Raw genomic sequence first — 144179 nt, 5'->3', positions numbered from 1 at the left:
TTCCAGAGAAGATAAGCATACATATTCATAGTAGGAAACTTTCTTTTAAGACTTCAAATGTTTTACTTTTGTTCTCTCTCTCTCTCTCTCTCTCTCTCTCTCTCTCTCTCTCTCTATATATATATATATATATATATATATATATATATATATATATGTTGTAGATAAAGAATCATGCATCCTTGCTAGTGCTAAGCATAAGCTCAGGGGTTCCCTCACCTTCCCTACAAAAGAAAAAGCTACCTTGGGGTGGATGTTGATCTCAACCAGTGGGGCTTGAACAGAATCTGTGAGCCAATCTCACCATCAGCGTCTCCAAGTAACATCACGGCCCTCGCATCCCCAGAGCATCCTGGCAGATATAGACGTGAGGCTGCAAAGCAAATCCAAATTGTGCTTCTGACCTTGCTTCAGAAAGGGTTAACCACAGAGCTCCTCCTGCCACTTGTGCAGGTGGGAACAACAGCTGCTTGGAAGCTGCTTAGCATTTCTGGGTTGAAGAGGCTTTTGGAGCTTCCATCTCCATAGCTGGGTTGATCTGAAAATACAAAAGAGGTTAGAACTTTTTGGATTACAACTCTCAAAAATCCCTAGCCAGCATGGCCATTAATTGATTCCTCAATAACTGTTTCCTAGGACTAGTTTCACCATTTTTGAAATATATGTTACCTGGAGGATTCTGGGAGTTATACTCCCAAAAGTAATTGTTCCAAGTTTTCATTGATAGCAGCATGGCCCTTCTGCACAGCACACCTGGAGATGTAAGCTGAGAATCTATACTGGTGCTGTGTAGCATAAAAAGCCAAGAACAGAGTTACATTCCTCTTCCATTATACAACTCACATGTTAAACAGCTATATGGAATAAAAAATCACATTGAAAATGAGTGCCCATACTTGTCATCTATAGATAGTACACAATATGCAGGGCAATGCACAACCATGTTTACAATGCACATTAGCAGACTACATTATGAGGTACAATGCATTACTCAATGCTCAACAGTTCTAGCCACTGTGGTATATGACTTAGATCAGTGGTTCTCAGTGGTTTTTGGCCTACAACTCCCAGAAATCACAGCCAGTATACCAGCTGTTTGGATTTTTGGAAGGTGAAGGCCATAAACATCTGGGGACCCCAGATTGAGAATCACTGCCTTAGTTACAACCAGTCTGGATTACTATGTGGGGCTGCTTCTAAAGAGAACTCTGAAACTTCATCTGGTCCAAAGAGCTGCAGTCAGGTTGCTCACTGTTGGAGCTGCTCCACTGGCTGCCAATTTGTTTCTAGGCACAATTCAAAGTGCTGATTATGATCTTAGATGGCTCAAGTCCAGGCTATCTGTCTGACCACTTTTCCTTGTATGGCCTGCCCAGGCCCTGAGATCTTCAAAATAGGTCCTTCTCTACATCCCACCTCCATCTCATGCTTAGTTGGTGGGAACGAGAGAGCGGGCCTTCTCGGTGGTTGCATCTCAACTCTGGAACTCCCAGAATGGCCCCCTCTCTCCTGTCCTTCCAGCAGCAAGTTAAAACCTTTTTATTCTGGCAGGCTTTTAAAGAAGAAGGTTTTTAAGATCAATTCAGGGGGTGCTATGATTTTTAGTTTTGAATATATTTTTATGAATTTTCACTAAATTTTTAAAAATACCAATGATATTTAATTCTGCTACAATGTTTGTATATCTGTAGATTTCAAATTGTATTGAAATGCTTTTAATGTAAGCTGCTTTGAGTCTCCTTTTGGAGAGAAAAGGTGGGGTATAAATAAACATAATATTAATAAGAATAATAACTGGAACTGCACCACCACTAGCTGGATACAGCTGTTGTGCATTGTCCATAAAAATGCCTTACAGGCATAGCATAATTTATTTCATGTATGTTACTAAGAGTCAACATGATGTACTGGTTTGGGTGTTGGTCTACAACTTTGAAGACCAGGGTTTGATTCCCTGCTCAGCCATGGAAACCGACAGGATAGAATCATAGGATAATGACCTTGATGGAGTCATAAACTCTCAGCCACAGAAAACTACTTGGTTTGTTGTTGTTTATTCGTTCAGTTGCTTCCGACTCTTTGTGACCTCGCAGGAACAGCCTCATCATTAGACAGAGTGGGGAAGTGGCCTGAAGCAGCAGATCCCAAAGGAAACAGTGGCAGAACTCTGCTGGAAGACAGCATTGCACCCCAGTCAGCAAAATATCTTGGGCTGTGCCTTGCCTTTAGGAAATACCGCCACCCCCATCCCCCTCACTTGCATGGTGATAATGTTCAACTAGTAAACTAGTTCCCAACCCAGAGCTTGCTTTGCTTTGAAGATGGTAACATATAAACTGTTGTACTCCACCTTCTGGAAGGAGGGTGGTTTGGATGATACGATACACTGTGCATGGTGTTTGGCACTGCCCAGAGAAAGAGCTTCTTTCAATCCGTAGAAAAATGTTCCTTATCAGTGTGCACCGGCTCCAAGTGGGAAGGGCTGTGGTGTCAGGTATCATCCATTTAGAACCCAAATAGTCCTGATAGACAATGATTGGAACTGATTAATCAACAAGATCCATTTTGTACATATCAATCTTTCATGAGGGTCAGTTGGGGGTAGCTGGGCAGGTCTCTTCTGTGCTTTCTCTCTCCCTCCCTCCTTCACTTTCCTTTACTTCTGCTTGCATGCCTCTTGGCTGTGCCATTCTCCAAGGGTTTTTGGAAGCTGTATACGGCATATGTCCTCCATTTCTGGTTTCATTGCTATTGGCAACACTGGCATCTCTAAGGGAGGTGAGGACGTTGCTATTGGGTGGGAACAGGGAGTTTGGAAACTGTTGAAAATACAGCCTCTCCTTGCCATTTTGGAAGTATTGTTCTACTCTTTCAAAGATGCCCTTCCAGTTTTGCAAATGCTTCTAAGTACTATGTGTGTAGACAAATGTCATATCATCTCTGTTCTCAACATCTCTTTCCACCCCTTGATCAAGAGGTAGCAAAACTCCTTTCTGCATCTAATGGTGAGATATCAAACATATCTTCTCAAGTGCAAATATCTCATTGGAATAGGATAGAGATATAAAGTGTGGTTCCTTCCATTCCAATATGATGGCAAAGAGCATCAGAAAAAAAACTTTCTTATTGAAGAGACATGAAACTCTGCTAATCATTTCCTGGAAAAAATACAGGGCAGAAGATGGGGTGAGGTTTTATGATGCCAAAGGAAAGATAAAGCTTGGAGAGGATTCCTTTTCCCAGCAATGTCATTTCCCCCAGGCAGGAAACAGCCAGGCTTTGAAGCTGCAATGCTATTCAATGCTAATCAAGGTGATCAATTGCAACACTCACACTTGCCTCAAACAGACAAGAGTTCTTTCTCCCACCCTGGACTTTCCACAGATATATAAACCCCACTTGGCTAGTTTCCAACAGACCTCACAACCTCTGAGGATGCCTGCCATAGATGTGAGCGAAGCTTCAGGAGAGAAAGCTTCTGGAACATGGCCATACAGCCCAGAAAACTCACAGCATTCCAGTAATTCTGGCAATGAAAGCCCTTGACAACACAATGTCATTTGACACACCAACCTAAGCTGTGGAAGGGATAATTCATCTTCTAGAGCCAAATTAGCTCCCTAGCCTTGCCCCAGGATCAGGAAACAGTGTAGATGAGCCTGTCCATCCCCTGTCAGTGGTTCTTCTTTCTTTTGTTTATTCCGAAACACTGTAGTGAAGTGATCTCAGAATTCAACATTTAAAAAGATCTGACTGTCTCTGTTCCACCTCTCCTCTGAGTCATTCTGTATTAGAAAGCACTCCAGACTGCCAGGTCCTGCTGATCCTGATTTCACATGGCTTGTATGGTGTGATGTAGCCTGGGCAGGAGTAAACACCAATCATCTTTCTGTATTACCATAAAACTAGATTAAACCCTTGTGCCAGCAAGACTGCTAACCAACAGGTTGGCGGTTCAGATCCGGGGAGAGTGGGTGAGCTCCCTCTGTCAGCTCCAGCTCCCCATGCGAGACATGAGAGAAGCCTCTCCCAGGATGGTAAAACATAAAACACCTAGGCGTCCCCTGGGCAACGTCCTTGCAGACGGTCAATTTTCTCACACTACAAACAACTTGCAGTTCCTCAAGTTGCTCATGACACATACACACAAAGACCAGGTACTCTGAATCCTTTGAAAAAGATCCATTTGCATGACACCTACCATGGTACCAACTACATCTTGAAAGAAAATTCTTTACTAAATTACAGTTCCAAAATTACCCAGCTGGCAGAGCACGTGACCATACTGGCAGGAGGATTCTGTGAGTTGAAGTTCAAACAGTTTATTTTTTATGGTCTGCTACCAACTATAAGAGACATCCCAACAAAGCTTCTGAGTGGGCAGCAGGAGAACGCCTCTCCTGCCAATGTGCCCATAATTCCCCAGAACTGAGAAGGTAGGCTTAGGAAAATGCATGCCTTGGTCCTTCGCCCGCTGTTCCTAGTCAGCCACCTGAAGTAGGTTAAAAGCAGCAGGTGGGGAGGCGACCGCAGTGAAGGGGACTATGTGGCAGTAGCTCCGGTTACACAGCGATTGCAAGTGCTTGAAAACAGCAAGGCAGCAAAAAGGGCTTTTAGTGAGAATGAATAATTCACATTTTGAGCAATGTCCTGGCGACAGGAAGAGTCCAAATAGGTCCCTGGAGCATGGTCCACCGAGGGAGCATTGAGGAGAGATGCCATGAAAAAGGGGCAAAGAGAGCAGAAGGGCAAGACCAAAAGGTAGGACGCTTCTTGGGTCGGATTGAAAGAGTGAGTAAGGCACAGAGTCCCTGAATATGCGTAGTTGTCAAGAAAGGGAAATTTCAGCAAGCTTGGCTTCTCCTTGTTTTTCAGAATGGTGTTGGGAGATGTTTGGCCAACCCTGGCTCTCTCTTCTGCATAATTTCCCAAGGCACAAGAACAAATCTGTTCCATAACAAATCTGGTAACCTGAGCTCCAATGGGAATTTGGTATCTGTGGTAGTACAGAAAATGGTGTAAATTAATGCCTTCATTTCTCTGCACACAAATAAGATCCTGGGATTTTTGGAAAAGCAGTTTCCCAACTCTGGGAAACATCACTTAGCTGTTCCAACCCCTCCCTGCCCCTCACATCATGGGCTTAAGTAGTTCAAAGTACTGTAGAAGATCTCCTTCAAAGGGCTATGGGTCTTTTCTGAGATTTTTCTTGCTCTTGCTCATGGCCATCAGCACAGCATGCTAACTGACAAAATGAAAAACACTATAGGTGCTAGGGGCCATCCTGAGAAGAGAGGAGAAGACATGCCATGCAGGTTAATATTAATGTGCATTGTGAACAAAGAACAGGATTAGAAGATGGCTTTTCCCCCCTGGTCTACCCATATGCCTTTTATGATCCTCTCGTTGTGGGGGACATTCCGTCCTTGATGATATGATTCAAAGGTGTCTCATCTTCACTTGCTAGTGGGATGTGTCCCTATATGTTCTTTAAGACATTATGGTTCTGAGTATTTCTAACACTCAACTCTGGGGATAGAGATATAGTTTCAAATCAGTTATTTAAAACATGATGGTCTTTGCTTTTTCTAACACTCTTAAGTCTGAGGATAGATGGTGTTCCAGGCGTGTGTGTGTGTGTGTGTGTAACTCATTCCATTACCATGGTGTGAAGAAGTCCCTACACTCTCTTGGACATTGGTCTCTGGCAATGCAAGGCCATATCAACCATTGGCCTGTGTCTGGTCTACTGACTGGGATGTGTTTACATCAGGGGTCCCCAAACTCTTTAAGCCGGGGGTTTGTTCACAGTCCCCCAGACTGTTGGGGGGCTGGACTACAGTTTTTAAAAAACATGATCAAATTCTTATGCACAGTGCACATATCTTATTATTATTAACATTATTTTAGTGGGAAGTGTGAGCTTGCCTTTGGCTGATGAGATAGTCAAGTTCATTAGGATTGTTGTTGTTGTGTGCCTTTGAATCGTTTCAGACTTAGGGTGACCGTAAGTCTAAAGTTTAGGGTGGGGGACAGGTAAATTACCTTGTAAGGCCTTAGTTTGGGGACCTCTGTTTTACAAATGAGTAATTAGGAACTAATTTCCACACCATGGCTTACTGGCTTTTTTCCTCATTCGGCCTACATATTTCCTCCTGATTTAGTCCAATGTTCTAGCTTTTGGTCCTCCGACTATCTTTTTAGAATGAAGTCTACTAAGGCGTGACAATCAAATATTTATAGGAAAATCATTAGGAATTATTAAGTCATATTACTTTAAAATATTGAAGGTAAGCGGCTGAGGTTAATTTGAAATACTGTTCTTTTAAACAAACAATAATATTGAAATGTCAAAACCTTGGAAACATTCCCTGTCATTGTAGTTACTGAAAAGAAAAATCAGAATTAATTTCAGCTTGACAACCCACTGCAAAACTTAAGAGCTGTGTTTCAAATGATGTTTTCTCCATACCTTAATTTTTGACTTCATGGTGAATCTGATGAATCTGAAGATGGTAGACATTATCTTTGAGAAGTCTCTGCTATTATCTGAAATTTCACAGAGTTCTTTTTTTACCTTTGATTCATTAGATAGTACAAAGCTCCTTGCAATTTAACAACTATGTGGGTGACAATGTCTGTAATATTTAGAATTGTTCCCTGTACTTGGATGGAAAGCAGAGCACAAAATGCAAGCACACACTCACATCCATCCCTCTGCAAACAGAGCTTTCATGGCCATATCTTATTGCCAGCTCCCTGTCTAATATCCTGTCCATTGTTCGCTGCTACCTGGCTACACCTCTACCCACATACATACACACACACACACTCACACAATGTTTTTGTGCTTTGTCGAGTCACATATTGCCCCTTCCATATTTGCTAGTGTCCCTGTCATCACACACTCCTTGTTGCTGTTCTCGCTACTGCATTGACACCTCCCAATTTAGTATAAGCTGCCAATATCATTAGCACTTTTTATTCCTCTGCATTGTTAATGTGAGAACATAACCTGAACAGGCTTCATTTTTGGCTTTTCTTTCAGAGGGACACTGAGGAATGTCTGATGGGCCATGCCAGTGATGGAATAATTTACTGAAGGCCAAGGAAGATGTCCTTCAGGGGGCTGCATTCCTTTTTGTTCTAGTATCTTTAAAATAAATTTCTAGATTTACATCAATGGCCACTTGCTGATTTCCATGCTGAAGTTCTCTTGCATGGGGGCAATGTGGTTTATTTGAAGAATGGGTTAAACCCTTGTTCTGGCTGAACTGCTGACCTGATGGTTGGGTTGCTGACCTAAAGGTTGCTAGCTTGAATCCGTGAGATGCAGTGAGCTCCCATCTGTCAGCTCTAGCTTGCAGAGACATGAGAGAAGTCGCCCAGCAACATATCCGGGCGTCCCCTGGGCAACGGCCAATCTCTCACACCAAAAGTGTAGACGGCCAATCTCTCACACCAGAAGTAACTTGCAGTATGTTTTCAAATCACTTCTGACACAATTTTAAAAAATTGAAGAATGATGGCATCTGGGATGGGAGTCTAAAAGGGAATTGTAGGGAATTCTAAAAGGAGAGGAATGGTGTAGCGGTTTGAGCATTAGACTATGACTCTGAAGAACAGTGTTTGAAACCCCACAAAGCCATGAAAATCCACTGGATGACCTTGACCATGTCACAAACCCTCAGCAAAGGTAGAGGAAAGCAAAGGCAAACCTCCTCTGAACATATCTTGCCAAGAAAACTATGTAGGTCAGAAACAACTTGAAAGTACCAATCACCAGCAACAAGAGTTAAGTGGCCAATAGTGAACTCTATAAGGCTTATTCCTGGTTCTTTGTAATGATACTGAAAGGAATGCCCATAGTCTTCTAAACACAGAAGCAAGGGTTTAAGAAAATAATTAAGTAGCCAGGCACCCTCTGTCCACCCACTTATAATTCAAGTAATGAACTTTAGTAGATCTGGATAGACAGCCTGAGTAAGGCAATGAATGAAAAGCTGGAGACCAGACTGTTCTCATTAGCAAAGTGCATGGCCAAAAAGAAACCAGACAGATAATTGGGAAGACATGATAGACCTGGGACAGAGCTTGAAAACATTGTTTTAAGCTCACAACTTCCCAGATTACCTTACTATGTACATTGCTTTTCGAGATGGTGGGCTTGAGGAATCTGGAAAGTGTATTCTAAAAAATAAGTGTTATTTGTTATTGGGGCTACCAGACCTGAAATTGTACTTCGAAACATGCATACTAGTTTGGATGAAAGATTGGCTAACCTTAAGAAATGAGAGATTGTTAAAATTAGAAGGTCATGATTTACGTTTTGGATGGCATGCCTATACATAGTATCAAAAAGAAAAAGTACACACAGATTTTAATCACAATTTTATAAGATGATCCATACTAAGGATTTGGAACAAGTGCAAAATTAAACTATGTCTGAAAACCCCATTATCGATTACAATGGAAGAAGCTTTTTACAAGTTAGATAAGAAGAAAGGAGAACACTGGGTTACATACTGAGAGTTAATAATATATGAAGACAATAAGTACAGATGTAAGTTGTGTTTTAAATTCCAACAGCTGATTTAGCTATGGAAGCTCTTCAGGCAGGCCATTTCTCAGTCCTGGGGCAGCCGATGAAAACGTCCTCTGGGTGATGGTTGCCAGTCAGTTTCTGGCTGGTTGGAGTAGCCGCCCCTCAGAGTCCGGGGCAGATTGTACAGCAGAAGGCTGTAGGTAACCTGGACCCAACCATGAAGGGGTTTAAAGGTCAAAATCAATCATCTATATATTTTCAAAAGAACAGCCATCACAAAACAAGAGGCCATCACAAATAGGTGAGATACCTTCTCACTATTCCCCATGTATCTTGGGGAACTGATATGAGGATTCTATTAAAAGAGCTCTGTCAGTACAGTCCCCATTCTTTATAGTCCTCTGAATAAATCCAATATTCCTTCTGTTGAGGGAAGAAGCAGAAGAATGTTCTCCTGAACTGCACGTTTGTTGTTTGCCATCAAGTTAGCTTCCACTTACAATGACCTCGTGAATGAGACACCTCCAAGACTCCCAATCATCAACAGCTCTGCTCATGTCTTGCAAACTCAGGACTGTGGCTTCCGTTACTGAATCAATCAATCTGCAATGTGGTCTTTTTCTTTACCTAACACCTTCCCTTTTACCAAGTATTTTTGTATTTTTCAGTGAGTCATGTCATCTCAGGATAGGTTCCAAAGTAAAGTAGCATCAGTTTAATCATTTTAGTTTCTAGTGAATGTTCAGGTTTGATTTGCCCTCATATTCATTTTTGGTAGTCTATACAACCTGTAGAACTTACATTTTGTACCACATTTCAAATGAATTCATATTCCTCCTACCAGCTTTCTTCATTGTCCAGCTTTCACAAATGTACCAAGATTAATGTGCAGGTTGAAGGCAAAGTTCTAATTCTGCTAAATGAAATCCTCAGTAGATGGGATGAAAATGATAAACATTGGATTTGAGAAATATGAAAAATTCAGCCTATAATATCTTTTCTAAGGAAGCTTGGAAAAGTCACATTTTACATGACAGCTCCCAGAATCCCCTAGCAAGTTATGTCCACTCATTTCCACCTTTATGCCATCCATACTGTTATTATGCACTTATTAATCAACTCCAGAAGAGAAATAAGTCACATTTTAACTTTGAGCATCATATGCCCATCGTTGTCCTCTTTCCAAAATGAAATGGATTGAAGCCATTCAGAATACAGGAAGAGAACCATGTTAAGAAATATCTGGTTAAGATAACCAATCAGTGCCAGTTTGCGTGTGTTTTTACTTCACTTTTGTGCTTCAATAAAAAATATTGTGCAGATTCACAGGGCTGAGTATCTTGTAGTACATCACACAGTAACAATGCCAATTAAATCTATTACGCTTCCAAGTTATAACCATAATATAATGCGGAAAAGTCAATGGGAATAAATACTTCTGCATGGTGCTATAAGACAACAATTGTCTATAGGTAAAAAATGTATAAGTAAGGAAAATGCTAGGCTAGACTGACCATCTAGATTTCTGCTTGTAGATTTCCCCCACTTAAATTCATGACTTTTTCAAAATGATACTTCCCATCTGCAGTCTAGAGTGGTACAGTCAGGTCATCACTCTGTCTGCTGCATGTGTAGCTTTAGACCCCCATCTCTCAAAGACAAGATAAACACACACACGGGTACATAATGTGGGGCCTGCACTACATATGGGTAAGCATCTGACAAAATGTATAGATTTTGTTTAGGCATCAGTTCATATGTTGCAACACACACATTTGTTCAGTGGCAATTATCTTCTAAACTGAATCTCTCTGTGGAATGTAGGTCTCTTATTAGGCTAGAAAATATTTTCTGTGAACAAGATTTTCGTTCGAGTAATGAGTCATTTTCTCTACTTTCAAGGGCCATAAAGCAACGTGCAAACAGAGTTTTAAAACAGAGAAGAGTTACTTAATCAGAAACGTGAAAGGAAGTGCTTTAATCCAGGTTGAAAACATGTCTGTTTTGCAAGTGTGCACATGCCCTTCTCATGTTCGTGTGTGCAATGCCTGGGGCAAGAACTAAGACATCTTCGCTTCTACTTCTCTGTAGGAAATTTCATCTTACACGAAGCAGCTCTAATTCTCCCAAGAGGAAAAAGAGTCATCAACATCTTGTACTCTTGATATACTTAGCTGAGAGAAAGGTGCTCATAAATTTGTCCCCTAAAAGCAGCCATCTTGACATATTGGGGAAAATATTATCTTCCCAAGTAGCTCTAGTAAAACAGAATGGGCCATTATGTTTGCAGCTCAGGTTATAAGCATAGAAAACATGAGTAGTAAGTGTTTGCATTTAGTCACCGATTGAATATAAATTGTAACGCTGCCTATGCTTCTTGAATATAGTTTTCATGTTTGCTTTAGTTTCTAAAATCTTATGTCAACAGTTGCTTTCCAAGGGAACGAACATTCCGTGTATATTCTTCACAACAGAGAATCCACTCAAATTGGGGACATATTCTTTTGAAAGAGTAAAAGTTCCCAGCAAATATTAAACATTCATGAATGAGATGACCGAAGGTTTCAGTCATATTCACAAGGCACCTTGTGGTATCTTGAAAATTAGAATAATAGAATGATAAAGTTGGAAGAAACACTAGGACCATTAAGTCCAATGGCATTCTGCTATGAAGGAATACACAATCAAAGCAGTCCTGACAGATGGCCATCCAGCCTCCGGTTAAAAACCTTCATCACCTTCCGAGGCAGCATATTCCACTATAAAACAGGACATTTTTCCTAATGTTTAGTCAGAATCACTTTTCCTGAAGTTTGAATCCACTGCTTTGTGTTTTACTCTCCAAAGCAGCAGAAAACTACATTGCTCCTTCATCAAAATGACATCCTTCCTAATAGTTAAACATGGCTATCATGTACCCTTTTAATCATCTCCAAGATAAACACACCCAGCTCCCTAAACCACTCCTCATAGGGCCTAGTTTCCAGACTTTTTACCATTTTGGCCACCCTTCTCTGAACATGCTCTAGTTCATCAATATCCTTCTTGAATTCTGGTGCCCAGAACAGGACACAGTATTTCAAATGAAGTCTGACCAAGGGAGAATAAGGTAGTACTATTACTTCCATCACTGATGATGGTGATAGTGATTTACTTCATTTTTATCGTACCTTCCTCTTGATATAGGAACTCAAGGCAACTAACAACATTATACTCCTGGTGCAATCTAGAATTGCATTGGGCTTTTTAGCTTCCAAATCACACTGCTGACTCATGTTCAGTCTGACTTCTAGATCCCTTTCACATGGACTGCTTTCAAGCCAGGTGTCACCAATCCTATACCTGTGCATTTCATTTTGTTCCGCCTAAATGTAGTACGTTACCTTTCTCCCTGTTGAAATTCATTTTGGCCCAACTTTCTATTCTATTAAGGTAATTTTGGATTCTGATCCTGTCCTCTGAGGAATTAGCTATCACTCTCAATTTCATGTCATCTGCAAGTCTGATAAGCATGCATTCTATTTTGCCATCCAAGTCATTGATAAAGATGTTGAACAGCACTGGGCCCGGGACCAAACTCTGGTCACTTCTCTCCAGGATGAGGAGGAGCCATTGGTGAGCACCTTTTCGGTTTGTCCAGTTAACCAATCCTTATTCCACCTAATAGTAGCATTGTCTAGCTCTGGCATGGGCAAATTTTGGCCCTCCAGGTGTTTTGGACTTCAACTCCCACAATTCCTAACAGCCAGTAGGCTGTTAGGAATTGTGGGAGTTGAGGTCCAAAACACCTGGAGGGCCAAAGTTTGCCCATACCTAGCTCCATTTTACTAGCCTCTTTGTGAGAATATAATGGTGACCTTGTCCAAGGCCCTACTGAAATCAAGATATGGTATATTCACAGCATTTCCTTTGTCTAACCAAGCTTGTAACTCTATAAAAAAAGAGATATGGTTATTTTTGCATGATTTATTTTTGAGAAAATAACAGATTATAGTACATGTTTAAATGCATTAGAGCCCACCTTACGCATGAAGTGTTGTTCTCATTTCATAGGTGTGTGTCTGTGAAGTGGAAAGGAGGAAGAGATAGAGATATATGCAGATATCGAGAAAAATATGTAAATAATGGAACCAAATAGTAATGAGATGGCATTCCATTGTCATTGGCACCACTGTATATATCTGAATTCTGAAGTGAACTCTAATCCACAGAACTGGATGCCATAATATATGTATTAGTTCTAAGGTACACAAAACTCATTCTTATTTTTCAAAAAGTCAACCAATACAGATACATCATTACAGTATGTTACGGATTGATGACAATAAATGGAAGCTCTTATGTGTGCCTGTGATCCAGAGTCACCCGCAGAACAATAACATGCCACTCATGTTTGCAGAACAAAAATACAGGAACTTTACTAAGATCTAAGATCTGCTGGGGAGGCCCTCCTCTCAATCCCACCTCCATCTCAAGCGTGGTTGGTGGGGATAAGAGAGAGGGCCTTCTCGATGGTGGCCCCCGGGCCCTGGAACTCCCTCCCAAAGAAGATTAGATTAGCTCCCACCCTGGATTCCTTCCGGAAGAATCTGAAAACTTGGATGTTCACAGGTGCCTTCTCATAACTGATAATTAATAATTGATTACCTAGGCCTTGGCCATTCCACTTTATTACCTTTAGTCGTTCCCATCCCTAGTCACCAAAGAATATGCATTTTCAGATTTCCATTCCCCTTAAAATGGCCCATGGCCTATGGTGCTTGACTATGGATTGGGATTACTGTCTATGTTTTAAGTTATTTTAACTTTTGTGAGAAGTGTTATTATATTGTGATTTTATTGTGTTTTTATTGATGTAATACTGTTTTGGACTTGTCCCAGTGTACGCCGCTCCGAGTCCTTCGGGAGATGGAGCAGGGAATAAATAAAGTTTTTATTATTTATTTATTTATTTATTTATTTATTTATTTCGTGTCAAAAGCATTGCATAACAAATACATTTTAAAATGATGGGAAAAAAAGGAAATCACAAGCAACTAAATAGTTTTAGACCAAAAGCGGGCAACAGCAACCTGTCACGACCCAGGCTACAGAGCACCAATAACCATACGCAGAGGCCAGATTCTATCTAATATCTTTATTAAGGAAATATATAAAGTTAATAAAAGCAAATGTAAAAGTTAGTCCAGAAGCAGACCTTTCAGGAAAGGTCAAAATTAGTCCAAAGAAACAATGTCCAATATGAAATATTAAGGTCCAAAGTTGTAATCCAATAACCGAAACACTCACTTTGCCAGGCAAAGTGAGGGGAGATGACAAGGTTCTTTAGTCCATGAACTTGAGCAAGGCTAGGAAATAACTTGATACTTGAAACAAGGCTTGAATCGTGGAACAAGGTAACGAGGAACAAGAACAAGGTCCGTGGAATAACTTGGTAAAATCCGTGAAACAAGGCAAGGTTTAGTCCTGGGAAACAAGGCAAGGTCCGTAGGTAAACAAAGGCTGGGAAACAGGAGCGAAGGCTGGAAACAAGGACAAGGCTTGAGCAGGAACGAGGCTTGAAGCGGAGCGCGCTGTTCAGACACAACTCGCTCCGGAGGCTGACGAATTGACTCCGCAAAGTTACTCCGCGGGTAAAACACCTATATAGAGTCTAACTTTCCCGCCGAGAGCAGTTCTCTGGGAACCAGAAACGAAAGCTAATCTCTGAGACCAGATGTTTGACTCCTTAAAGATTCTCATGGAAAGCAGGCTTAATTGGCTAAATTCTTAGCAATTATTCTAGCACTCCTGCGCGAGGCCGCTTCCAAACCTCTCTGTTGTTTACAAAACTCATGGCGAGAAAACACAGGAGATGTAGCCTCAGTGTTTGTTTGACATACTTCTGGAACATAACCTTCTTGCAGGTGCAAGGTTCCCAGATCTGGCTGGGAAGAATCTGTCTGGGAAGAATCCAGTTCTGACTGGGAAGGTAAAAAACCCAAGTTTTCTTCTTCATCAGGCATCACAATGTCATGAGCAGGACTACAAGGCCCATGGGTCATCACACTATCCCCCTCCTCAAGCCCCCTCCCAAACTGGGACTCTCTCCCCGAGGCGCGAGGTCGTGGCTTGGCGGGATAGGTCTGATGAAAGCGACGGGTTAGATCAGGAGCATGGACTGTGGAGGCGTCTTCCCAAGAGCGTTCCTCAGGGCCAAAACCCACCCAGTCAATGAGATATTGCAGGCGGCGGCGGTGAAAGCGAGAATCCAAAATGTCCTGAACCTCGAACTCGTCCTCCCCATCCACCAAAATAGGGACGGGGGCCGGCCGGTCTACATCTGGCCGCACACCATCCGCCGGAAGGAGCAGGGAGCGGTGAAACACTGGGTGAATGCGCATTGAACGCGGAAGTTGGAGTTTGAAAGTCACGGGGTTTAATTGCGCCACCACTGGATAGGGACCAATGAAACGGGCATCTAACTTCCGGCAAGGGCGATGGGAGGGCAAAAAGCGAGTGGACAGAAAAACCCGATCTCCTACCTTGATTTCGGGGCCCGGCTGGCGATGTTTGTCCGCGTGACGTTTATAGTCCTCCTTGGCTTGTTCCAGTTGCTGGAGCAAAAGTTGTTGCACCGCTGTGAGTTCCTGCAGCCAATCTTCTGCTGCGGGAACTTCTGAAGTTTCAATGACAGGGGGAAAGAAACGTGGATGGAAGCCGTAGTTTGCAAAGAACGGCGTTTCTTTTGTAGAAGCCTGGACTCCATTGTTGTAGGCAAACTCCGACAGTGGTAACAGAGAAGCCCAATTGTCCTGTTGGTAGTTTACATAACAGCGAAGGTACTGTTCCAAAGTGGCATTGGTGCGCTCCGTTTGCCCATCCGTTTGGGGATGATGAGCTGAAGATAAACGAGAGTCTATGCCCAATAGTTTTTGTAGTGCCTTCCAGAAACGAGAGGTGAATTGGGATCCACGGTCTGTGACCAAACTCTTGGGCAATCCATGTAGTCTGAAAACATGTTGGAGGAATAAATCTGCAGTCTCTTGGGCCGTGGGAAGGCCTTCACAGGGAATGAAATGGGCTAACTTGGTGAAAAGGTCCACCACCACTAGGATCGTGGTGAATCCACAGGAAGGTGGTAAGTCAGTGATAAAATCCGCAGAAATTATTTCCCATGGGCGAGATGGGGTAGGAAGGGGGTGTAGAAGGCCTGAGGGCTTCTCCCTTCTTATCTTGGAGCGCTGGCATACTGGGCAGGTGTTGACATATTTTTCCACATCTTTGCGGATCTTGGGCCACCAGAAATCTCTTAGGATCAAATGCATGGTTTTAAATAGTCCGAAATGCCCTGCTGGTTTGCAGTCATGACACAGACGAAGTGCTTTTTCCCTGCCCGGTCCGGGTGGGATATAAACATGATTTCTATAGCAAAGCAGTCCATCTTTAAGCGAAAAGGGAAAATGCAGACCTTGACGAAGTTGGTCCTGCGCCCAGGCATCTGCTTGCTGACTAGCCCTGATTTCTTGAGCACAGATGGGTCCTGGAGTAGAAGGAGTTGAATCAATGGGAGTGGATTTGGTGTTCCCCACTGTGAGCGTGGCAAAGTTCTCGGGTTGTAGTAGTTGGGATTCAAAGGTCTCCTTGCGTCCTGCAGCGTATTCCGGTTTACGTGACAGGGCGTCTGCTTGCTTGGTTTGGGCTGGGGTCACATAATGAATCTGGAAGTTGAAACGTTCAAAGAATAAAGCCCAACGTTGCTGCCTCTGATTTAGCTTGCGGGCAGTTCTTAGATGTTCTAGATTCCGATGATCAGTGTGGACTTCAATGGGAAATTTGGCCCCTTCTAGCCAATGTCTCCAAGTTTCAAAAGCTGCCTTTATGGCTAATAGTTCTTTTTCCCAAATGGTATAGTTCCTCTCTGGTGCGGTAAGTTGACGAGAATAATAGGCACAAGGATGAAGGTGATCTCCCACCGGTTGTAGGAGCACAGCCCCAATTGCCACATCAGAGGCGTCCGCTTGCACCACAAAAAGGGTTTCAGGATCTGGATGCTGAAGGATTGGCTGGGATGTGAATAATTTCTTTAGTTGCTGGAACCCTTTCTCTGCTTGATCAGTCCAGCGGAAGGGCTGTTTCCCACGGATGCAGCTGGTGATTGGGTCAGACCAGCGGGCAAAATCTGGAATGAACTTGCGGTAATAGTTCGCGAACCCCAAGAATCGCTGCACCTCTTTCTTGTTGGTTGGCGCCCGCCATTCCAATACTGCTGAAACTTTTGCCGGGTCCATGGAGAGCCCTAGAGGCGAGATGCGGTACCCCAGGAAATCTACCTCTTGTAGATCAAAAGCGCATTTTTCCAGCTTGGCATAAAGTCCATGATCCCGCAATCGTTGTAACACCATTTTAACGTGGTTCTCATGTTCTGATTGTGATCTAGAAAACACCAAAAATCGTCCAGGTAGATGATCAAGAACCGATCTAGATAGTCCTGAAAAATGTCATTGACAAAATGCTGGAACGTTGCGGGAGCTCCGCATAAACCATAATTCATAACTCGGGACTCGAATAATCCGAATTTAGTCTGAAAGGCGGTCTTCCACTCGTCCCCTTCTCTGATGCGAACTAGATTATAAGCCCCCCGTAGGTCCAGCTTGGTGTAGACCTTGGCTCCTCGAAGTCGGTCTAGTAGATCCGAGATTAAGGGCAGGGGATAGCTGTTCCGCTTAGTGATATTGTTCAATGCTCTGTAGTCCACCACCAAGCGTAATTCCCCTGACTTCTTCTTCACAAACATCACTGGGGAGGCAGCTGGGGATTGAGAGGGTCTGATGAATCCCTTGCGAAGGTTTGTCTCTATGAATTCCCTGAGAGCTTCTTGCTCTGGTTCAGTCAGGGAGTAGAGATGCCCTCGCGGGATCGGGGCCCCCTCCACCAAGTCAATGGCACAGTCATAAGGTCTATGTGGGGGTAATTTTTCGGCTTCTTTTTCATTGAATACATCCCAATACTCGGAGTACTTCTTTGGCAAGGTGATAATGGGCTCGGTGTCTGTGGCATGGCAGACCTTGGCTACGAGGCAATGGTTTTGGCAGTACCTTGAAGCAAACTGCAGTTCTCTGTTGGACCAGGAGATGCTTGGGTCGTGAAGTGTCAGCCATGGAATCCCCAAAATCACAGGGAAATGGGGAACCTCAGTAACAAAGAAGGAAATCTCTTCCATATGTTCCCTTATCCACATCCTGGTGGGTTCCGACCACTGGCTTACGGGGCCCGTCTTGAGAGGGCGGCCATCGATGGCTTGTACCACACGGGCATTCTTGAAGTCATGATATTGTAATCCCAGAGAGTCGGCATACTCTCTATCAATGAAATTGTTGGTAGCTCCTGAGTCTATCATGGCGTGGATCATGACGGGTCCCTTTTTTGCTGACCATAAGGTGACCACTAGAAGGAACAGGACCCCGGTTGGCGGCTCTTGAATGGGTTTCTTGACCGGGTTGGCGAGCCTCTCTACGCCCGGTCGTTGGCTTCCCCCGCCGGCTGTGTGCCAGCCGCCTCAGACGCCTTCGTCTCCGTGGAGGACGCCGCCGCAAGACGGGCGGCGGGCTTCCCTTTGGCTGGGCACTCTCTGGCGAAGTGGCCCCCATTCCCGCAATACCAACAGAGATTTAGGCGTTGGCGGCGGGCCTTCTCGGCGGCATCTAATCTGGGACGCACATTGCCCAACTGCATCGGCACCTCCTCGCTCCCTCTGGGGTATGGGGATGGTGGTGGGGGTCTCCACACTGGACGCGGCTGAACGCTGGCGGGAGCGGGGGGTTTTGCCCCAGCTCTACCGCTCTGGCCTCGTACCCACTGTTTCCTGTTGGCAATCATGACTTCAGCCCGTAGACATTGATCGATGAGTGCTTCAAGCGTTTGGGGAGGATCCACCTTGGAGATTTCCTCCAGCATTTCAATGTTGAGACCCTCCCGAAATTGTCCTCTGAGGGCAACATCGTTCCAGCCGGTGTTGAGGGCCAGCACTCGGAACTCGGCTATGTACTGAGACATGGGTCTGTCTCCTTGGAAGAGGCGGCGGAGTTTGTGCCCGGCTGCCTCCAAATTGTCCTCGATTCCCCAGGTCGCCTTAAGGTGGTCCAAGAAATGTTGCGCTGACCTTAGATGTGGAGAGGCTTGGTCGAACAGAGCCGTCGCCCAGTTAGCCGCTGGCCCGTCTAGGAGACTGTAAATCCACGCCACCTTGATGTCTTCCTGGGGAAACTCGGCATCACGGGCCTCTAGATAAGCTTGGCATTGGCGACGGAAAACATGAACCTTAGAAGCTTCTCCAGTAAACTTGGTTGGCAACGCCATGGCCGGAAGACGGATTCCGCGTTCCTTCAAACCCTTTATTTCCCCATCCTGTGCATTGAGCTTATCACGGATTCGGTCCACCTCATCCTTGTCGATGGTGTAGGTAATCGGCTGGCCGCCCGGCACGGTTCCGGTAGACATTCTGGCCTTGGTTAATTGGTGCTTATGGGTGGCGGAGTCAAACTGTCACGACCCAGGCTACAGAGCACCAATAACCATACGCAGAGGCCAGATTCTATCTAATATCTTTATTAAGGAAATATATAAAGTTAATAAAAGCAAATGTAAAAGTTAGTCCAGAAGCAGACCTTTCAGGAAAGGTCAAAATTAGTCCAAAGAAACAATGTCCAATATGAAATATTAAGGTCCAAAGTTGTAATCCAATAACCGAAACACTCACTTTGCCAGGCAAAGTGAGGGGAGATGACAAGGTTCTTTAGTCCATGAACTTGAGCAAGGCTAGGAAATAACTTGATACTTGAAACAAGGCTTGAATCGTGGAACAAGGTAACGAGGAACAAGAACAAGGTCCGTGGAATAACTTGGTAAAATCCGTGAAACAAGGCAAGGTTTAGTCCTGGGAAACAAGGCAAGGTCCGTAGGTAAACAAAGGCTGGGAAACAGGAGCGAAGGCTGGAAACAAGGACAAGGCTTGAGCAGGAACGAGGCTTGAAGCGGAGCGCGCTGTTCAGACACAACTCGCTCCGGAGGCTGACGAATTGACTCCGCAAAGTTACTCCGCGGGTAAAACACCTATATAGAGTCTAACTTTCCCGCCGAGAGCAGTTCTCTGGGAACCAGAAACGAAAGCTAATCTCTGAGACCAGATGTTTGACTCCTTAAAGATTCTCATGGAAAGCAGGCTTAATTGGCTAAATTCTTAGCAATTATTCTAGCACTCCTGCGCGAGGCCGCTTCCAAACCTCTCTGTTGTTTACAAAACTCATGGCGAGAAAACACAGGAGATGTAGCCTCAGTGTTTGTTTGACATACTTCTGGAACATAACCTTTTTGCAGGTGCAAGGTTCCCAGATCTGGCTGGGAAGAATCTGTCTGGGAAGAATCCAGTTCTGACTGGGAAGGTAAAAAACCCAAGTTTTCTTCTTCATCAGGCATCACAATGTCATGAGCAGGACTACAAGGCCCATGGGTCATCACACAACCGCATTGTCCATAGCTTTAAGCAAGAGATCAAAAAACAGTAGTATTTACAATGGTCCCTCTGATCACTTACAGAAGTCCACAGTAATAAACAGTCCTTTCTCGGTCTACAAATATGCTTCAGAGAAGAATACAGTCCTGGTTCTTCACCCTCTTTTCTCAGCAGCAAACAGGCCTCAAAATAGCAAGGCCTCTCTGAGTACACAGCTCTCTTCACTAGTAGTACTCAGTCAACACTGAAAAACTTGTTGAAACTGGTTCTGCAACAGCAGAACAGAAACAGTATGAAATCAATCCCCAGGTCTTTGTAGCTCAGCCAATTGGCTTCATGCACTTCATTTTCCAGTTAACACACACAGCACAGTGTCTTTGCAAACCATGACACAGTAGTCAGATGTGTAGATGCTAATAGATAATAGAGTAAATCCTTAGGTGGCTAAGTTTCAGGCAAAGGGCAATCAGAATTCTGTTGGTGGTTATAAAAAGGGGACTGCATTGGGGTGTAGGTCTTTGTGAACTTGTATAATATGCATGCAAGATCATATGCAAATTTATTCAAATTAGCATTGGCAAGCACGACTCTGTTCTGGACTGGATTGACTTGTAAATGAAACTGTGGTATAAGAGATAGCACTGGGTACATCTTTCCAATATCTGATTGCTGTAGAGAGGCATGAAATGTTACAATTTTCACTGTATTTATTCAACCAGTAATACATTGTCTCCCTGATCAATGTATCTCTGTTGAAAATTACAAAAAAACATAATAAACTTATGCTATATTTGAAACAGTAGAGTGTATATGCTTTTTCCTAGCCAAAGATACATGTGGGGAGTTATAATACACGAAGCATTATAAATATTGTCTGATGGCTGGAACTGAAAAAAGAACCTATTAACTTTGCTGTTGACATTAGAAAAGCGGGATGTTATAATTTCCTCCCATTAAGCTCAATACCTGCTCCAGAAGGAGCTGCAGTAATTAATGTGGTTGAGCAATGAAGCTCAGGATCTCTCCTATTGAAGGCCAGAGGTTTAGTCTACTGTTGTATATCTCAGCACATTTCTTGGCTGATTTGTTTGTACCATGCACAGGGCCACGGCACCTTGAAATTCTTTGCGGAATGGAGAATGATTATGACTAACAGGGCAAAGAAAATGCATGAACGTAAGGAGAGGCCTACTAAATAAAAGCGAAGGTTTATATACATCAGCATCCGCTTTCCATAGAAGCCAACCAAATGTATCATAGTGCTGTGAGAACAAGAGCATTTCAGATATTGGGACTAAGCAATGTCTCCTCAGTCTCTTTCCTCTGTCATCCCCAATAAGGCTGATCTTACTAGGCATTATTTTCCTGGTGTGTGCTCATATTTATTTCTTGGTAGAGGATGTCAATCTTATTTAATAAAGTATTTACGAGCATCACGCCTCACCTCCTTTTCATTTATCTGTGTTTGCCATTCTGGTGATATTGAAGCCACCCGAACTCCAAAGTTCTGGCTATAGATCTGATTGGCTCATCATTTTCTTCAAGTTGAAAGAGACGGACATAAAACAAAGTTCTCAAAGTTATTAAGGACGTGAATGCTTGAGTTTGGAGAAGCCATTTGTTTTGTTTGTTTCTCTCTTTGCTTTGTTTTGCAGTTCTGCAAATCTGAAGGCTGCCATTTGGCTGGGACAAACTGTATGAATCTTTGCCCATTCTGCAGGTGATTTGTGACCAGTACCCATGTCCCCACATGGCACTAACAACTGCTAGAGTTCTTCTGGAAAGCCTTTGATGCTTTTCCTCCAAAAGAGCAGCCAACAGCAGAGGAAAACAGGATCTATCTGTAGCATTTACATTCTTCTGCTGTCATAAACAGTGCCCTCAAAGGCTGGTTAAAGCAATAATGTTGGCTTTATTTTCCCTCAAGAAATAATTTCTAAAGCCTGGGATGAAAACAAATCCAATTATCCAATTTCAGAAGGTACTAGTGGGAGACATGCTTCTTCCACAGAGTGGGTATTTGGGGGCTCTCCTAACATGACCCTCCCGAACACTCAGTCAAAAGGTCCTCACCACACTAGAGCATGAATCCACTTTAAATCCGGTTTCTGCCTCCCTGCAGAATTCTGGGGTTTGTAGTTTGGTGAGGACCTGTCTGGCTGAGCTCTTTAAAGCCCCCCCCCCAATAAAGTGGAATTAAAGTGGATCCAAGCTCTAGTGTGATGAGGTCCCCAGAAAAACTTTGCTTCAAGAAGCATCCAGCTTAATGCCATAATATCCAATCATGCCACATCTTCTACTATAGATGTGGCACTCGATGACAATACATCTAGTTTGGATTTTAGCATGAACTGTAAAGGAGTGAGCTAAAGTGCTCAATCTGGTTTGGAGACACCGTCAGGGCCGGCCGGAGATATTTTTTTATGTAAAGCGGGGGTGCTGAAAAGCGCCCCCGCCACCGGCGCCCTGGCCCCGCCCAGCGTGCCCTGGCCCCGCCTCCCACGCTGCGTGGGAGGCGGGGCCAGGGCGAATAGTGAGGGGGCGGGGCCAGAGTTGGCCCCGCCCCCGTGCCCTGGCCCCGCCTCCCACGCAGCGTGGGAGGCGGGGCCAGGGCACGCTGGGCGGGGGGGCGGGGCCAGAGTTGGCCCCGCCTCCCACGCTACCCCCGCTCGCCCGTCTGGCCTTTTGTAGCAGGCCAGACTCAGTCTGACCTGCTACACAAGGCCAGACGGGCGAGCGGGGGTAACGTGGGAGGCGGGGCCAGCTCTGACGCCGCTCCCCCCCCCGCCCAGCGTGCCTTGGCCCTGCCTCCCACGCAGCGTGGGAGGCGGGGCCAGGGCACGCTGGGCGGGGGGGCGGCGTCAGAGCTGGCCCCGCCTCCCACGTTACCCCCGCTCGCCCGTCTGGCCTTGTGTAGCAGGCCAGACTTAGCGGAGGTTCCTCCAGGCCGCAATCGCGGCCTGGAGAAACCTCCGCTGAGTCTGGCCTGCTACAAAAGGCCAGACGGGCGAGCGGGAGTAGCGTGGGAGGCGGGACCAGCTCTGACGCCGCTCCCCCCCCCCCGCCCAGCGTGCCTTGGCCCCGCCTCCCACGCTGCGTGGGAGGCAGGGCCAAGGCACGCTGGGCGGGGGGGGGGGAGCGGCGTCAGAGCTGGCCCCGCCTCCCACGCTACTCCCGCTCGCCCGTCTGGCCTTTTCTAGCAGGCCAGACGGGCCAGGGCGCACTGGGCGGGAGGCGGGGCACCGTCAGGGCGGTGCCCCGCCTCCCGCCCAGCCTGACGGCGCCCCCCCGGGCCTGCGCCCGAGGCGGCGGCGTCAGCTGCCGCATGAGTGGGGCCGGCCCTGGACACCGTTCAGCACTGTAAATATCCCGCACAGACATAGAAGCCAGCAGGGACCAAGAACCTCTCACTTGTACATGTTCACTAGATTGATGGGAGATCTAAGATCAACAGAGTGAAATCCCAAGTGAGCTCAGGCTGTGATCTCTGGCCTGGGCCACTCTAAATGGGTCCTGGAAGTCTAGATGTCTAGTTCTAGCCTGGCCCCTCAATGGTTAATTCTTTTTATGTATTTATTAGCTGGCTTTAGCTTTCATCTTTCCTCCAAGAAGCTCCTGATTCTAACAACCCTGGAAGGGAGCCAGGCTGGTCTCCCTAAGGTCACCCAGTGAGTTCCCACCATCCATTGGGAATTTGATGGAGCCGCAGTGGCACAATGGGTTAAACCCTTGTGCCGGCTGAACTGCTGACCTAAAGGCTGGCAATTCAAATCCATAAGATGAGGTGAGCTCTTGTCTGTCAGTTCTAGCTTTCGATGCAGGGACATGAGAGAAGCCCCCTGCAGAATGGTAACACATCCTGGTGTCCCCTGGGCAACATCTCACACCAGAAGTGACTTGCCTAAATTAGCTTCTGACACAAAAAAAATTGGGAATTTGAAACTGATTTCCGAGGTTTCAGTCTAGCATTCTGATTACTACAAGCAAACTGATACCATCTATTTGGTAGGATTCCCGACCTCCTCTTGGCACAACATACAAGTGTCAGGCCTGCCCATTCTTTGTATGGGCAGCAACAGCGGGACCAAACCAAGGCCAGTCTCCCCAGAACAAGGGCAAATTGCCTTAGTCAGGGTGCTCTGTTCCATTGCACTGCCAGGAACATAACTGGCATGGAATCACTCATTGCTAGGGTGACCACAGTGGGTCCTATTTACCTTTTAGTGGGTGGGATTTGGGGGCGCTCATCTCTCAGGCTCCTAGAAGGCAATGACAAACCTCTTCTGAACAAACGGGTTACCAGAGGTCAGAGAAACTTGAAGATACAAGAAAGAAGCCATGAGAGAGAATGCTATTATTTACTCCCCCCTGCCCATTCCTCATGTACATCCAACTGTTGGAACAGGGGATTTCTCCTTTCACCACAATTCCCAAAACTTGAGGGTAGCTCTAGTAGACACAGCAGAACAACCAAGTCATGCCTGGGGATGGAACTGCCCATAGCAAGCTGGAATTTTGGGGCGCAAATCTCTCAGGCTCTGGGAAGGCAATGGCAAACCTCTTCTGAACAAATCCTGTCAAGAAAGCCCTCTAGGTTTGCAAGACAGTTGTTATAGGTAGGACATGAAGGCTCATGATAATAACAAACACACCCCATGTTGCCCACGGTCCTTCCTGGAAAATTGGAGGAATTTTTTTCATGTTGTAATTCAGCCCATGATTGTTCCAGCTTCTAATGTCAATGGGTCTGTGAGCCAGCCTGAGATTTTAAGGACTGAAACTGAGCAGTCTGTGTCTCCAGCAGCTAGTGAAGGCCACATACCAGAGAGGGGCCCAGATGCTGCTGAGAAGTCTTTCTCTAGAGAAGCATGGTCAGAGGCTGAAAGATGTTCAGAATGAAAGCATAACGAGCTGACAGACAGGAGACTTAGTTTTCATAAACTCTGGGTTTTGCAGCAGATTCTCCAAAAGTCAAAGCTCTTGTTAGAGAAGAAGCCATTATCAGGTAGTCAGGGAAAACAGCATCATTTCATGTGTATATATGAGAGGCCAGAGAGTTTTTCCAGCAGTCTGGTCAATGGGTTGTTGTGTGTCTTTCGGGCTGTGTGGCCATGTTCCAGAAGCATTCTTCTGGAACATGGCCACACAGCCCGAAAGACACACAACAACCCTGTGATCCTGGCCATGAAAGCCTTCGACAACACAGTCTGGTCAATGTTGGTCATTGAGGCAGCATCTCTTGCCAAGTCCCAGTCAAGCCTGCTAAGGGAATTCAAGTTTCATGTCTTTGCTCTTTCTTGTTTCCTCCTTCCAGGTTTAAAGGATTGTTCCTGTATTTTGTTTCTTTTTTGGATTGAATTTTATGCTGCCTAATGTTACCGATTCTTTTGTATTCCTGTGCTTTTGAAACTACTCTTGTACTTTCAATCTTGTGGACTATTTTGTCCATGTTTACTATTTTTGCTGAACTGCTTTGCTCATTTCACTTGGACTGGAGTGTGGTGGTTAAGGATAGGAGTGTTTCACTCTCAGCCGTGGCTGCGGTGTACTCCTGCCCTGGAGTACAACAATTCAGTCCTTCCAGACTTGGAGTTGAGGTCTTAGCAGAAAAACGAAGTCTTGATGGGACACCACCTTTCCCCCTCCCCGAACTTTCCATTTGCCCACCTTGTTTACACCCAACTTGTTGGGATGGGGGATCTCCATCTTTCCAGAAACGTGTGAAGGCAGCAGTAGAGGAAACAAGCCACGAAGTTAAGCGTGGCGAGGCTGGGCCGTGGGTGGGGTGCAGTTGGGTGGGAGTTCGTGTCAGGTTGGTTGAGAAGGAGGCGAAGAAGGGGAGCCGAGGAGAGTGGGGAAGAGGCGCCACGGCTGAGACTGGCAAAGCCGTGAGACTTAAGACAGACCCCGTGTCTCTCGTGGGATGATCTCTCTTGGGTGCCTCCTTCTCCCTCTCTCCGGGGAAGGGAAGAAGACGAGAGGACCAGCCGTGGCAAGAAAGCGCAGGTGAGCGGGGCCCTGGCAAGGGATCTGGCGTGGGTGTGGGCGTGGACGTGGGTTTCCCTCCTGTGCCCATCCGTGCCAGGGCTACTCTTGCTCCTGGGCTGTTCCCACAAAGCCCGTCTCCCTGGTGAAGGTTACGGGCCGTGTTCTTGAGCGCTGTGCGCCCGCTAATTCCGTGTCTCTCTCATACACACACACCGCGCTCCCCCTCTCCGCCCGTCACAGTTTGGCTCCGTATCGATCGGCGCTGCCTGGCCGCGCTTCCCCTGCAATTCCAGGTAGTAAATCAGTGCCAGGCGGCTCCTCCCTCCGGCCTCGCCATTGGCCGCCCGCCTCGGCTCCGGCCCCGCGGATTGGCGAGGCTTTCCTTAAAGAGGCGCTCCCTCCGCCGGAGACACAGAGAGAGAGAGAAAGGGAGAGAAGTGGGCTTCGAGCAAAGCGAGAGTCGGGCACCGGGCAGCCCACCCGGGATGCTGCGTGGGCAGGAGGCAGCCGGCATGACGCTCCCGGGGCACCCCAACTTCTTCCCGGTGAGTAGGAACAGCCGGAGCAAAGTTTCCCGAAGAAGTGGGAGACTTCGGGTGGAGGCGGAAAGTTGGGATCGCGCGAGGCATCAAAGTGGGTTGTGTGTGTGCCGGAGGGATGTTCCGAGGGAGATGGGAGTTCTCTGTTTGGGAGGCGTTGAGGAAGCGGGAGGTGCAGGTACCCTCGAATCGTGGCACTCTTCCTCGCCTAAGACTCTTCTGCCCAGCTCTCTGGAGCCCATCCCTGGCAGGGAGAGGGAAGCAGAGGCATCTTTCCAAGGGGATCTACTCCGGCCTGCTTGCTGCTCAGGTCACTGCAAGGGTCCCGGCTCCACACGCAACTCCAGGGGCCCCGCCACTGCTTCCTGCCCCGGTTCTGCTTCTCGCAGCTTTGGCACGGAAGGGAGAGCCAGTTGCCTGCAGCACTGATGCAGGTTCCGGGCTGGTGTTCCAGGAAGACAGCAGTGCAGCTCAGGATGGGAGCCTTTCTCGTTGAAACATGGGGAAAACATAGCACTGGAAACAGCAGCAATCCTGAAAGGCATGACTTACGGACAACACTCACAAGCACAGTTACTTTGCTCTCCCGGCAGCACTTGGCAAAATCTAAGTAGCTGTGAGTTTTCCAGGCTGTATGGCCATGTTCCATTAATGCTAATCAAGGTGATTAATTACAACATTCACACTGGCCTCCAACAAACGAGAGTCTTTTCCCCCACCCTGAACCTTCCACAGATATATACACCCCACTTGCCTAGTTTCCAATATAACTCACAACCTCTGAGGATGCCTGCCATAGATGTGGGCAAAACATCGTTTTCCGGGAAAATGCACAACAACCCATGTTCCAGAAGCATTCTCTCCTGACGTTTCGCCCACATCTATGGCAGGCATCCTCTGAGGTTGTGAGGTATATTGGAAACTAGGCAAGGGGGGTTTATATATCTGTGGAAGGTCCAGGGTGGGAGAAAGAACTCTTTGTCTTTTGGAGGCAAGTATGAATGTTGCAATTAATCACCTTGATTAGCATTGAAAAGCCTTGCCTGGCTGCTTCCTACCTGGGGAATCCTTTGTTGGGAGGTGTTAGCTGGCCCTGATTGTTTCATCTCTGGAATTCCCCTATTTTCAGACTAACACTGCTGACTAACTCAGCCAGAGAAGTCAGCCATAGCAGAGCACTTATTGAACCAACCTGGGTGTCATGTTATTTGAGAACACAGAAATGCTGGACCACTCTAACAACCACCATGTCAGACTACACAGAGAAGCCATTGGAGTCCACATGCATGTGGACAATTTCAACAGAAAGGAGGAAACCATGAAAATGAACAAAATCTGGCTACCAGTATTTTAAAAAACTCTAAAATCAGGATAGTAAATAAAGAACAACACTCTGAAGACAGAGGAATTCAATACATGAAACAATCAGGGCTAGCTAACACCTCCCAACAAAGGATTCCCCCCAGGCAGGAATCAGCCAGGCCTTGAAGTTGCAAGGCTTTTCAATGCTAATTAAGGTGATTAAATGCATCATTCACACCTGCCTCCAACAGTCAAGAGTTCTTTCTCCCACCCTGGACCTTCCACAGATATATAAATCTTCCTTGCCTAGTTTCCAATATACCTCACAACCTCTGAGATTGCCTGCCATAGTTGTGGGCAAAGCATCAGGAGAGAATGCTTCTGGAACATGGCCATACAGCCTGGAAAATTTACAGCAACTCAGTGATTCTGGCCATGAAAGCTTTTGACAACACTTGGCAAGATCATTTGGAGACTCGGAGTCTTGTGATGTTTCCAAGCTATTTTGATAGCACCACACTTCATTGGCTGCACTGCCGTGCTGTCACCCAGCAGGATGTGGGAATGCATTTGGGGAATGGCAATGTGAGCTCATGATGTCACTAGTCCACAGTAGTACAGGAAATGTTATGTCACCGTGAGAGTGCTGGAGGGATACATCTTATGTCGGAGACAGCGGTACGGCTGGCACTGTAACACCACTTAGGATACATAGCAGGAGGTGTGCATGAACAATATCGGCAGCTCTGATACAATTAAGTTTACGCATCTGCTGGGTGCCTTTATCTAGCTGTATTTGCCATACACTCCCAGACTGAATGGGAGAAGAATCATCCTCCAATTTACTGCCTTCACTTGGAGAAAACTATAATCAGAGCTGAGGAAAGTTATAATTTGGGAGTATAACTCACAAAATTTCCCAGCCTGGGTGGTGGGTTTTGTGATTTGTTGTTCAAAACATAACATTTTGAAACTGGGATTATTGCATGTGCATGCAAACTCTACTGTCTTTCCAGCATGTCTTCCCCAGAAGACCACCTACTTCTCCTCTAGTGATCTCTACACTTTGAAACAAGGTGTGCATGATTATCTTACACTTGTAGTATGCAAGTAAGGACAAATTGCAGGATGCACCCTTCAGATGCATGAAGAACCTGGAATGCACAGTATAAGTCAGGTGCCTTCTTCTTTGCCTGGTGTGAAATCAGGCCACTGGTTTTCATCTACCCGGTGCCTTGGTACCATAGCATTACTGGCACAATCCTAGAGTCACAAGAACTGGATTAAGCCAAGTTACGCAGTTTGTAAAGCCCAAAGATCCACTGATTACCCAACATGCAGCATGGGACACTCGTCAAAATGGGAACAGAGAATGGCCATCCTTGTATGCATTGCCTACTTTCCAAGAGCTGGCTGGTTGGAGGAATAGAAAACGCTGGTGCACTTAAAGTCATGGAGGCAACGTCCATCACTGTCAGTGGCCGGAACAAGATGGCGACCAAGTGCTGTTGTTTTCTTGCACTTGCCAAGAGTATCAGCAAAAGCAAATCCATAACACGGAGTCCTGGTCAGCACTTGCCAAGCTAAAATTAGTTCAGATCCTTACAACCTCTAAGGATGCCTGCCGTAGATGTGGGCGAAACGTCAGGAGTGAATACTTCTGGAACATGGCCATACAGCCCGGAAAACATGCAACAACCCAGTTCAGATCCTTGTTTAGCCGAGAGAAACATTGGACTTAAAGCTGGGTTATATTTCACCCCATTTTTAATTTCTCTTCTTGGTGCTGTCCAAGAAAGGAACAAATGATGACCCAGCACTGAGTAAACAACCCTGGCTTAAAGTCTGGACCCTCACTTGAATACATATTCCTCAGTCTGGGAACAGGAGGCCCACCCTAGGCTCTTCTGTTGCGTTCCGATTCACACTGACATTTGGCTGCATTTCCTCCACTCACTGCAGTGAATTCAGTGGGCCCATCATCCTGAGAGGGACCAAATTCCTGCTTCATCCAAGCCTAAGACTAGAAGATGGTATCTTGAAAATAGTTTCAGCCGCTTACCATCCAGTGACTTCATATTTCCCTTTTGACTCCTATGACTGTGGCGTTCTCCTTTGAAAGCTATCTAGGGGCCCTTCCACACAGCCATATATACAACCCAGAATATCAAGGCAGAAAACCCCATGATATCTGCTTTGAACTGGGTTATCTGAGTCCACACTCAGATAATGTGCCTTGATATTCTGGGATATAGGGCTGTGTGGAAGGGCCCTAGGTAGTCAAATGAAGGGATAAAAACAGTGCTCTTCTTTGTTTCTATCTCATTACACAATTCATACTGGTGAAAGACTTCCATATAGGAAAAGAGTTTATGGCAGGGGTCCTCAAACTTTTTAAGCAAAGGGCCGGTCTACAATCCTTCAGACTTGTTGAGGGGCCGAATTACCATTTGAAAAAAAAATACAAACCAATTTCTATGCACACTGCACATGTCTTATTTGTAGTGCAAAACAACAACAATAATGAGAGAACAATACAATATTTAAAAATGAAAACAATCTTAACCAACATAAACCTATCAGGATTTCAATGGAAAGTATGGGCCTGCTACTGGCCAATGAGATAGTCAAGTTAATTCAGATTGTTGTTTGTTGTTGTTGTGTGCCTTCAAGTCATTTCAGAATTTGGGTGAGCCTAAGTCTAAAATTAATTATTTATTTACTTACTACATTTATTTACTACATTTATATCCCACCCTTCTCACCCCGAAGGGGACTCAGAGCAGTTGTATGTACATACAATATATTATATTATTAGCATAGCACACTATTAGCATTATGCATTACTATACCACTACATTGAACTATACCATACAATATGTAACATATAACATATAATTAATATTATTATGTGGTATTATTATTAGTATTATATTGTATAACATTATAATATTTTTATCAATATTGTATGTATATACAATATATTATATTATTAAAACTGATATAAAATGTATTATAAAACCGAGGGTGGGGGCCAGGTAAATGACCTTGGAGGGCCGCATCCGGCCCCCGGGCCTTAGTTTGGGGACCCCTGGTTTATGGAATGTAATTATGGAATATCATTTTTGTTTTGATGTGTACATCTCCCAGGAAGCTATGTCCAGCTTTTGGTTGATGATACCTACATGCAGTGGCAAAGGGAAGATCCCAGATTATGGGTGATGTTTTGATGAAATTCTTGTTCCCTCAATTTCTACATGGAATAACTTTTTCTGTAAAGGCACTAGGTGTTTATAAGTCATCTTTATGTCACATATAAAGCAATGAGATCCTGCAATCTGTAGTGGGAAAGTTGAATCTACTCCATAGAAGAACAGAGGTTACAGATATTAGCCGTATGACTAACTGCTTAACTGCCTTTATACAGGTGTAAGCTTCAAGTGAGCCTCAAGTCTGTGTGTGTATTCAGGAAGGCAACTTAATTAATGGCAATTTCCCTAATGATCTATCTAGAAATGCTCACTGATGTATGGGTTTAATTAGCCCAAGCCAAACAAGGAGAGCCTGAAGGGTGGTGCACATTGTCTCTGTCGCCAGGCACTTGTAACAGTCCTGTGTTTATAGAAACTTGTTTAATGATAACTTAATCTGAACCTAAACTGGAGGATGGTGTCGGTACCCAAGCTATGTTTTGTCTTTGATGGATGGCTTTGGTGTGACTGAAAATATATATGGGAATGCATTCTGTTCTTGAACCTTCTGCCTAACGCTCAGACCTAAAGGAATCTATGTTCTGGCCAGTATCCTCTTTATAATATCAGAAATGAGACTTTACCTCCATAACAAGATGGAACATGATGGCTCCTGGCATGGTGCAACATAACAGTAAGCACAGCTTTTTGAAATCGAAGCTACTCTCCTAGATGGCAGGTACACACTGAAATATGATTCCAGTGAAGTTTTTAATCCAGTGGTGTTTATTATGTAGTCCTCTGGCTGTATAGCTACACCACACAGGCCAGACCATGAATCCCATTGCCCTCAGCTTTATCATAAAGCACAATGAATTATATAAATGTAATGCATTCTACCTTCAGAGAATAATCCTGAGCACATGGTGATTCAGGACAGGGTTTGGTCCTAACAGTGTCTGGCTGTCCCTAGGCCAGGAGATAAATAAATTTGGTTTAGGCAATATATTTCTGCTGCTTGCATGAGTGAGATAGACAACTTCCAGGGGTGCTATCCCTCCTGTTTCTTCTTGGGTCTAAGTAAAGAAATCTTGCTGTGGAAGAGACTGGAACTATACAGCATGTTCACTTAGCTGACCCCCATCCACACACCCCAAAAATAGCTGTGGAGTTTATTGCAGATCTGTTTATGAGAGTCTAGAATGCAAGCAAGGTCCTGCTAGAAACGGTCGAGGATGTCCCAGATGGCCAATAACAAAGCTAACCAGGTTTTCTCTCTGTAGGAATGTTCACAAGACAGATCACATATTCCATAATGCACTTTGATGACCCTTTTATTCACATGATCAAGATGGATAAAGCATGATGAAAGGATGGGTTTCTTTCTCCCCCCCCCCCCTCCTCCCAAGGGACTTTAAAGACAATATTGATTCTGCTCTACAGCAGTGATTATATGAACACTCCAAGCTGACAGTCTCTGGTACGATGGGGAAATGCTGATTAACATAAGGTGTAAGAGTTTCCACAAGCAAGTGCTGACAAAATTAAGAACTGTATCCTTTACCAGGGAAGACCATTCATTAGGGGACTGCCTCTGGTGGCAAAGGCAGGAGAGGAGATGTAGCAGCCACCCTCACTCCAGACATTTCTCCTGAACTCTTCCCCAGAAGTTCTCTTCTGGTGTGTATGTGTGTGCACATGTATGTGTGCAGCCTGCCTTGCACCAGGTAATTTGCCCTACACCCTTCTGCAGCCTTCAGGTGCAATGTAAGATGTTGAGTCCTATCAGCATTATTGAAATAAGCTTCAGCTTCGTGTCCGAAATGCTCCTTGTCCCAGGCCAGCCTCATACTTTCCCAAGATTTGACTTCCCTGATTGAATATATGAAGAAGGGTTTGGTTCATCTGTTTTAAACTTTGCCAGTTTTAATTGGGGTAAAGCACACTTCTGTTCAGAGAGCAATCCTTATCTGAGAGAATGGCTCAACAATATGTTGAGCAGATACTCAGGCTCAGGGCACCTTGTGTTTACCCCTTCTCTCCTTGTGGCATTCACCTGTAGAAGGGATACACATACATTCACTGGCTGTGGATAAATGATCAGAAGGACCTGCCATGAGGAACAGCCTGGGTGAGTCTCACAGGGCCCGCCTTACCATTAGGCAGAATTAACTGCCTCAAGGACAAACAGTAATAACATCCCAATCATTCCCACTAGGAGTGGTGTGTACATGATATAGATGTTGGTCCTCAACCCCTGAAGCTTTCCAGTTTGAAGGAAGGCCCTCTCTTCTTACTCATGTGTCCAAATGCCAGTCCTGTAGGCATCCACATGTGACAAGAAGAGTGCCACCATCTTGTATTTTGCCTCAGGCATCAAAAATGTTGTAGGATAGCTCTGAACTTGCATTTTAGTTTTATTGAAATCAAAGCAAATGTGGAATAGATTTTATGAAGATCCTTGCACAGTTCACTAGATATTTATTTCCTGGTATATACACTAATCGGTGTCACCTCCTACAACATAAAAGTATTTTTGGTTTAACCATCTGTTGTGATGGATGTCTGGGACATCCATAACCATTCAGTCTAAGGAATATGGAGCCTCCTTGATCAGGGTAGTATACCACTTCTTGTAAGCGCAATCTAGAAGGCAAAGTTTATTGGCTCATGCACTACTTATTAACGCCCTGTGATATGTGGTTGGTCCTTGATGGAATTGGACTGTTGAAGTGGTCAGACTATTGATCTGATCTAACAGGGAGAGGACGGATCTCTTTAAGAACGAAAGCCAAATTTCAGAGAAGTTTTCAGGCATTCCTGGAGACAGAGTAAAACAAGAGTAAATTTTAGCTTTAAATTCTTACTGTAGCTAAGCCTTAGGAGATAAGTTTCAACCTTTTAAATTAAGGGAACCTCTATGCAAAAGCTAGGATCTTTTCTGTAGAGATTCATTATCAAATAATGATGTCATGGAGAAAGAAGTGGGACAGATTAGGGACCAGAAGGGTCAGATTCTTCATTCATGTTGTAAAGAATTTTAGAAGGTATTATCCAGTCCTGTCCCACAAAGAACCTAATTACACTGTTAAAGTTTTGTTTTTCCACCTTTACTGCCATGGCAACATCATATGGAATCCTGGGATGTGTTGCTTAAGAAGATACATTTAGAGATCTCAACCCGAGAGCTTTTGGGACTCACTAAACTACAAATTCCAGAATTCCACAGGATATTTCCATGGCAGTTAAAGTGGAATAATAGTGCTATAACAATGTAGTATGGTAGAGCCCTAAGAATACCAGGGTTGGAAAGATTTCATCACTTGCTTAGCTTTTCTCAATTTCTGTCTGTTGTGCCTATGCATGACATGGTATATTAACTTGCTACTATTTTGTGGCTAATTGTAATTTAGCTTCCTAACCTCCACAGGAAGGATATAAATACTGGCTTCTTTAGAAATTACAGGGCCCCAAACTGAACATAAGCAAGAGTGTGGTTGTTGTATAATGCCCTTTTATAATTGCTCTCCTTCCCTCCTCCCACAACAGAGACACAGTCATCAGCTTTCTATTTGATGCAGCTTGGGCGGGGGATAATTCACCTTGAAAAAATGTGGGACCTTTGTTCTGTTCCTTTCAAAGTACTTGGAGTGAAAGGTAAAGGTCTAAGCCTTCGTGCTTTTGTTTGTCTTCTTCAGGCAATATGTGGAACCCAGAAGCCCCTTCTACACTGCCCTATATCCCAAGATGTGATCCCAGATTATCTGCTTTAAACTGGATTATATAACTGTACCCTCAATTTACTTCTGACACGATAAATAAAGAAACTAGACTACATGAGTCTCTGCTGCCAGATAATCTGGGATAAGAAGATAATCTGGGATCAGATCCTGGGATATAGGGGCAGTGTGGAAGAGACCAGAAACAAGCCTGATTTCGCATTCCAAAGTGAATTCACTTTAGGACACAAAATATAGACAATTTTGCATGAACCCGATTCCCACTCTTCCTTGCTTTTGGCACCAGCTCAAACATGCTATAGGCTTGCATTCCAGAGATTTCTTCCAAGATCCAACAAGCTCACTCAATTAAGAAATGCAAGCACTCTTTCACCAAGTTTGGAAAATTTACTTTTTAAACCTACAAAATTCTAGAATCCTGCAGCCAACATGGCTACTAGCATATTGGCTGAGGGTTTCTTAGAGTAGTAGTCCAGAAAAACATCACTGTCCCAAGCTCTGTTTCATGTGGGCAAAGAAATATATGTACAGGTATATGTATAAATCCATCTGTACTTCATCAGTAAGCAATTAGTAAACTTCACCAAACAAAACAATTCTGGGCCACCCTGCCCCCATCTAATAAGACGGGCTGCATCAAATACTTGGGAGAGGCTATTTATAAGATGGTGAAATAGCAAAATGGATTGATAGAACTGGAGGGGATTCAAGTCCATCTAGTCCAGGGGTCCTCAAACTTTTAAAGCAAAGGGCCGGTCTACAATCCTTCAGACTATGGAGGGGCAGAATTATCATTTGAAAAAAAAAATACGAACAAATTCCTATGCACACTGCACATGTCTTATTTGTAGTGCAAAACAACAACAACAACAATGAAAGAACAATACAATATTTTAAAATGAAAACAATCTTAACCAACATAAACCTATCAGGATTTCAATGGAAAGTGTGGGCCTGCTACTGGCCAATGAGATAGTCAAGTTAATTAGGGTTGTTGTTGTTGTTGTTGTTGTGTGCCTTCAAGTCATTTCAGAATTTGGGTGAGCCTAAGTCTAAAATTAATTAATTATTTTCTTACTACATTTATTTACTACATTTATATCCCACCCTTCTTACCCCGAAGGGGATTCAGAGCAGCTGTATGTACATACAATATATTATATTATTAGCATAGCACAATATTAGCATTATACATTACTATATTGAACTATACCACTATACTGTAATACTATATGTAATATATAACATATAATTAATATTAGTATATGGTATTATTATTAGTATTATATTGTATAACATTATAATATTTTATGTATATACAATATATTATATTATTAAAACTGATATAAAAATATATTATAAAACTGAGGGCGGGGGCCAGGTAAATGACCTTGGAGGGCCGCATCCGGGCCCCGGGCCTTAGTTTGGGGACCCCTGATCTAGTCCAACACCTTGCCAATCAGGACCCTGAAGCACCCCTGAAATATGACCCTCCAACACCTACTTAGACTTCCAATAAGGAGAACCCACCACTCACCAAAGTAGTCCATTCCAGTTCAAAAAGTCATGGGGTTCTTCTTAAATTTTGGGTTCAAAGAAAATCTGGAGAAATTCTGAAGTGCTAATATTTCTTGAACCAAGAGACGTCTGCTTTCATATCTACATAAGAAGGTCTAGAAGCTTGTCCTCTATCGGGATCTGGCCACTATGTTATCACTGTATGATCAGGATCTGAAATGGGCATAAGTTCAGAAACAGGTCCCGTGTTTGTGCATGGAAATTGAATTCTCCACTTGCTAAACAGATGGGTGAGAGGGGCAGTGTGACTGACATGGCCATATGCCTCTCTGTTTGTAGGTGCCAAGGCTGCAACTTCTGCTGCTCTGGAGTTTGGTTCTGACTCAGCCCGGTGAAGGATCCCAGCGTAGTGAGCCCATGTTCACAGCAGTCACGGACCGTGTCCTTCCCCCAGACTATGACAGCAACCCAACCCAGCTCAATTATGGAGTGGCTGTGACTGATGTGGACCAGGATGGAGACTTCGAAATTGTTGTGGCTGGGTGGGTATCAAAGATGATGTAAACGGGAGTGGGAGTGGGGATGATGCCATCACAATATGTGTCATGTGCAGGGTGGGGAAGGGGCTAGATTTGACAATGTCTTCCTTTAATTCAGAGCTGGAGAGCTCTAATTGGGTGGGAGGTTTACAGGTGATATCACTGAGCTGGCCATGACACAAAGACCTAACAAAATCAAGAGTCCCTGTCAAAAATAGGCCAGATGTGGGCCAGATTGGGGTTTTCTGCAGGCTAGAGGTAGTCAATTCTCTCAAGCATTACAGAATGCCAATGCAAAGGTGTTTGTGGGGATGTTTTTGCATGTTCTAGGGGAATCTAGCTTATTCTACAGGCAAGAAAAGGTAGACAGGATGTGTGTGTACATGTGCATGTATGCACATGCAAATGTGTTACAATCTGCTGGCTCAGAGTGCAACCCTTGAAGTTATTGCAGCGCAAAGACTCATCTAGGTGGATATGGATGTGCATTTTCAATAAAACTTCCCTTCAGCAGCAGCTTCCTCAAAGCTTACAACTTAACTGTCTCTCCAAGTCGTTTATCTGACAAACTGTTTCTGCCTGTAGCTGCCTGCGCCCATTCCTCTTTTCCTCCACTTTGGCCATGCTGGAGTCATGACCTAGTAAATAGGTGCTGGAGGGACCTGTCCCTTTATATTTGGCCACCACTTGTATAGCTTGTTCTGCCCATAAAACATCTCTGAACTGTATTGAGCTAGGAAAAGCATATATCCACTGGATAACTTTTTATGCCTACAATTTCCGGGAGAGCTAGATCATATCTTGTCGTCAGCTGAGTTCATTTGCTCCAGAAATCTCACCCCTTCATAGCCTTTCTCCCTTGTTGTTCACTTGATTTGCTCTGCCCTTAGTCCAGAGGAATAAACTTTCTTGTAAAGACTTGCGCTATTAGGCTCCCAGCCAGAGCATGGAAAAGGTACTTTCGGACTGCAGTTTTCAGAACTCCCCAGCTGTGATTCCAGGAGTCGCAATCCAAAAATCATTTTTTCTGAGAACAATCCATTTAGGGTGTTACAGAACTTTGTGTTTCTTTCCCATTAAGCCTTTTAGGCACTAGAGCCATCCAAAATCACATCACAGATCCTATGGCCATGCCATAGTGGACTCTATTAACAATGTCCGCAATTAGCATTTCAGCGATTATATCTGTCTGTCCCCTGTGCCATCCTATAATTTGCTCCAAATCACCTCAACCTAATCTGCCTACACAGCCATAGATTTTAGATCTCTTTGTGCTTCATGGATACAGTCCAAGAACTAAATAGCATAATTTCTTTTTCTAGAGACAAATTTAGCAGAAATTGTTTTGTGCTGTAGTCGCCTGATTATTGTCCAAGTAGCAATGTGCAGAACGGATCTATAACCTTGTGTTTAGAATAATCCTAGACTCTTATTCTTTTTTGTTAAGACTCAATGAGATCCACAACAAAATATTGCAGTACGGGTGCTGCTGTTCAGGATTCTGGATGTGCCAATTCTTCCATCTCAGTGTCTGGCTTATTTTCCCACACATATTCAACCAGCATCCCATGACTATTGAATACAATCAATTCTCACTGGGCTCTTTGTGAGTTCCAGTGCCCATTCTCTTAAGCCTTTCCCCTAAAGCATTTTTGGGATGGGTACTTCTGCAGAGCCTTCTGGAGCCCCTGGAGGCACAGTGGGTTAAACCACTGAGCTGCTGAACTTTCTGACCAAAAGGTTGGCAGTTTGAACCCAGGGAGCGGAGTGAGCTCCTGCTGTTAGCCCCAACTTTTGCCAACCTAGCAGTTTGAAAACATGCAAATATGAGTAGATTAATAGGTAACTCTCCAGTAGGATGTTAACAGCACTCTATGCAATCATGCTGGCCGCATGACCTTGTCTATGGATAACGTCGGCTCTTCAACTTAGAAATGGAGATGAGCACCAACCCCCAGAGTCAGACACGACTAAACTTAAAGTCAGGGGAAAACCTTTACCTTTTACTACTTCTGCAGCCCCTGAGTTCCCAACATTACATTTCCCTCTTGTACATGAATAACGCCGAAAAGGCCATACTATCAGAGTAAGAAAAACATCTCAAGTGGCAAATATTATAGGACAAGTTCCCGACAGTTACTGAGCCCTGGGATGTTCCCCTCTAGTTAGCAAGTGCATGTATACCTTATAACCTACTCTGTATTCCTTAATGTAATCTGTACCCCTCAGATACGTTGGCAATGTTGAATCCATTGGAAGGTTTTAAAAAAAAATTAACTGCTAAATAACTTCTGCACATAGAAGAGGGCACATGCCACCTTGCCCTTTGCCTCAATAAGCAAAATGTCTTGGCCTTGCCTTGGGTAGTGCTGTTTTAACTACATAAACATTGCCACTCACAGTCAAAACAGCAGAAACAGTATGATTGATCCCATTCACTTTCGCACCAAAGGCACTATGCGCATTAATGCTGAATTCTTGCAGGGCATATCCTGACTGTCAGTCATTCAGACATGCTAAGCCAGAACCTGGGATGGCGGGGAACACATTTATATGCTAAAACAACCAAAATCCCAAATAGCCATGCATCCTAGAATTGCTGCGAGTTGATGTCCAAAAGTAAGCCTGCTTACCAAGCTCCAGCATAAAGATGCCTCTTTGCTTTCCCAGGTTTCTTGCCAAGGTCAGTAGCTCTTTTTAACAGCGTTTTAACAGCCTGTGTGGAGGAGTTGGTGGCAGCACGCGTCTACCTAGCACTCCAGTTGTCCTTCACAGGAAGGTGTGCATCTGTCTAGTGTCACTAACAACTTTTCCTGCCTGTGTTGGTTGCTCCCCATTCAGCCAGCTAGGTTCTGGGTCAATGGAGCCGTGAATCCAGCCTATTTGGAGCAATAAGGCGTAGCAGTTCAGATAGACCCTTTAAAGTCTAGACTGAAATCTGAAAGTGATTCACTGACCTACTGAATTGGGAGGCCTCAATTGTCACTGCAGCCAGTACTCACAGGTTGGAATTTCTTTGTACCTCCAACTTTATGATGTGGCTGCCATTTTCCACTCTATTCTGGTTGTCTTTTGGATTGAGCATCTCCATGACAGGAAGATCTAAAACAAATCTGGAGAAAAATGTTGCCCTCCAAATATCTTCATCACTGACCATGTCAGCTAGACCTAATAAGAGTTGCAGGCCTGTTGTTCCTGGAATGGTACATACCTCTATGGTGAGGTCTGCATGGTTTGATGCAGAGCTTAGAAAAGTTACCTTCCCTGACCCCCAAAGTAAGTTTTCCAAGCCCTGCTTTGACCTGAGAAAAAAACAGCTTTGCTTGCTCTGTCTTAGCAATCTAGCCGGGTCTCTCTTTGCTGGCTCCCTCCTGGATGAAGGAGCAACTGTTTCCTCTCCATGCTCCCTCACCGTGCTGACAGGCCTCAATGTGCACCTTGACATTGTGTTAATTGGCTGCAGAGTGAATGAGTGCCCCATGATCTCATTATTGGCAATGTTCTCAACTTGGAAAGGGTGCACAGGAGTGAGCAAGGCATTCAGCTGTGTGCTGAATGCCTGCCCAATCTGCCAGACCTTCCAACAGTAAAGGGTGGGAGGGAGTGGAGTTAAAGCTTGGCCAGCTGCCTCAAGAGCCAACCATCCAGCCCATCTCCAATCAAGTAGAAGCAGCACATGTTTGCCATCAGCTGGGGCATATGTAGCACATGATGTGGGATGTCCCCATGCAGGAAGAGGAAGTCACCATCCTGGACTTCGTGTGTATAACGGTACCACTGATAGGGATGCCAAAATAACACAGATGCACAGAGGTAACAGTATGGGCCTAGTTAAGATCCCACACAGATATCATTCTACCAAAAGATCCCCATAATCTATAAGGCAAAAACACAATGGTTCTCCTAAAGCAGTGATTCTCAATCTGTGGGTCCCCAGATGTTTGGGCCTTCAACTCCCAGAAATCCTAACAGCTGTTAAACTGGCTGGGATTTCTGGGAGTTGCAGACCAAAACACCTGGGGACCCACAGGTTGAGAACCATTGCCCTAAAGTGAAGGTTAGTGCCAAATATTGCCCTGGTAATTGTGATATAGTCCTTTGCATATATATTTTTTGTACCAGCCTTCCTTATGCTGTTGTCCTCCAGGTGATGTTGGGCTCCAACTTCCAGCCAGTCCCTGCTGGCACAACCAGGATGAAGACATTTGTATTCCAAATGGCTGGAACATAAGCTGGGGAAACTGTTTTAACTATTAACAATCCCTGTGGAAAAGATCCCTTCTTGAAGGAGCTCCAAATCCCAGTGCATTAATGAAATTAGACAGAAAATTTGACAGTGCCCCTCATATAGCAGAGCTGTGGGGACATGTTACAACTATTGCTGTTAAACAGCACCAACATTCATTAAAGTAGGAATGGGCAATCTGTGGCTCTCTATTACTAAACTCCGGTGGCGCAGTGAGTTAAACCCTTGTGCCAGCATGACTGATGACTTGAAGGTTGGGTTGCTGACCTGAAGGTTGCCAGTTCGAATCCAACTCAGAGTGTGGATGAGCTCCCTCTGTCAGCTCCAGCTCTCCATGCAGGGACATGAGAAAAGCCTCCCACAAGGATGGTAAAAACATCCAAAACATCCGGGCGTCCCTTGGGCAACATCCTTGCAGACGGCCAATTCTCTCACACCAGAAGCGACTTGCAGTTTCTCAAGTCGCTCCTGGCATGAAAAAAAACTGGACTCCCATTGAAACTCACCATTAGTTTTGCTATGAGGTGTAATTTCAATAATCACTGATAGTGCCCGAAGGCCAGATTATAGGCCTAATGTCACAAGCATTTACTCTAATTCTGATGTCACTACATGTAATAGATTATGGAAGATTTGTAAATAGTATCATAAAAATCAAGAAGCTAGGTGAGGATGATGGGAGATGTAATATACACAGATGTAGTGGTTGCCAGGATTGGAAAGGCTGAACTATAATGTAGTTCTCTTCTAAGCAGCAGTAAAGACCCAGTCATTCCTAGCAGACCACCCCTCAATTTGAGAAGGCTGTTTAATGTTATCTCACAAAGGGATGTTTCTGTACCATCGCTCAGCAAACTTGCTCATTCACCTGTGTTTGTGTTTCACCTGCATCCATCCATCCTTTTTTGTCCCATCATTCCACTGACCTTTCTTAATGGACTTGAATCCCAGGCTCCGCATCTCCATCACTCTGTCCTAGACTGTCACCAATTTGTCAGTGTTCTTATTACAGGAGAAACATTAATAACACACCAGTTCTTTGGCTATAGCTTGAGCAGTGCAAAATAAAGCAATTGGGTCCTTCTTCTTAGATATACTGCTTCTGCTAAGGCAGCCTCAAAATAACATTTGTCTGCCTTTGCCACACTCCTAGCCCGCATTTAGCTTCAGATCCACTATAACCATAGCACCCTGCATTCCCATCAATCTTGCAATGGAGATTTCCTTCCTTAGTAGTCAGGCTTCAAGAGCCAGAATCCTCTTGGCTAGTGTAAGTAGGGCTTATGCTAGTCTAAGTCTTTTTACAGATGTTGTTCAAGGACCTCCTTGTGCAAAATGTTTTTCCTTGGCTCTGGAAGATGCTCAGGTGCTCCCTTTAATTGTTGCTAAATGGCTGAAGGGTATACCCAAGTGCCATGGCACCTAACTGCCACTGCACAACCAAGAAAAAGGAACACATTGTGTTCTCTGGACCTCTTGCATAAGTAAACTAGTCATTGAAAAATAGGATCTTAGTCATGACTTCCTCGAGACAAAGCCTGGAAAAGTTACACTAATCTTGGTAGATGTAGAATTCTAGGAGTCACTATTCATAAAAACTATCCTTCTGCTTACAACATTGCAATTTACATTATTTGTGCACTAGCAGGGAAGGAAACTAGGTTTGCTGCAACACATAATAATAATAATAATAATAATAATAATAATAATAATAATAATAACAACAACTTCTTTATTTACACATTTGCAACTTCCCAGAGGGATACGTATATCTCTGAACACCCTCTAAACCATCTAAAGCCAGGCTTTGGATCCTGGCGACATGAGAATGAGGAATGGATGGGTCAGAAATGGAAGAGAAGATGTAGACATTTTCACAGGAGATTGGCTGCAAACACTCACACCCCAGGAGAAGGGGATGTGGCAGTGGCGAGGCCAAGCAATTTTCTGCCTCCCTTTGGTGCCAGGTCATAACTACAAACAGAGGCAGAACATTTCATAACCGCAGGACTGATGCTTGTGTAACTTGTTTACCACCGGCCAGGGTACGGCTCTTGCTGAGCCAGCTCAGACAGAGTCCTAAACTGGGATGCAGTGCTGTTAGCTCTTACCCGAGAGCAGCACCAGAAAACTTCCATAATTAGGACCAGAGGGAGAGCAAAACTTTTTTTATCCCTTTGCTTATAGGTGTTTTATACAGAAGGTTTTCAAAATTCAGATAATTTCATTGATCAAGTAACACACTTAGGGCTCAGGGTCACCAACTTCAGAGCTAGAGAGCAGAGCTGTAATTGTAAGAACTCCAGAACAGAGTGAAACTATATGCAGCAGCCCAGCAGCAACGCTTCCTCTGCTCCAACTTGTCTGGCATTAGGAATGAAGTAGGAGAATCCCTGTTTCTACCCTGCTTCATTGCCCTGGAGCGGTTAAAGCTACAGGTGCAGTCATTAGCTCTGAAATTGGCAAACTGGTCTGGCCAGCAGCAAAAGACATGTCTCAGTCTCAGTGAAAGCTACTGTTCTCCTGATCCTAGGAGACAGCATGGGAACTACGCAAGTCAAACCTCCACCATATGCAGACAGAGCTCCCCAAATTCTCTAAGCTTATGTCTATCTGGAAACTTATTTTATTTTAAATGGCAACTCCTCCACTGGCTGTGGGATTCTGGGAGTAGTAGCATGTGTGTGTGTGTGTGTGTGTGTGTGTATCTCCCCCCAACTCTGGGATGAGTATGTCATAAAAGGCTATCATGTAATAGCTGGAAAACAAGAAAATGTTGCTTTTTTGGCTATGGCTTCCGGAACACCCCAAGTAGTATGGTCATTCTAGGAGTTTTAGTTCAAAAATGTACCTTTTCCCAGCTCTGGACTTGACTTGAAATACCAGCAATACTTGAATCTACTTTCTATTGACCAATGCTTTCATGGCCGGAATCACTGAGTTTCTGTGAGTTTTTCAGGCTGTATGGCCATGTTCCAGCATTATCTCTTAATGTTTCACCTGCATCTGTGACTGACATCTTTCTATTTTTTCTATTATACATTGTCCAAACTTGAACAAAACCCTTAATGTCAAAGGTGCATTGTATGTTTTCTGATGCTGGCATTTCCCAATCAAAGTCATAGAATTGCAAAATCTTGGTACCCAGAACTCTAGAAAGATGTGTCAGCATCTCTGATACTTCACAGGATTCAGCCTCAGGTACAACTGTCATTCTTTACAGATTGGCTTCCTTTTGAGCCTCATATCTGCTTCTCCTTAGTTGCAGGAGTGACATTGGATCCCACTGTTTTCTTCAGGACTTTGTAATATTGTCCTTAAGGTTTAGCACAGCTCTTTAATTATTATTAGCTGCTGAGACTCCCCTCCCTGCATTCTTTCTTCTCCGTGATATTAATTTTCTCTCTAAACTATGCATTTTCAGCTTTAGCGAACTCCATGCTAACCACATTAGAGTCACACATCATTAGCTGCCAGATGAAACCACTCAGGCATTTCTGCAACTTTGCATTGTGTAATCTTAGCATGGGTGAATGTCAGAAAGAATCCAGTTCTTGCCCAGGATGAAACAATCAGTTTTCTGTAACTTGGACCACTAGAGCCTCGGTGGATACAGTTTGGCCATTTGTAAATGGGAAGGTGCTGTCTGAAAGCACTGGGAACCAGCATAGTGTTTTGGCTTGAGTTCAGGAATAGGGTTTCTAGGAGAATAGGGTTCAAATCTCTGTTTGGCTATTGAAACCCACTTATGCCCTTGAGCAAGTCAGTCTCTTAGATTCAGAGGAAGGCAATAACAAATACTCCTGAAAAATATCTTGCCAAGCAAACTCCATAATATGTTCACCATACCTGAGAAAAAGTTGAGGCACACAACAAACAACATGATTTGAAGGCAGTACCAAATTCCCAAAAGATTATAGACTGTGGAATGGCAACTTGTTTTCCAAATTTTGTTGCACCACAACTTCCATCATCCTTCAATATTTATTGTGTTAGGGCTGGATGGAGTTTCAGTCCAACAAAATCACAAGTGAAACACATTTGTTATAGGCTTTTGCCATATTTATTCTAAATGTTCCCGCTAATGCTTCTAGCTGCCACTGGCTTTATACCAACCAGTCCAGATGATCTCTGCTGGTCCCCCAAACTGTCACCAAACTGGCACCAAAATGTTTCAACTTGAATCTTGCAGGCATCAGATCTAGGATAACAGGTGCTTGGGACTACAAACAAGCTTCATTCAGATTTTTACAAGCTAGCTTTTATTACCTGGGGAGCCCCAAGGGTGCCTATCTTGAAGTGTTTCAAAATGAAGGGTTAAAATTAGAAAAGAAAGTCTGCTTCTCCAGACATAGAACCCCCTTTGCCTCTCAACCCACCTTCAAATCCTTATCCCTTAACCAAGCAATGTATCTCACCCAATGAATCAAGTTTATTGAGCATAAGATGGATAGCAAAAGAAGATTTAGTATAAGTTGCACAATGAAACAAAATGAAAGCCTAAGCTACTGCTAGTGAAAACATACCAAATTACCTTTTGACTTGCTGACTGATTTGAAGTTTTTTTTTCTTCATAGCCTGCAAGATTTGATTAAGAGTGAGCTAAAATTGGGGAGAAAAAGACTTCCCCCATATCTTCCATATTCAGAAACCTGAAAATCAGGTTGGACTGTCTTTGTGAATTGCTCTATAGGGTATTTGAGACAGCTATAAGAACTTGGAAAAATTAACTTTTTCAATTGTAGCTCCCAGAATTCCCCAGTATAGACCAAAATATAGCTTCTCCAAAATTTGGATATGATTAATCTGTTTATCTACAACTGGAGCTGGATTTCATGATGTAGTTAACTTGATAAAGGAGCCATGCCTCATTATAGAAATCAGCCATACATTATTTTATTTTGACATGCCTTTTTGCCATGTTATCTCTGCCTGGCCAGAAGCATCTGTGATAACCTTTGATTTACTTCATTTCATTTATATGCAATCTTTCTCCTGGAGTGGGGTGTAAGGCAGTTCAAAAATACATGTTTCCCAGCTGGACTATAGGCTTTTAGCAGAACATGAAAAAGAAAGATTTGAACACCTAATAAAATGGGATTATTCTCCTTGCATGGTACCCTAGGATGAAAAAACAAAATGCAATGGTCATAAGTGTATGAATTCCCATGTCCATCCCTATTTGGCTTCAAGCACTGTTCTTGTGATCTCTTCCTCTCCTCTCCAGAAACAGCCAATATGGGATGCGATTTTTGCTACCTCCTCTAGAATCTGCCTACATAAGAATGGAAAATTCACTTTGGCAGGAAAGACCTGATAGGAAAGGGCTGCATCCTCAGGTCATCTTCCATTTCACCTTTCTGGGTCTTTCTGTTTCTTCAGGTACAACGGTCCCAATCTGGTGCTGAAATATGATAAAGCCCGGGGGCGGCTGGTGAATCTTGCAGTGAACGAACGTAGCTCCCCATATTATGCACTGCGGGATCGCCAAGGCAATGCGATTGGTGTGACGGCCTGTGACATTGATGGAGATGGACGGGAGGAGATCTACTTCCTTAATACCAACAATGCCTTTTCTGGTGCGTGTCACATTTACCCATTCCTGACATTCCACTTGCAATCAGTTTAAGGCATCCAATGCTTCACTTGTCACTCTATGAATTTCCTCATCACCCCTTCTCTAATATCTATCCATCTTTCATATTCAATCCCATCAAGACTTATCTGTTTTTCCAAATATTTCTTTGCTATAGCTATCTGCCACTCATCTGCCCACACATTCACTCCTTGGTGCCCATAAGATAAGAACTGGTGAACTTGTACCTCTCCAGACTTAAATGAACTACTCCTCCAGTAATCCTTAACTGGCAAGCCTGGGAATAGAAGTAAATCTTTGGAGAGGTACAATTTTCTCAGCTCTGCCTTAAACCCCATGATGGCAACTCATCAGCTCATATTTATTCATTGATGACAAGCATAGGATGTTGTTTTGGTTTTGCTTGTCATCGCACTGAAAGAGATCTTGTCATAACTACTGGACCAACTCCATGCTGTTTCCAGCATTTATTTATGATGCAAATAACAGATTACAAAACCCATAGTTGTATTCCGCAGGGAGACATTGGTGTCAGAGGGAGGATCCAGTCCCTCCTTTCTCTCTTGATATGCCACCACTGCAAGCTCTCTGGATACACATAGTTTACTTTGGGGCTTCTGCATTTGCTAGCCCTGAACCACTGATTCCAGTTCCCTGACCTTCACTGGCCACCAGGGTGGGATGTTTCAAGGCTGGAGTTAATTTCCCAGTTGAGTGATTTTGTCGATTCCCTGGCAGCAGCAGGGATGCAGTGGGAGGAGGGGGGTTAGTTGCTGACTCAGTGCTTTGCCACATCTCTAGATGCCAGCAGGGACTGCAGCATAGGGAGCTCCAGAACAAGGGCCTCTCTGGGCAAGGAAGCCTTCCTTGAGGCAAATAGGCCAGACACAGGGGAAGGTCACAAACTCCCCACATACACCTGTCTTCTCACCCACTTCTGCAGCCTAATGGTAGAGGGCATTGCTTTACCCTTTTAGAAAGTGATGCTCTAATTCCTAGATTGGCACCAGAAGACCTCATAGGCTGTTGCCATAGAAAAATATATACCTGCTACTCCAAGGTGTGTGCTGCTAACTTTATTCCACGGCTTAGCTTTTTTTCTTTGAGGTTAGAAGATATCCTCCAACTGACCCAATTTGGCAAGGACAGTCCTGATTAACTTCCTATCATTCCACTTAGAATCATAGGGTTGGAAGAGAGAAGAGAACTTTCAAGCCCTAGACACTACAGGTCCAGGTTATTTGGCTGACCTCATCCCCTTGTATGGCCGACCCAAGCCCTGAGATCTTCAGGAGAGGTCCTTCTCTCAGTCCCACCTCCATCTCAAGCTCAGTTGGTGGGAATGAGAGAGTGGGTCTTTTCAGTAGCTGCTCCTCGACTCTGGAACTCCCTGCCCAGGGAAGCCCCAATGGCCCCCTCTCTGCGGTCCTTCCGGCAGCAGGCTAAAACCTTTTTATTCAGACAGGCTTTTAAAGATGAACCCAACCCATCTATGTACTGTGGTGTATGGAGAGAAGGAAGACTAATATGCCTGACTTATACTCTCGCATAGACATGTTAAACCTTGTCTAGAAACTGGAACTAACCTCAGCCGGCTGGTTGTTGCATAACATGTCATCTTTTTATAACGGCCATTGTTCTTAATTGCTTCAATTTCATGTCAAATTTACATTAATCGTTATATTTGTATAGGTCATTTAAGTTCTTATTATTGGTTATTTTGTCTGTTACTAAGTTTAGAGTCAGGTTTCTGTTTTGTGGTTAATATGATTCGTCCTAACCTAATGTATTCTGAGTTGTTTTCCCTTTTTGGCATTGAATGTTTGCCATACATGTTGGAAACCGCCCTGAGTCCATTTGGGGAGATAGGGTGGTCTTTAAACAAAGTTGTTGTTGTTGTTAAAAATCAATTCAGGGGTTGCTGTAGTTTTTAACTTTGAATTTGTTTTAATGATTTTTAACTGGGATTGTTTTTAATACTATTTATATTTAATCCTGCAAGTCAACACCTGGAAGGCTGCACAATTTCCAGTCTTGCTCAAACCCTTTTTAAAAGATGGGGTTCGGTAGTAATCTGCTTAGGAAGGGGCACTGCTCCCACCAACATGCATCTGAAGTTGGGCCGGACCCCTCACCTGCATCATTGACCTATTCTTGGCTCTACTTGTCTGTCTTCCTGACTCGTAATTATTGCCTTGCAGCTGCCAAAGGCTCCTGTACCCTAAATCAGCCATTCACATTATTCCTGGAGCTGGGGCTAGGCCAGTGCTTGTCATTGATTTTCCCTTTATGATATACATGGCTCCACGCTGCTCTGGTACAATTTACCTTAATGAGTTTATTCTTCTGGGCCTCCCTTACCAACCCTTAAGCTTTGCTGGTGTTGCTGTGTTCACTGTAGTGCAGTCCTGGCCACAGCCCTGCAGTATGACTGGTGAAGGCTATTGGTGTTGTTGTTTTGAGCATTGGATTATGACTCTGGAGACCAGGATTTGAATCCTCATTTGGAAACACACTGAGGGGTCCTTGGGCAAGTCAAGTCTTTCTCAGAAATTACTTAAAAGCAAGTAACAACAACAAAGGTATTGGAATAGGAGGAATCCAAAATTTTATGATACAAAATGGATGTATAATCAGGAGACTGGATGGAATCCACATGATATAGCAGTAGGGTTATAGTTTGAATTAGCTCTGGTGCACAAACATCTGCACCCACATATCCCTATATATATGCAGAACTTATCTATAGTACACAACATGATACCATTTTAATTGCTATAGTTCCGCACTAAAGGAATCTTAAGATTCATAATCTGTGCTAGGGAACAAACCTCAATTCTTTGAAGCCTTAGTGAGAGTCCATTGCCACAAGACACAGTCAGGGTTCAACAGAAGTCATCACAGTCTTCGATAGCTCCAGACTGGTTTCTTCCCATCCTAAGGAGAAAATGCCTATATCCAACACATGACAGAGGGACTATGAAATGGCTGATGCTCTCTCTCTCTCCTCCCCAGGTATAGCCACCTATACAGATAAGCTGTTCAAGTTTCGTAATGGGCGTTGGGAGGACATCCTGAGTGATGAGGTGAACCGAGGTGTGGCAAGCCGATTTGCTGGGCGCTCAGTAGCATGTGTGGACAGGACGGTGAGTGCATGGATGGGGTGGGATGGAACCACCAAGGCTGAATTTCAGGGCTGTGCAATTACTTTTGGAAAGTGACTCTCTGGAAGTTGAAGAGCTGGGACAAAGAAAGAAAATAGGTTTGGAGAGGTCTTGCTGTCCAGCAGTCACTGCGGTGGACAGTCTCTTCCCCCTCCCTCACAGCTGTCAGGACTCCCATCAGGGGCTGCAATGCCAGGCGGGTGCCGTGCTGCTGATAAACACCACCTGTCTGGGTGATTTATGCCCCTGTCACCTGCGCTTTCTTCTCCTTCTACCTTGCGTGGTTTGTTTTCTAATGATTATTGCTAAATCAGGGTGCCATGGGAGAACAATGGGGGCAGGGTGGTGGCTGGCAGAGAAGTGAGGGAGAAGCAGGGGGCATGAGGAACAGGGATCTTTCTTTGGAAAGCCTACAGCCAAGGGAAACCAGGGCTGGACTGGGCGGGTTTTTCTGCTTGCACTCAGCCACCTGGCTCAGAGATTTCCTTTAACAGACTTGCTCAAACCCAGGTTCTATGTCTGGCAGCAACCAATCGATCTGCCCACATGTTGAAGGATGAAGCTACTGCCATGGAGACCCAGGACCTTCACCTGCTACCACCTCTTTTCCTTCCCACAGGGCTCTGGCCGCTATGCCATCTACATAGCTAACTATGCCAATGGGAGAGTTGGACCACATGCCCTAATCGAGATGGACAAAGCTGCTAGTGATACAGAACGTGGTATTGTGGCCCTGAATGATGTGGCTGCAGAGGCTGGAGTCAACAAATTCACAGGTGTGATGGCCAACTATTGGTGTTCTGATAGCTAGCCCATCATAAGGAAGATAAGTTATGGCATTGGCTTTTCCCAAATATCTGTATCAGGATATTGCTGATTGGGGTCATCTCCAGTATTGAAGGTCCAAATCTTAACATGCTGTTCTTCGTGGACCTTTTCTTCTGTGGCTGCTCATAAGACCCTTGTCTTATGAAATGGAGGAGCAATAGGCTTCTTCTCCAACCAGGTTTCAGAAAGTGTGGTGGAGCTCCTTTGGGTAACATACTTCCACATCCATCATCCCCACTCCCCTCACACACACACACAATACCATCTATTTTGTCAGTCTATAAGATGGTGGGAAAATCAAAATGGCAGCCAACAAAAATCATGGTATTCTCCATTGACTTTGGGCATTTTGCCATGTGTTCATTTTAGACATTTTAGACATGATAAATCCTGGACTAATGTAAGATCTAAGGACATGCTCGTGTGTGAAAGAGTAGCCTACAGATTAAATAAATACAGTCCTCGGGCACAATTTTGCACACCCTAAACCTCCAATTTTTAGACCAGTGGTTCCCAACCTTTCGGCCTCCAGGTGTTTTGGACTTCAACCCACAGAAATCCCAGCCAGCTTACCAGCTTTTAGGAACTGTGGGAGCTGAAGTCCAAAACACCAGGAGCACCAAAGGTTGGAAACCACTGTTTAGATTATTTTCATTGTGGTTTTATTTTTACTGAAAGTAGCTAAAACCATAGGACATGGTGGTTTTGCCCCAGAATGTCCTCTTTTTTTTTTCCTCTGAAGAAATAACCAAAAATGAAAGCAGAAATGACATCATATCACTTCTGGTCAAGTCTGATGCACCAGTACATCATACAGGGGGTTATGATAACTGTGGAGTTAATGGCTCCTGCCACCTCACTATTGCTATGGTGAACATTCAAATGATGATCATCCTCTGTGCTGCAGTGTACAGAAACTAATAGTTCAGGAAGGATGGTTTGCCTCATGCTGATTCTGACCTGTCCTGCCAGTACTGAATGGCCTCAGCCCTGTAGCCCTGCTCTCAATCTTCATAGCACTGAATTGCCACTAAGTAGTTCTGTAATAACTGAAGTAAATTGATGACTGTTGATGAAGAGCAAACATCTATGTTACAGTGCAATTCACTCAAACTGTGAAAAGAGATGGGAAGGCATGGGATAGTGAACCAATTATTAGGCATGTTTTTGCTTTGAAACACTCCAGCTGGGAATGTTCCACAATGTGACCATTCCACCCACAAAAACAGCATGCCCATAGCTTTCACTGTTCTTTTTCCCAGGGGGTCGGGGCGTGGTTGTGGGGCCCATTCTCAGTGAAGCTGCCTCTGATATCTTTTGTGACAATGAGAACGGAGCCAACTTCCTTTTCCAGAACCAGGGTGATGGTACCTTCATAGATGTAGCACCCAGCACTGGTGAGTAGCTAGCCAGAGTGTGGGGATTCAGAGGCAATGGATGTTAAGCAGAGAAACAGTCATGTAACACTCATTAATCTGAATGGCTCTCTGAAGTCTTTTGTTTCTTTCATTGCTAGTGTGTGTGTGTGTGTGTGTGTGTGTGTGAGAGAGAGAGAGAGAGAGAGAGAGAGAGAGAGAGAGAGAGAGAGAGAGATGAGTGCCTGCAGGCTCAGCCAGTGGTAATTTAGCGTCTGGCTGATCATTGGAGTTTAACGAGGTGTCAGGGTGGCATCCATCACTATGGTGCTGTTGATGACACCTGTTCGCTTTAGAAACACTCCTTCCTTGTCAGCAAGAGAATAAGAATTGGGTGGCTGGGGAAGGGAAACAGGTAGGATGAGTGAAAGTAGGGGTTTAAAGAGGTTCAACAGGCCATATTTTGCAACTAGTTGCCCCTACTCTTCTCATTGTCCCTGCTCTCCTAAGGCAGATGGAATTCAAGCTACTAGATAGTCCTCTTTGTCTCCCCTACATAAATATGTGGAGCCTAGATCAATCCCCAGCTCCCCATTTCTTCAGAAGCGAGAGCTTGGTAACGCTTGGTTCACCTTTGGATAGATAGCTTCTCCGACTCAAAACATCCTCTGTAGGCTTGGATGATCCCTACCAACATGGTCGCGGTGTCACACTGGCTGATTTCAACCGAGATGGCAAAGTTGACCTAATCTATGGCAACTGGAATGGACCACATCGGCTCTATCTGCAGATGAATGCAGGTGGGCGCATCCGCTTCCGGGTAAGTGCCACCTGCAGGGGGGAGGAAGGGCCCAAAATGCCATTCAGTTGAGGATAAGCTGGGCTGTGAGCAGGGATATTCAGTGGGCAGGGAGGTCCAAATAGCTGTGAAGTTTAAGAAAGAATGGAATACATCAATTACATCCAGACACCAAGAAGCGGATGTCTCTGCCTCCAGCTGGGTTGCCAGATGTTTCTTATTTTAAAGGTTTGCCTCATATTTCAGACCCGTAGCAACGTAGACCTGGCAGCCTTTCCTTCATCTTGGTTTCCAACCAAGTCACCAAAAGAGCATCAGTCCCTGCAAAAGACTATAGCCTCTGGCCAATCACACCTCTGAAGCACTGTTATCATGCTCCTCAGCTCAGTCACAGCTCCTTCTGTTCTGCCACCAAATTGCATCCTTAGATCAACGCTTCCTCTTGGCCCTGTTCTAGCCCAATCCCTGCCCCACTAATCCCCGTCCTTCCCCCAGGACATTGCCACGCCCAAACTGTCCATGCCATCACCTGTCCGCACCGTCATCGCTGCTGACTTTGACAATGACCAGGAGTTGGAGGTCTTCTTCAACAACATCGCCTATCGAGGCTCATCTGCCAACCGCCTCTTCCGGTGGGTGAGAGCCACATGGCCACCAGAGACTGAGGCAGTGGGCTCCCCATCTTTTTAGGCTTTGGGCATGGCAGGAAGGGCTTCCCCACACCAGACTCTGGGTCACATCCCTGATGGCTTTAGAAGAGTCTGCATGCGACACTGGGCATATGGGAAGAAGGGAGGAGGGAGGCCTGGATTCTTAATCCAGAAGAATATGACATTTAGTCCCCTGTGCAACAACAATCCACTGGAGTAAAATGACTCCACTAAAATTTCATAAACAGGGAGGATGCATCCTCTTCAGTTTTCCTTCCCTAGCTCTTGCCTGCTGGCCAGCTGACACAGCTATAGCTGAGCCCTTTGCTACTTCACTACCCATACAGGCAGTCTGCTCTGCCTAGACTACATCCCTGGAGGTTCCAGCTTTCACTAATTAGCACTTATGCACGGTTCCCATTAATTGTAGGCAATCAATGGCTCGTTAAACAGAGCCGCTTACATTTCTCAGGCTAATAAAGTGATTGCAGCATGTGGCAACTCCAGGGAGTCCGTGCAGAGACCTCTCATTTGGCGAGTGGGCAGGGCCCCTTGTAGAGAGAGGAGCATTGGCAAGGATGGGCTTAGTATGTGGACACAGGATAGCCCCTACTCAACTATAGGATCACCCCATTAAGGACACTTATATGAGAGATGAGAGTGTCCATTCTACTCTACTACAATCTATTTCTGATGCAGGGTCACCCGTCGGGAACATGCTGATCCAGCCATTGAGGAACTGAACCCTGGTGATGCCGTGGAGCCAGAAGGGCGTGGGACAGGTGAGTGAAGGTGGTTTCTACTGTGGGCTGCACTTGGCAAAAAGAGGACAGAGGTGAGATAACTGTAATTGGACAAATGGGGAGGGGCTGGACTTCAACTTCCAGAACGCCCAGCCTGAATGTGCTATCAGTGACCATGTGGGCTGGGGCAATTTTGGTAGTTGTCACTTGGAGTGCCAAGCTTGGAACTCCAAGCTCTAAAAACTCTGCTGGTGACCCTTTCTCTACCAGCATCTAGAGATGCTTCTGGAGACTTCTGCTCAGAATTATTGTGCAACATCTTTTTTTTCCTTAATGGATTTTGTCTTATAAAAAAAAGGCCAGAAGAAATCAAGAGAAGCAAACAAATACAAAGGGGTGTCTTTAAGAACCTGTAAACATCTATGAATCAGGCACTACAGTTGCTCCTATTAGGGCCTTCCTTTCACTCTGCTATACAGAACTCCAAAATCTGCCCCAAGGTCCTGCTCTGATGGCACCTCTGCTGCTGGGATCATTCATAATCTTTAGGAAGCTTAGATACTGACCCTAAGATTCAGACCTCTTTATGTCTCAAGGAACCCACAGTTAAGGATAATGAAGGATATGCAGCAGGAACTTGAAAAAGATATAGGAAAGTGTTGACAAATCATGCTCCTGAGTTCACTAGAACTTTCTAATTGATTTCAATCTGAACATTCATGGCAAAAGCCGCAAAGTTTGAAGGTTGTTCCCCTAGTTAACTAATACTTGCTTGGCTGGTAGTGTGGTTACATTTATGCTCTGCATTTCTTCCAGTGAGTTCAAGGCAGCATATATGGCTCCTCTCCTTCTATTGTAACTTCTCAACAACATTATGTTAGACTGAGAGACTGTGATTAATCCAAGGTCAGCAACTGAGTTTTCGAACTCAGTGGAGATGTGAGTTCAGACTTCCCAGCTTCCACCCTAACTCTAAAATGCTATCAAGGAAGAGAAGGCCAATCTTTGTGTGTAATTCCCATCCACAGTCCAGATGAAGAACTCTTGATTAGCATGCTGAAATCTTGAACGGAAAAGGGTTAAATGTGCTGTCAGTGACAAAGGATGTAGCACCAGAGAGAGCAGCCTCTTAGGTAAACAGACACACAGATGGACAATGTCACTGCAAGCAAGTTAGGGCTAATTTGGGTGTAACCAGGGGGCAGAAGTGGAAAGCACTTATATTACTTGATCTTCTCATTATCTCAGCTGTGACTGTGGAAGAGGAATGTAGACCTGTTAAAAAGGAGATGCTGAAAGAAACTTCTGCTTAACGAGATGGTATCATTCCAGGAGGGGCCGTGGTGGATTTTGATGGCGACGGGAGGCTGGACCTGATCCTATCGCATGGAGAGTCCATGGCACAGCCCCTCTCTGTCTTCAAAGTCAATGAGGTGAGTCTGGATGTGTTTAAAGCCTAATAGCCAGAACACCTACCAGAAAAGATTCTCCCAACAAGCCCTCCCCAGTTTCATGCCCATTTCATACATTGATGATGCATTTCTTCTGTCTCTACAGGGTACTGGAAACAACTGGCTGCGGGTGATCCCACGCACACGCTTTGGAGCATTTGCTCGTGGTGCTAAAGTAGTGCTGTTCACACGGCAGAGTGGTGCTCATCTGCGTATCATTGATGGAGGGTCTGGGTATTTGTGTGAGATGGAGCCCGTTGCCCATTTTGGCCTAGGTAAGTGGGAGGGGGGGAGAGAGAACACCCAATGACCTGTACATGCCATGTCCACCCTCCAAACTGTCCCAATAATTTATAGTTTCTTTGCTCTTCTGTTGTCACTCGCCCTGCCTCATGAAGAAGTTGGAAATGTTACTTTTGGGGGACTGCAACTAATAGATTTCCCCAGTACCCATGCTGGCTGGGGAGATGGGGTCTGGAAGTTGTGGTCTGAAAAAAATTACTTTTCTGAAAGTCTGAAGTCTGACACCTGTACCTTACTTTGTATTGTCCCAACCCTGAATTCCTCTGATTCTGTTACTTTCTCCACTGTACATTCTGCAAAACACCAAAGCCTAACTATCCCCAGACCAAAGCCCTTTCTTTCAAAACTCCTGTAAAGTCTGTTTACCTTCCCTCATATAATCAAATGTATGAGATGCACAAATAGGAGTTTGCATCCCCAAGAGCATGTCTTGCACTCTGGTTGCCCCCTCCAGCTGTTCTTGCAGAAGGCACTATGTGTCTCCACACCTCATTACTCTTCCATAGCCCCAAGGTGTCTCCGTTTAGTGGGGCATGGCCAGGTTAGATGGAGGAGGAAAGCCAAGTAGCTCAGAAAGTCAGAGGGTCTCTACGCCAGAATACTCCATGACCCGGTTCACAGATGGCCTTGTGCCTGGGAGTTGTGCTGATAGGGGTGGTAGCACAGTGGTTAATGGAAGAACATGACCCTCATCACATCCCTAGTGTTGTCATCTCTCTGGCAGAGCCTGGAAAAGTTGCTTTCTGAATTATAAGCTCTGGAATCTTCCATCCACTGTGGCATTTCTGAAAAGGGGTTTTTAAAATAGGGAAGCAGTATAGGGTATTATAGACAGGTACACACATGGGTTCATATAGTTGAAAGGGATCACAAGGATCATCTAGTCCAGCGTTTCTCAACCTGGGGGTTGGGACCCCTGGGGGGGGTCGTGAGGTGGTGTCAGAGGGGTTGTTAGAGACCATCAGAAAACACATGTTAATTCACAGTGCTCTCCGGAGTTAGGCAAACTACATGTCCCCTACATCACTATTAATTCCTCCCAAATCCCTCCAGTATTTTCTGTTGGTCATGGGGGTTCTGTGTGGGAAGTTTAGCCCAATTCTATACTTGGTGGGTTTCAAGGGGCTCTTTAATTTTAGGTGAACTATAAATCCCAGCAACTACAACTCCCAAACGTCAAGGTCTATTTTCCCCAAACTCCACCAGTGTTCATAATTGGGCATATTGAGTATCCGTGTGAAGTTTGGTCCAGATCCATCATTGTTTGAGTCTACAATACTTTCCAGATAGAGGTGAACTACAACTCAAAAACTTAAGGTCAATACCCACCAAACCCTTCCAGTATTTTCTGTTGGGAGATCTGTGTGTCAAGTTTGGTTCAGTTCCATAGTTGGTGAAGTTCAGAATGCTCTTTGATTGTAGGTGAACTATAAATCCCAGCAGCTACAACTCCCAAATGACAAAATCAATCCTCCCCATCCCCACCAGTATTCAAATGTGGGCATGTCATGTATTTGTGCCAAATTTGGTCCAGTAAATGAAAACACATCCTGAAGATCAGATATTTACATTACTATTCATAACAGTAGCAAAATGACAGTTATGAAGTAGCAACAAAGATAATGTTATGGTTGGGGGTCATCACACAATAAGGAACTGTATTGAGGGGTTGCTGCATTAGGAAGGTTGAGAACCACTGATCTAGTCCAATACCTTGCCAGTGAAGATAAATCATGCTTGAGGGATGGCCATTCAACCTCTGTTTAAAAACCTCCAATGAAAGGGAAGCCACTTCTTTTCAAGGTAATGTGCTCCATTGGTGAACAACTCTTGTGATCAGGAAATTCCTCCTGGTGTTTAGTGAAGAGAAGAATAGGATTGTGACAGTGATCCACCTCTTTCATTGAATAAACTGTACCACTTTTTCCTTGCCATTCTTCTCTGTAGGACAAGATGAACCCAGCAGCTTGGAGGTGGTCTGGCCAGATGGCAAGTTCATCACTCGCACCATTGCAAGCACTGAGATAAATGTTGTGCTGGAAATCCCCTATCCTCGAGATCCCCCAGCATCTCTGCCTGCTATACTTCCTCTTGAGGTGAGCCTAGCCTTGATAGCTGCATATGAGTGATTTGGAAGGCATCCCTCCCAAACTTCCCCCACTTCAAACTAGTTTTCCTTCTCTCATCTCACTAAGGAAAATAGTCACGTAAGATGCCTATGGAAGCTCTATGCCAACAAAGTTGAAGCATTTTTCCTATTAGTTAGTGAGGCAAATTGCCAACCTATGCTGTGTTCCCTGCATAAGCGATGTCAGGAATCATCACACCCTCTAATAAACAACTCAGCACCTTATGCCAAAAGGAACAGAGCCAAAACAGGGCCGCTGAGAAACAAAATGGTAGGACCCTGAGGTTTAGGAGAAATACAATTTTTTTTTTAAAAAAACCAACAAGGAGCACTCAGCACATTCAAGAATCAGCAGCAAAATATTGCCTGAGATCCTATATTGGGGTTCCATATTGTCAGTCTCTGCCTATGGGATTACGCATTGATTTTGCTACATATCTCTTATGCTGAATGGTAATGTTGTGCAACTGAATGCATAACTAAAAGAATGTTGCAGAATCAGATATAACAGAGTCTTGCTTATCCAACCTTTGCTTGTCCAGCGTTCTGTATTATCCAACATAGGCTGTCTCCCACCCAGATCCACAAATGTTTCTCTAGGCAGCAACGCACAGGGGGCCAACACACCCAACAGCAACATAAATGCTGCCACACTCCCAAACAAGTGGCAGACTTGTTGAAAAACATGATGTTTTGGTGCTTAATTTGTAAAATCATAACCTAATTTGACATTTAATAGGCTTTTTCTTAACCCCTCCTTATTATCCAACAGTTTTGCTTATCCAATGTTCTGCCAGCCCGTTTATGTTGGATGAGACTGTACTGTGTGTGTCTGTGTCTGTGTGTGTATATATATATATAAATATATATAGACTAAGACTGCACACGTGCATGTGCAATGGTGCTACAAATAGAAAAACAGTTGGGTGCATGGATCTGCCAAGATTGCAATTGCCTGATGCAAAAGAAGATGGTGCACACATCTCCAGTTCATGTACAGAAGCTGATTAGAGAAATTTTTGATATTTAGATCAACTCTGACCATATCCATCTGGGGGTAGCAAATTACTTTAGGGCATGCATGACAAGCTGTATGACACACAGAGATTCTCAAATACAGTAAGGGAACTCAGTAGTGCCCGTCAGAGTCTACCACCTGAAGTAGGTGCCTCATTCTGCCTAATGATAGAGCTGGCCCTGCAAAAGAGGCACTCAATTTTGGAACATTCATTCCCACTCTTGAAGCAAAGGTGACCCACCCTACCCATGAACAAGCTTGGAAAATGTATTTGTTTGAATTATAGCTCTCAGAAATCTACAGTCACCATTTGTAGGCATGCTGGATGGTAGATTTTGGGAGTTGAACTCACAAGAAGAATGTTTTCAAGGTTTGAATGTATTCCCAAAGAGCAACCATAGTATGCTGGTGCATATAAGTTTATAGAGTCTGAGAAAATTACAGTTAACTCTCCAGCCAAGCAAACCTTCCTGACAAGAACTGGTCATCTTACACTATGCCTAGAGAAAGACAGCAGGAAGCGCAGCAAGGAGAACTGAAAGCAAAAGCTAGGCAGATAGAGCTCATCTATCAATACAGCTTCTGGGTGAGAGCAATGTGGCACATAGAAGTCTGAGTCACTTGAAAATTCAACCTGAGAAAATGGAAGGCTGAGGAAAAAAGGAAATTGATCTACTCAAATCCCTGACATTATAGAATAAGTGTCCTGGAGAGGGATTAGGGTTGGGGGAATGCTCTTTCCATTTCCAGAACTGCATGCCACCCTGCTGTCTAGCTATAATATACTGAGGTTTAGAGCTGTCAGCCCTCCGGTGCTAAAAAGCACAGCCAGCAAAGGCCTGGGGTTGGTGAAGGAAAAAAAAGATATCCTTGATCCTTCCCACACCCACTCCTCAGAATTACCTCCTGTGGAGCAGAGGCTGAATAGCACTTTCACAGTATAGTTATAGCACCATGATTCCATTTAAACTGCCACTGCTCAATCCTATGGAATCCTGGGGCTCCACGAGAGATTTAGGATTCTCCGTCAGAGAGCTTTAGTCCTGCATCAGGCTACAAACCTCCAGGATTCCGCTAGATGCAGCCATGGCAATTAAAGTGGAATTATAGCATCATAACTGCATAGTGTGTGGTGCACATTAGGAACCGCATAACATTTCCAAATCACCAATAGTCTTCAAACTTCTAAGAAGGAGAGCAGAAGTGGTTCATCAAGTATCGGGTCAAAAGGAGGAGACAGAAGGAGAGAGAAAAAAATTCTTATCATGAAATTCAAGAGGGTTTTCAAAGGCAGGTGTAAGAGGAATACAACTAAAATCTTGGCTCCTGCTATTTCCTGCTTTAACTGCCATGACAATATTCTGTGGAGGTCCGGAGTTTGTAGTTTTTGGAGGACCTAGAGTTCTTTGGGTGAACATTCGAAATGTCCCTCCCTAAACTGCAAATTCCAGGATTCCATAGGATGTTGTCATGGCAGTTGAAGGAGAATCATAGTGCTATAATTATGTGATATGAAAGCGTACCTGAGTGCCACTGTATACCATAAGTGTATAGGTACATTATATTAGAGCAGTGGTTCTCAACCTGTGAGTCCACAGGTGTTTTAGCCTACAACTCCCAGAAATCAGATCCAGTTTACCAGCTCTTAGATTTCTCAGAGTTGAAGGCCAAAACATCTGGGGACCCACAGGTTGAGAACCACTGTATTAGAGTATGTGCAATTAAGGTGATTCCATGAGAAGGACATCGAAGGCCCAGGAAAGATTCCCACTTTTGTTTCTCTTGCTCTATAGTGCTTCTTTTTCCAAAACATTTTCAATATGTTCTCTTCTAGTAACCCAATTTCACTGTTCTTCCCAGTATCAACGTGTCCTGGAGCAACCAAGGAACTAGGGTGACTGAGACAACCCACATCTCTCCTCCTCCATGTTGCTACCACAGCTGCTCTTATTCAACCATAAAGCTCCATCTGAACTCCTGGACATTGTGGGCACCTCTGCTGACATAAGAGTAGGGTGGCCATACAACCAACCTGAATTAGGGGTGCAATCCATTTTCCTCCTTCCTGGTCACATGAGCAACACATTCTTGACATTGTCAGACCAGGAAGAAGGAGGGGCAATTACCTGATGATGTAATCCCTGTGCCTGAGGCATGACCACAATCTGTCCTCTTTCCTTAGGGTCACCATAAGCCAGAAATTATTTGAAGGCACATAACAACATGAAAACACATCCGATGAAATGAACCGAAGCCTATGAAAGTTTATGCTATCGACTTCTTTCTGTCTCAATGGTCCTATGAAAATCCCTAGTGAGTTGTAGATAGGCATTCCTATCCACTTAGAGCCAATCTTCCCTTGCTGATGATTTTCCTGGATAAAGATGCTGCAGTTGACCTTGCAGCCCTTTGCAGATGGCAGAGCCCAGGGTGTCCCCTTCAATTCTACATCCTAAGAACAACTTTCAGTTGGAGGATGAGGCTTGCTTAATGGAAGATAGGAGAAGCATCATCAAGCTGCTCTTTCTCTGGGTGATGCATGATCCCTTTGCCATGATGTTCATCCTGGACAACAGAGTCCAAGACTTTGGTCCTCTTAAATTTGGCAGTCCTCAGATATTTTCATTTCCTTTGTTTCTTCTGCATAAGCAGAGGGATAGTACAACCAGGAATCACAGGGTCAAAATGCTGGCATGATTTGATTAGCAGGGACACTGATGAGACCATCTATCAGCCAGCCATTACTCTGACTTTGCTGTTGCCTCTGAATTTAGCTGCAATTCTCACAATAATGGGGTTAAAATGGATGTTCAAACACAAGATTCTTTCATCAGAGAATGAACCCACTGCAGAATGGGGGGCATCAATTTATTGACATTAACACCATCACCCCAGCCATTTCTTGGCTATGTTTAATATAATAAAAGATCACTGTGGGATAATGTGATGGGACCAGAACTCACAGCATTACAGGACTGATTTTTTTTTAATGAACAGAGAAAAAATATAATTTTCCCACCTGCACAGTCTTCCTCTCTCGACCCTCATTTTGCTGTAATCCTCTCAGAAGCTGAATTTAAAATAGATTTTTTCAGAAACAATCCACTGCCCATTGTAATGCAAAGTATTTAGAAGTGGCTTGGCTTTGAATTGACAATTATGACCTATTTGTTTTTTAAAAGACCTGCTCCCATTAGAGATGGACAACTGAGTGATATGGCTCAACAAAACTGTGTGTATTTTTGGACATTTCTTTGAGGTACAGCTTTAGGGACTGTTGTGATGACTACCTGCACCTTAAAATTTTATTGCTACACCACTGTGCATGATTATAGTCTGAGCAATTGCATCACATTTTGGATTTTATTATTTCTGTTTGTACCCAATCGCAGGTATTATGGTTCGAATGGTCAGAGAAATATGAGTTGCGTATAGTAGCAAAACATGATGGGGTTCCAGCCACAACACATAATCTTTTTCATCAACGATCTTAGAATTCGGCATAGCAACTAACCTCTTCTTCTTTGACAGACAGTGAATTTTCCATCACAAAATATTGAAAAGAAATAGGTGCAAAGAAGCAAAGAAATTGAGGCTGTGGGGAATAACTGGGAAAATAATAAGATCTTTTGAGTGTAGAATACCCTGTCTATATTTTTGAGGTTTTAAAAAATGGAAGTGGGCTGGGTGAAGGAGTCTCGACACACACTTTTCAGAATTGACTCTATATCGAAGAAGACACTCAGAAGTGGGAGCAACAGCATTAGTTACTATATGATCTGAAACAGGAATTGCAGCCATACAAATTCCTCAGCTCCGCAAAAATGGCATCGCAGAGTACTCTAAGTAGAGAGAGATGAGCCTGGAGGGAAATTAAGTGCTGATGACAAATTTCTCTTGTTCCTTCACAGTGTGGCCAAGGATTTTCTCAGCACGAGAGCGGGAGGTGTGTTGGTGAGTCACCTGGTGAGGCAGACAGATGAACTGTTCTTGGGTGCCGTTTTTCCACAGGGCAGAATGGCTGCTCTTTGGTATTCAATGCTCACCGTGTGGTTGCACTCTGAGAATAAAGCATCAGACCCACTGTGGTGTTGAGCAACTATGTGTCATTGGTCTCTGTGCTAGGACTGTGTCACGCTGTCTCTCTATCTCTCTCTTCCTTTCTTCTTCTTAGATATGGATGAGTGTGCAGAATTTCCCTTTGTCTGTCCAAGGGGCAGACCCGTCTGCATCAACACATATGGCGGATACCGTTGCCGCAGCAACAAGCGCTGCAACCGGGGCTTTGAGCCCAATGAGGACGGCACAGCTTGCGTTGGTGAGTGACTGATGGTTTGAGTATTGTAGCAAAACTGATTGCTCTCAGAACTTAAACTTGGTGCTTAGTCCATGATGTCAGCTAATGGAAACAAGAGCTGAAGTCTAACTATCCCCTAGCTCAGTCCAAGGGATGTTATGATGAGAGGGAGAGCACTCATCTTCCAAATAAGAATTCTGTCTTACATGAAATTTTCTTTCAATCCCCAGATTTCTACCATGGCAGTAACTTAAAACATCAGTCTGTTGTAGGTTGTAGATATAAATAAATAGAAGCTTTACCACTGTTTCTGAATCAAAATATACTCTGCAGTATAATAAAGTGTCATTCAGGCTTGTGTAACAAGTAACAGCATCTTTACTTTAGTTCAAAATATATACAGCAGTCTCTGAATTCACACAGAGAACATAGGGAATAAATAGTCCTTTAAACAGTCTTTAAATATGCCTCTGTCTCAGCAGCAAGCTAGAGACAGTAGCCAATTGGAATTCTGGCTCCTGGCTGGCTCAGCCAATCAGCTGCCGACAGATGCCTTTCCAGTCAACCCATTACATCATGCTGCCTCTTTACAAATCCTCACAAGTCAAGCAATTGAAACAATGATTTAGGCATCCAAAACAATGGGATTTATGCATCCAACATGCAATGAGATAGGCAAAATTAACAAGGGAATGTAAATCCAGCAAATAGAAGAGTTGTACACATGAATAGCTTTAAGTGCCTCTTTCTGCAATAAATGACGGGATAGAAACAAAATTTCATGTGGGAGGGGACTTCTTATTTGAGAGTGGGATACCTCCATTGTGCCCTTCTGTAGCTATATTTTTGGGTCATGCAATGAAAAAATATAGGTGCAACTGGTACTGTGTGTATGTGTCTGCACATGGGAGCAAGGAAGAAGAAAAATCAGCTATTAAGGGGTTCAGTTTGTAAAAGTAACTAATTAGAAGATAGTGCAGGAACAATGTAGCACTTGCTTCCTATTTTGTATTCATTGTCAATGCAAAGGAAGATTGCAGTGGATAAGATACAAAAATATATATATATCTGCGACAAACTAGATATTTAGAATCAGATCTGAGTCTGGAAAAGCTGTGAAGCAATGAGAGGAGTGGGAAAGGAGCAGGTGATGAAAAAGATGCTTAAACCTTTCCACACTTGTTCATTTCCTCTCATCTCTCTCTCTCTCTCTTGCAGTTAGTTGTTGAATGTTGCTGAGGCTTGAGGCCTTTCTTTGCCATCAGATAGTTGGTTCATCTTATTTCATCTACACTGAACACCTCTCAATAGTTTCACTAACTGATGCTCTATCCTTTTCTGTCTGTCTGTCTGTCTGTCTGTCTGTCTCTTCCTGTTCCCCTCTTTGTGCAGCTCAAGTGGCCTTTTTTGGAGGATATCCTTCTTCAGGGACCCGGTTTGGCCCCACTTTCTCCTCAGCCCCACTCCTTCCAATTTGCCTCGGACTCTGCTTTCACTCCTATGCACTTTAAGCCTTGCCAATAAAGCAAGATGTAGCCTTTATGGATGAAATGGCCTCCCCTGTTCTCCTTCCCTCCACTTTCTCTCATCCAGCCTTCTCATGGTGGTCCCTGGGGACATGGACCGAGGTGGGGACAGCCGTCTCTGCAGAGGGCACGACGCAACCTGGCTGAGGCAATGCCAGTAGTGGCACACCCCTTGCATGTTTTCTGAGAAAACAGACAAGGCAGAGGCCTCACCACTGCTTTGTCTCCTCAGTGTGGCTGCTATCTTCCTAGGAGCTTGCCCCTAAACGAGGTGGCAGCTCTTGTTGCAACTGCCATCTTCCTTGGAGCTTGCCTTTACCCAAGATGGCAGCTTCTGCTGGTAGTTGCTTGCTTGGTTAAAAAAAAAAAAAGAATCAATACAGTTATCCTGTGCCTGCTGGTTTGGCCTGTGAAATTATTGCTTCCCTTCTTCTTCCTCTTCTTCTTCTCCTCTTCCTCCTCCAGCCCAACTGGACCGGGATTCACCTCTGCTCTTGTTTCCCAATATGTGTCTAGTGTTTGAACCCGCTCTGTCTTCCCGCTGGAGAATCACCCTTTCCTCCGCACACCAAATAAACTGTACACTATCTATAAGCACCTGCTTGCTTATATGCTTGGGTGTTGCTGGGCTTGGGCACAACAGCCCATATTCAGAAGACAAAAAGAGAACAGGGTGATGCAAGTTTAAAGTGTCTGCCTGTTTCCTGCACTGAGAGGCTTGTGACTGCCTAAGGGGAGTGAGCAGCTAAAACATTAGCAGGGCAGTGAGCTGGGAATATTTCTCTGAAATTATGACTACATAAGAAACAGTATAGTTAAATTATTTTGTCTACAAGCTTATATGCTTATGGTCTTGTGCAAAACGTAGTGTGAGAATCGTGTTGTATTTGGGGGGCCCTGCACATTCTATTGCATGAGACTCAATACTGAGTGAGACTTCAAAGTCCTGCACCCAATAGGCAGGAGAAGGTTCCAGTTTTTGAAATGGATGCACTCTGCCCATTTGCCTTGGAGCGTTCTTTGCTTAAAGCAGCAGGCAATAATAGCCCAAGCATTTGGAATGAATCAATGCAAGCAAATCAAACGTAAAGCCAGGCATGTATAATTTAGAAAATCTTCACCATGCATTGTATGCATACATTAGGAATGAGCAAAATGCTCCATGAGAAGATTATTGAGAACCAAAGGCAGATACAAACAATAATAATAATAATAATAATAATAATAATAATAATAATAATAATAATAATAATATACTTTATTTATATACCACTCTATCTCTGCCCTGCATTCCCAGCTTCGGTCATGAAATGGAAAATACATTCCCCAAATGGCCATTGTTTGTTCTTGAAGAACCACCATAACTTCAGAGGAGACATGGATGTTTGTAAACACATAAGGGACATAAACTAGGGAGTTGTGATCAGCCAAGATTTCCATTTGTTGCTTACCAGTGTTATTCCCTATTCAGAAATCACTGTACTCCTATTTTGGTGCACTGAAAATATACTTGTTATGTAAAGAATGAAATGAAGAAATCCCGGAGGGCTCAAGCATAACTTGTGACAAACATCCAAGAAAAGGGGTGGAAGACAGAAATTCCTGCAGGAATTGGTGGTACATAACATTCCAAGCCCAAATACAAAGTCTTAGTTCCTGAGTTTGCTAAAAAGATTTTTCAAACATTTTGTTTTGAATAGGATCAATTTTATTTTATTTTTTTCTTTAAGTACAATTTGGAGTAATGAATCCAACTATGATCTGTAATAAAAATCTAAATGGTGAAAGATAAGTGCTATGATCCTAAAAGGTTCTTCCTTGTACCAGATAAAAATCCAAGCTAGAGAAGAAATTATTTATTTATTTGAAGTATTTATATACCGCCCTTCTCAACCCTGAAGGGGACTCAGGGCAGTTAAACACCTCCCACCTTCTTGTCTCCCATATAGTAAAGGTAAAGGTTTTCTCACAACATTAAGTCTAGTCGTGTCCAACTCTGGGGGTTGGTGCTCATCTCCATTTCTAAACCGGAGAGCCAGCATTATCCGTAGGCACCTCCAGGGTGATGTGATCAACATGACTGCATGGAGCACTGTTATCTTCCCATTGGAGCGGTACCTATTGAACTACTCGCATTTGCATGTTTTCGAACTGCTAGGTTGGCAGAAGCTGGGGCTAACAGCGAGAGCTCACCCTGCTCCCCGGATTTGAACTGTCTACCTTTCAGTCAGCAAGTTCAGCAGCTCTGCAGTTTAATCTGCTGCACCACCGGGGGTTCAATGTCTCCCATATATCCACCCCTCAAAAAACCAGTCTTTTCCCATTAATTTATCTTTCTAAGGTCCAACAGTGAAGGTAGAGAGGAGAATATATCTTTCCCCTGAGTAATGCCTGGCACATTATATACCAAATGTGCAAAATTATTTTCCCATAAGTATTGACTCATACCCATAGGAAATGTCATTTTCAAGTCCCCCTTATATGTAACATGCAGCCATACCAATTTACCAGAAGGGAAGGAGATCCCATTTTTCCTTTTCCTTTGTCTATGCTGCTGGAATTAGATTAAAGTCCTGTTAACACACATGTAGGTTTCCCTGCAGAAGCACCTGAAGATTTTTGTTTGATGTGGAACCTCTTTATTTATTTCAAGGTTACAAAAGCAGAGTTGTATACACATTGTAGTTGCCTATGTGGCAGCATTGTGCATTTTACACTACAATCATGTATTTTATATGTATGCATGCAGTTGCAGTGCACTAATGAACAATCATCATGTAGTGTAAGTCCATGAGTGTAAAGTTACAGTTTGTCTCCTTGATATATGATCTTGGCCAAAGATAATTGCTAGAGAGGATGGTAAACAGGTGCAAAGATAGGGAAGAGGGAAGAGAGGAGTTAGGGGACAGTTTAGATGCTACCTGGTTTCAGAGGTTTTGGCAATACGGGGTCTGAAATAAACCTTTGAAAGTATGCTAAAAGACACTGAACTAACAAGTAGATGTGTTGTTGAAGGCTTTCATGGTCAGAATCACTGGGTTGCTGCAAGTTTTCCAGGCTGTATGGCTAGGTTCCAGAAGCATTCTCTCCTGACATTTCACCCACATCAATGGCAAGCATCCTCAGGGGTTGTGAGGTATATTGGAAACTAGGCAAGGGAGGTTTATATATCTGTGGAAGGTCCTGGTTGTGACCATCTGAGGATGCCTGCCATAGATGTGGGTGAAACATCAGGAGAGAATGCTTCTGGAAAATGGCCATACAGCCTGGAAAACTCACAGCAACCTAACAAGTAACTGTTTGATGATGCGTGTTGAAAAGAAGGAAATCTTAGCTTTAGAGCTGGGACTATTTTTTTCCATCTCACGCTTAGCCATTGAAGATACTTGGCAAGCAACACCCTTCTAAATCCATAATGTTCTCATTGCCAAATACTATTACTGTTCCTTCCTCTATTAATACAACTGCAGAAATTCATTCCTAGGTTTCTTATAAATCTTCATCTTATCTACAGACTAAATGTATTAGTGGAGGACAACAATGTTTGCTCTTTTATTCTTTTAAATTGAAACCGTTCTCATTACACTAAGACGCAGTATCAAGTCAAAACATTGCGAGTTCTTTTGCTGTATGGATATAGCACACTCCTGCACCTTGATGCCTTCCAGATGTATTGGATTACAGTTCCCATCACTATAGCAAATGTAGTACCTGGGTGGCAAAAGCTGCACTGAGTACTCTTGTTCCTGCTGGAATTCCCCACAATTCAGGCATGATCTGTAGGCCCCACATTCTGCTGGAAAATCCAGCCAGCGTTGTATTGTTGGAGAGCTGATATGCTGCAAACCAGAGATGCCTTTTTCTCTACAAGGGGTTCATTTATACAAAAGGAGCAGAGAGGTTTAACCGGAGCAAACAATGCTGTGGTATGATTCCACAACTGCTTTACTCATTTTGAGTTTCTACCGAGGACTCATTCAGTTGTGTGTCCATGGGTGTTTTTGAAAGGTGATATAATGCACTCATTTTGCTACAGTCAGCACATACTGAAGATTCTGTCCTATTCTAGTCTCACTGGGACTATATGAGACAGCCACCAAGTCAATGTAAGCAATACTTTGCTAAATGAACCAGAATTTTGGCTTGATATATGGCAATTTCTTATATTTCTACAAATTTCTTGGACATCTTCAAATGCTTTGAGGCTGGATTCAATGGCCCATGAGGCCTCTTGTAGCTCTATGATTTCTTCTACTCTATTATACGTTGTATGATGAATTTTCTGGAGATTTAAGCCTTCCACTGCTCTGGTTTCCTGTTTATCTCACAGCTAACTAGCCAATGACACTGAAAGCAGTTATCTGAATAGATGAGGCCTTTTAAACACAACCAAAGCTTTAAGCTAACCCAAGTAAGATGGTTGGGATTTCTGGGAGTTGACGTTCAAAACACCTGAATGACAAAGGTTGGGAACCACTGCTCTAGAGCAAGATTGGAAAATCTGTAGCCTCCATGTATTATTGAATTCTAGCTCTCATTATCCTCCAAAATTGGCCATGCTGGCTGGGGCTAGTGGGAACTGGAATCCAACATCATCTTGTGGGCCACATGGTCACTATTCTTTTCCCAGAAACTGTTGCAGTATACAGGGATCACTGAAACACCTTCTAATTTCACATCAGAATAAGTTGATCCAGCTCTAGTGTGATGAGATTCTAAGTCTCTTCCAGGTCAAAGGAACTGCAATCCCTACCACTGCACCTAATGCAGTGATTCTCAACCTGTGGATCCCCAGATGTTTTGGCCTTCAGCTCCCAGAAATCTTGGGAGCTGGTAAACTGGCTGAGATTTCTGGGAGTGTGGGCCAAAACACCTGGGGACCCACAGGTTGAGAACCACTGATCTAATGGCTTAAGGAACATGTATGAGAATCCAACATCTGTCTGACCTGTCAGATGAATCTACAGGCACAAAAACTAATTTTGAGGTTTGCCTGGCCTTCCAAATCACTCAAATCAGCTTTTTGCGTGAAATAATGAGAGAAGAATTACTGCCAAGTTCTTGAAAATAGAGGATAAGCCCTACCCAACTTCTTCACACCTAGAGTAACATCATCACAAGGGTTGGGCTTCAAATGAAGAACAGCCTGGCTGAGTTCAAGGACCATCCCAAGTTGAAAACATCATCCGTTAGATGACTCACTGTGTTCTTTCTGGTTGTAAGATCTGTGCCTCCTCCTTGAACTAGCACATCTTGAAATAATTCTTTGCTCTTGCTTTTCATGTATGTGGAGTAGCTATGTGTTCAAATTTCCTGAGATAGATTTAGAAAATTATCTGATATGGCTGACTCATTAAAAAAATGTGAAGACCGAGGAAGACTAAATGCCTCTACTAGTGAACAGAAAAGAAGAATACAGTACCTGTAAAAATAAAAGAAAGCATAATTGGAAGGAGAACATGTTCACGTGGTGGTGATATGATGTATGGATGGATGTTTAGTTAGCATGAGTGGACCATGAGTATTAAGAAAGGTATGGTATAAACAAAGTGTTGAAATATATTTGTTATACATTGTGAATGCTGTATGTGTGCATAAGCTATGCACATGGATTGTATGATATCACAGAGATGGAACCTCAAATAAGAAGTAGCTTTATTGCCTAGTTCCAAAGGAGTGAGCTACTGGGAATCATTTTATTCATCCTGACCTGACATAGCATTGGCACTGACATACCTGTAGACTGAGTTGTGCTTGAATCCGTATCTATCACATCAATGGGTCATTCTGTTGTGAAAGACACACAGAACCCAGACATCCAAGAGCTTGAGAAAGATTTGTTTGTTTTTTGAAAAACAACCTTTTAGTAAAGTTGATGTTTCCAAGCAATGAATATGGGAGATTCAATAAATCAGTTAGCAAAGTGACAGGTCATTTGGCCAAACGGATGCAAGGAGTCTCCCTGAATAAAAGGGTGTGACCAAGCCATGATTTGTTCTTTTTTGCTATATGATATCAGACAGACAGATGCTACAAACAATACGGTATGGTGCCAATGCCCTCTAGAGGGCAGAAATAAAATTGGAACAGCTTCTGGTTGTAATTCTCACCACACAGGATATGAGAAAGAATGGGTGGGGAATCTGTGGCCCTTGAGATTTTGTTCAGTCAGAGAAGAGTGAGAGGAATTGTATCCCAACAATATCTGGAAGGCCACACATTTTCTCCACATCCTGCCCTACAAGCTTGTACTAGGGTTGGGTGCGAGAACTAAAACAAGGGGAAATGCAACCATTGGAATGGGGGAGGGCCACAAATGGCAATTATATGGCAAAATGTCAAGATAGTAGCACAACATGAGGACTAAAATGACTCGAGCAGATGATGATGATGATGATGATAATTTATTTATATACTGCCCTATCTCCCCAAGAGGACTCAGGGCGATTTCCGACATAAGGCAAAACATTCCATTGCCAAAAAGGAGACCATACAACAAAATTAAAAAACATTAAAAAAAACATACAATCCTGCTAAAACAACCACAAAATTTTAAAATCCAGTTTCAAATTACTCCAACAGATGGACTCAAAATACAAATGGCCAAAATTTCAGAATGGAGATGGTCAGCTATGAAGGGCTAGGCAAAGGCTAGTGCGACAGAGTATCATAGGGCTGAGGAAGTGGATAAAGTGCAGTGCAGGGTCCTAGATGGCAACCGAGGGAGGGGCCCTGGGACTAGATGCTCTACAGTTGTCCAAGTAAGGTATACATGGTTGTTTTATTGACCGTTCCCCCCACTAGCCATTAAAGGTGGTGTAACAGTAGTGATGGTCCCTTTAGATCCATTTTTTTGGAGAATAATCCTGAACATAGCAAAAAAAACAATCAAGGCAGGTTTCAGTAATATGACCAGTGTAGGCTATAACCCGAGAGCTGCCCATGCGATGTTCAACTTACAGTTCACTATGTTCATCTATCCTTCCCTTCTTCTGTCCAGACATAGATGAATGTGCCTCAGGTCTGCATAACTGCAGCCAAATCTGTGTGAACACTCAGGGTGCACATTCCTGCCAGTGCCACGAGGGATTCAAGGTGGATAACCGTGATGCCAACAAGTGCCTGGGTAAGTAGCCGATATAGACTAAGTAAGACAGCCACCTGTGTTCCCAAAGTTCTGCAAGGAATGAGTCTGATTGAGTAACCCACAGTGTTCTTAGTGTGAAACATCATGTAATTTCCCCTGGTCATTCTTGGCTTACAAATACAAAGCAGAAAGGTTGGTGAGTGCCTTTTGTAGAGTCATGGAGCAGGAATGTGATAACCATTTGTTCCCAAAAAGGAGTTGGAGGGATGTCATTACCAGGTGCCAGAACTAGCAGAGCGACTGGATAGCTGCAGATTATAGAATGAACACTTTTGAAATATCAGTGAGATTATTTTCTCTGGAGTACTATCAAACTCTGTCTGGAATACTATTTCTGCCTCAGATGTGTTTAAAAGGTTGCACACTGTTGTAAAAAAAATGTACATTCAGTTGAAATATGTAGAAGCAGAGTTATATATGTGGTGCTATATGGGATCTGAATACACATTCAGTTGTGCAACTATTTTGCTTTCGATTAAACATTCAGTTGTGCATTCATTTGCACAATGTTGCCATTTAACAGAAAAAAAACCACATAATAGAATCAGCACATAACTTCACAGTCCAGATTGATACTACGCAATGCCATGTGACATGTCAGACTCAGACTCTTGGCATAAGAAATCACTATACTAATTGATATGAAAGGAAATACATCAAGATAGCAAAGTTCAGAGAAAAGATAGAGAGGTAGGGGGCCATACTTGTTCCTATTTCTTGGAAGAAAACCAAAATGTCTGTCCTCGAAGAGACAGTTAAGAAATGGCCTAACAGTGAGGAAGAAGCGAGATCAACAATCTGAAGTCTGCCAGTTTATGTGAGAAGAATGGAACAAAGGAATCCGTAGGATGTCTTGCTCACATACTCTACTCTATCCATACCAGTGCATGCATCTTTAAAGCAAGCAGGGTTGCATCTTTATCATCTCCAACACTTTATTGGACTAGAAACTTCCAGAGTGCCCCAGCAGCATGGCCACTAGTAGCTCAAAAATAACTTTTCCAAGCACTTTAAAGCAACTGTTGTTGTTGTTTTCAAGATTCTGCAATGAAAGGGAGAACTGATTTTATTTGCCTTGTTACCATTCCCATTCCCTTTGTTTCTGACTGTTCACTGTGGCTGGCACGGTGACCCTTTCCCCTTGTGCATTTCAGATGTGGATGAGTGCAGGGAGAGGCCATCCCCATGCGATCACATCTGCCACAATGAAGCAGGCTCTTTCCATTGCCACTGCCGGCAAGGCTTCTTCTTGGGTCCAGATAGACGGCGCTGTCTGCAAGGCTGATCAATGGCCATAATCATGGCCCAGAGTATGTGCTGGCCTACACCCTCGCTGGAATGCATAGCTAGCATTTGCCTGTATACCTTTGCTCATATATGGCGGGCGGGCAGTAACCATTTGCTGTGCAACACCAGTGATTGTTGCTGCTCAAAGCTGTAGTTCCACTTCCTCCTGGTTAGTACACCACTGTCTTTATGGAGAACTGGGATGCCCCTCTCCTTGCTTTACTGGTCTGATTCCATAATAAAGCTGACTTTTGCTCATTTCATAACTTTTGTTCAGAACTTGTTCTTGAACTTGACTTGGCTTTTGCCTGGTTCTCCTCTCCCGCTTGTCAGTGCAACAAAGCTAGAGTAAAGTTCTCAGCTCTTGGCCCTCCATCTATTTTAGACTTTTTTTCAGGCTAAACACAATGTATGGGTCGAAAAAGTGTAATCTTTATGTACTAGTTGCATTTATACCTCATATTTCCTTCAATGATCCCAAGACAGCATACATGGCTCTCCTCCTTAAACAATAGTTCAAACTGAGACAGAGCAATTAAACCAAGGTCAGCCAGTGAGTAACAAGACTTGGTAGGTACAGTCCTGTACTCCAACTACTGCAACCATACTAAGTCCATAACACTACCTTTATAACATAAATAATGGTTGGCATCCTGTTCATGATTTACACCCATATAAGTTCCATGGGGGGGGGGGGCACAGCATAATACTAGTATTTAGTTCACAGTTGCCTAATCAGAGTTCCACAAATGTAACTGTCACACATACAAGTGGGCCTTCTTCAGTGTTGCGTAACTATTCATTAATGCCTTCAGTGTACAACTCAGTTCACTAGTATTGCCGGAACATTCACAGAAACACAGTTGGTTGCCCAAAGGTGGTATGGATTCACACTACTTAGAAGCCAGTTCAAACTTTTCATTGTGTGCCTTCAAGTGGCAAGATTTGTTCAGAGAAAGTTTGCCTCTGCCATTGCTTTCCTCTGAAGCCAAGAGAGTGTGACTGGCCCTATAGTTTAAGCAACAATCCACTATTACAATACTGAAGTAATCACAAACATATACTTGTTCCAACCACTTCTAAAAGGTACAACAAACTCACGTTTCATTGTATACTATTTTTTGTTGTACCTTTTACAAGTGGTTGGAACAAGTATATGTTTGTGATTACTTCAGTATTGTAACAGTGGATTATTGCTTTACTGATTCAAGGGAATCCATTTTCATTACATGGCCCTATAGGTTTCCATGGACAAGTGGTGATTCGAATCCTGATTTCCAGAGTCACAGTCCAACATTCAAACCTCTACACCACACTTACTTTTGGTTCAATTTACCTAAGACTAAGGGTTCTTCCACATAGACATATAACCCAGATAGCAAGGCAGAAAATCCCACATTATCTGCTTTGAACTGGGATAAATGGCAGTCTGGACTCTGATAACCCAGTTCAAAGTAGTTATTGTGGAATTTTCTGCCATGATATTCTGGATTATATGGCTGTGTGGAAGGGCCCCCAATATGACATAGGACAGAGTTGCATAACAGTATGCAAGTAAAACAAAGTGAGTTCTTTGTCAGTAGCAAAACAAGTCAAAACTAGAGGAAGCCTTTGTGACCTCCCCCTATCCTCCCCTGACCTTGTAACAGGGTACTAATCACAGTACTATCCCCATTGAGTAGGAGTTCAGGCTAAAGGAACTATCTCCACTTTAGACTTAGATCCCAGGTTTAAATGCTGCCATTATGTTACTGCTTATTTTATAATCAAGTGGCTAATGATGCTTGAATAACACACAATTTGGACTGTGGTTAAGAATTTTTCCTTGTTACTCTTACAAGCCACAACTTCTAAACTCTCTAATTTGCCCTTCACATAACCTAAGCTAACTGATAGTGTGGCCAATAGTTTAGCCTATAAATCAGTTCAAAATCAAATGACACAAATATCAATTTGCTGGATTTTTATAGAGTAATCCAAAGGAGAAAAAAAGCTTAAATATGGGTTTGTTTATAAAATATGAATAAATGAATGACCATACAAGGAGATGATGCACAATTCTAAATATAAAATTTGTGACAAATTGAGATTTCATTAGTACTTGCCATTTGTACAGCACCTATTGAGAGTAAACACTTCACACGCATCACCTCAGGCACCTTTACTATAACTTTACAGAAGTTCCTACAAGTGGAATCTGCAAAACAATGTTGCAGAACTCCGGCGGTTTAAGACAAATGTTCCACCCATCACGGACAAGATGCCTGGTGTTTTATAGGTGTTGAACTGCCAGTGTCAGCAGACATAGCAAGCGTGGCCAATGCCGGAGAAGTTGGAACGTCGTCCAACAAGATTTGATGAACAACACCATTCCCACCTTAAACTAAGGCATATGGTATGACTCCAGTATCCATGGGAAAAGCCACAGTTAATAGGGAACAATAGTATTTTCAATAGAACTAATGAAAGATTACCAAGAAGAGGATGTAGTTTGTAACAAAGTCCAAAGTTAATAAGTAAAACCATTGATACATGAAACCACATATTTCAGGTGCATGGATATGGAGGTTGTACTGGAGTAGTTTCCTTAAACATGAAACTTCCCAACTCATATTCTTATCTAGGTTTACAATAACCTAGAATTATTCATGAGGTTGTTAGCCATGGGGAGAAAAGTGGGGTATAAATAAAATAAATAGGTATTCATGTTTAACAATATTCAACTGAGCTGCACTCCAGTTAGCAAAAGTTCAAGTGGAGCAAGCATTATATCTGTTTGCTTTGGCTCTCACAAATAATATTCATCAAGACAAGTAAATCGCTATGGCGGATTCTCCACAAAATTCCTTTTTGGTTGAGGAATGGCAGGTCCTAGAGAAGGGCCTCAGCCTTGTTAGGCTTTGTGCTCTGGAATATCTGGGTCCATCTGCCATTTTTATTTCCCAGCACGGCCCAAAAATGATGCTACATTGGCAGCATTGTGAGAAATTCATAAGATAACTAGACCAAGATAATAAGATAACTGTGCCTCCTATAGCACAGCAGGTTAAACCGCTGAGCTGCTGAACTTGCTGATTGAAAGGTCAGCAGTTTGAATCCAGGGAGCGGAGTGAGCTCCCACTATTAGCCCCAGCTTCTGCCAACCTAGCAGTTCGAAAACATGCAAATGTGAGTTGATCAATAGGTATCACTCTGTAGGTAGCGGCACTCCATGCAATCATGCCGACCACATCACCTTGGAGGTGTCTACGGACAACGCCGGCTCTTCAGCTTAGAAATTGAGATGAGCACCAACTCCCACAGTCAGACACAACTAGACTTAATGTCGGGGAAAACCTTTATCTTTACGTAGACCAAGGCTTCTGGAGTTTTGTTGAGAGGACTCCAGGTGGGTGATGTATTTCGAGAATTATTTCTTGTTCATCCTAATGTTAATAGCAATATGCTTCTCAAAATTCTTTTTTGCATCCCTCATAGTCTTAGTCATATTGTCTTTGTGCAGGTTTCTGTTCTTTTAAGTCCATCTCATTTGGACAAGATTTTGAAAGAAACTATTTCATCTCTAAAATATTTTTTCATGTTGCTCATTAGCCATGTTGATGTTATCTTGGGTTTCTGTACTTCCCTTCTGATCTCGGGTATGCATGATTTAATCCTGTCAGTTTTCCTTTCAACCTTCCTTTTACTGGTGTTTCATATTAGAGAAGTTTTCTCTTTTGATATCAAAGAGGAATATATAGGAGTTTCTTGGCACTTTCCCACTCAAATGTATGTTGACTGGCATCCTGTTAATGATTTATGAGGGCACAAATTAGACTTTTTAATGGTGGCTTACATCACTTGTATGGCCTTTACACAAGTCTGAATTCTTCTCTCACCATACAATAAACTAAAATCTCCCCAACATAACCATCTTCATGTTGTCAGAAAGCAGGGGGATGAGAAGTGATCTGTCCAGCTATTTTCCTTTATCTGGATGCACTGCAGGAACATCATCTGCAGAGATGTTCCAGTTAAAGTAGCATTTCTCAGCCTGAAGGTCGGGACACCTGGGGGGTTGGGAGGGGGGTTTCAAAGGGGTTGCTAAAGACCATCAGAAAACACATATTTCAGATGGTCTTAGGAACCCAAATCCCTCCAGTATTTTCTCATGCAGGTTCTGTGTGGGAAGTTTGGCCCAATTCTATTGTTGGTGAGGTTCAGAATGCTCTTTGATTGTAGGTGAACTATAAGTCCCAGCAACTACAACTCCATAATGTCAAAGTCTTTTCTTCAGACTCCAAAAGTGTTCACATTTGGGCATATTGAGTATTAGTTCCAAGTTTGGTCCAGATCCATTATTGTTTGGATTCCACAGTCCTCTCTGGATGTAGGCGAACTACAACTCAAAAACTCAAGGTCAATGCCCATCAAACCCTCCCAGTATTTTCTGTTGGCCATGGGAGTTTTGTGAGCCAAGTTTGGTTCAATTCCATCGTCAATGGAGTTCAAAATGCTCTTTGATTGTAGGTGAACTATAAATCCCAGCAACTACAACTCCCAAATAACAAAATCAATCCAGTATTCAAATTTGGGTGTATCGGGTATTTGTGCTTCCTGCAGATCAGATATTTACATTACGATTCATACAGTAGCAAAATTACAGTTATGAAGTAGCAAGGAAAATAATTTTATGGTTGGGGTCACCACAACATGTGGGACTGTATTAAGGGGTCACGGTATTAAGAAGGTTGAGAACCACTGAGTTAAAGGAATACACCTGGACACATCACCGCTAGTTCTCCCTACTGGCTATATTGGAGGGGTTGCACAGTTTACAAAGCAGGTTTTGTGGGGATAGCATCAAAAGGCATACCTACAGAGATGGAGCTATGTGAAACACATATGTCTGCCAATATCAGGCCTTGGACACCAAGTTTTTAGTATTGTGGTTTTGAGCTGCTTCAACCATATTCACATTTCAGATTAGATTTTGGAGCATGTGCCATTTAAGATTAAGTACTGCTTCCTTGCTGAATAGTTGTGTGACCATCTCTTCAAGGGCACAGTTATGAAGATAATTTGTTGCTCTAGGCCTTTTTTTTAAAAAATAACCAAAATGTTTTTGTCCAGTCAGTGTGATGGTGCTTAGCAAAGTCAGCCATTTTTTAAACATAATCTCCTTTGGATGCCTCCTTGCTTTCATTCTTCATCTCAAAACTATACTGAGCCTTTTGGGAAGGGAGGGGGGAAGGGGAATGATATCATATCTCCTGATACTAAATTGCTTTTACAATCTAGAGGTAATCTAAGAAGTAGTCATCTTCTTTTTGGATTTTTAGCCTTCTTTGCCCTCCAAAGACCAAAAAAATGGGGGAGTTTTTTAAAAAGCATCTGAAAACTAACTAAAAGTAGCATGAGCAACACAAGTTACTCCATTAATAATGTAAGCAACATTATTGACTGTCTCTTCAAACCAAGAAGTAATAAATTGCAAACTGTTGTCTTCCAAGTTTTGGATAAATAATGTTATTGGGGATATCTGGGGTATTAGGGATGTAGGGTACTGGCGTAGCGCTGACGTTCCTCAGTATCCTTTGCAAGAGGGAGCCGCATCACAGATACAAGTGAGGTAAGAAATAAATAGGAAATGACATGTGAGGAGAAGATTCCTCCTCTATAACCTTCATTAGCGCAAAAATACAACTGTGAAACAGCCTGTGCTTGTATCGAACACTATCCGTGATGGAGTGAGTAATGAAAGCAAGAAATGATATAGAGCTGCCGACCTTCTTATTAAAAGCCTTGCTGCTGTGTTTTGGAAAGCTACATAACAGATGCAGCTTTACTTTCCCACTCCTGATTTTTAAACAAACACCTACCTGTTTCCATCACATTCTAGGTGATTAATAATTTGAAATTTACCCAAACTTTCAAGTGTATTCTTTGTGGAGGGTGATGTTGTTTTTCTTATTTCATAGGCTGCCATCATATTGATTTTGTTGGCATATGTAAGTTAGTTACACACACAGTTGTACTTTGTGTCATGTCCACATTCAGTTTCAGATTATAAAAATTGTGTTATGCAAAGGGTGCCATTTCAATGGCTGTGCATTGTATATTTCACATTGTGTACCATTACACATTTCACATTGATTGCATATCTGTGCATGGTTACACATCATATATTGTTGCAATTCTGGTTTGGTTGTGTGACACTGCAATTCCATATCAGGCGAATAGTGTAACTGAGACTAACTCAGAGATGTCTCTTTAATGCAGGAGCTTTTAAAAACATTTAAAAAATGATTTTATAATACATAATACATAAATTAAGCATAAATATTCACATGTTTTACATATAAGAAAACAGTCTTGAAAATATCTATGGTATGCAGCCAGGATTAGATTTCCAGTGATGGAAGGGCTTCATTTAGGAAACCTGCTTTCTGGCAGTGGATGCCCATTCTCTGCTTTACATTTAAAATTCAAAGTTAGCTATAATTGCCATAATATCCAACAACACCAACCGACCAACTAAGGCCAGAGAACAATGATAATAATAAAAAATAAATTAACTGACTGCCGTTCCCTAGTTCTCCTCCTCTCCATATGCTAAAGTGGGCAAGTGGGTTTTTAATTGTTTTTTTAAAGGAGTGGAGGGAAGGGGTCATTTTAATCACCTTAGGGAGGGCATTCCAGAGGTGGGGGAAGATCGCGGAGAAGGCCCTCTCTCTCGTTCCCACCAGCCATTATTGATATGGGGGTGGGACTGAGAGTAGGGCCTCCTCCACTGACCACAGTGTCCAAGTAGGTCTATATGAGGAGATGCTGTTCTTCAAGTAGCCTGGCATCCACCACTAAGGGCTTTAAAGGTAATGACCAGCACTTTGTATCTAGCCTGGAAGCAGACTGGCAGCCAGTGGAGTGGCCACAACATCGAGTTGTCGGCTCCCCATACGGAGCTCCAATTCGTAATCTGGCTGCCGATCTCTGCATCAGTTGAAGCTTCCAAACCATCTTCAAAGGCAGCCCCATGTAGAGAGCATTGCAGTAGTCCAAGTGGGATGTGACTAATGCATAGACTACCATGGCCAAGTCTGGCGTCTCAAGGTAAAGGCGCAGCTGGCACACAAGTTTTAGCTGTGCAAGGGCACTCCTGGCCACCATCAACACCTAGGGTCCCAGGGTCAGTGGTGAGTCCAGGAGCACCCCCAGACTGCGAACCTGTGTCTTCAGGGGGAGTATGACCCCATACAACACAGGTTGTAACCCCGCACTCTGATCCGCCTTCCAATTGATGCAGGCAAATGCGATGTGAGGTTAGCCTGATGAGTTCTAGGGTGCTCCCCCATGCATGGGTCTTTTGTGACACAAAGAGATCAGCTGGCAGCCGATCCTTGTTTATTGTGAAGAGTATAAGCAAGGGGAGGTTGTGGTGCTTGTGCATACTTTGTGAAAAGGATGAGGCAGGATCTGGGAGGAATTGTCCTGCTACAGTGGACAAAAAGCCTATTTTGTTGTTGTGTGCCTGCACATCATTTCTCACTTAGGGAAACCCTAAGGCGAACATATGGTGCTGTACTTAGGTCTGACAAGCATGGTGTCATTCCATTTTTTAAATCCAGTGTTTATATGCAGATATCTGTATATCTGAAGGTAATGTAGGGTATCTTTGCAAATTAGCATTTAAACTCACTGTATAGCTTCAATTTATAAATAGCAGATGCCCTTTTAAGCTGAAGAAAAAGAGAGAAAGGAGTCTTGTGGAGCAAGGAAGAAACTAGTGACCTGATTGCCATTAGAGAGGGCAGTGAATGTGTGCAAAGATTATTACGGCAATTAGATCTGCCATTAGTGGGGGCGGAGGGAACACATATGAGGGCTAACGTAACTGCCCAGGGATGAACCTGTTAACCTCCCAGGTATATACGTCATTCAATGGGAGTACAGCTAGGTAGTATGAATGATGGGAAAACAAGAAAGGCTATTGGTTGATATGGATATGTGTGTATGTGTGTGTGTGTGTGTGTGTGCGCGCGCGCGCGTGCACACACATAGACATACACACCTTAGTATGTGTGTGTGTGTGAGAGAGAGAGAGCTAAAATAAGTCAATGCAGTGTGCAAGTAAACATGTTTGGGGATAAATGTACCGATGTTTTCAAATAGAATGCTTGGTTCTCACCCAGAAAAAAAAATGTGATGTTTTCTGGTGGCTTTGTGTGTGTGTTGGAGAAGCTTCCCTCCATTTGGGATTCTCTGAGCAGCTGGATCAGTGCAGCTCATTTGATGAGTAAGTTTCAACTGATGGCCACTCTGAGCTGGCCCCCATTTAGACCAGTTCCTCTTAAAGGATGACAGAAAGAGCATCATAACATATTAATCTCAACTAGATCAGAGCTAATGTATTATGTTACTCTCTGTCAATCACAATAAACTCTTTCCAGTTCACTCTCCTTCAGGCATCTACTAGAATATGTGTAATCACTGCAGATGCTGATGTTTATATCTTTAAGTAATCAAAATTATACTGATAATGAGGCTGATTGTCAGGAAGTTTAAAGCTAGGTGGCAATGCCACATCAAATAGACCACATCTCTAGCTCACAGCCCCATTTCAAAACCATCAGGCTTATCTGCAACATTCAGTGATTATCACGCAAGACATTTCTGTTTGTTAACAGTGAAATCCAGTGTCGATTTAAGCCAAAACACTTGAATTTAAGCTGCTTTTAGTTATCACATGAAATTAATGTAACTGGGCTGGGCTGAAAAGGCCTGTGGGACAGGCACCCTCCTGATCCTCAGTTCAGATCTGGTCTGTGCCCATTCACAATGTTAATGCTTTTTCAGGGATGACACACAATCTGAGAGTTTCGAGCACCAAAATCTGTACAGGGTTATTAGTTATCTTATGTCTATCCAAGATCCCCATCTCATTTATCTCATTTTCCCTCCACCAATGTGGGCTTTTGGAAGATTACGGTATATTCAGAATGGGTTGGGTTACATCATGGTGCATCAATATAACATTCCAAATAAATAATATGCCCTTTGTGATCCTAGGGCATATGACTTCACATGGTTTCCTGAATCTTCCAGAAATTTTTTTGCAGGTTATTAGAAAAACAGATTGTCAGCTGACTGAGATAGGGAGGGGAACAAGGCTACTATAGATCAAGTTCCCACCCTTCCCTAGTGCTGTTGTTCAGATCTCAGGCAAAAGGTTCATAGCATCTCCAAATTCCACTTAATACCTTCCATCTTATACAATGTTCATCACCAATATGTGTCCTGAGTTGTACACCAATTTTCCCACAAATTTGTGAAGCAACTAAACACAACAGCTTTGATTCTCAAAACCTATGAACAGAAGAATTAAGAGAGAATGGATTGAGGGAACTGCAGGAGCTTGCTATCAGCACTGGTCAATCTAGTCAATGCAATGATGGGAGAGGATGATGGAAGTAGTTGTTCATCATCATTGAGATGGGGTAAGGTGGAGAAACATTCCCTGCTCCCGAATGTGATTTGCAAGACCGACCACATATTGGATGTGTTAGAAGTATGCCACATGTCTCTGAGACAGACAGCTATGTATAAGATTAATAGGATTCTGAGATAATAATAGAATAGCTGGTGAAATCAAGGGAACGATTACATACTTGATCATACTGAGGTATAAATATTCAATAGTATTTCTGTACCTTCATATTACGTAAGGATAAGTTTATTGATAAGAATGGGGAGGTGGCATGACCGGGGAAATATACTTGTATTTTGATTGTGGAATATCAAGATTGGATGTTTCTGTGTGCATGTATATTCCACAATAAAAATTTTAATTTATTTTAAAAAAAATCTCTCTGAGATGTCCGTTTACCTCTTTCAGGTATTCCGGTACCCTATAAGGTACATCAGAGGCTGTATTATACTACCATTAGCTATTAGCATAAATTGTGGCAATTTCTTGGTGCTATGGGGATCCCAAGTCACCTTGTCTGTCTCCTGAGGAATCTGTATAACAACCAAGTAGCCACAGTAAGAACAGACCACGGAACAACGGACTGGTTCAAGATTGGGAAAGGACTATGGCAGGGCTGTATACTTTCACCCTACCTATTCAACTTGTATGCAGAACACATCATGTGATGAAGAATCCAAGACTGGAGTTAAAATTTCTTAAAGAAACATTAACATCCTTAGATATGCAAATGAGCTGAAAGTGAGGAGGAGCTGAGACGCCTTCTAACCAAGGTGAAAGAAGAAAGTCCAAAAGTTGGGTTGGGTCAAGAAAACCAAGATTATGGCAACCAGATTGATTGATAACTGGCAAATAGAGGGAAAAAATGTGGAGGCAGTGACAGACTTTATATTTCTAGGCACGAAGATCACTGCAGATGCAGACTGCAGCCAGGAAATCAGAAGACGGTTACTTCTTGGGAGGAGAGCAATGATCAACCTTGATAAAATAGTGAATAGTAGAGACATCACACTGGCAACGAAAGTCCGCATAGTTAAAGCAATGGTATTCCCCATAGTAACCTATGGATGCAAGAGCTGGACCATAAGGAAGGCTGAACGAAGGAAGATAGACGCTTTTGAACTGTGGTGCTGGAAGAAAATCCTGAGAGTGCCTTGGACTGCAAGAAGATCCAACCAATACTCCAGGAAATAATGCCTAGCTACTCACTGGAGGGAAGGATATTAGAGGCAAAGATGAAGCACTTTGAGAAAACAGGAAAGTTTGGGGAAGAGATTGATGCTAGGGGAAATGGAAGGAAAAAGGAAGAGATGTCGACCAAGGGCAAGATGGATGAATGGTATCCTTGAAGTGACAGGCCTGACCTTGAAGGAGCTGAGGGTGGCCATGCTGATAAGAAGCTCTGGCGTAGGCTGGTCCATGAGGTCACGAGGAGTCAGAACGACTGAACAAATAAACAACAGCTATTGGCATAGCTTGAGAAAATTGGTAGTTTTGGACTAAAACTCCCATAGTGCTCCAACCAACATGTCCATCTAGTTCAGATGCCAAGAACTGGACCTGATACCTCCTGCCCACAGATTTATAGGGCTGCTTGAAAAGTGGATGTGGTTTACAAAATTATAGTAAAGGGGAAATAGGAAGATACGATATCAGTGGCCATACCCACTGATCTCACTGGTGAAAGAGTAAGCTGAGTCAACACAAAAGCCTTCTTATCCTAGAGTGGAAATACCTAAAGTGAATTTACTCCAGGCATCTGTCCCAGCTAAAAGGATAAGAGTATTTCTCATTTGCACTGATGAAGAAAATCCATAGGATGAATTCACACATGCTTATAAATCACTTGACAGCTCATTACTCATGGAGATCACTTGGTGACTTACTGCTAAAGGAGTGGCTTGTTTCCATTGCAGTGCCTGTGGTAATTTTGGATAATTTGAATTTGCAGTTGTGTTTGATCTGTGACCAGCAAAATTATTTGAACTAGCAGTGGTAACCATTTCACATATATTACCTGTCACTTGCTATTATGTTAATCAAAAGATTAACATGTCAATCTTAGCTGATTCCTATAACTGCATTAGAATTCATTCTAAAGAATGCGACAAAAATGATTTATTTTTGTCTGATGGTAATATGGGCGGCTGTGTTGCTCTTAGGGAAAGAGAAGTGCAGAATAAAAAAGAAAATGAATTTTAGTAAACAAAAAAAGGTTTGAAGATAAACATTAACAATCTATAGTATTTTATATGGTCTTCCTTATATTGGCCAATTGAGATCTAGATCACAGATTTACACAAGAAGAATTCTGAGCTCCTACAGAATGTTAGTGTTTTATATGGTTCTCCATATATCTCTTTCATCACTTCACCACTGGAGGGTACTGTTACACAAACGTGACCATGAAAAACCCAGAGGATTGGTTTAGAAACTACAGTATCTTTAAAAATGAATGTTTAATGCCACTCATAAGCTTTGTCTGTATTTGTATTATCAGTATTGTCAGACCGAACCCTGGATCCTTGTGCTTTGTGGACAGCCAAACAAAAAAACACCTTTGTGGAAACATCTTCTTTGATCCATGTCATCAGGTGTGAGGATGCTGATGGCCTGTGTGGGGCGGAGGCAGTGGAAAGCAGTTAACAATGCCAAGTCCCCCAGAAACTGCTAATTACTTCTCAGAGATATGGCCATACATCTCATCAAGCAATTGCCATTACGGAAATGAGATGCCATAGCAAGGTGAGAAACAGACTTCTGGGGTTTGTAGATTTCACCTCCAATGAGAAGTGAGCTGTGCAATATTCTCTTCTAATCTGCTCAAAAGACAGTCTTAGGGAGAAGTATTTCTCCCATCGTTTATATATATATATATATATATATATATATATATATATATATATATATATAATTCCCCACAATTTAAAATGTTTCCCACGGGGGCAGTGGAAAGAAGGGCAAACATTTGCCTTTTATCCTTCCATGTTTGAAGCCAGTCCTACCATTAGGCAGAGTAAAGGGGGGCATTAGAAGTGGCTGATACTGACCATAATTTTGCTGATGCACTACACTAGTGGTTGCACCTTTTTCAAGGATTACACAACAGGGAGAGGACAAGGCAGAGAATAACCACAAATGCCAAGTAGCTTGTTTCTCCAAGGTCTGACTTCTTTCACAACTGCTGTGCCCACAACCTTTTTTGTATGCTTTTGCCATCGTTTCTACCAGCATCACAACACGGGCGTAGTGCATCAACAGAACTCCAGCCAATGTGTGTCACAAAAGGGAGAATGTTGCTAGTTACTTAATTGGCGCTCTTTATATATCATTACTGGCAGTGATGAAGAAAGCTAGGAGGATTTTTCTCCTCAAGTGCCACAACTAACTTGCCTGGTTCACAGGATCGTGTAACTTTACTTGGGTAGTTGATATCATTTGCTGCTTCACCTCAGGCCACAACATTATTTGGACTGGTTCTGCTGCTGCTCCTACTGCCATCTCAACTTCAGATGAAGAAAAGGAACAAGCAGGAGGAATATCTTCTAGGATGAGACTAATAGGAAAACGGTTTGGAGAACTGAGTGTGGCAGTGTAAATTAATAGAATCACTTCTCCCAAATCCTCTTGATTATATTGAGAGAAAATTCCCTAAGGTCTTCTGATTTTTGTGTGTAGATGGATCATGGCTTACCCCAAAATTAATCTTCATGTATTTTGCATTTTTTTTTTTTGTGGACACAACTCTGACATCAGGATATTTTACTCTACTGAACACACTTTTGTGTGGGTGGTTACATGAGCAAGATAGTCTGTATGTAGAAACACTAATCTTCACATCACTCACCTTTGCTGGCTTGGGACTGTTACCTGCATATCAGCAGGTCAGTTGAACCTCAAATTCATTGCACTCTTCATGTCAAATAAGAGTAACTGGGCAGCAAAGCAATGTTCTCCCCAGGAGTGGTCACATCCAAAATGGTGCCATGCAAATGTTTTGAACCATATCTCCCAGCTTCCTAACAATGATTCACGTTGGCTAAAAATAACAAAATTAGGAAGCCGAAAACACAGGAAAGATTGTTCTAGACCACAACAATCATGATTATTTTAACTGTACTCTGTATTAGCACAAATCATATTTCACTGATTTAAAACTATTCTCTATCTTACAACAGCATGTGGAAATACTGATGGCTTGTAAATTTGGATCTAAAACAGATTTTTGCACTAAAATTGTAGGTCCACAAAATTTTCAGAATAATGTTATGTTCATCTATGAAGTTCATTATTAATTATATAATGTATTTTATGCAAACCATTACTAGTAGCAGTAATATAATAAAACCCATGATTTACTTGCATGAGAGTCAAGACCAATAATAATAATAATAATAATAATAATAATAATAATAATAATAATAATAATAATAATGGGGGACTTCCGAATCCGGACTGACAAAGTTCTGGAACACAACACACCAGACGTCACAGTTATGGAAAAGAAAAAGGTTTGGATCATTGATGTTGCCATCCCAGGTGACAGTCGCATTGATGAAAAACAACAGGAAAAACTCAGCCGCTATTAGGACTTCAAGATTGAGCTTCAAAGACTCGGCAGAATCCAATGCAGGTTGTCCCGGTGGTGATGAGAACACTGGGTGCCGTGCCAAAAGATCTCAGCTGGCATTTGGAAACAATAGACATTGACGAAATTACAATCTGCCAACTGCAAAAGGCCACCCTACTGGGATCTGTGTGCATCATCTGATAATACACCACACAGTCCGAAACGCTTGGGAAGTGTTCGACTTGTGATTTTGTGATACGAAATCCAGCATATCTATCTCGTTTGCTGTGTTATACAATGTCGTTGTGTCAATAATAATAATAATAATAATAATAATAATAATAATAATAATAATAATAATGTGTTGTCGAAGACTTTCATGGCCGGAATCACAGGGTTGTTATGTGTTTTCTAGGCTGTATGGCCATGTTCCAGAAGTATATACTTCACAACCTCTGAGGATGCCTGCCATAGATGTGGGCGAAATGTCAGGAGATAATACTTCTGGAACATGGCCATACAGCCTAGAAAACACACAACAATCCAATGCTGTATTTATATCTCGCTCCCTCTCCCCAAAGGGACTCCAAGCGGCTTACAACAAAGAAAACAGAAACAAATAATAAGTGCAGACACTGTCAAAAATAACTCAATAACAATAAAATAAACAAGGCAAAGACAAAACATGAATAAAAACAGACTAGAAGAAAGCAATGTTGGTTGATTCTCACTTGGCATTTATTATCAGAGGTTTCCATATAGAGACAGTGGGATACAATCATCACCAGATTCATGTGGCACAAGTGATACCCAAAGTATGGCACAGGAAGCAGCTGTTCAAGGCATCTTGGCACAGAGGAAAGCCCTCCCGGGACCCTACTGGCCTAAAACCTCTGTGCCTCTGTCATGGCCCCTGAAACTCTTCCATTACCCTGGAGCACAAAACAGGGTTGGCTCATTCGCCAAATCCCTCCCTGTCAACCAAAAAGGAAGCCTCTCTCTGAATTCAGTATGTTTTGAGAGTACTAATGATGTAGCTGAGTCACAGCAGAGTGTCTAGGCCAAGCATACAATTCCCGTTTCTACCTTAATAGTATTCAGGTATCTACTCTCCACAGGATAAACCTCTCCTTGCCCAGAGGGGCATGAAAAATAATTTCCTTGTGGCAAGAGGAGGAGGTATGTAGTGTGTGAGAAGTTGGAAGCATTTGAGGCGCTACAGTTTATTGCTAAAATTGGGCTGGGACAGACTTCATTCCTGATTGAGATACCTGTTCATTGGGCAGCTTGGGACAATCTTCTCTCTTTACCTTCCCATCGTGTTACACAGAATGATATTGCGGGATCTCAGAGAAGTGGTGTTAAAGCACTGGTGTCCAAAAGAATATATATATATATATATATATATATATATATATATATATATATCCAAAGCAATATATACACCAGGGGTGGGGTGAGGAACAGGAAGGAGGACATGCAGCAAGAAAGCAACCTGTGCATGCAGGAGATCGGATGATGCTGCACAACACCAGAGCATAGTGGGAAAGGTAAAGCATTGCAGTGTTTTTTTCAAAAAAGCATATCTATGCCCACCTTGGGATTCGATTCCCCCTTTCTTTTCATCTTCTTTGCAAGAAAACAATGCAATAGGGGATTTTGGAAGTGGGGTTGGAACTTTAGTGACTAGGGCTATATTAAATATTTACACACGTTCCCTGAAGATGCTTCTTGGCTAAACTGGGCTGAGCTAGTCACTACTTGCCGGTCACTTCCCCAATCATCCCCGGAGCAGCTTCAGTGTGTCCCACCTTCTATTAAGCACACACCCATTCTCCTCTAGCACCATAGAATGCCCTGTAAAGATCCAGGGCATTGGGCGTGTTTTATGATGCCATCAGCAAGAGGCACACTTTTGCCATTGCAGGTGCCCAGACTCTACGTTGGGGGAGGGGATGTAGGCACTTGCAGAGGCAGCTGCCCCATAGCACTGTGGGCATCAAATGCGCTAAGCACGCAGCATGCCTTCAGCACCAGGGGAGTGACATGCAGAAAGCAGCAGACAAAGGCAGTAGCTAAGATGACATGTCAGTGCAATGTTTAGGGGGAATTGGATGGTGCTGCTTGGGGAAATAGTTATAACAGGGTCCCAAACACACCAGTCCCCTCAGCCAGCCCCATCCCATCCCAGCACACTGTGCTGGATTCATCCTTGCTAAGACGTTTGACATTTAGCAAGAAGAGATCATAACTTGGGATGATGGACCTACAGCTTGTGATGGGGACAGAGCAAAGGCAACAACACATCTGGGCATCTGGAGTGGCACAATGTCACCAGAAACCCATAGGAAGTGTCACTGCCACAGGCTATCAAGGCTTAAGCCACAAGGAGTGGGATCCTTGGAGGAAGGGGATGACCCCCACCAAGGCAGAGGCCGCGCTTTCCCTAAGAGCGGCATTTCCCTTGGGAGTCACGGCAAACTCAAGAGTATTGCGACACTCCTTGCTGGCCTCCCACCCACCCACCCCGGGGTTGCTCAGAAGCGCGTGCTCTGATAACGCAGTCGACGGATCTCGGAGACACCATCGTCCCGGCAGTACAAGTCCCTGCCGGGACTCTGTGCCAGTCACCGACCCCCAGCTCCTCCGCCCCCGCCCCCAGCACTGCTGCTGGCGCTGCTGGAGCTTCCTGAACTGGAACTGCTGCAACGATCCTCATAGATGGAAATCTCAATCTGTAGGCAGGAGGCTAAGGATGTCCAGTAACAAGAGACCCTGATAGCAAGATCTTCCTTCTCGACACATTCATATAGGATGAATCCTCTCCAGGGGCCACATTCCAGTAAACATTTGACGTTGTACTTGCCTCAGACCAGGAAGAGCCTAGATTTTGGACTGCACCACCATTCTTCACTATTGGTTATAATTTATAGGGCTGTTTGAAGATGCAGTACAACAACAGCCAGAGAAAGACATATACTTCACACTACTTAGAGCCAGAGGTTGACAAGGTTAGACAGTTTAGGAAAACATGGTCAACAGCTTCTGGGGGATGCTGGGAACTGCAAGCCAGAGGAGAAAATATGTTTCCCACTGCCCCCAGAATTATCCCCACAGCATCCCTGGACATATGCTGAAAGGCTGAATATCACTTCATACACCTGATAAGGTATGAAGTCCACAAAAGCTTATTTGTGAAGCTTTCAGATGCCACCAGGATCTATTATTGCAGCAGAAAGACGTAACTGCTTTTCTAGGAAGGACCACACTAGAGTTTTATCATGCATACAAGCTCATTTTACAAATCTCTTTCCATCTTCATTTCCCTTGCAGTCAGCATAAAAGGATACAACTCGCATGCCTCGTTCCACTGGGTCTGTCAGCAATAACCCTCGTGGAGCATAAATTTTCTCATTCTGCTCTTGGATATACTTGGATATCTTCTTCAAAACCTGGGAAAGTAAGTAGACTACCATTTAGCAACTGATTGGCAAAGATCGTATTCAGTTAGAGAACCTAGAGAATAAACAATACAAGACAGAGAAGAAAACGCCTCTAACAATGTCCTCTTAGGTTTCCTTGGGAATATTTCAGACTGTACTTCATGCATCCTGAAGAAATACATTTTAATGAGTGGATAAAGTTTTTATACCACCCCAAGGTTAAAAAAAATATGTTGAATTGCTTTGATATTTTGCCACCAAATGTGCCCCAATGTGCCTATGGTGAGTGGAACAATTTCATCATGTTTTGGGCCCACTACCTAGGCCAGGACATAAAACGGTAGCAAAAAGGGACCACACACCTCTATGGAGCTTTGCCATTTGGTAACAAAAATCCATTTTTGCATGAAAATCTTTGATGCTGTCCTTAACAGTTGCCCACCCTGATATATATACTTGCCTATGAGTTAGTCCCATTCAGATCAATAGGGTTTACTTCTCAATAGGCACATATACAGGAATGCACCATTAACCTTTCTCACATGCTAGGTATGCATTTAAAGTAAATGTGCACCAAAGAAGTATAATGTACATGAAGACTATTTTTGGAAGCAAGAGCAGTGGGTATAAATCATGACCAGAGAGATACTGTTAGCAGCTGTTCTTCCCCCATGTTGTCAGAGATTAGAGATAGGGAATCATTTATGAGAAAGCTACAAAGGGGATAATGGTACTCTTACTTCTTATAGTATATACACATGGGTTTTTTCCATTGTCAACTTTGATTGAACAGGTATTCTAGTTCTGAAAACAATGTCAATATCAATGGAAGGAAATCCTCTACTTCCTTTGGGTACTGTGAGCTAGAATGGCTGTACAAACCATCATTTGGAAAATGTACTTATTCCAAAAACCATAGACTACTTTAGAATTATGGTACAAAAAAGTAATTTTCCCGAGCTCTGGTGCAATCCATGAATTGTGAATCCATTAACTCTCAACAGATCAAATCTCAGTCTCCCTGTTTCTCCCTCTAGCTCAAATGTATTAACAACATCCACTTTTAGAACAAGGGAGGCAAGCTAACAAAATCAAACTTTGGAGCTGAATGCATTTCTCAGGTTACCACTTGTTTGGCCACAGGATAAATCTGTTGCCAACTAATCGATTTTGCTTTGATTTCTCTGTTATTCACTGAAGCTGCATTTCTTCCTTTTGTTACAGCCACTGTAACAAAAGAAACGTGTGCAGCTTCTGCAACGGGCAGGAAAATTAAAGCTTCACGAAAGAAAAAATCCTAATCTCTTTAAAAGGCAAACATCAAGCATGTGACTGTACAGCATCTCAAACAAATCCTTTAAGTTATAATACTAACAGAACCTCACTTCCTGGAAACAGAATCCTAAAATAATGCATGTGTGCAGAATATTTAACTACATATGAAGCTAAAGACTGTCATATTAAGAATATTGTAAAAGGATCAGTTCTCTAAATGTGATAAGAACATATCAGAATGAGTTCAAAACAAAATAAAAAACAGGAGATCTATGATGTTTTCTAAATTGGGTAGACCATAATGGGGGCTGGGTGGGAAAAGGAAAATATTCAAGGTTGCAGAATACATGACCTATACACATAGCAGTATTTAGGTTGGTTCATCTACCTGGCAGGCTGCACATTACTCCATCAATATATTATAGCAACATTCACAACATCAATTTTTCTCCTTGCTCAATTGTGTCTCCCAAACCTTCTCATAATGGGTTTCCATGCAAAGGAAGATGAAATAGGCTGTCGCGCAGGCCAGGCATCCCTCCAGATAGGAACTGCCTCCAATTTTCTCAGCCTCTGCATAGAAGTTGTTGAGGGTCTTTACTGTATCCTCAAAAAGGTGCCGTTCAATCTTTGGCCAGGAGAAAAAGAGAGAGAAAGAACATTGTAAGAGAGAGAGAGATGCAACAGGCCTTTGGTCTCCTCCTTCAGTCAGATATATCAAGACAGAGAAGTGACATTTACAAAGAGAAGGAGAGCTTAGATGGAAAGCAGGCATGCCCCAGAGTGCCATCCATGTGCACCTTGTGAATTTAAAGCCAATCCAAAGTATTATGCTGCTTGAAGGCAGAACAATAAATTCATGGTATTGCAAATAAAGCAAATAGAATAGTCTAAATGTGAACAATTCTCAATGAAGGATGGGCTGTAGCACAGCTGGTAAATGACCAGCAGTAATAAGATTTACCAACTGAAAGGTGGCCAGTTCAAAGCCCGATCAGGGGTGAGCACTCAACCTCAAGCCCAGCTCACTGTTTACTTAAGCAGTTTGAAAACAGTTTATAAGCTGTTAGTAGAGAAACTAGGTCCCGCAAATTGCGGGGGAGGTATTTACAACACCAGAAATGACAAGACCAGAAATGCAGTGACCGAAAGGTAGGTGGAAGGAGGAAGTTCCGATGGCTCTTCGTCATAGAGAATGATCCCCTGTGACTGAATCTGAGCGCAACATCAACCTCCAAGGCACCAAAAAACTGGACTTCAAGACTACGGTGTTCCCTTGCTATTTCATGGTTTGCTTATTGGGGATTCGCTGTTTTGCAGATTTTTTCATATGGCCCACCTTCCCACGCAGGCACAAAAAGGCCCAGACTGAGACACGCGGCCTGTCCCGGCCTGTCCTCCTCAGCCACCCAGTAGGCCCCGCCTGTGCCTCATCACCTCAGCGGACAAGAAGGAATACAGTACAGTGCATTAAAAGAGGGAGGGAGGGAGGGAGGGAGGGAGGGAGGGACGCTATATTTATTAAAATAAATATGGTGTCCCTACTTCACGGATTTTCACTTATTGCGTGAGGTCCTGGAACGTAACCCCCGCGATAAGTGAGGAAACACTGTACATACCTCCTTCTGTCCTATCTCCAAATGGCATTGAATGTTTGCCATGTATGTGTACTGTGATCCGCCCTGAGTCCCCTTGGGGAGATAGGGTGGAATATAAATAAAGTGTTGTTATTATTATTATTATTATTATTATTATTATTATTATTGTTATTATTATTATTGTTACTCACTCTAAAATTTTGGTGACTGAAGGAAACATATGACAAAGTATCTAATATATTTTTAATAGCCAAAACGGAGCCCCCAGTGGCGCAATGAGTTAAACCCTTGTGCCGACAGGACTGCTGACTGAAAGGTCTGCAGTTTGAATTCAAGGAGTGGGGTGAGCTCCTGTCTGTCAGCTCCATGCGGGGACATGAGAGAAGCCTCCCACAGGATAGTAAAACATCAAACATCTGGGCATCCCCTGGGCAACGTCCTTGCAGACGGCCAATTTTCTCACACCAAAAGTGATTTGCAGTTTCTCAAGTTGCTCCTGACGTGGAAAAAAAAAACCAAAACAGAAAATATGTAAAGTCAGACTCATGCTCCCAATCACTATACTGCAAGAGAGGATAGAGAGCAGGTCAGTTTAGTCTCTTCATTTCTACAAGACGAGAGATGAGGGAAAGGAGAATGCTGCAGGGAAGAAAGAAAGAGCACTGGAGAAAAAACTGCTGTCCTTTCTAACTTGTCATTTTAGACAACTATCTCAACCTACCTAGTGAGAGAGAAGTATATTTACTATATAATTTATATGTGATGACCACAGCTGACAAGTTTAATGAAATCCACAAAAGAGACAAGTTTGATATATCCCAGTCTGCTAAAAGATAGCCAAGTGTATTATGAAACCTAGGTCTCCAAACAAATAGAATAGCCTTCATCGATCCAATGTGCTGGATTTATTGCTCCCATGTGGTCTCTTCCAACTCTATGATTCTATGATCATCCTGAGCCATCACAGACAATTTGTGTTACACTGATTAAGCCTTATTATATGCTAAGCCAGTGAGACCCTGAAACAAAACAACCTTGTGAAACAACTGGCCATACCCGACTGTCCAGCTCTGGGGGAAATTTGGTTTGGAACTGGCAGATGGTCCCATCACTGTAATCCCGTTGTACAAAGACCTTGGTGGCCAATGAAGCACTTTGCCGTAGTTCTTGGAGATTGTGGACCTGAATTTTAAAAAACACAATGATATATGGTTATAACAGGCAAAAACATCATCCAGAATAGTGGAGGAACCATACAGGGGTCCTAGTACCTGCTGATTAAGCAGCATGTACTTTTGGGATGTGTACGGATTGGCATCCCTTCACCATGTCTTCACTCCAGTCTTCCACTGAAAGAAGCCTGTTGATTCTCTCTCAGTCACAACAATTTCACACACTGGTACTCCTTTGGACAATTGTCCCAATAATGTCTTCAATAAAATGCAGAAAGGTGAGTGGGTATGTTCCCAGTAGTCCATGTTCTGCTAATTTCCTACTAGAATATAGTTTCTCTGAGACTTTCCTTGAAGATATTTTAGAAGCAGCAGGTAGTGTGGAAAGAAAGTATTGATAGAGGCCATGGGAGGCAAACATTTTGCTTCTGTTCTAGTATCTCTGAATTGGCTGCCTATAAACCATTGGGCTCTTTTTTAAGGTGTTGTCTGTTGTTATGTCCCTTCAAGACATTTCTGACTTAAGATGACCTTAAGGCATTTTCTGAAGTTAAGACTACATGACGTGCCCAAAATCACCCAGTGGGTTTTCATGGCTGAGAAAGGATTTGAACTCTGTTCTCCAGAGTCATAGTCCAACATTCAACCCACTAGATCAGTGGTTCTCAACCTAGGGTCCCCAGATGTTTTTGGCCTACAACTCCCAGAAATCCCAGCCAGTTTACTAGCTGTTAGGATTTCTGGGAGTTGAAGGTCAAAAACATCTGGGAACCCCAGCTTGAGAACCACTGCACTACATCAAGTAAAAATTACTCAGGATTCAAGCCTTTGGAGGACCATTTTGTCCAACACCGACTCACCACAAATTTGAGATTGGTTGGGAGGATTCACTTGAGCTATTTCTAGAGCTACCATGCATGCCTTTTCTGAAGGTTATGTATGAAACATGTTTAAACATGCACTTTTATTATGAAAGCCAGCATGGTGTAGTGATTTAAGCATTGGACTCTGATAATCAGTGTGTGAGAAAATACCAAATAGTGCACAACACAAACATGTAAATTAGGTTAAGACCTTTTTTTCCCAGCAAGCTTTGGAAATTGAGTTCACAAGGGGCTTTTACGTTGCTGTACCATTTTTAATCTGTTTTGAAGGTTTTAATTTGTTTTAATTATGTTATTTCTTATTTTTGTATATTTTTTATTTTATTGTATTCTCTGCCTTTATGTAATTGATTTTGATTCTCAGCTTGGGAGAAAGGTAGAATATAAACAATGTAGTAGATGGAATCAGCTCTCACATTGTATGTTATGGATTGTCCTATCTCAATGTGCAATTTATATCAGTTTGCTGTTAAAGGGAGAGAGGATTTTCAATATGATGAATGCTGAAGCCACAGCAAAAGATGGAACAGATTCCCTGGGCTGGCCTAATCTATTCTGAAGCCCAAGAAAAAGGGAAAGGTGCTTTTTGCCACCACTATTTCATGTACAGAGGCCAACTGGACAGGTAGGAAAATCCTAGGATTCTTAATGGAAAAGGATCCTCTTCTACACTTGAGGGCAGCAGACGGATGCGTAGGATACAGGGCAAGCTATGTGGACCATAGAGCTTGCTTCTATAAGGAAATTGAATGGTTGGGGAGCTTAATAAAAAGAAATGACTGGTTGCTGAGCAGTTACCTGAGGAATCTGCCATAAAGGTCAGTCCAGCAGTCTGTTTCCCAGAATTCCTAAATGTTTTTCTTTCTCCTCTAGGGTGCCAGCCAAGTTTGAAACAAGGTTGAGATGAAAATAACAGACTCATCCTACTTCCATTATGAATCCCAGCCAAGGACAATGATGTGAGGTGAGGCCAGGAAAGAAAACATGGATCAAAAGAAAGAGCCTTGGGCTGATGTGTAGACCAGCCTTAAAGCTGTCTTTGTTATTTAGTGTAGAGCCAAGAACTCCAATCTCAGCCCCTAGATCTTCCATAAACAGGTGCCTGTCACATAATTTTAGGAAATAAAGGCTTGCATAGTCCCTGAGGCTACACCATTATAAACATTTTATCAACTGCCAGGAGTGATGCACACCACCTCTAGATGTGAGAATGTGCTGATTTCAGTTGTTTAGTCTGGCAAATTTGAACTAAATTTCTTTGTTGTCCACCCTCTCCAAAGCCTTGGATTTATTTGTTCTCTTGGTTTTGTTCTGGAAAATAAAACATTGCCATTTATAAGCAATATGCCTCAATGGCCTGATCATTAGTCTTGGTTCTGAGAAGCAGAAGTCATCTCCCATTTCTGCTCTGACCTTAATGTGCGACAGTCATAAATAAACTGTAATCAGTTACATACATGAAACAGTAGGTTGAATCACAGATTCACAGCAAGGTAACACATGCCTCAGGGATTATGTTTGGCAAACATGTTTAACCTTTTCAAAACTCTCTCCCCCCCCCCCCCCAAACTCTCAGTTTGTGTTCATTTAATACAGGCATTTTCTAAACCAAAACCAATCTGAATCTTTAATAGTCCCATGAAGCTGATTTTTTTTTCTCTGAGAGATATCCGATTTACAAAAAAAAAAAAGTTACATTAGTGTTATGAATTTTATTTGAATGATTTTAATGTGTTTTAATCTTATGTCTATATCCAGGGAAGTCATGCTACCCCTCTATTCTGCCTTGGTCAGACTACACCTGGAACACTATGTCCAATTTTGGGCACCACAATTTAAGGGAGATGTTGACAAGCTGGAATGTGTCCAGAGGAGGGTGACTAAAATGATCAAAGGTCTGGAGAATAAGCCCTATGAGGAGCAGCATAAAGAGCTGGGCATGTTTAGCCTGCAGAAGAGAAGGCTAAAAGGAGACATGATGAGGGCCATATATAAATATATGAGGAGAAGTCATAGGAAGGAGGGAGCAAGCTTGTTTTTCTGCTGCCCTGGAGACTAGGATGTGAAAAAACAGCTTCAAACTACAGGAAAGGAGATTCCACCTGAACATTAGGAAGAACTTCCTCACTGTGAGAGCTGTTCAGCAGTGGAACTCTCTGCTCTGGGTAGGGTGGAGGCTCCTTCTTTGGAGGCTTTTAAACAGAGGCTGGGTGGCCATCTGTCAGGGGTGCTTTGAATGTGATCTTCCTGCTTCTTGGCAGGGGGTTGGATTGGATGGCCCACAAGGTCTCTTCCAACTCTATGATTCTATGTGTTTAAAATGTTTTATCTTTTTATCTATGGTGTTTTAATTAAATTGTAACCTGCCCTTGGTCTTGGAGCGCGACCTGAAAAAAAAATATTATTTATAACTTTGTATTTCTCTTTTTAGAATTGATTTTATATACAGAAGCCTTGTTTGAGAAGTGTCGGTGATACTTTATGTATTTATTCTTTGATCAGTCACAGCATTGTTGCAGGAAGATTCTTGGTGGAAAAGGAGATCTAACTTTTCTGGGCAGATGCACAATTATTGATTGCCAACATACTGACAACAAGCTTTCAGAGATCCCTCTATTGAGACAGAATTTGTCACAAATTGAGACACCACTGGGTTTGAACTGCGAAGGGTGGAGGTCTTCTTAGTTCAAACTCAAGATACAATGTTCAGTTTGCATTCTGATGACAGCATTCTATCTATTTTGCAACATCACAAATTTACAAAACTAATTGTGTGTGCAAAAAAGGCCAGATTAAAATGATTGCTACCCAGTACCAGAAATAGGGGTCTCCTTCTGCCCATTGAAGTCTCCTAGGAGTGATGGAATTAAAATGAAATGGATGAATGAATAAACTGTAAATAAAAAACAGGCACAAAACATGTGAAGCTGTTTTCAGTTTTGCATCCTTGGCGAAGCTAACAACCTGGCCTCATATGTTTTTGCTCAGCTACTCAAATAACACAAAATCATGGACAATAATTGAAACGGAGAGATTCACCAGGAAAAAGAGGAAGCATGGTGTCTCTTTTGACCTCATCGCTGAGCCTTAATGCAATTGCACCAACATAACCATAGATCATGCAACCCTGTACGCTACATTTTATGCGACATCTATATTTCAAGACAAACTTTGTATATGGTTCCAGTATTGCTTGCACTCTAGCACAGCTAGACAAATGGCCTTTGAAGGCAATTGTCTCATCTGTGGTAGCTTCTCAAGATCTAGATAGAGGTTTGCAGTTAGACAGTTAATCAGACAGGCAACGTGATTGGTGAGCAAGAGCTGCATGGCAATATTTTTTTCCATACAAAATCTGTGTCAGAGAATTGGCATTGCCAAAGTTTTCACAGTATCATTGCATTATTTCTCCATCTTGTTGTTCTGTTTCTTCAAGGAGTTTCTGACTTATGGCAACCCTCGGATGAACCTATCACAGGTTTTTAGTGGCACGATTTGTTCAGATTTGGGTTGCCTTTGACTTTCTCTAAGGCTGAGAAAGTGTGACCTTCCCAAGATCATCTATTGCATTTCCACGACCAAGTGGGGATTCAAATCTTGGTCACTAGAATGATAGTTCCACACTTAAACCACCATACCGTACTGACTCTCTTTCTTCATCTTATTATAAATGAATAAATAAATACATCTCTAATTCTGTAGAAATCTATTCTCTATGTTCCACTTTTAATGATGTTTCTGTGGGGTTACTGAGCTGATCAAATTAAACACCAGAAGACTATCAATATCGTAATTGTACCATCAGCCACTGCAATTACAAAAAAAGAGGAATAATTTAGGATTGGATATGGAAGAATGGTTTAATGATACACTGAATACATTTTCACTGCATCATTAAAATTATCACATCTTCTTTGACTCAGTGAGAGCAGAAAAAGAATTAATAGAACCAGAAGCTATAGAGGAGTAGAACTTACCTCATACTAACCAAGTTGTACCAATTCATTTAAAAATATTTTTGTGGAAATAATTATTGAGGGTTTAAATAGTTCGACTATAAAATATGTAGGTGTGTGTGTGTGTGTGTGTGTGTGTGTATTCACTATCATGGCATGTATTTTTAAACTTGACTGTCTATGTTGTATGACATTAATTATTTATTATTTAATCATCTAATGTGCTAAATGGACAATGTGGCTAAAGGATACAGAAAATAAACTATTATTGAATATGCATTGTCGAAGGCTTTCATGGCTGGAATCATTGGATTTCTGTGAGGTTTCCAGGTTGTATGGCCATATTCCAGAAGCATCTTTCCTGATGTTTCACCTGCATTTATGGCAGGCATCTTCAGAGTGAGGTAAACTCCACTTGACTAGTTTCCATAATACCTCACAACCTCTGAGGATGCCTGCCATAAATGAAGGTGAAACGTCAGGAAAGAATGCTTCTGGAACATTACCATACAGACCGGAAAACTCACAGTAACCCACCTATTATTGAATATTTTACTTTTGTCAGTCACTAAATCTTTTTAGTAGTCAAAGCCAGTTCTCTACATATTTATTAATGCATGTATTTATTGTGCAGTTTCACCTTCTAACAATGTTGTTGTTTGTTGTTGATATGTGCCTTCAAGTCAATTCCAACTTATGCTGATCATCTCACAGGCATTCATGCCAAGATTTATTCTGTTCTGAAGAAGTTTGCCCTTGCCTTTTTCTGAGAATGAGAAAGGCCACCCAGTGGATCTCCATGGCTGAGAGAGGATCTGAACCCTGGTCTCCCAAAGTCCTAATCCAACATTCAATTCACTACCATGTCAGCTCTCAGCTGAAATAGAAATAGAATTAACGAGAATGTAAGCAGGCTATGTCTAAAGCAGAACTTCTTAAACTGTTTCCACTCATAGCCCTTTTCCACGGCAGTTCAAGTGGTGTCAAATTGTGTTAATTCTACAGTGTAGATGCACCCTTTGTCATTGGGAAGGGAATAAAGTTGTATAGGCTCTCCCCCTAGAATTCTTGGGTCTTCTGGGAATGCTCCCTGCTTGAGCAGGACATTTTGCCCTCAGGGGCTTCATTCCTTCAAAATCCATTGCAGGAGAAAGGGGCTTGCTTCCTTGGTGCATCCCAGCATCTCAAGTCCCAAGCCCTTCCTCCCCATAGTAACCCGCCATCCATTGGTTCTTTCCTCTGAGCTTCAAGAGGCACTCGGGACTCCATCCCGCCTTGACTCTAGCAGCATGACAACAATGGTATACCAAACTGGGTCTTATTGGGGGAGAGGGGAGAGTGGAAAGCCTTCCCTGGCTGGATTGGTATAGCAGGGGGTGACGATATAGTCCCATATTGAACTATGGAAGTTAAAGTGGCGTCAAACTGCTTTTTTCTACAGTGCAGATCACCAAATATCAACTTACATGGGAATTGATTTACTAAGTTTCCATTTATTTTAGTCATTCTATTCTAGCTGGTGGGTTTCTGTGAGTTTTCTGGGCTGTATGGCCATGTTCCAGAAGCATTCTCTCCTGACATTTCACCCGCATCTATGGCAGCCATTCTCAGAGGCTGTGAAGTTGTTGGAATGGTCTAGGGTGGGGAAAAATAACTCTTGTCTGTTTGAGGCAAGTAGGAATGTTACAATTGGCCCCCTTGATTAGCATTGAATGAACTTTCAGCTTCAGAGCTTGGCTGCTTCCTACCTGGGGGAATCTTTTGTTGAGAAGTGTTAGCTGGCCCTGGTAGTTTCTTGTCTGGAATTCCCCTGGGTTTTTTTTAGTGTTGCTCTTTATTTACTGTCCTTTTATTAGAGTTTTTAAAATACTGGTAGCCAGATTTTGTTCATTTTCATGGTTTCCTCCTTTCTGTTGAAATTGTCCACATGTTTGTGGATTTCCATGGCTTCTCTGTGTAGTGGTTGTTAGAGTGGTCCAGCATTTCTGTGATTTCAAATAATTCTAGCTGTGTTAATCAATGGACTAATGGAGGCACAGGGTCATGATTCTGACCCAAACCAGGTTAAGGTGAGCTGAGCCGGCTTGAAACCTCCTGGTAAAACTGGACCACCAAGGGTGCTGTGTAACTGAACCTCCCTAGGGATCATGAATCAGAAATGTACTAAAAGATCAAGCACAAAGAGGTATTGGCACTGTGATTGTACTTGAACTTTTCCAGGAATAATAAAGGTTGCCTGCAGCCTCCCAGCTGTGCCCTTTTGCTTGGGAATAAGCTGCACTGCCCACATGGTGCTTTTAAGAACCTTTACAGTAAGTCAATTTACTGTCGTAGCTCCAAGCCATTAACATAAAACAGTTGAAGTACATAGTCATTAAATCCGCAACTTCAAAGCCATTTATAAATAAGAAAAACACACACAAACACACACAAGGCGGTGGTTGCACCAAACAACTACAACTAACAACACACATAGAAAATCTAGAACAACTTGGGTTGCTGTGAGTTTTCCAGTCTGTATGGTCATGTTCCGAAAGCATTCTATCCTGATTTTTTGCCCACATCTATGGCAGGCATCCTCAGAGGTTGTGAGGTCAGTTGGAAACTGAGCAAGTGAGGTTTATATATCTGTGGAATGTCCAGGTTGGGAGAAGTAACTCTTGTCTTCCTGAGGCAAGTGTGAATGTTGCAATTGGCCAGCTTGATTAGGATTGAGTAGCCTGGCAGCTTCAAGGCCTGGCTGTTTCCTGCCAAACACAAATCAAGGAACATGAAAGACACTGCAGGCTAACTCAACCAGAGAAGTCAGCCATAGCAGAGCACTTGATGAACCAACCTGAACACAGCATATTAATGGAGAACACAGAAATGTTGGACCATTCCAACAACCACCATGTCGGACCACACAGAAAAGCTGTTGAAATCCACAAGCATATGGACAATTTCAACAAAAAGGAGAAAACCATGAAATTGAACAAAATCTGGCTATCAGTATTTAAAAACTCTAAAATCAGGACAGTAAATAAAGAACAATACTCTGAAAACAGAGGAATTCCAAACATGAAACAATCAGGGCCAGCTAACACCTTCCCCCAGACAGGAATCAGACAGGCCTTGAAGCTGCAAGGCCATTAAATGCTAATCAAGGCGATTAGTTACAACATTCACACTTGCCTCCAACAGACAAGAGTTCTTTCTCCCATCCTGGACCTTCCACAGATATATAAACCGCACTTGCCTAGTTTCCAACTGATCTCACAACCTCTGAGGATGCCTGCCATAGATGCAGGCGAAACGTCAGGAGAGAATGCTTCTGGAACATGGCCAAACAGCCTGAAAAACTCACAGCAACCCAGCTTCCTTCAAACCGATCAAAAATATATCCAGTCGGATTCTTGATACATTTAAAGACGGTTCACTGCTAAGTCACTGCGAACAGGGCGAAGGAATAACAGTGCTGAGCCTTTCCCCTTCAAGGCAGTTCAGGGGTCCCTGGCTTTGGGCTGGCTGCGCTAGTGGCGACTCTGAGCGAATACATAATTCATGCCAACTCGAGGGGACTGACTGACTCCTGGGAGGCATCTACACTGTAAGAGGAATGCAGTTCCCTAAGCGTTGGCCCTCGCCAGAGAGACACCTCGCCATGCCACAGGTGTCCCCCTTCCTTCCTTCTGCTTCTCCTCCTCCTGCCTCCAAATCGCAATCTGTGGCTGCGGAAGGGAAGCTGCCTCCCTCCCAACCCCACCTTCCATCCCTGCGACCTCCTCTTCCCAGGCGTTCAAGGGGGAGCCCAAGGAAGGGCTCCTTTCCTCTCTTCCCTCTCATCCCGCCCAAGGCTGCCATGTACCTGCAGTTTACTCCCAAGCGAGGGGAGTAAACAGCGGCCTTTCTGGATCCTGATTCCTCCAGGTTTCCTCACCTCTGTCTTCTTCCTTTAGCTGCAGAGGCTGCGGGGAAATCAGAATTGGGGAATCGGACCGGGAGAGGGGGTTAATTCTCCCTGATTGAGGGGATCCTGCGGCATCGGGGAGAGCCAAGGAAGCTTGTCCTGACACGGCTTGACAGGGCGCTCACCTCGGTTGCCATGTCGTGCCAGCCTGGGCGCTGATCCGGGAGGAGGAAGAGGAGGAGGAGGAGGAGAGGGCGCAGGCAGGGTTTTCCCGGGGATCCGACCTCGAGGCGCTGTCTCTGGTGCTGAGCGGGGCCGAGAAGATGGAAGTCCTTACGCTGCCACTGCTGCTATTGCCGCTGCTGCGCCGGAGGTTGCGGGGAAGGTGGCTGAGCGGCGGGGTGGGCGCTCTCCTTGGTGCTGAAGCCCGGGTTTGGAGGCGGAGGGACTCGCTGCCCACCCCTTTGCCAGCCCCAGCCTTTCAGCGGGCAGCCGCTTCGCCTCGCCTCGCCTCGCCTCGCTCGCCCTCCTCCTCCTCCCCCTCCTCCTCCTCCTCCTCCTCCTCCCCGGCCCAAGCGCTCCGTCAGTGGCTCCATCACGAAGGGAGGGGAGGGGGCGGGCTGCCTTCGTGGGCGCCGCATCCTCCCAGGGCGTCCCCCGCGATGGACAGCCCGGCTTTGGCTCTGGCTCCGACTCGGAGGGACGCGGGGAGGCGGAGCCGACACAGCCAAGGAAAGCACAACTCGGCTCGCGTCGCTCATTTCCTGCTCCCCCCCCCCCCCGGCCATCATCCCAAGTGCTGCTAAACGGGATTGCGGGGGGTTGGGGGGGGTAAGCACTGTTGCTGCCTCCTCCTGAGACAGATGCGCTGCGCATCCAATGTCATTTTTATGATTATATACAGGAGCCCTGGTGGCGAAATGTGTTAAAGCGCTGAGCTGCTGAACTTGCAGACCGAAAGGTCGTAGGTTCAAATTCCGGGAGCGGATTGAGCGCCCGCTTTTTGCTCCAGCCTAGCAGTTCGAAAACATGCCAATGTGAGTAGATCAATAGGTACCGCTCCGCAGGGTTGTAGCGAGGGGGGGGGGGGGTTAGGGGTTCAACCCCCCCCCCGAAATTTTCAGGTTATAAAAAAAACCTGGTTTACTCATGAATTTTAACTGGTTAACCAAATCCCCATGCTAAGTCTATGAGACGCAAAACATTAAGAGTCCCTCCAGGCACTACCTCAAGCAGATATTGACAGGTTTGTAGCGGGGGTGGAAGGTGCTAGGGGTTCAACCCCCCCCCCCCCCCGATTTTTTTTTTTTAAAAAACCCGAATTTTTTTTCTGGCTACGGCTCTGCCGCTCCGGTAGAAGGTAACGGTGCTCCATGCAGTCATGCCGGCCGTATGACCTTGGAGGTGTCTACAGAACACGTGGGCTCTTCAGCTTAGAAATGGGGATGAGCACAAACCCCCAGAGTCAGACATGACCGGACTTAACGTCAGGGGAAAACCTTACCTACCAGGGCTGTAGCGGGGGGGGGGGGGGGGGGTGTGGAGGTTAGGGGTTCAAATCCCCCCTCCCGAAATTTTTCTGGTTTTAAAAAAACCTGGTTCACACATGAATTTTAACTGATTAACCAAGTATCTGGGGAGCAGATTGTGCACCCGCTGTTTGCCCCAGCTTCTGCCAACCTAGTAGTCCGAAAACATGCAAATGTGAGTAGATCAATAGGTACTGCTCTGGCGGGAAGATAACGGCGCTCCATACAGACATGCCGGCCACATGACCTTGGAGGTGTCTACGGAGAACGCCAACTCTTCGGCTTAGAAATTGAGATAAGCACCAACCCCCAGAGTCAGACATGACTGGACTTAATGTCAGGGGAAAACCTTTACTTTTACCTAACCAAATCCCCATGAGTGCCCACTGAAGTTTATCGATGGAGCCTGATTTCTAAATTATTTTGCGTTATGGAACTTCACTTCATGATTCGCTAAAAAAAAAAGTTTCAATCCTCCCCACTCGAATTTTTTTCTGGCTATGGTCCTGAGTATTCTCTCCCCCCCCTCTCTCTCTATATATATACAGTAGAGTCTCACTTATCCAACATAAATGGGCCGGCAGAATGTTGGATAAGCAAATATGTTGGATAATAATGAGAGATTAAGAAAAAGCCTATTAAACATCAAAATAGGTTATGATTTTACAAATTAAACACCAAAACATCATGTCATACAACAAATTTGACAAAAAAGTAGTTCATTACACATTAATGCTATGTAGTAATTACTGTATTTACGAATTTAGCACCAAAATATCACAATCCATTGAAAACATTGACTACAAAATGTGTTGGATAATCCAGAACGTTGGATAAGTGAGTGTTGGATAAATGAGACTCTACTGTATACACACACACACACACACAATGATACCTTGACTTAAAAGTTTTATTCGTTCTGTGACAGCTCTTCACTCAAAAAGCTCTTATCTCAAAGTGATTGTTCCCATTGAACTACACTTATTTATTTATCTACAGAAGCAAACCAAGACTACAGTTGTAATGTATTTAGAAATACAAACAAAGTTAAAAACTTGGCATTATACTAAATGTCCTTTGACCAGTAGCTGGCCACTTGGAGTGCCTCTGGTGTTGCTATTAGAAGGTCCTCCATTGTGCATGTGGTAGGGCTCAGACTGCATTGTAGTAGGTGGTGATTTGCTCTTCTCGACACTCGCATGTCGTAGACTCCACTGTGCCATTTCTTAAAGTTGGCTCTGCATCTCATGGTGCCAGAGCACAGTCTGTTCAGCGCCTTCCAAATCACCCAATATTCTGAGTGTCCAGGGGGAGTCTCTCATTCAGTATAACTTGAGGTTCCTGGTTTTAGCCTGCCACTTTTGGACTCTTGCTTACTGATGTGTTCCTGTGACTATCTCTGTAGATCTTAGAAAACTATTTCTTGATTTAAGATGTTGGTGTGCTGTCTGATATCTGAACAGGGGGTGGGCTGGAGATGTCACTGCCTTGATCCTTTTATTACTGGCTGCTACATCCCGGCAGATGTCAGGTGGTGCAATACCGGCTAAATAGTATAATTTCTGCAGTGGTGTAGGGTGTACACGTCCTGTGATAATGTGGCATGTCTCATTAATAGCCACATCCACTGTTTTAACATGGTGTGATGTGTTCCACACTGGGCGTGTGTATTCAGCAGCAGAGTAACAAAGCGCAAGGCCACTGTATCTCAGTGGTTCTCAACCTTGGGTCCCCAGATGTTTTTGGCCTTCAACTCCCAGAAATCCTAACATCTGGTAAACTGGTTGGGATTTCTGGGAGTTGTAGGCCAAAAACATCTGGGGACCCCAGGTTGAGAACCACTGCTGTATCTGGTTGGATCCCCAGGTTGTGCCAGTCAGCTTTCATATGATATTGTTTCTAGCGCCCACTTTTTGCTTGATATTCAAGCATGCTTGTAGGTCAGCGCACACAGCGTAACTCCCAAGTATTTTGGTGAAAAGCACACATCAGTGTTTTAGATGGGTTAGGAATCAGCTGGTTTTCCCTGTAATAGCCAGTAAGAGCACCTAAAGCTTCAGTCAGCTTCTGTTCAGCTATTTCAAAACTCACTGCATGGACGGTGATGGCACGATCATCAGCACAGATGAAACTCTCTGACCCTTCTGGCAGTGGCTGATCATTTGTGTAAATGTTAAACATTGATGGAGTAAGCACATTCCCCTGAGGCAGGCCGTTCTTCTGTTTTTGCCATCTGTTTTCATAGATTGTATGTTTCTTTTTTTCATATATCACAATAAAAATTACCACTAAAAAAGGACAAAGTGGACAAAAGTATGAGGCACAAGGCATAGAGGTTGTTCCCTTGAAGACCTAAAGCCCTATACTCCCTATTCTCTCTCGCTAGCACTCCCTCTGGTACTAGCTCTTAACTCAAAATGCTGTTCTTATCTCAAAGGAAAACCAGGTGGCACAATAGTGGTACAATCAGACACATACCTCTGCCCCCACACAAGGTGTATGACTAACTCATCATAAAAAAAATTTAAAGGAGAATCCACCTAAACATTAGGAAGAACTTATTGACTATAAGAGCTGTTCAACAATGAAACTCACTTCCTCAGAGTGTGGTGAAGACTCTTTATTTGGAGGCTTTTAAACAGAGACTGGATGGCCATCTGTCAGGGATGCTTTGATTGTGTTTTGCCTGCATGGCAGTGGTTTGGACTGGATGGCCCCTGTGGTCTCTTCCAATCCTATGATACTATGATTTTAATTCTAATTTTAATTCTAATTATTATTATTATTATTATTATTATTATTATTATTATTATTATTATATTGTATACTCCCCCTTTTCTCCACCAAAAGAGACTCAAAGTGGCCAAACACTAAAAACTGTAACAATATGTGAATTAAAACCTAATCCACATAAACACGAGAATAGAATTAAACACAGAAATATTTTTAAAATACAGGCACTCCCTGAGTTACAAACATCCAATTTACAAACAACTCATAATTAAGAATGGGGTGAAACAACAGGAAGTGAAAGAAACCTACCCCTAGGAAGGGAAATTCACTCCTGAATGAGTAATGGGGTGAGGGGGGGAGGTATCTCTGCTGAAACTTTATCCCCAATCCTTGTTTCCACAACAAGCCATTTTTTTCAAAATCCAATTACCACAGGGAACAGAAAGTGAGGTGAAATCTTCCGAAGGGGGCACAGACAGTAAAACGAACACCACTGGGGTGTTAACCCTTCCCTTTGCTATCCAAAGCTCATAGATAGATAGATAGATAGATAGATAGATAGATAGATAGATAGATAGATAGATAGATAGATAGATAGATAGATTGATAGATGATAGAGAGAGAGAGAGAGAGAGAGAGAGAGAGAGAGAGAGAGAGAGAGAGAGAGAGAGAGAGAGAGAGAGAGAGATAGAGATAGAGATAGAGATAGAGCTATATCTGGAGTTGCACTTTTAAAAGTACCTGTTCTATCTTACAAACAAATTCAGCTTAAAAACAACCTACAGAACCTATTTTGTTCATAATTTGGAGACTGCCTATACATAGAAATATGTACCTCTAAAAGAGTCACCTCCATGCATACAGACACACACCAGGGCAGAGGAGGCTGTTAATTCTGAAGTCATTAAGGCCAACAATTTGCTCTGTGTTTTAATACAGACTATAGGAGCTCAACCCAGGGGTTTGTTAGGGCCCTTCCACACTGCCCCTATAGTCCAAGATCTGACCCCAGATTATCTGCTTTAGACTGGAATATGAGTCCCCACTGCCAGATAACCTGGGATAAACAGATAATCTGGGAACAGATCCTGGGATAAAGGGGCAGTGTGGAAGAGCCCTTAGACTATAACCCTAGATCCAGGGTTCAATTCCCCCACTGGGACATGGAAACCAGCTAAATGTCCTTGGGTGAGTTACATGCTCTCAATCCTCAAAAAAACCCAGTGATACATTCACACTAGGGTCACCTTAGTCGAAAATTACTCAAAAGCAAACAACAGCAAGTATTCATCTTCAGGAGGAAGTACAGTAGAGTCTCACTTATCCAACATAAACGGGCCGGCAGAACGTTGGATAAGCAAATATGTTGGATAATAAGGAGGAAATAAGGAAAACCCTATTAAACATCAAATTAGGTTATGATTTTACAAATTAAGCACCAAAACATCATGTTATACAACAAATTTGACAGAAAAAGTAGTTCAATACGCAGTAATGCTATGTAGTAATTACTGTATTTACGAATTTAGCACCAAAATATCATGATGTATTGCAAACATTGACTACAAAAATGCATTGGATAATCCAGAATGTTGGATAAGTGAGTGTTGGATAAGTGAGACTCTACTGTAGCTTCATTGTACTTCATTTGCACTTATATTTGCATCTGTTGAAATAAACCCAGTCTACAGAAAGCTTATGCTAGTCAATCTCAAAAATATTACAAGATTCATGTCTACTTGAGAGTAAAACATATTTCTTCCTATGACAAGGGATGATGTGTACATATACTGTTATTTTGTGTCTTCAAGTCATTTCCGACCTATTGCAATCCCAGGGTGAACCTATCACAGAGTTTTCTTGGCAAGATATATGTAGAAGGGATTCACCTTTGCATTTCTCTCAGCCTGAGAAAGCCAGACTTGTCCAAGGTTGTCCAGTAGGTTCTATGGCTGAGCAAAGATTCAAAATCTAGTCTCCAGAGTCAAAATCCAGGGCTCAAATCACTACACCATGCTGGGCCCTACATGCATTGCATATATATTCAGGTATAGAAATTATCCAAGTTGCCTGTCTCCTTCAACCTCACATGCAGAATATGCAGAATAACCAGAGCCAGACTCTAAGCCAGGAATATACCTCTCCTGCTGCAACCTGAAAACAAGCCTGCCACTCACACTCTGCTTTCCTGTTCCCTACCTGACGCCTTCAAATTTACCACAGCCCAAGCCCTTGACAGATAGACAGACACACTGTGCAAAGGTGCATACTGGTAATAAATTTCCTCCAAAAGTCTTGTAATTCAAGCCAATACAAGGAGCAATATGGATTATTGAAAAGCTTGACACTCTGAAAAAACTCTCTCTTCATCTCTCCATCAGCAAAGTGGATGATTTAGAGTCAATGGTACTCCAGCTGTTCACTGGGTATTGCTGCATGTACCTGAACAGATGCTGGAGGTGTTTGGCTCAGTCCGGAATTCTACCTGGTTTTACAGACCTGCATTTATCTGCAGTGCAATTTTGCAATGGAAATGTTTTAGCATACCTCCCTGACTAATGCTGTTCCATGCAATAATCTGCAAAGTGTACCCAAAGTTACATTGACAGATCTTCAAATACCACATCCCTCTTCCACACTTCAGAAATAGAAATAAATGTCCAGCTGCATTTTGTAGATCATTGTGTAAATCGGTTTCAAAAAAGAAATGCTAAAAGATTTATTTCACTTCATGTCCAGCTCACTGTAAGCATCAAAAATCCCAGATGATTGGACTCATAAAACCTGTTCAGGCATTTTACATAGAGTGCAGTTTAGAACGAAAGGGATAGGTGGTTGAACAGTAATGCAGCTAGGGTACTTTGGGACCTGGGGAAGGTGTCACATTTGTGAAAGCAAGCAGATTTGGAACTGTCCAAGGTAAAGCCAGTGTCATATATGGTACTCATCAGGAAATAATTAAGACGTCTGATGAGACAGGTCATATGCATCAGTGTTCAGTTTACAAGAATGCCAATAAGATTTCTGGTAGAATGAATGAGCAGGGCCCTGACATTCTTTATTACAGACTGAGCATCCCTTATCTGGAATCTCCAAATCCAAAATACCCAAACTTGTTCACTTGGGTGGCTGTGATCCTGGTATTTTTGCTTTCTAAGTGTGTGTGTGTGTGTGTGTGTGTGTGTGTGTGTGTGTGTGTGTTAGGAGCGACTTGAGAAACTGCAATTCGCTTCTGGTGTGAGAAAATTGACCACCTGCAAGGACATTGCCCAGGGAACACCTGGATGTTTTGATGTTTTTATCACCCTTGTGGGAGGCTTCTCTCATGTTCCCACATGATTTATGTTTAATAATTGAATATTTATATTGTTTATTTGTTTTGCTTAATTTATTGTTTATTATTTCATGTTGTAAGCCACCAAGTTTCCATGGGGAGATAGGGTGGGATATAAATAAAGTTTGTTTGATTGATTGATCACCATTTTGTCTAGAATACAGAATTAAGGAATTCTGTGGGTGGTAGGTGTAGTTTAGTAATGGTAAAGGTTTTCCCCTGACATTGTCTAGTCATGTCTGACTCTGGGGGTTGGTGCTCATCTCAATTTCTAAGCTGAAGAGCTGTAGACACCTCCAAGGTTATGTGGTCGACATGACTGCATGGAGCACCGTTACCTTCCCAGCTCACATTTGCATTTTCAAACTACTAGGTTGGCAAAAGCTGAGGCTAACAGCGGGAGCTCACCCCACTTCCTGGATTTGAACCTCTGATCCTTCGGTTAACAAATTCAGCAGCTCAGTGGTTTAACTCACTGCACCACCAGGGACTCCTACCTGTAGTTTACCTGTCCATTTTCATGCTTGCTGTGAATTGGTTCAATTTACAGGCAGAAATTGCCTTGGCAATAACAGCCTTTTTTTTAATTGGAGGGATTGGGAGGCTTTGGAAAATTGGAGGCATAGCTTCAGATTTACAAAGGTGATGTTTAGGTACCACTTGCAACCCGTAGGCTATACTTTACCCACCCCAGTCTATAGATATACCTAAAAGTAAGCATCTAGGGCAGTGGTTCCCAACCTTTTCTTGACCAGGGTCCACTTTAACCAGGGCCCACTCTCCAACACTAGTACCAAAAGAGTTATGAATCAGCTTTTGGTCAATTTTAGATTCAACTTGGTTACTTGGGGTGCTGATTCAGAAAACTGCATTGGATATACCACATCAGCTCTAGTTTCTGATACAGAACATATGCCATCCAGTAGCCGCCATCTGCTCGCACACAGAAAACCATATTTAATCATCTAGAGCTGATATGGTCTATCCAATGCAATGATCAGCTCTGCAGAAAGGAACAGAAATAAAATAAAATAAATAAAGAGGAAGGAGGTTTGCGTACTGGATTTTCATTCTTGCAGCCCGCTGTTGGGCCGTGGCCCACAGGTTGAGAACCACTGATCTAGGGTGAAACAAGTAGGTTCTGAATAACTGAGGCCATTCCTTAATTTTTTGTACTGCAATCACCAGTGGTCTCTGTTCCAGGGGTAACCTCACTCCATCACTACTTGGGTGATTGTGGGGGGATTAAATCTTCTTGCAACTCATTATTGAAAGGATCGAAGACAAACATAGAAGGCTTTCCCTCAGCTGCTGTCATTTCTCCAAAGATTTTGCTGACATTTGAAAACCAATTTGCCTGCAGGACGTGAGTTGCCCTTGGGAAGAAAACGTGCTTCACAAATCACTTGTGGCATTCAGTGGAGAGAGGAATCTGCCAGCATCAGTGGTTTACGGCAAGCAATTACGCCAGCTGCCTAATGGGCTCAAGCCAACCCCTTTTAGGTCAAGACTGCATCTGCCGCCAGACACATTGTGAGCCTGACTGATTCACAGACAGAAACATTCATTGCATTTAGAGGAGGAATCCTGCATGGTTCTTACACTCCAGGACACAAAGATAGGGCTAGGATTGCAACTGGAGCAAAAGCAGAGATGGTTAAGGAGTAGCAAGGATCACCTTCTCCATTCTGGAGTTTTCTCAAAGTCGGCACAGGCAAAAGTACCAATTAATCACACTGCAAATCTGAAGTGCAACGGAAGCCTTAGTTGATTAACCTACCAAGAAAATTGATCATTGCTCCCAGCTCTGGCTGACACTGATACAGGCTCTATCAGTCCTATTCAATTTGCACATGACATGAGTGGCCTGGCTTTTACACTAAATGAAAAAACAACATGAGGTAATTCTGCTGACCCAGCTACTTCTCTGAATTCAGTGGGTTTTAAAGTAGTTATGGAAACAAGTAGGGAAATATTGTAGTAAGCACAGATGTAGGTCTAGAGAGCCATGCAACTAGCCTGGGAAACATTGCTATTCCTACAGATACTGTTAAATCAGGGATGTGGAACCCATGGGATGTGGAACCCATGACTAAATGGTGTTTTGGATAATAATAATCCTCATCCCCATAGCTGCCTTTGGCAATGGAAGTGAATGTTCAATACCTGGAGAATCTGTAGTTCTCTGCAGAAAACTAAACATTTCCAAACCCTGTACTAACGCAGAAACATTGGTTTAGAAGTAATGCTTGGCAGAATAATCAAAGGGGGTTGTTCGGATCAGATTAAAATATATGGTAAGCAAAAATGATAGATTTACTGCATAAACTTTATATTATCTAAATAAGAACAATCTGGGATGTATATCAATCCACTAAGGACAATAGCAAAGGCAAAAAATAATATAGATATTGTATGTCTCTTAAAAGTTACTATAGAATGGGGAGGGTATTTGTACTGGCGATGTTTTTTTACTGCAGTTTCCATCAGCCCTTACAATTTACTATTGCCAGTTGTAGTCCAAGAACATTGGAAAAGCCACAAGTTGCCCATCCTGAAAAAATGTGTGCACATTCAATATAAATACTCAGCTTCAGTTGAGGAAATATACATTTCAGTATGATAGCACATATGTGTGTTACAATCATCCTTTAATTAAGATAATCTGGGGTGGGGGTGGGGAATTGATTGGAAAAGAAGAGACTTAAAAATAAGAAACATCAAAGAGGACACTCTACATATAGCTTGCAAAACGTAACACTGCGACAATAGTGGGACATGTGCCTCCACAGCTATTTAGTGCTGTTTAGCATTCAAGAGAGTGCTGGAATAGCATCCAGCTGCAAGTTTACTGCCTGGCAATGAGTAAAGATATTGCTTTTTGAATCTCCACAATACATGCAGATCCAGGGAAGAAAGTGCCGCCAGCCATTGCAGTGCTATCCTCCCTCCCGCGTCATCCTCTAGTAACTGCTAAATGGCCAGGAATATTGCCTTCCTCATGAGAAAGAGAGAGGTTATGGAAGGAGAAGGGAATACCAGTTTCTGTCATCTCCATGAAGTGACAGATATAAGCATAACCCAGAATAAACCTGTCTAGGTCACCAACAGAATTCCACTCCTAGTCTAACAGGAGGGCTGTCCAGAATCTGAAAATAAATCAAGAGTTTCCAGAGCACATTCTAATATGATCAAAAAATTTTAAAGTTATTAAATAACCACTTCTAGATTATGCTGCTCCGTGCCATACTCTCTACTGGGTTGACAGAGATTTTGTTTGAGCCCAGACAGCAAAGCTTAGCAAGGGAAAATTATCTGTTCTTTTTTTTTTTTTTTTACAAATTCAACATTTTTATTCCTTTAGTGCAGTGGTTCCCAACTTTTTTTTGACCAAAGATCACTTGACTAAGGACCACTTTTACCAGTTGCCACTTTGACCAGGGACCACTGCCCAACATTAGTACCAAAATGGTTACAAATCAGTTTTTGGTCAACTTTAGCTTTGGTTTGGTTATTTGGGGTGCTGATTCAGAAAATTGCATTGGATAGACCACAGGAGCTCTAGTTTCTGATACAGAACTTATGCCATCCAGTAGTCGCCTTCTGCTCACCCACAGAAAACCATATTTAATCATCTAGATCTGATGTGGTCTATCCAATGCAATTTTCTGAATCAGCACCCCAAATAACCCCAGGAACAGACTTAAAAACTAAGACAACAAGGCGCCCCACTTCCAGGCACCACATGAAATGGCTCTACTCAGGGGGAGGGAGGAGGAAGAGAAGCAGCAGTCAGGAGGCTCGTTGCTGCACCTTTCGTGGGTAGTCAGCCTCTCCCCTCCTGACATCCCTGTTGCCTCGGCTTCACAAGAGGCCGCGGATCATATTTTAGTTCTTGGGGACCACTGGTGGTCCATGGACCACAGCTTAGGAACCACTGCTTTAGTGCAACCAAAATTCACTTGTTGTACCTGGAAGTACTTTCTAAAAAAGCGTCCTCTGTTGTTCCAGAAAACAACACAATGCCTGTGTTTTAGCAGGGTGGGAGCAGAAACAGAATTTATTTGTAACTTTCAAAATTAACTAAACCAGATTTTCACAAAGACATGGCCCAATAGTGGTTGTGTGTCAAAACATCTTCTTAACTTGGGTTACATCTACAATGTAACTGCCATGGCTCAATGGTATGGAACTAAAGGAGTTGTAGTTTTACAAGGTCTTTAACCTTTTCTGCCAAGTTCTTTAAGCCATTCCTCATAGGGCTTGTTCTCCAGACCCTTGATCATTTTAGTCACCCTCCTCTGGACACCTTCCAGCCTGTCAACATCTCCCTTAAATTGTGGTGCCCAAAACTGGACACAGTATTCTAGGTGTGGCCTGACCAAGGCAAAGTAGAAGAGTATCATGACTTCCCTGGACATAGACATGATTAAAAAACACATTAAAATCATTCAAATAAAATTTGTACCACTAATTTAACTCCTTTCTATGACTTCCCATCACATGGTCCTCATCATGTCTCCCTTTAGCCTTCTCTTCTACAGGCTAAACATGCCCAGCTCTTTAAGTCACTCCTCAAAGAGGTTGGCCAAAAAGGTGATTAAATTGACCCTTATGCCCTATGGGGAATGCTGAGTGTCATTTAAGGAAATTACCAATACACACACACATTGAGTTACTGTTCAGGAATTGCCTGAGTATAAAGATAAATATAGAATTGACTAACGCTCTGTTTTCCTCTGTCAATAGCAAGCCCCCTATGCACTAGTCCCATTTTCCACGCTTTCCTGTGCCACGTGGACACCAATCCTTTTGTGACGCCAATCAGGAGTCCTCTCCCCAGCAGGCAAAAGGGACATGCTGTGTTTCTATGGCAACGCTTCTGCCTTTGGATGTATGAATAAAAGATTTCCGCTTGCGCACTCACAGCGGTCTTCCACTGTAAAGGGCTCAAGCATTGCCTTTCTACCCCAAGTCCTTTTTTCTCCACACACATACACACACTCTCCAAAAAACACCCCTCAGCCTCTCATTGATGTCCATTCCTCAGTTGCTCAGCTAAGGAATTCCCCACCCAGCACAGACAGTGCAATCTGAAAAAAAGTAATTCTTACTACCTCTAAGAAAAGGCATAACTACACTTTTAACCACTACCACTACAATCCCCTCCCTGGGGTCTCCAAAAAGCTCTATGAGATGGGTACTCCAATAAAATAGGATCCTGAAAACTTGGATTCCAAGGAAAATCAATGTTACCTTCTTTTACGGCCCATCAGTTGACATGATAATGCTGTCTGCAGAGAGAGGCTAAAGGGGACAATGTTGGCATCTTCTCCCTGTGCAGCTGCCCATAAGCATGGAAACCCATCTGGCCTAGTCCCTTATAATCAATGTATTAAGTTGTGAAGAATGGTGGGGTTCTTGGCGTGCTTATTTTATTTGCAAAATAAAATCCTTTAACCAGTTCAACCAGAGATGGCTTCTTTTGTGGTTCTCTAGATATACAGGCATTCTTCCTGATCTTTCGCAATAATTAGAGGCAGGACTGATTGGAGCATTTGTCTGCCCCCATTCAATCACCAAAGTGATGAAATACATGAAGTGAAGAGAGCGGGATGTTTCATCAGTGAATCCTCCTGAAGGGAATTTTCAACTGGGCTTCCCCATTCCGCGTGCTTCGTTGTCTCTTCTGCCCAGGGCTAGTGCTGCACTGCATTACTCCAGCCATCACTCACGCCAGTGACAGAGAACCCAGCAGAAGTCACTGCTTGTACAGGGCTGCTGCTATTCTGTGCTATTGTCACATAGGCATAGGGCTTGTCACATAAGGCATGGGGTGATCTGACAAGCCCCATGCCATAAATAGATAGCAACCCCACATACCATCCAATGGCATCTTTTGCACTTCAACCCAGTGCAAAAACCATTCATCTGGGCGCACAGAAGGAATACTGCTCAAACCTCCAGAGAAGACTGACCGAAGGAACTCTGAACTATTAGCCCCCATTCCCACATCCATCGGCTGCCAGACCAATGCTGAGCCTCAAGGTCAAGCATCATTTCTAGAGAATGCTTCCAGCTTTCCCATCACACTAGCAAAGCCTCGTGACCTCCTTCTGAAAGGTTATGGAGAGGGAATGGAGCAAGAGGAATAAGCCAAGGCTTGGATAAAAATCAAAGCCTACTACCCACTGCTGCCCACTGTGTTCTTCAACCAGCAATGGGGATTCCATCTGGCACAATCTCATTTCCTTCACAGTGTCTCCAAAAGAGCAACTCCATCAGTATATCTCTCCAACCAGCCTATAGGTCAGTGTTTCTCAACCTGCGGGTCGGGACCCGGGGGGGGGGGGGTCGCAAGGAAGTGTCAGAGGGGTCTCCAAAGACCATCAGAAAACCCCTTTGGCAAAGAAGACTGAAGATCTCTCCGTCTTTCCTTGTCTTCCTTTTTTGGGACCAGACTGCAAATCCTTCCAAATTTGTGCCAAATTTGGTCCAGATCCATTGTTGTTTGGGTTCACAGTGCTCTTCAGATGTAGGTGAACTACATCTCCCCTAAATCACTGTCAATTCCTCCCAAATCCTTCCAGTATTTTCTGTTGGTCATGGGGATTCTGTGTGGGAAGTTTGGCCCAATTCTATTGTTGGTGAGGTTCAGAATGCTCTTTGATTGTAGGTGAACTATAAGTCCCAGCAACTACAACTCCATAATGTCAAAGTCTTTTCTTCAGACTCCAAAAGTGTTCACATTTGGGCATATTGAGTATTAGTTCCAAGTTTGGTCCAGATCCATCATTGTTTTGAGTCCACCGTGCTCTCTGGATGTAGGTGAACTTCAACTCCAAAATTCAAGGTCAATGCCCACCAAACCCTTTCAGTATTTTCTGTTGGTCATGGGAGTTCTATGTGCCCTGATTGGTTCAATTCCATCATTGGTGAAGTTCAAAATACTCTTTGATTGTAGCCAAGCTATAAATCCCAGCAACTACAACACCTAAATGACAAAATCAATCCCCCTCCACCCCACCAGTATTCAAATTTGGGTGTATCAGGTATTTGTGCCAAACTTGGTCCAGTGGATGAAAATGCATCCAGATATTTACATTACGATTCATAACTGTAGCAAAATTAGTTATGAAGTCACAACTAAAAGAATTTTATGGTTGGGGGTCACCACAACATGAGGAACTGTATTGAGGGGTCGCAGCATTAGGAAGGTTGAGAACCACTGCTATAGGAGGAGGACATTATAGTTCAAGGTACGCATCAATGTTCTGAAGAACTAAAGGAGCAGTGTAATTGATGGCGACATTAACTACTGAGCTATCAAGGCAATGTGGCATTTAGAATTTAGACACCATTTCAACAGACATTCACTTGTGAAAGTAGTCTCAATGGCATTTTAGCAGCAGGCTAGAGTTCGTGAGAGGAATGAAAATGTTGTGAAAGAAATATCTCTATTCAGCACTTAAAGGTAAAGGTAAAGGTTTTCCTCTGACATTAAGTCCAGTCGTGTCCGACTCTGGGAGTTGGTGCTCATCTCCATTTCTAAGCAGAAGAGCCGGCATTGTCCATAGACACCTCCAAGGTCATGAGGCTGGCACGACTGCATGGAATGCCATTGCCTTCCCACTGGAGCAGTACCTATTGATCTACTCACATTTGCATGTTTTTGAACTGCTCGGTTGGCAAAGCTGGGGCTAACACCAGGTGCTCATTCCGCTCCCTGGATTTGAACCTGCGACCTTTCAGTCCACAAGTTCAGCAACTCAGCACTTTAATATGCTGTGCCACTTGCACCCTTATTTATTTTGTTCCAAACCTTTCTTTGGTGCAAAGGTAAGAAACATGTAGCTCAACTTCCAAATTTTGTCGGGTTTTGTCTCCCATCATCCCTAGACAGCAAAACCAATGTAGGGGATCATGGATACTGCTGGAGGACCACATAAACACCACTTCTGCTAAAGCCAAATATAATTTGTGGGTTTTTAAAAATTGTTTTAAAAGTCTGCAAAAGTCATTTGGCAAAAACACAAATATCACAAGAGAAATACTATTAGAAAACTGGGGCAAACAACTTGTATTCGTTTAGAAATAATTCAACTGCAGTTCCTATCATCTCTTGATGACTGAAGTTGACAGGAAGTGAAGCCCAACAAGATCTAGAGATCTGTATATAAGATAAGCATTGTCTGTGAAGAGGCAATTGCTCTCAATGCTGAGAATTGTATTGTGACTGATTAAACAGGCCAGAACATCAAATGGGACCGGTCTCACGTGGAGACAGTGAGAAACAAATGATCTCAGCTATCTTGGCTGTCATCTCTATGATTCAGCTTTATCCTAAATGGCTGGATGTTCCTCAAACCGGGGAGATGGAATTTGTCACCCCATATGCACTGGGGGAGGCAGGAGAGGGTGTTCACAGGTTGTTGGGTTAGGCAATGCTGAGTTATTTTTAGAACTGGTGCAATACTGACTCAGTGTACATTTATGCAGGTTTTGTTCCACATTCCCAGCTGGTATATATATGAAAGCCCAGAGCTTTTCTCACACAATCCATCCCAGGTTTTATGCTGCTCTGGGAGATAAGGGAGCACTTAGAGAAACAGCTAGCGGTTAGTTAGAATATATTGTACTATATACCATATAATTAAAGTTGTCTGCCTGGTTGGCCCCCAAAGGCATCTCTCTGCTTCTGTGCCTCTCCTTTCATCCGGCTTCCCATCTTTCGGGACACAGCAACACACAGCAGCATTTGAAAGGAGTGTGGAGAGAAAAAGGAAAATGAGGAACGTGCTGATACTAAAGAAGACCCAACACTCTTGAGACTTCTCTCAAAAAAAGCGAGCAAGTCCTAAGGGAACAACATTATATAATCTCTCCCTCACTATTAGCATAACCCTAATATCACATGGAAGTTACTACCATGGTCATATCTTCCAAACTACTTAACAGCCACATCCAGCAGTCATTCCATTATTGTTACTAGGTTGTTGTTTTCTTTTGCACGAAACACTTCTGGGTGGGTAAAAGCATGACATATGCATATAGATCAGTGGTTCTCAACCTGTGGGTCCCCAGATGTTTTGATCTTCAACTCCCAGAAATTCTAACAGCTGGTAAACTGGCTGGGATTTCTGGGAGTTATAGGTCAAAACACCTGGGGACCCACAAGTTGAGAACCACTGATATAGATTGATACAAATTGTGGCATGTGGTCATCTTGTAACCTATATGAGGGAAACCTGCAGGTTTTGCAAAGATTTTAAATGTCACCATCCAACAACATGGCAATAGTCAGGGATGATGGGTGTTGCAGTCCAACAATATACCACAGCCATACATTCCACACACTTGATACATTTCTTTCATGCATAATTTAGGTAGGATCTGCCAGCATATATATACACACACACAAAGAATTTATATGTCTACACTCATTGGACATATCTATAGGCTTTCCCCCCATGCATTTCCCCTCATTTTATGAAGAAAAGACTTAACTCTTCCCTAATTTGGAGTGAAAGAGGTTCTCACAGAGAACTGTACAATTCACTCATCTGAGCCTTGCTTTTTGCACACAGAGAACTGGCTTTGACAGCATCTGGCAGATGGTGCACCTTCCCAGGAGTCCTTTGTTATTGCCAAGGCAGTGACATCACATGGAAGAGCAAAACAAGGGAAATTAACCTTTTCATTAAGTCAGCTAGAGATCAGGATCACAGCCAGTGTCACCCACCTGCAGCATATTGAGTTATCCCTATGTGTAAGGCATGCATTGCCTATATCTCCAGCATCAAAACCGCCACTCTTTAGGCAAGTGAGTAGCTAAGTACTTAAAAGATTCAGATCATAGGCCTAACACAGTGGTTCCCAAACGTTTTTTGATCAGGGACCACTTGATCAGGGACTACTCTCCAACATTGTACCAAAAGGGTTACGAATCAGTTTTTCATAAACTTTAGATTCAGTTTGGTTATTTGGGGTGCTGATTCAGAAAATTGCATTGGATAGACCACATCAGCTCTAGTTTCTGATACAGAACATATGCCATTCCGTAGTTGCCATCTACTTGCCCATAGAAAACCATATTTAATAATCTAGAGCTGATGTGGTCTATCCAATGCAATTTTATGAATCAGCACCCCAAATAACCCCAGGAACAGACTAAAGGCCTCATCACACTAGAGAAAAAATCCACTTAAAATCCAGTTTCTGGGGTTTGTAGTTTAGGGAGGAGCCTTTAACAGCCTCACTAAACTACAAACCCAAGAATTCTGCAGGAGGCAGAAACTGGATTTTAAGTGGATTTTTTCTCTAGTGTGATGAAGTAGCAAAAGAAGTTGTTTTGGTTGGTCTGTGTTATTATCAGTAGTAGTAACGGTGAGGCCACGGACCATATCTTATTCTTGTGGACCACAGGTGGTCCACAGACCACAGGTTGGCAACCACTGGTCTAACAAATAAGTAGGTATGTCTACATTTTGCACAAAAGTTCAAGGATGGAGCAAGTTACTTATATGAATGCTAATATAAAATCATACCATCAAAAATTTATCTGAAATTCACAGAAGGCAAATCAGTAAATATCCCATTTGAATCACTCCAAATAAATTCTTCAGGTAATTTAGCTCCACCCCCATATGACCCCAAACAATCATTTTTCTTTACTGGGAGTACATGAACTGAAGCGAAACTACTCTTGTATCTATCTACCTATCTATCTAATATCTATCTATCTTTGGAGAAGCAATTCAATATGTGAGCCAACTGCCCATGCAAAACAGGAATAAAATTGGAAATTTTATTATTATTATTATTATTAAATTCCAAAAATTATAGGGATCACTGAAACTTGTCAATGCAAACTCCCACACTGAATTAGGATCTGATATACTCACCTCCATTAGGATATCTATTACATTCAATTTACTTCATAATCTCATCACTGTTAGTTGAGTCTCCCTTATTCAGAAATCCAAAAACCAAGGTACCCCCAAAACTGAAGATTTTTGCTGCCAGCTGCTCACTTGTCTTTGGGGAAAGAAGGCTAGTTCAGAGTCCTTGCAGTTTTTCAAATCGCTTCTGACATTTTAAAAAAGTGCCCACTGAATTTGTCTTCAATGAGCCCTGATAAAGAAAAAAAAAGATCCCACTTATACAAAACCCCTTTAAAAAGTAAACATCTCAGATGTTTCATGCACAGCAGGGCAGGTGCCTTGGAAAAAGCCATGAGGACAAGTGCAAAGTGACCCCATTGACTGCCACCTGCATCCAGATAATGAAAGACACATGGGGGAAATTTTCACTACAGTATCCTCCTGGCAACTTTGCTAAAAGAGCAAAATGTGCTGACAGTTCTAGAGGAAAAGCTCCTTTTCCATATCCCCCATTTGTTATGTATACGCGAATAGTTATTCCAAAATCAAAAAAACTTCTGGTCCCAAGCATTTCAGACAAGAGAGAGACTCAACCTATATTATTATAATCTTGTCATCTTTCTCTACTAGTTAGCTGTGACTATTGGGAATTGGAATCCTGAAAAGTAGCCGGTTCCTCATGTATGCTGTGGATCGATGCTATAAAACAGTAGTTCCCAACCTGTGGGCTATGGCCCAGCAGTGGGCCACAAGAACGAAAATCTGGTCTGCGAACCTCCTTTCCTCTGTATTTATTTATTTTATTTTATTTCCGCTCCTTTTCACAGAGCTGATTATTGCATTGGATAGACCACATCAGCTCTAGATTATTAAATATGGTTTTCTGTGGATGAGCAGATGGCAACTACTGGATGGCATATGTTCTGGATCAGAAACTAGATTCAGAAAATGCAATTTTCTGAATCGGCACCCCAAATAACCAAACCAAATCTAAAGTTGACCAAAAACTGATTTGTAACCATTTTTGTACTAATGTTAGAGAGTGGGCCCTGGTTTTTAAAAAAAAAAAAAAAAAAAAGGTTGGGAACCACTGCTATAGAACAAATAGAAAATGTGAAGCAGATTTCATATCTCCAATTGTAGAAAAAGCAAAAGGAGAAACACAGTGAAGGAAACTATGTTTACACTGAGATGTAAATAATGTTTATTTGCCAAATTTGCAGATGTTGGATGTCAAATCCCACCATCCCTTGTCATTGGTTACACCAACTATGGCTGATGGCGACCATAGTTCAATAATGTCTGGAAGGCCATTCATTCCCCATCCTTGCTTGTCACATGCAAGGATTCCCCATCCTTGCTTGTCACTTGCCCACATTTGTGGGCAAGATGGCGGCGCGTTAACAGCCCCTATGATTAGCTCCGCTGGGGAGGATCTTGAACTGCTGCTAGTCCCTAGGTTGGGCCCCCCCCCCTCGTCACCAACTAGAGGGGCGAGATTGGTACATTGCCCTGGGGGGTTTGTGACCTACTGTGAGGTTATTGAACTGTTCCGAGGGCTCCGTCCGCGAGGAGAGGAGGAGGAGAGAGGAGTCCTGTCCGCCATTCCAAAGGTGCATCCGGAGAACCTTGAGAGCCGCTTGAGTTTGCAGCGTGGAGTTGCTGGCGGCTGGCGGCGGCAGGAATGGTGAGCGTGAGACGACTGCCCTAGCGCTTTTGGTGTGTTTGAAGTCGCGCCGGACCGGGCAGCCTCGGCTAGGCTTCCTTCCTTCCTTCCACCCTTGACTGGGCCTCCTCCCTTCCCTCCACCCTCGGCCGTGGGGGCCGCGCCGGACCGGGCGACCTCTCGGAGCTGCTCGCCGGCTTGGGCCCGTTGTTTGGGGAGGCCTACCCCCATCCCAGCTCCAGCTGCCTCCTCTCCGGCGGTGGGGCGCGCGCCGAACCGGGCGGCCTCCGCTCCCCCCCCCCTCGGGCCTTCTCTCGGCCCTCTCCATCGGGTCTTCCTCTCGGCCTTTTCCATCGGCCTCATTAAGACTCTGGAAGCTGCGCCGAACCGGGCGGCTTCCTGGCATCGGTCTCAGTCTGTTGCTGGCTGCTCAGGGGGAAAGATTCAGACCTCCGGAGGCCGCGCCGAGCCGGGCGGCCTCCCCCCCCCCCCCTTCACAGACCTTTCCTTCGGCCTTTGCGGAGGCAACGAACAGGGAGGCTGCCGGCCATTGGTCTTGGCCTTTTCCTGGCTACCTGGGAGAAGGATCTAGCCCCTGCAACAGCGCTGAAGAGACTTTGGCCCTAGAGGTCCGCGCCGAACTGGGCGACCTGCCTCAATCCTCTTTGGCCCCTACATAGGAAATTCTAGCCTCAGGAGGTCGCGCCGGACCGGGCGGCCTCCCTCGGCCCATTGCATCGGCTGCATCGGCTATACAAGCAGAACCAGGCGTTTGGAGGCCACGCCGGACCGGGTGGCTTCCACTAGTCTTCTTCTGACCTCGTGTTACTAGGGAAGACACTTTCGCTAGCTCTGCTCTCCTGCATCTGGAATTTACATCAAACTAGGTGGCCTCGAGACATCTTTAATTGGGTGGACTTGTATTAAGCAGCATTTATAAGATCGTCATAGTCTGCTGCCTGCCTTTTTTTTTTTTTCCCCTCCTTTTGTGTGTATGTGTTTGTGTATGTGTGTCTTACAGAGTCGGGAGTGAGAAACTTTTATCTCTATGCAGGGAAACTGTATTGACCGTGATAGGTAGCGGGTTTTAACCTGGTATTAATGTCATAGGAAGCGATCACTTAGGTTTGAGAGTACCGTGAGTTTACTGATGGGTAATTGAGGGTTTAGAATGTGAATTGATGGTCTGTGTATGTTGGTGGATATACTGCTGAGTGAAAGCTTGACAGAAAGAGACTATAGGATTGAGGTGCTAATTTTGAAAGAGCAGAGTGGCATACTATAGGAAGGCTTTCTGAGAAGGTAATAAGAAATGAGTTGGAAGGAAACTCCGGGCAATAATGAACTCTCGCACTTATGTGATCTGTTGGGGAAATCGTTCGGTACTGTCCTGCAGCAGCTGGAAATACTGAACGCGAAGCTCGACCATCTCTTCAAGGGAATTTCCCTGATTGTGAAATACCCTTCTCCTACAGACACTATAACAACTATACCAACCAGGCTTATTAACTCAAATGAGGAACTAAACACTCCGGAAGGCCATGGAGAAATTAAGCTCAAGGAGCAGAAGGTGGTCGTCGGTCCAGGCCTTAGAGGGACTAGAGAGGAGGGTGGGCTTTTATCTGGGGGAATGGGTCTGGGGAGGGGGGATGGGAAGGAAACCAACAATGTCCTGCAGAAGTCTAACACTGTGCTGCCCCCTGAATTGGCCGGACAATCTTTGGAGACTTCCTGCAACTCTCAACATCTATTACGAACAAACAAGGTTGCAGTGGAAGTTTCAGACTCGTTATTGAACAGAGGCAGGTGGACTTCTAAGCGAGCAGTCCAGGTATCTCTTGCTTATCCATAAGCTGGTCGGAAGTGAGAATCAAGACAATCGACTGGCTTTGTAGAGAATACCAATCCTGGAACCGCTCTTTGCGTCTTATCATTGGCTTGGAAGATAAAATATTAAGGGAAAAATTGTTTTTATGTGGGCCCAAACTGCAACTATGGGGCATCACTCTCAGGAGGGTTCTGGTAGACCCACTGATTCGCCCCTTGCACATCGGGCTGAGTATTGACGTTCAAGAATCCCCAATTCTAAGTCATGCTTACTCTATCTCCGAATCCCACAACAAGACTCCAGTCTTGTTTAGTCACCTTCCCATTCATGTTGATGATAAATCAACTGACCCCTCTCTCCCATTAGTGGAGAGAAGCTCCTTCTCTAAACAAACAAGTACCCTTGGAGGCTCTCCTTGCCAGGACAGCTGACTAGTCCCGGCAACTGGCAATTCCACCCAGTTTATCCATCAGGGGGAAGAAGGCTTTCATGGTGGTGGCCCCATTGAGGTGATATGGGGGAGGAGAAAGCACGGTCACTATCGACCCGGGGAGAAGCGCAACAGAGTTTTTGCGACCCTGGAGAGGTCTAGGTGCGGTAGTCTTCAGGACAGACCCCCCAACCTCAAGGTCCTGCTTTTGAACGCCAGATCCGCCAATGATAAAACAGCTATCATCCAGGATTTGGTCCTGGATGAGGGGGCGGATCTGGCATGCATCACCGAGACGTGGCTGGATGAGCTGGGAGGTGTGAATCTCACCCAGCTGTGTCCTCCAGGTTTCGGGGTGCATCAACAGGCCAGGGTTGGGGGGCGGGGAGGAGGAGCTGCGGTGATCTTTAGGCAGTCCATCGCCCTGATCAGATGCGCCGTTCCGCAATCTCCGAGGTTCGAGTGTGTTTTCCTGAAGGTGGGAGCCCGAGACAGCTTGGGGATTCTGCTGGTGTACCGTCCACCCCGCGACCCAGCAGTCTCTCTGTCTGAGCTAGCAGAAGTGGTCTCTAATGCGGCTCTTGTCTCCCAACAACTGATAGTGTTGGGAGACTTTAACATTCATGCTGAGACCACATCGACAGGAGCAGCTCAGGATTTCATGGCTGCCATGACAACCATGGGGCTGTCTCAAATTATATCTGGGCCCACACATCAGGCAGGACACACCTTGGACCTTGTTTTTGTTGTGGACGGTGGGACAGTCAGAGTGGAAGAGCAAAATATTCTTCCATTGTCATGGTCTGACCATCATCTGATCTGTTTAAGTATCGCCGTTTCTTCTAACCTCCGCAGGGGTGGTGGACCCATTAAGATGGTCCGCCCCAGGAGACTGATGGATCCGGATGGACTTCTGAGGTCTCTTGGGGATCTTCCTGTCTTGGAGACTGGCGATCCTGTCGATGCCCTGGCTGATCGCTATAACAGGGAGTTGGCAAGGGCACTGGACACGATCGCTCCCGAACGTCCCCTCTCGCTACGTAGAGCCACGTCGACTCCTTGGTTCACTGAGGAGCTGGCCGTGATGAAGCGTGAGCGGAGGGGACTAGAGTGCATCTGGAGGAAATCTCGGGATGTGTCTGACCAAGCACGGGCTAAAGCCGCTATTAGGGCTTACTCCGTGGCTTTGCGAGCAGCCAGGAAAGCTTTCACAACTGCCCGCATAGCGTCTGCGGCCAATAGGCCATCGGAGTTGTTCCGAGTTGTTGGGGAGCTCCTACGGCCTCCTGAGGCACAGGGGCTTCCCGATGACTCGGCAACTAGGTGCAGCGATTTCGCTCACCATTTTGCAGGCAAAGTTGCTCAGATACGCCTTGAGCTAGACTCCAGTTTAATTGTAGCTCCAGAGGAGGTAACCGAGGTACCTGTCTGTTCGATCTTATGGGATTCTTTCCGGCTTGTTCTTCCTGATGACGTGGAGGGGATTCTCGGGTCTGTGAGGGCGACCACCTGCGCTCTGGATCCTTGCCCCTCCTGGTTGGTCAAGCTGGCCAAAGATGGGTTGTTGGATTGGTTTGTGACCATAATAAATGCCTCTTTGGTTCAGGGGTCAGTTCCATCCTGCTTTAAGCAGGCGGTAGTAAAACCACTATTAAAAAAGCCTTCGCTTGATCCATCTATTTGTAACAACTACAGACCAATCTCCAACTTCCCATTTTTGGGCAAGGTGCTGGAGCGGGTGGTTGCCAAGCAGCTCCAGGAGTTTCTCGATGACACTGATTTTCTGGACCGCTCGCAGTCTGGCTTCAGGCCTGGGCACAGTACCGAGACGGCTTTGGTCGCCTTGGTGGATGACCTCCGCAGAGAGCTGGACAGGGGGAGTGTGACCCTGCTGGTTCTCTTGGACATCTCAGCGGCTTTCGATACCATCGACCATGGTATCCTTCTGGGGAGGCTCTCTGGGATGGGGCTTGGTGGCACTGTGCTGCAGTGGCTCCGGTCCTTCTTGGGGGGTCGTTCCCAGATGGTGAAGCTGGGGGACTCCTGCTCGGACCCCTGGCCATTGACCTGTGGGGTCCCGCAGGGGTCTATTCTATCCCCCATGCTATTCAACATCTACATGAAACCGCTGGGAGAGGTCATCCGGAGTTTTGGAGGGCGTTGCCATCTCTACGCAGATGACACGCAAATCCACTACTCGTTCCCACCTGACTCCAAGGAAGCCCCTCGGGTGCTGAACCAGTGCCTGGCCGCTGTGGCGGACTGGATGAGGAGGAACAAGCTGAGGATCAATCCTGACAAGACAGAGGCCCTCCTGGTCAGTCGCGCGTCGGATCGGGGTATTGGGTGGCAACCTGTCCTGGACGGGGTTGCACTCCCCCTGAAATCACAGGTCCGCAGTTTGGGGGTCCTCCTGGACTCAGCGCTGACGCTTGAGGCTCAGGTGTCGGCGGTGGCCGGGAGGGCCTTCGCACAACTCAAACTTGTGCGCCAACTGCGACCATACCTCGTGAAGTCTGACTTGACCACGGTGGTGCATGCCTTAGTTACCTCTAGACTGGACTACTGTAATGCGCTCTACGTGGGGCTTCCCTTGAAGACGGCCCAGAAACTACAATTGGTTCAGCGCTCGGCGGCCAGATTAATTACAGGGGCGAGCTACAGGGAGAGATCTACTCCCCTGTTCAAAGAGCTCCACTGGCTGCCGTTCACCTTCCGGTCCCAATTCAAGGTGAATACCATCATTTATAAGGCCCTAAACGGTTTGGGACCCACCTACCTTCGTGACCGTATCTCCTATTATAAACCTATTCGATCCCTCCGCTCATCCGGGGAGGCCCTTCTTTCGCCACTGCCTCTATCCCAGGCCCGTCTAGTGGGAACGAGAGAGAGGGCCTTTTCTGCTGTGGCCCCCCGACTGTGGAATTCATTGCCCTCTGAGATCAGGCAAGCCCCCACCTTATTGGCTTTTAAGAAAGATCTAAAAACGTGGCTTTTTCGATGTGCCTTCGGGGAGTAAATGTTATATACCTCTTGATTACTCCCCTGGGATTCTATCCTTTGGACTGTTGGGACTGTTCCGTCTTATACCCCTGTTCTCTTTATTTATATGCCTCTCTCTCCCGAGTTTTTAATTAAATGTTCATGTGGCCCGCCCTGTCTGCTCTGATTTGCGTTGTAATGTATATGATTATTTTTGTACTATTATATTGTGTTATGATATATTGTTTTATTTTGTTATATTGTATCGTGTCTGGGCATGGCCCCATGTAAGCCGCCCCAAGTCCCCATTGGGGAGATGGTGGCGGGTTATAAATAAAGTTTTATTATTATTATTATTATTATGCTGCTTTCCAGACTGTTACACATCACCTTCTGCTGATCCAAGTGTTTAAGAAGGACAGCATCACTGCAATATGCCTCTCTCCTTTTAACTTTCATCACCACCTGCAGCTGCTGTACCGCTTCACTATGTCTATTATGGCCAGGCTGTCATCAACTGCCTGCTCAAGCCCTCTTCAAAGTAGCAGAAACAGAATGAGCAGTTTGGCTAAGAGCCTGTCAGCTGCACTCCAAAGCAAGAGTGGGATGGGGCTGACACTGATTGGATTCTTAGTAACACAGCAGCCAAGCCAAGTGATAGCAAAAGCTGCTGGAGATAGACCCTGACCTTTCCAGAGAAGAACCAGGTGTGTATAGAAGAGGAATTTCCAGATACCTTTTTCTATGGGGACCTTTGTGAGTTGGAGACACATTCAGATGCATGACCTTTGGGGGAACAATTTGAAGGAGGTTTCATCTCCATGGTCCCTCTCTGTCCCTACCCAGATTGGCAGACACAGGTACCTGAGGAAAGAACACGACTAACTGTGAAAAGAGGGGGAAAGGGAGGGAATAAAGCAGTTACTTCTCCATATGGAAGGACATTGCTAGCATTGGTTTGGAACAGAATTTCTAATGCCAGAATCATGAACAAACCTAATAGAAGCAGAGCCAGGAAGCATCCAGGCTTGTAGTACTGTAATCATAAACCCAAGTCTTTGGCACAGCTTGGGAAATGACTTTTTGACAATAACCTCCAGAAACGTGTAACAAGCACATAGGAATTCTGGGAATTGTAATCCAAAAGTTCCTCCCACCCCCACCCCCACCCCCACCCCCACCCTGCCATGTCAATATTCATCTGGCCAAAAGAATTACAAAGAAATTATAATGATAGAGTCTCAGTGCAAAACCTTAATAGACCAGCTAGAAATCTGCTGAGGCTCTGTGCTTCCATTCTCTTTTTTTCATATATCTCTCTAGCCCAGTGGTTATCAACCTGTGGGTCCCCAGGTGTTTTGGCCTACAACTCCTAGAAATCCCAGCCAGTTTACCAGCTGTTAGGATTTCTGGGAGCTGAAAGGCAAAACATCTGGGGACCCACAGGTTGATAACCACTGCTCTAGCCCAAACCTGAGCCAAATGCAACCCTCAAGATATTGGTGACTGAAGCCCCCAGCATTCTTCATCATTGGCTATACTGGCTGATAGGAAATGCAGTCCAGTAATAAAGACCCATTGCCCACCCTTGGTACCATTTGGTATCATTCTCATCAAGGGTCAATTCCCAAAGAAGATGGAATTCTATTACTAACATGTTTGATTTCTCAGTTACTTCAACATTAGTGTGTGGGGAGAGAGAACAATGGAAGTTATAGTCCAACAGACCTGGAAAGCCCTGAGATTAGAAAGGTGGCATTGGGCAAAAATGAAGAGTCTGGCCTCCCAGATGTCACTGTACTGCAAATTCCATTCCATTCCCACATGGTTATGCTGGCTGGAGATGATAGGAGTTGCAGTCCAGCAATATCTGGACCAGTGGTTCTCAACCTGTGGTCACCAGATGTTTTTTACCTACAACTCCCAGAAATCCCAGCCAGTTTACCAGGTCTTAGGATTTCTGGGAGTTGAAGGCCAAAAACATCTGGGGACCCTAGGTTGAAAACCATTGATCTGGAGCATCATTCTTTTCTGACCCTTGTTTTAGAGGAGCCTGAAATGGAAGCATGACAAGAGGAATGTTTTGCAATCTCTCCCATCAGCCCTCAAGGGAACCAGCAAGTGGTTGTTGCCAAAAGCATGGAGACACCACCCAGAAACTCTCTGCAGCCACATAAGAAACTGCTGGAAAGTATTGTCAGATGACTTTCAGCAAAACTTCTGATCTTAAAAAAGTAACTTAGATGGGGTTGTCAGATTGTCAACTGAATCTCCGGAGTGTGCATTTGGAGATTCCCTGTATATAAAGAGCTTTTCTATTCATATTTCATCCTCTCCCAGTCATCCACAGTTGGCTCACTTATAGGGAGGGGATTTGTATACAGAATAGACAACAGCCCAAGGAACGAGGAAAGAACTGCAAATATCCAAAGCCTTTCCCCTCAAGTACTACATTAGTACTACATTTCCCAATATCATTACAAGAGAAGGGACATAGACACTGAATGTGGAAGGTCAGCAAATATCTCTGCAATTGAGGGATGAGAGCCAGAAAGGATGTATTAGTATGGGAGTCAGGAGCTGCAACAATAACAGCATGGCACAGGGCACAAGCTAAGTAGCCTCTCCCTATGCATTCGACTATTTTCCTTCCCTCCCTGCCCAGCCAGCTTCACAGGCAGGTTGAGTCCTGGCCAAAGATACATTCCAGCATTTCTGGGAGGACATGAGTGCAAGTGTGTCTCAGAGAGGTGAGGAGAGGTTGTCAACCATGAGGACTCAGAGCCCACCACGGTTGTCTGTGTGTATGTATGTGTGTTTGCGCAATCATACAAGCAAACGGGCTCTGTGAGGGATACCACTTCAAAATGTCTGACTATTCCACGTGCCTGGCCACATTCAGAGCTGCCACCAGCTCATGCCAGGAGATGGACTTTCTGCCAACTTCAAAGATTGCCACACAGCTGCTGCCATTAACTTTCCTCACCTTACTTGTTAAAAAAGGAAGGGAGGGTGGATATAGTTCTCTCTCTACCATGCAGTTCTGTACTGACAGTGTCCTTAACTTTAATAGCACAATTTTCCTCCCAACACAAATACAGCAGACATTATGACACTGCACATAATCTCTGTGCTCCATCACTTGTCTTTCTTGCCAAGTATTGTTCATTCAGAAAGTTAAAATGTCTTCCCAAATTGATTTTTGCATAGCTCCAGTTGAATCCACCTCTCCCTTTACAATCCCGTCTGCAACCTTCTGCATTGCTGCAGCCTGCAAACTGGAACAGTCAGTTGTAACCCACAGACTCCATAAATCTGAGGCAGCAGAAAGAGCAAGTGACAAGGACATGGAGGGATCAAAGCCCGGAGTGGAGTGGAGTAGAACAAAACAGAGTCGGGGATGGATCAAGACTCCTCTGTTCCAGGGGGCATTGTTCACCTAGGCTGGGCATTTCCTGAGCAGAACAGAAGAGGGCAAAACAGAAGCTGTCAAGAAGTTGTAAATCTAGCCAGACCATAATCTTTTGACCTCGAAGCCCTCACCTTATAAAAGGATAAGCTATGTGATAGAACAATAGAGGTGGCAAGAGGCTAAGAGTTGGACATCAACACTACTAGGTGAGAAAGGGATGTTACCTGTGATGCAAGGGTTGTCTCAGCCTCCGCAGCAGGCCTTCCTGTGTTTTCAGATGAGCTTCCAGCCCCCATTGGCCTGCTGCAAGAACAGCCCTCTTCCTGACTCCCGTGCTGCCTTGCTGAATGCAGCCTGTCACTGACAAGCACAGGTGTTCACCAGGCCCTGCCATGGAGACTGACAGTCACTCTTCTGCTGAACTCGCTCCCCTTGCAAAGGCTGCTCTTGGAGTTTAGACAGTAGGGACCAGGCAGAGACGGTAACTGCTGGAGAGGTTTAGATAGCTGTGTTTATTAGCTGCTGTGGGTTTGGATCAGAGACTCACCTCTGGCTTGTCACTGATATATGAAGAAGAGAAGAAGGAGGCTCTCAGCTTGCTTCCTGTTGTTTATTTGTTGAGTCACTTCCAATTCTTCATGACCTCATTGACCAGCCCACGCCAGAGCTCCCTGTCGGCCGTGGCCACCCCCAGCTCCTTCAAGGTCAAGCCAGTCACTTCAAGGATACCATCCATCCATCTTGCCCTTGGTTGGTCCCTCTTCCTTTTTCCTTCCACTTTCCCCAGCATCATTCTCTTCTACAAGCTTTCCTGTCTTCTCATTTTGTGGCCCAAGTACTTTATCTTTGCTTCTAATATCCTTCCCTCCAATGAGCAGTTGGGTATTATTTCCTGGAATATGGACTGGTTGGATTTTCTTGCGGTCCAAGACACTCTCAGAATTTTTCTCCAACACCACAGTTCAAAAGCATCTATCTTCCTTCACTCAGCCTTCCTGATGGTCCAGCTCTTGCATCCATAGGTTACTATGGGGAATGCCATTGCTCTAACTATGCAGAACTTCATTGCCAGTGTGATGTCTCTACTCTTCACTATTTTATCATGGTTGGTTATTGCTCTCCTCCCAAGAAGTAAACGTCTTCTGATTTCCTGGCTGTAGCCTGCATCTGCAGTAATCTTTGCATCACCGCCTCCACATTTTCTCTCTCAATTTGCCAGTTATCAATCAGTCTGGTCAGTCTGGTCAATCAATCAGCTTGCTTCCTAGCCCAGTTCAAAATATTTGTTCTGACCTTTAAACAGGGTGCAGAATCAAACTAGGAACCAAGACAGTACAAAATAAGAAGTAATTGCTCTATGGCCCACACACCAATTAATAGTATTGTCCCCTTGTGATTAAGGCAACTTGTAGCTCTCCAGATATTTTAGGATTGTGACTCCAAACATCCCTCACTGTTGCATGTGTTGACTAGTGCAGATAGGAGTATCCAACAACAACTGGAAAGCCATAATTTTCATCTCCCTGAACCACATCCTTCCATATAAACTTTCCCATTACTAGAAGAGTAGAAGAAGAGGGATACATGGAGAAAGGACCAGACTAGAGACAAACAGTGGAATGGGGAAAGTAGATAGAAGAGGGGGGGAAGTGATTTCTAGAAAAATGAAAAGGGAGAGAATGAAAACCTACCAGAGAAAACAGACAGGTGAGATGAAGAGCATTCTAACTGTTGTTCTTTCTCTGTCAGGAAGGTTTCTGAACATTTTCCTTGTAGAAAATAGTTGCAGGGGATGAGGGATACATTCTGTCTGGCTTATTGTTTATATTTATAAATAAAGTTGTTGTGTTCTGTATCTCTTGTCACTCTGTATTGTGTCTGTGTGTGTATCCATCCTCATTTTCTTTCAGTGGGTGGATGGGTGAGAAATGTTTTTTTTCCTTAAAATTCATGCTTCCCTTCCCAACTCAAAATAGAGAAAAAAGAGTCAAAGCATGAGCAAGGTTTTAAACATGCATCCTGGTAAAGTTTTTAGTGCAATAATGTGTTATTAATTAAATACAAATGCCATGTTGTTGGAATCAACGGGCACAGATGTATATTGTGATATTCTATAATCTTATGCATACTTAACTACACAAAAAAGCACTAAGGAATCCTCCTAATGAACTGCAAATTTTATTTATTTATTTACAGTATTTATATTCACCCTTCTCACCCCGAAGGGGACTCAGGGCGGATCACATTATATACATATAGGGCAAACATTCAATGCCCATATACACATAGAACCGAGACAGAGTCAGACGCAGAGGCAATTTAACCTTCTCCTGAGGGGATGTTCGATTCTGGCCACAGGGGGGAGCAGCTGCTTTATCATCCACTGTGACTGCACTTCCTCATTCCAACGTTGTAAATTAGTTAAATTTGCCTCCCAACTTTATAAGTGGTACCTTATTTCCTACTTGATAGATGCAACTATCTTTCGGGTTGCTAGGTCAGCAACAAGCAGGGGCTATTTTTTATTTTTTAATTGACGGGTGCTGGTCAAAAGTTCACATCTGGGTCACAGTGCTTCTTTTATAAGTGCTTCTTTACATCATAAAGTATAATAATAAAAGTAAAATAAAATAAAATTGATAGGAGACACACATGGGATTCACAATGGGGGAGAAACACGAGATCCAGCATCCCCATGTGTTGGGAGACAGACGCAGGTAGTCCCATGAAGCATGCAAAGGGCTTCAATCTCCTTTGTGTGTTCTCATGAGGGAAAAAGAGAGGAATCCCAGAGGCTCTCCAGCACCCCAGCAGGCAAAAGGGCATTTTGGGGTTCCCCTAAAACTGGGAGACAGTGCAACGAATACATGGGATTCATGCAGGGAAAGGGAAAGGGGTCCATGATATCTAAAAAGTTCATAAGAAGACATTTTAGATCGTGTTGCCCATGCTCATTCATAAAAAGGCAGCTCATTCATGAAATTGCATAAGATTTATCTAGCCTACAATGATACATTTTAATATTTTGGGTTTATGGTTCCCATCCCCTTGATCAGGTTGTGTAAGTGTTATTTATTGCTATATAATTGTATTGTTTTACCTTGTTTAATAATGTGTTATTATGTTGTTATGTAATGTATGTGTGGTTTTTATGATTGGAAACCGCCCTGAGTCCCATCCGGGAGATAGGGCGGTATATAAATAAAGTTATTATTATTATTATTATTATTATTATTATTATTATTAATAATAATAATAATAATAAAGAGAGCCAATAAATTGGTCAGGAGGAGAATCGGGGCCACTGCGACAAAAAGGGAGAAAGCAGTTTAGTTTAGAAAGTGCTCCAGAGTGAAATGGAATTGGTCTGGAGTAAATCTGTTGAGTTGTGGATACGGGGACCCGGTGAGTTTCCCTATCCACAGTTGAAAGAACTGCATTTCATTGTTCCCGAGGCGGTTCTAGACCACCTTGACCAAGCCGGCTGTGATCCATGGCTCGGAAAGAGGTTTATTGTTAATTTTTCAGTTATAGGAAGCAGCTTGCAAAAGAGCTCCTTTTGCAGGCAGGGAAGTGAAAGCAGCAGCAGATACAATTTATTACTCTGAGTTAATATGTAACAAAGGACAATGGAGCCTCAATGGAGAGAGGCTGCCTGTGGTTTTTAACTACTGTAAGGAAGGATACAATGTATCTGTCTGACTGAAGTCTATTTGAGAAGGAAAATCAAGGTTCCTGTGACCCTATGGAACTCCTGGCAAAAATCAGCTGTGTGTCAAAGCAATGTGAGTGTGAGGGCTTGTGTGCTCGACATCAATGTAACAACATGCAAATACAGCTATTCCAAAATCTGGGAAAATCCAAAATCCTCCTTGTCCCAAACATTTCAGATAAGGGATACTGAACCTACAGTAGTTCCTTGCTGAATATATTCCAAACTTGCTCCATGTCTTGTAGATTTAAGTCCTCTTTCAAAGATCTAAAATCCCCAAGTGAATTTTGAACAACATGATTAAAATTCAGTATAAACATAATCCAGTGAAGCTTCTTAGTGTCAGCATCATAAGTAGCACTTTTTCCACTAACTTTCCTACCTTTGGTTGAGGCTAGCTGTGTGAAAGAAAGAGGCCCTACTCAGTCAGCCTGAAACAAGTAGCTAGAGTGTACAGCACCAGTGTTTCTACCTTTCCAAAGGTCAATGTTCCCTGTACCGCTGGGAGATCAGAGGGTGCAGTAATGAAGGTGTCTTGACAGACAAGGGAAGCAGGCCAACTGGCTGAGAGCCCACCTTGCACAGGCCTTTCATAATCCCCTGATCAAAAAAGTAAATCTCTGCCTTTGAGTCCTCTCTCTCTCTCTCTCTAATGCTTAGGATAATGAATTAGAAAGTGTGGTGACAAAGCTCAGACAGGAGTTACATACCAAAACCTGAAAATATGATAATTTGGACAGCAACAACTCCCAGAATCCCCTTGTGGCCATGCTGGCAGAAAGATTCTATGAGTTGTAATTCAAATTTATGTTCCAATGCTCTGATGCTTACTTGGCTTCACATCTCATAATCAAGGCAGAGAATTTCAGGATGAAGCAACAACAGCTTTAGATACCCAGAATGAATTAGGAAACCCATTTGCCTCTTTAGAAAACAGGGGGGCTAAGAAATGGAAACTGAAAGAGGGAAAGAGAGGGGGTGCTTCCTTTCAGGGAAGGGAAATGGAATTTGTGTAATCTCCTAGCCCTGCGCTATTCCAGAATCTTTGCAAACACCAAGAATAGATCGGAGTTCCTTCTTTGGTTTTGGGGCCCTGCCAGGGATTCCCAAGAAAAGGAGAAAAGCAGAATGGAGACACAGCAAAAAGCACCCTTCCCAACATCAAGATTTGGAGTAAAGGAAGTGCTGTGTGAACAATACCAGGCTTCAAGCTCAATAGAAGGATGTTCTTCCCTAAGAGTAGAGACGGGCAAAGTGCAGCCCACAGAATCCATAAAGTCCCCCAAAAGATAAAAACTGAACATTAAAGCTGGGAGAAGTGTTTCAACTTGTGGAGGCCTTGAAGGCTTCAATCTTAGGATGCCCCATATTGACCATGTAACGCTAGAGGGCACTATACCACTTCCTTGGGGAAAGAAAGGGTACACTTGTAAAAGAACCCATAAAGAAAGGTGGAAATTGTCAGATCTAGTCATTTTAGCAGCCCACATACTAATTTGAAAGTTTTTAAGTAATTACCGTGATCTTTTGTTCCATTCATTTTTTTCATTGAGTTATAGCTTCTGAACTTTCTTGACCCGTCTAGGTTCATTTCATTACAGACGCCCCTTCTGATTAATATAGGTAATAATTTATAAACTGAATACAGTGCCATTCTTCAACAAGAAATTCCATCTGAATGACAGATATAATTCAAGACATTAGGTACCAGCAACAGATTGTAGTCACTACAGTACTGGATTGGGACCTGAGAGAATCAGATTCTAGTCCCTATTAAATTACTAAATTCAATGGGTAACTTTAGTCAGTCACAATTTCTCTTGTAAAGTGATCTACCTCCAGTGATCTTGTTTTGAATACGCTCACTGCACTTGGCTATTAGCTATCAGCTTTGAGTATGTTTTTAATGTATATTATATGCTCTATGATTTTATGTCTATATGTTTTAAATGTATTTATGGTTGTATTGTATTGTGTATTGCCGGACTTGGTCCCCATGTGAGCCGCCCTGAGTCCCTTCGGGGAGATGGGGCAGGATATAAGAATAAAGTTATTATTACCTCACAGAGTTATTGTAAGGATAAAATCAGATGAAGGAGAGCTATGGACTACCTTACATTCAAGGGGGAAAGGCAAGATATTTATTTACAAAGAAATATTTATAAACTGCTTAGATTGAAAAAAAATGGAACCAATAACAAATTAGACTGTGTAATGTATGTGCCGTGGTGGCACAGTGGGTTAAACCGCTAAGCTGCAGAACTAGTCAACCGGAAGGTTGGCAGTTCAAATCCTCGGGACGGAGTGAGCTTCCATTGTTAGCCCCATCTTCTGCCAACCTAGCAGTTTGAAAACATGCAGGTGTGAGTAGATTAATAGATACCGCTTCAGCGGGAAAGTAATGGTGCTCCATACAGTCATGCCACATGACCTTGGAGACGTCTACGGACAACGCTGACTCTTCAGCTTAGAAATGGAGATGAGCACCAACCCCCAGAGTCAGACTCAACTAGACTTAATGTCAAGGGAAAACCTTTACCTTTACCTAATGAATGTGTGTGCCCTTAAAGTTATCTTTCAACTTAAGGTGACCCCATGAATTTCATAATACAGAGATGTAAAATAGAGTGATTACATGGTCCATGAGAAAGAGGGCAGGTGGAAATATGAAGAGAGAGCTTCTGAAAACAAGCAGGATTTCAACATGACTCTATAAATAAAATTTTTTAGAACATGTAAAGTATCAGAGGGACAAGCATCACTATTTGAAAACTGAACAACTGCAGAGTGGGTCTAAAGAGTATGGGGCACTATCACCAAGGCTCCTCCAGACTTATGAAATGAAATGTATATTAATGTGTTACCATACTATTCAGGTGTTCTAAATCGGTAGGGACAACCTACTTTTCCAGCTGCTTTTAAAATGTCAAAGCATCTCTCTCCTCCTTCTATTTCCTACTTGTTCTCAGCATACTTCAGTTGTTGCAAACCAAGTTCAAGAAGCAAAGATAGTTTGCACTCAACTATCTCAGAGGAAAAAGAGGACAGGAGAGAAAGGATTCTTGCCTTTGGGCCCAGGCAAAAGCAAACTGCTGTGATTCTTCCTCAATCATAACTTTTGCCATCTTCACTTCATGTGCAAGATTTCATCTGTGAAATGTTGGAGTGTATGTAAGATTCTGGCCATCATTGTTTCAGCCCATGTCATGATTGCTTAAGGGGAAGGATTCCTTTCTCCTACAGAGATTATTCCTTTGTCCCAGACAAGAGGCTGAGGTGCCTTGCCCTTCACAGGTGGATCTACTCATTCAGTAACAAAGCTGGAAGAAAATAATAAATGGGTTGCTGTGAGTTTTCTGGACCGTATGGCCATGTTCCAGAAGCATTCTCTCCTGACATTTCACCCACATCTATGGCAGGCATCCTCAGAGGTTGTGAGGTATATTGGAAGCTAAGCAAAGGAGGTTTATATATCTGTGGAAGAACTCTTGTCTGTTGGAGGTAAGTGTGAATGTTGTAATTAATCACCCTGATTAGCATTTAATGGCCTTGCAGCTCAAGGCCTGGCTAATTCCTGCCTGGGGGAATCCTTTGTTGGGAGATGTTAGCTGGCCCTGATTGTTTCCTGTCTGGAATTCCTCTGTTTTCAGAGTGTTGTTCTTTATTTATTGTCCTGATTTTAGAGGGTTTTTAAAAAAATATTGGTAGCAAAATTTTGTTCATTTTCATGATTTCCTCCTTTCTGTTGAAATTGTCCACATGCTTGTGGATTTCAATGGCTTTTCTGTGTAGTCTGACATGGTGGTTGTTAGAGTGGTCCAGTATTTCTATGTCCAGGTTGGTTCATCAAGTGCTTTGCTATGACTGACTTTTCTGCTCAAATCAGACTGCAGTGCCTTTCATATTCCTTGATTTGTGTCTGGACAATGCTGCGTTTGGTGGTCCCTATGTAGACTTGTCCACAGCTGCATGGTATATGGTAGATTCCTGAAGAGGTGCGGGGATCCTTCTTGTCCTTCGCTGAACATAGCATTTGTTGGATTTTCTTATTGGGTCTGTAGATCGTTTGTAGGTTGTGTTTCTTCATCAGCTTCCCCATGTGGTCAGTCGTTCCCTGGATGTATGGTAAGAACACTTCTGGGTGGATCTTTATCTTTACTTTCATGGCTTGTTCTTCATCTTGCAGCTCTTCTGTGGTGGAATATCCATTGGCCTGGAGAGCCCAGTTTAGGTGGCTCAGTTCCCCTTGGAGGAGGGACGTTCGCAGATTCTTTTGCATGGTCTGCCAGGGCTTTAATGGTGCTTCTTTTTTGACTTGGGTGATGGTTGGAGTTTTTATGTAGGTATTTATCCATGTGTGTTGGTTTTCTGTAAACTGCGTAGCCCTATTGTTGACTAGGACATCTAGAAATAGCAGTTTTCCTTTGTTTTCCTTTTCCATGGTGAATTGGATGTTTGGGTGGATGCTATTGAGGTGGTCCAGGAACTTGTTTAGTTCTTCTCCATGGCTCCAAATGGTGAAGGTGTCATCCACAAATCTGAACCATATAATGTGTGTTTTGGTGCTGTTTTTAGGGCTTGTTTTTCAAAGTGATCCATGTAGAAATTTGCTATGACTGAGCTGAGAGGGCTCCCCATGGCTACTCTATCTTTCTGTTCATAGAATTCATTATCCCACTGAAACAATCAATGTCTCTGCATTTGTTGGAGGAGGAAGCTGGATTAGAGGAAGCAAAGAGAGCAGAAGCTTTGACATGGGGAAAAGGAATGAGGTGGCCAGATAGCAGGATCTGTGGAAAGCAGTCAAGTTTGGACCTAACATTTCCAGCCAGTAATATTAATTGGCATCATATGATTGGCTGAGCTGGAGGCACAAGTGCTGTGTTTGCTGGAGTTCTCTGAAGAGACAGTAATTGCACCATCCCAAGGCATGGCTGAGTTTCGATGGCTCTAATGAAGATTGGCTCTAATGAAGGAAGAGCACCTCAAGTGCAGCACTATATAAAGGTGGTGGGAGATGCAGGGGGTAAAGGAGAACTGCAATACACAATGGATGCCAGGACAAATCCCCTATTGTGAGGCATATGAGAGGCTTAGCAGCACATTCCTGGCAAGAAAACTGTGTGTTTAGTTTTACATGCCAGAGAGAAAGGCAACAGGTGCTCTATGTCTTCACACGGAAATGCAGACATGGCTTCAATTGCTGAATTTCTGCCTTGTGTGCATCTGATAAGGACAGGAATCCAGTTAGAAAAACAAGTGTAAATCCTAGCACATAATGATGCTGCATAAGGGACCCCAGACCAAGTGATTCTCCTGAAGTGAAACTGAGGCAGCTTGTTAGAGCAGATAACAAATGAATTCAATACCCTTGGGTCCATGTGTCCTTATTAGACCCAACCAAATCTCACCCTGGTCTTTCTTCAACTCTATGCACCAGATGCCATCTGATCTCAGAAGCTAAGTAAGGTCAACCCCGGTTAGTATTTGGATGGGAGACTGCCAGTGAATACCAAGTTCTGCAGGGTTCATTTCAGAAAAAGAAACTGGTAAAAACCCCTCTTAGTTTTCCTTGCTTAAGAAAACCCGATGAGATTCATGGGGTTATCATAAGCTATTAGGCAACTTGAAGACACACACACACACACACACACACACACACACACAATCATAATGGCAATGTGTTTGACTAAATGCCCAGTGATTGCATCTCCTTACTCGTCCTACTTTAAATTAGGCATTTGTTTCCCTTCTGCAAAATGCATTTCCCTATAGCCCCAGGCTCAGCGTTCTCAGAATTATCATTCTGCTCAATGCAGCCTCTGATTTATTTGGGAAGAGTTATCATCTGTGCGCCTTCCCTCCACTTTCTCTTTAGTGTTCTGGCCCCATTCTTTGGTCTGACCTCATAGCTCTCGCCTGCCAAGCCAATCATCTTCTTTGCTCACTTTTCCTCTGAACTCTCTCCAGATTGTCAATGAGATTGCCTTATTAAAGGGAGGGACATGGCTGAGCCTGAGGGGTACTGAGTGGGGTGGAATAATCAGATCTTCTGTTTTAATACAGGGTTTTTCCTAAAGCAGCGCAGAATAATCTGCCACCCCTTCTGTGCCCTCTAATCTTAGCTGCTATCTTTGCAGTATCTGTAAAACAACACAGTGACAAGCTATCCCTGTTGTAATGCTTGGGCAACTGATAACTGTACATTAAGGCCCAATAGTATTATAAGAGAACCACTCCTGGCGGAGCTGAAACACCTAAAACTTCATCTTTGATATGATTTCACAGCTGTCTGCATTTTTGGACTCTCCTGGTGGAATGTTTTTGGGGGACTGCCATGACAAGCAGCTGCACTTTACAATCTTTCATAGCATTCTGTTATGAACTTTTAAATCTTGCAGACAGCTCTATGCATTGTCTCTTCAGCTAGGTAGCCTGTCACCTGATCCTTTAGGTCCCACTCTAGTTCACCAAACCCTATCAAAACACAGGTTGAAGATCTGTAACCATGCTGCCTGGGAGATTTGAGGAACTGCACTCAAGAGAAATAACTTTCTCATGCTCTGTTTTGCCTCTTAAGGATAAAGTCTCTATAAATCTTTATTACCAATTTGGGACTCCAAGTATCTTACAAGAATTAAAACAAACATAAATAAAATTCACAGCATATGACATTTTCAAAGTAATTAAAGTATCATTGAATTAAAACCAGTTTTTTTTAATAAAAAAAATCAAATAAAAATCCAGGAAATTATACAGGACCTGTTTCCCCTAAAATATCAATTTTCAAAGGCCTGCTGGAATAGCCTGCTTGTGGAAAGATTGTCAGGAGAAAGCCAGTCTAATCTCTCCAAGAGGGGAATACTAGAACCTGAAAGCAGCCCTTGAGAAAGTCATCTTCTGTGTTCCCACCAAATGTATATGTGAAGGGAGTAGGGCAGAGAGAAAAATCTCCCGAGAAGATCTCAACCTAGTTTTCTATTTGCTAAAGCTAATGCATCAGGTACAATCAATTCAAGAGAGGGCTACTTTGAACACACGAGTAATGCATTACGGATGGGTCTTGAGAGTCATGGCATTGCCAGATCTCAGAGACTGGGCATCTTTCTGCAATCCTTGGGACACAAGCATTTCCTTGATATCTATAGGGGTATATAGATCTTTACTATTTTTTTAAGACTTGGTGTTTTTATTCACATAGTATATTTGATGCACTATGAGTGATGCGTAAAGTATTACGTTTAACGGCCTCACAACATTCCTAGGGCTTTCTTCTCATGACTTCGCAAAACAAGATTTTCTGTGTGTATGTATGTGTGTGTGTGTGTGTATATATATATATATATATATATATATATATATATATATATATATCAGATTTCAATATTAATGTCAAAAATATGTAGTATGGTTTTACATAGGATTTGTGCTACATTAGAATAGTAAAGACAAATATCATTTAAGTAAAATAAACATTAAATATTAAATAACCAAAAAATAAAATAAGGTGTAAACACTAAACTAATCTGGCAATCTGCTATTTATTGCAACACATCCAATGAAGTGGTTTAAAACCAGTATAAAAAAAGATTAGGACTAAGTACGTTCCAGTCTACTTGGAATACACAAAGCTCATTCCAGAAGCATGTTTAAGAACTGGTCCAAGAGTCCAGAAGAGCCTTGACTCCCAGTGTGACCATCATCCCACTTTCTTTGGGATGTACCCAGTATGCTTCACTAGCTTTTTGGTCTTTAAATCTCATAACCTGGCATAGACCTAAACTGGCATTTCTGTAACTCAAAATGCTGGGGATTACTTTAAATGGCTTGAATCTCACAACCTGGTGCTATCCAGCTGCTTTGGACTACACTCCCATAAACACTTGGGATAATAGTATTTCCAATCCAAACATCTATAGTTTGCCTATTTTAACTCCCTTTACTACCTCTCCTCTGGATACAACATGAATGAGGAGCTCTGATAGTGCAAGAGAGGCTTCAACATGATGGCATCTCATTTATGGCA

General features: G+C 43.4%; 2 protein-coding genes across 5 annotated transcripts; one reads left to right on the top strand and one right to left on the bottom strand.

Moving 5' to 3' along the window:
- Window positions 1–26176: 26176 nt before the first annotated feature.
- On the top strand, window positions 26177–73657 carry crtac1 (cartilage acidic protein 1). 2 transcript variants are annotated; one of them, XM_008106516.3, is made up of 16 exons: window positions 26177–26569; window positions 36654–36856; window positions 46482–46678; window positions 49711–49841; window positions 50479–50635; window positions 51950–52084; window positions 52717–52862; window positions 53337–53473; window positions 54191–54273; window positions 55567–55667; window positions 55792–55960; window positions 57936–58084; window positions 63046–63088; window positions 63309–63452; window positions 71958–72083; window positions 73259–73657. In XM_008106516.3, exons 1-16 carry the CDS (start codon window positions 26510–26512, stop codon window positions 73387–73389), a joined length of 2112 nt encoding a protein of 703 aa, XP_008104723.2. In that variant the 5' UTR covers window positions 26177–26509; the 3' UTR covers window positions 73390–73657. The 2 variants fall into 2 exon arrangements, with proteins under 2 accessions (XP_008104723.2, XP_062832434.1); XM_062976364.1 differs by lacking the exons at window positions 71958–72083; window positions 73259–73657 and adding an exon at window positions 64824–65551 and having other exon boundaries at window positions 26414–26569.
- A 14484-nt stretch (window positions 73658–88141) lies between these two features.
- Window positions 88142–132820, bottom strand: golga7b (golgin A7 family member B). Of its 3 annotated transcripts, none has more exons than XM_062976363.1 (5): window positions 132666–132820; window positions 94800–94925; window positions 92621–92773; window positions 90778–90879; window positions 88142–90162 (listed from the first exon to the last, which is right to left on the bottom strand). In XM_062976363.1, the coding sequence occupies exons 1-5, from the start codon at window positions 132735–132737 to the stop codon at window positions 90055–90057; spliced, it is 561 nt and encodes a 186-aa protein (XP_062832433.1). In that variant the 5' UTR covers window positions 132738–132820; the 3' UTR covers window positions 88142–90054. The 3 variants fall into 3 exon arrangements, with proteins under 3 accessions (XP_062832433.1, XP_062832432.1, XP_008104724.2); XM_062976362.1 differs by lacking the exon at window positions 132666–132820 and adding an exon at window positions 123656–124210; XM_008106517.3 differs by lacking the exon at window positions 132666–132820 and adding an exon at window positions 103830–104192.
- Between the last annotated feature and the right edge of the window lie 11359 nt (window positions 132821–144179).

This window comes from Anolis carolinensis, chromosome 3 (genome assembly GCF_035594765.1).
Source record: "Anolis carolinensis isolate JA03-04 chromosome 3, rAnoCar3.1.pri, whole genome shotgun sequence".
NCBI lineage: Eukaryota > Metazoa > Chordata > Lepidosauria > Squamata > Dactyloidae > Anolis > Anolis carolinensis.
This window is presented reverse-complemented; position numbering and strand designations above follow the sequence as displayed.

Excerpts from the sequence above, each read along its gene's own strand:
- crtac1 (XM_008106516.3), top strand. The coding sequence starts at position 26,510 with ATGCTGCGTGGGCAGGAGGCAGCCGGCATGACGCTCCCGGGGCACCCC. Across the intron at positions 63,089-63,308 it reads CGAGAGCGGGAGGTGTGTTG|ATATGGATGAGTGTGCAGAA; the intron begins GTGAGTCACCTG and ends TCTTCTTCTTAG. Across the intron at positions 63,453-71,957 it reads GGACGGCACAGCTTGCGTTG|ACATAGATGAATGTGCCTCA; the intron begins GTGAGTGACTGA and ends TCTTCTGTCCAG.
- golga7b (XM_062976362.1), bottom strand. The coding sequence starts at position 124,195 with ATGCCAGGAAGCCGCCCGGTTCGGCGCAGCTTCCAGAGTCTTAATGAG. Across the intron at positions 92,774-94,799 it reads CCCCAGAGCTGGACAGTCGG|ATTGAACGGCACCTTTTTGA; the intron begins GTATGGCCAGTT and ends TCCTGGCCAAAG. Across the intron at positions 90,880-92,620 it reads TGGAAACCCATTATGAGAAG|GTTTTGAAGAAGATATCCAA; the intron begins GTTTGGGAGACA and ends TTACTTTCCCAG.